The 134,928-nt window shown below is 53.4% G+C and overlaps 9 protein-coding genes and 1 long non-coding RNA gene across 24 annotated transcripts; 8 read left to right on the top strand and 2 right to left on the bottom strand.

The window, feature by feature from the left end:
- The first annotated feature begins 8,270 nt into the window (after positions 1-8,270).
- HOXC13 (homeobox C13) lies at positions 8,271-16,099 on the top strand. Its single transcript, XM_060112816.1, has 2 exons — positions 8,271-9,003; positions 14,576-16,099. The coding sequence occupies exons 1-2, from the start codon at positions 8,271-8,273 to the stop codon at positions 14,830-14,832; spliced, it is 990 nt and encodes a 329-aa protein (XP_059968799.1). The 3' UTR covers positions 14,833-16,099.
- An 8,178-nt stretch (positions 16,100-24,277) lies between these two features.
- Positions 24,278-25,862, top strand: HOXC12 (homeobox C12). Its single transcript, XM_060113914.1, has 2 exons — positions 24,278-24,878; positions 25,624-25,862. Exons 1-2 carry the CDS (start codon positions 24,278-24,280, stop codon positions 25,860-25,862), a joined length of 840 nt encoding a protein of 279 aa, XP_059969897.1.
- Positions 25,863-35,621: 9,759 nt separating this feature from the next.
- Positions 35,622-45,736, top strand: HOXC11 (homeobox C11). Of its 3 annotated transcripts, none has more exons than XR_009533788.1 (2): positions 35,622-35,856; positions 44,526-44,608. XR_009533788.1 is itself a non-coding variant. In XM_060112664.1 (2 exons), the coding sequence occupies exons 1-2, from the start codon at positions 42,609-42,611 to the stop codon at positions 45,037-45,039; spliced, it is 1,203 nt and encodes a 400-aa protein (XP_059968647.1). In that variant the 5' UTR covers positions 42,127-42,608; the 3' UTR covers positions 45,040-45,736. The 3 variants fall into 3 exon arrangements, 2 of the variants coding, with proteins under 2 accessions (XP_059968647.1, XP_059968648.1); XM_060112664.1 differs by lacking the exon at positions 35,622-35,856 and adding an exon at positions 42,127-43,297 and having other exon boundaries at positions 44,526-45,736; XM_060112665.1 differs by lacking the exon at positions 35,622-35,856 and adding an exon at positions 42,127-43,293 and having other exon boundaries at positions 44,526-44,834.
- Positions 45,737-54,492: 8,756 nt separating this feature from the next.
- On the top strand, positions 54,493-59,619 carry HOXC10 (homeobox C10). Its single transcript, XM_060114085.1, has 2 exons — positions 54,493-55,326; positions 58,491-59,619. Exons 1-2 carry the CDS (start codon positions 54,576-54,578, stop codon positions 58,766-58,768), a joined length of 1,029 nt encoding a protein of 342 aa, XP_059970068.1. The 5' UTR covers positions 54,493-54,575; the 3' UTR covers positions 58,769-59,619.
- Positions 59,620-59,672: 53 nt separating this feature from the next.
- On the top strand, positions 59,673-124,020 carry LOC132499439 (homeobox protein Hox-C6). Of its 12 annotated transcripts, none has more exons than XM_060114090.1 (4): positions 59,673-60,165; positions 121,484-121,600; positions 121,716-122,688; positions 123,182-124,020. In XM_060114090.1, the coding sequence occupies exons 3-4, from the start codon at positions 122,250-122,252 to the stop codon at positions 123,535-123,537; spliced, it is 795 nt and encodes a 264-aa protein (XP_059970073.1). In that variant the 5' UTR covers positions 59,673-60,165; positions 121,484-121,600; positions 121,716-122,249; the 3' UTR covers positions 123,538-124,020. The 12 variants fall into 12 exon arrangements, 10 of the variants coding, with proteins under 10 accessions (XP_059970073.1, XP_059970079.1, XP_059970072.1 ...); XM_060114096.1 differs by having other exon boundaries at positions 60,069-60,165; positions 122,244-122,688; XM_060114089.1 differs by lacking the exon at positions 59,673-60,165 and adding an exon at positions 64,260-64,325.
- Positions 63,132-67,263, bottom strand: LOC132499438 (uncharacterized). Its single transcript, XM_060114086.1, has 2 exons — positions 66,716-67,263; positions 63,132-65,216 (listed from the first exon to the last, which is right to left on the bottom strand). Exon 2 carries the CDS (start codon positions 64,544-64,546, stop codon positions 63,554-63,556), a length of 993 nt encoding a protein of 330 aa, XP_059970069.1. The 5' UTR covers positions 64,547-65,216; positions 66,716-67,263; the 3' UTR covers positions 63,132-63,553.
- HOXC9 (homeobox C9) lies at positions 67,579-72,367 on the top strand. Its single transcript, XM_060114098.1, has 2 exons — positions 67,579-70,059; positions 71,822-72,367. The coding sequence occupies exons 1-2, from the start codon at positions 69,522-69,524 to the stop codon at positions 72,064-72,066; spliced, it is 783 nt and encodes a 260-aa protein (XP_059970081.1). The 5' UTR covers positions 67,579-69,521; the 3' UTR covers positions 72,067-72,367.
- Positions 74,611-78,618, bottom strand: LOC132499442 (uncharacterized). 2 transcript variants are annotated; one of them, XR_009533851.1, is made up of 5 exons: positions 78,561-78,618; positions 78,037-78,097; positions 75,914-75,995; positions 75,724-75,822; positions 74,611-75,320 (listed from the first exon to the last, which is right to left on the bottom strand). It is a non-coding gene; the product is annotated as an uncharacterized LOC132499442 (long non-coding RNA). The 2 variants fall into 2 exon arrangements; XR_009533850.1 differs by having other exon boundaries at positions 75,724-75,995.
- HOXC8 (homeobox C8) lies at positions 78,650-82,344 on the top strand. The gene is made up of 2 exons (XM_060114099.1): positions 78,650-79,247; positions 80,640-82,344. The coding sequence occupies exons 1-2, from the start codon at positions 78,812-78,814 to the stop codon at positions 80,930-80,932; spliced, it is 729 nt and encodes a 242-aa protein (XP_059970082.1). The 5' UTR covers positions 78,650-78,811; the 3' UTR covers positions 80,933-82,344.
- Positions 102,317-104,503, top strand: HOXC5 (homeobox C5). Its single transcript, XM_060112677.1, has 2 exons — positions 102,317-102,779; positions 103,481-104,503. Exons 1-2 carry the CDS (start codon positions 102,326-102,328, stop codon positions 103,693-103,695), a joined length of 669 nt encoding a protein of 222 aa, XP_059968660.1. The 5' UTR covers positions 102,317-102,325; the 3' UTR covers positions 103,696-104,503.
- Positions 124,021-134,928: the final 10,908 nt, after the last annotated feature.

The raw sequence follows: 134,928 nt of genomic DNA, 5'->3' as shown, positions 1-134,928 counted from the left end.
ATCCAGAAAGAAAAGAGAAAGGAATTAGATGCTGGCGCCGTGTTCCCGGCGGAGCCAGGCGGAGCTGACTGCTCTGGCTGAGGGGACTCGCCATCCAGGCTCCGGAAGTGACCCGAATCTCCTAAAAATCTGTGCAGAGAAAAAAATTGCGCTGAAAGAACAGTGCCAACGCCAGGATTCTGCCAGATTTGGCGAGATGGCAATTTGGTTTCTGGCAGGCGCATAATTCCGCTAATTATGCCTGAGGGGAAATGGGTGTGAGAATTATATACTGCAAAGTCGTTCCTGAATATCCTCAGACATGGTGTCTTTATTCTCTCTTAAATATAAGATTTTTAACAAAATCGTTAATAAAAAAAAATTTCTGCCTCACATATGCCTGAGTACCATGTCTGCTTAATAGCTTTCTGCATCAGAGAAAACACTGGTGGAGGTGGATTAACGAACCTGTGTGTCTGTGTCAACATATATCTTTACCCACAAAACCATAGGTCCACCAAACCCCCTACACACATCTCAGCAATGGCATAAAGAAAATAAAGGCTTTAATTTTTTTAAATTTAAACATGACTATGTTTCATATTCAAGGGAAATATTTTTAAATTTTTTAGAAAGATTACTTAATTAGATGGAGATGAGTATCTGAGGGCACATATCTTATGTTAATATTTATCTAAAGTTCCCTTAACACCGAACAAAGCATATATTATATACTTATTTGTCTAGAGATGATAGGTCTATAATAGATGAGAGAAATAAATCTGCATTACTTCTTCGGAGAGATATTCATTAATAAACCAAGCACTGAAAAGAGAGTTAAAGTGCTTCAAATCACAAATGCAGATTCTAGCAGAAAAAGGTTTTCCTAAGGCCTCAGAGTAGGAGAGGAATTGCACAAGATTTCCTTAATGCCTTAGGAATAGCATCTCTGCAGAAACGTGAGGATGGTCTTTTTTCCCATTTTGCTTATAGGCTCCCACTGCAGAGGCCCCCACTGCAGAGAGCTGGAGTTGGAGGATTCGAGGGGTCTTCCCCAAGCTCAAATCCTCACTGTATTTCCTTTTCTTTCACCATCATCAGCCTGCCCTCACCAGCACCCCTCTCATGACCAACCTGTAAATGTCTCCATGCTAGCACAATGCACACCCATCACAATACATGTTCCCCCAGCCTGTGTACTATCCAGTAGTGTTCAAAAACCAGGACCCAACAGTCATGCTCCCCAGAAATGCTGAAGGCCATCAAGTGCAAGAAGTCTGGGGTGGTCTCTATACCTTGAAAGATATTTTTTCTTATCTGAGTTAAATTTTCTCTGACTATGCAAGTGAGTGCAGCAATCTTTGCGAAGAGAGAAAATGGATGTCCCCATCTTTCTTTCTAGTTCTTTAGATTTCATCGACTTTGCTGCATGTATGTATAAAACAACACCACAACCAAGAGAAAAAATTCTTCTAAATACTCTCTAGAGAAGGATAAATTTGGGTGAGAGGGAAGAGACAGTGAGGGAGGGAAAATCTAGCAGCCCCCTCCCTAAGGGTATCATAGGGATAGTTTCCCTCCAGTAACTAATATTTCACCAAATTATATCTTTTTAGGAAGGTGGAATTAATTGCCACCAGCAGGAATCTTGTCCCAAGTACCCAGACATTCAAGCTCCTTCCTGCATTTTTGCTCCATAGATCCCAAGCAAGATTGGCTATTTTAGCAAAGAGGGGTTCTCGCCCTTCAGTTGAGTCTTAGGTTTTCATTTCCCTCTTTTTTGGAGATAGGAAAATTAAATTTTCTTTCTTTTGATAAGGCATCTTTTGAAGGTCCTTTAATTTCTGGTGTCCAGCTCAATTATTTTCAAACTAGAATGATTAGAATGTATCTTCTGCTGTGACTTCTGAGGGTATCTGGTCATGGGGAGAACTAGGCTGTAATCCATTTAGGGTATAATTTTTCTCCTTCCTCATAATGAAATATACTTACATCCTCTACCATCTGCCTCTTAGGACCCACTAAACTCCAGGTCTCAGCATCATGGTGGAATTGAGGGCAGTATTTCACCTAGTTAGAGATGAAATGTCCAGTGCTTCAGCTATGTCTTTTGTATTTAGTCATTCTTATATAAAAGGATATATAAGATAAACAGTCCATTTTGATCCAGAAGAATGCTGTATTGAGGTCTACAACCCCTTCTGAGAAAAATGTTATTTTCCATTACCTCCTTTTAAAGTAACTGGAAATCCTAAAGAGACACACAGAAAGAGAGAGGAAGAGAGAGAGAGAGAGAGAGAGAGAGAGAGAGAGAGAGAGAGAGGGAGAGAGAAAGGAAGGAAGGAAGGGAAGGGAAGGGAAGGGAAAGGAAAGGAAGAGAAGGAAAGAGAAGAGAAGAGATTGATCTGTCTCATTTCTAGGAGTCACAAATTTAAACTTTAAAAGATGGAGGAAATGATTGAAAGTGATAAATACCTTTTCCAAGCATTCGGTTTGTTTGTTGGCTTTCTGACCAAAAGGGCCCGTTGTTAGATCTCTGAAAGGAAGCCAAATCCAGCCCCCTGCAAACACTCCTCCACCTCTTCCCCAACCCCCCTCAACTCCCTTGTCTAACTTGAAAATGAACTTGGACTTCCCTCTCAGACAGGCCCTAAAACCAGGAGAGATTTTATTTGTCTGTTTTTGAAGGGCTTCCTAAAAGGAGGAGGTGTCTGGGGTGAGGGGAGGGGAACAGAGGGCCCTCTCCCACTGCAGGGATGGGGTATGGGTAGGGGCTCTGGGGAGGCAAGAAGCCGGGAGAGATACTTTGTTAATTTCTTAACTCTGTGTTTATTCCCGGAACTTCTGTCATTGGGCGTGGGGGGAGGGCAAGTGACTGGCTGAGATGCTGCTGAAAAAGAAAAGGGAGTAGGAGGGATGAGGATTAGAAAGCGGATGGGTCTGGAGAAGGAGAGGATGAGGAGGGTTGGGAAGGGTCTCTGTGAGGAGCTTGGCAGGGCTGAGAGGACAGCGATGGAAGCAGTGGAAGAATGAGGGCTGAGGTAGGGACCGTGGAGGCCACTGGAGGAGGCTTCCTGAGACTTCCCCATGGAAGCAGCTACCTGATCTCCCCACTCAAACACAGAGCACCACGGGTGTGATGGGGGGCAGGCTGGAGGAGAATCCAGGAAAAGATTGGTGATGGCAGCCTAAACCCCGACCCTCGAGTGGATCCCTGCAGAACCATAGAGGAAAGTTTGATGTAACTTCCCAAACCCTCAGCCAACACTGCAATCCTAAATTGACAGCAGAAGAGAGTGGATTTCCCTGATGTCTAAGAGAGGGAAGTGAATAGGGCCTGGAGGAAGGCAAGTTTAGGTTTGAGAGCAGAAAACTCTGAAACTAGGAGCAAAGCGATGCCTCAGCCCATCCTGGTCCCATCTTCCTCAAGCTGGGGGCCCAAGGAGGAAGAACAATATAGGTGGAAGATGCCAGGATGGCAGCTGCTGTCCAGGAGGTGAGTCTCAGACTGGGAGGAGAGGCCTGGATGGCTCTCCTCTGAGTCCAGGCTGTGGGGGTGGAGAGATTAAAGTGGAGCAGGTTCCAGAGGGATCCAGGAGCCTGGGAGTGGCATCTGCATCTGCACACTCCTTGGGCCACCCCCAACCTTTTAGAGCCAAGGGAGGTGGAGGGAAAGGAGGCGAGGAGTGGACTGGGCAGGGCCAGGGAGCCCCAGGATCAGCCACTTTTCTTTCCTTCCCCACCAGTATCACCCTTTGTGACCCAACAGGAATTAATTTCCTCTGAGTGTGTAAGGCTCTCCCAGCTCAGTTACACTCCCAGGGTGCTCTCTCATAGTTCCACCCCCCACCCCGGAACTCCCAACCCTTCCTGTAAGTGACCTCTCTATCCCAAACGTCCCTTTCTTTCCTAGATAGCTCAAGCCCTACGTCCTCAATCCTCCACAAATCTCTTCCATCCTGCCTGCAGCCCTTATCCTGGACAGGAAAGGGCCCCCCAAACTCTATGCCCGCCCACCAAGGCCCCAAGTCTGGGCGAGAATCCAGACCCCATGGTGGTAAGGCTCTTTGTTCTCCTGCAGCCTCAACCCACCCCCTCCTTTTTTTAAACTGGAATTTCTCCCATAAAAAAAAAAGCGGGGGTGGGGGGGCAGGAGCTCCAGAGCTTCAAGCTTTTTTTTTTTTTTTTTTTTTTCCTGGGCAATATGGAGGAAACAGAGGAAAGGGGGAGGAAGGGAAATCAACTGATGCTTGATTTCCAAAGAAGGCAATCTGGGCACTGAATAAGGGGTACACCAACCTCATTTCTCTCATCCCCTTCTCCCTAGCCTGGTATTCAAGCTTCACCCAGCCCTTGAGTGTGTACAGCAACCTTGCATGCTCCTGCTGCAAATGCTGCTAACTTACCCCTCCGACTTGGTCTCTAACACAGCGGGCCAGGAATTCCACCCCTCAACTTTAGAAAGACACAGACATCTGCCTCTTCATTTTCCTGGGGATGTCTAAGTAGAGAGCAGGATGAGCATATAAATCAAGCGTGTATCCAGAGAAATAAACAGACCAGCAGAGATCTTTATTTGCATAGAGAGGATTTCGGCGAGGGCTGGGTATTTTCATGAATACACTTGGGCCGTATCCACAAGGGCATGTGCTGGAACAGTGCATGGAGCCTGCCCACTATCCCAAACCCACAGGCCAGGCGTGTGCACACGTACACCGTGCAAACACACACACACACACACTTCCAGTGAGAAGGCACATTGAATATCTCCTTTATATATTGGAGCCTTTGAAAACAAGAATTTCAGAGTTGAACTTAGCAGGGAACTCAGTCCATAGAGGAAGCTGAAGGCAGAGCGGCTCCCGTGGCCTCGCCATCACAAATGTCCCTTTGAAAAAAGAGCGGAGAGCGCAGCCCGGGGCTTCTCGACGGGGCTAGAGGGGCCGTTTTCCATTTTCCTTTAGTGTGATGAAATGCTCCGTCCTTTCCCGCACACACCAACATCACAGCTAGAGACCGAAGGGTCACATTCCTATTCATTCCTCCCAATTTCCTCTCAACCAGGTCCGCAGTCCAGCTCCGTCGGCCCACCCGCGAAGCCCCCGGTGGGGCGAGGTGTGGCCCAGCGGCGGGTGGTGAGCGCCGAAGCCGAGGGTTTCAGCGCCTGGCTTTCTAGGGCGGGATCGCCTCATCGCTTCGGCGATGTAATTACTACGTTTCCAGTAGTGCATATTCTCCTGGAGTGTTTAATTTGGTTTTATTTGTGTCTCAGCGAGATCCACATTTATTTTTCGGGGGAGGAGGGAGAAGCGACCCCAGGCTTAAAGTTAATTAACCAACAAGGCTCTACTTTGAGGCGCCTGCCCGCAGGCTCTCGCCTCGTCGCCTCCCTCCCTGCTCCGGGTGCGCCCCAGTCTTGGAGCCGGCAGTTTCAGGCGCGGAAGGTCTTGGGGAACCCAGCGAAAGAGTGGGAAATCGTTCAGAACATGCGGACCCTTCTCTAGCGCTTTCAACGCCCCGAGTCCTGAACTTTCGCCTCCAGCCTTCCCACTCTCTCAGGTCTCTGGGGGGCCTACATCTTCTTCGGCTGGTCTCCTTGACGAAGGGAACTTTTCCCTCTCTTTCCGCTTGTCGCTAAATTTTGGCCGCATAAAGTCCCTAATAAAAGGAATTGTAAAATTGCTGGGTTAAATCTATATCTCATTGCAATAGGAATAGTTAATACCTTTATATAAACCTGGAAAAGAACCTACTATTGATTTTATTTATTGCTGGGCCGCCTGCACCCAGAGCCTTTCTGCTGTTCTGCCCCTTACTCCCAAAGGCTGGGGGACCCGTCTTTGGCTTCTGGCCCGCGAAGACGCATCTGGCGTTGAGCTAGACCATTCCCGGACCCGGGAGGGAGCCCCAGGAACGGGGTGGCCATTTCAGGCCCTTTGTTTCGCCCAGCTGCCCCACTCAGCCCGGTCCACGTCGCCCCGGGTTCTCCACGCGGAACTGGACCCCGCACTGCACAGGAGGAGAAGCTAGGGCCTCCGCACCACCCCTACACCTGCGGAGGGAAAAAACGGCAGACCTCTCCACCCACCTACCCCCACCAGGCAGGCCGCAGGCAGACGCGGGGGGCCAAGGTCACACGACCCAGTCTAGACTAGCCAGGCCATGTTTGCTTTCCTCCTTTTACCTTGACCTTGGGACTCCGGAGGCAGAGAAGCCAGTTTCCTAGCCAAGAGCCGGCTCCCAGCAAGACCCACCTTCCCCTCCACTCCTCTCTCCTCCTTCCACCATCATCGCCCTCAACACACACTCAAGCTAGCCTGCTCAGGTTCCAAGCTTCCTGATATATTTTTCCTCCTACTGCCAGCCCAGCCCAAAGTCTGCTTTCTGGAACTCTGAGGTGACCCTTCCGAATGAAGATCACCCTGATAAAGATTGCGTCTCTTATCCTAAGTCACCCACGCCAGGGCGCTCTGCATCGTCCAACATCACTTTGCCCCTACTGGTAGACGGGAGGCGGCCCGTGGGCCAGATCTCAGTACAGACCTGGCCATTTACTCTCAAGTTGAAGGGATCCAGCGGGTTCGGCTTAGCCCGAAGCTATTTCCTGGCCGCGGTCTGGACAAGAGCACGCAGCATTTTTAAAATCTTTGGCAGAGGCAGGAAAGAGGGAGATGCTGTAGCCCCTCTCCCCTTTTCTCTCTCTCTCTTTATTACCTCTTCTCCTCAGGGAGGCCCTGTGCTGAAAGGGAACTTGGCTCAATCCCACGGAGATGCTCTCTGGAAAGGGGTGCCTCTACTGAGGCACCAAACTGAGCACAGGAAGCCCGACAAGTCTGGAGATTGGGAGGAGAGAAGAGGGGGGCTTTTTTAGAAAATTAGTAAGTTGGTGTTAATTTTTTCTTTGAAAAGATTGGGTAGTTTCAAAGCATCGAAACACTTCACGTTAAAGGGGAGTGACCCCAAGAATGCGATGGGAGCTAAAGTTGGGGTTATCCAGCTGGGAACTGCGTTGATCCTGGCTCTGCCTGGCCCCTCAGCCTATGGCCGGCTCAACCCAGGCGGCCGAGGGCGGAGGCGGATCCGCAGGGCTGGGGTCGGGCCTCCTGGGGTCTCCCAGAGCAGCGCCTGGGAAATGTCCCTCCAAAGGGGCAGCGCTGCCGACTCTCCCTCATCCCACGTTTCCTATTGTATACGGATCTGAGGGCGCGTGCTCTTCTTGTTCGTATCAAGAGCTTTTCAGCTTTCCTCGACCGAATCCCTGCTCCTCCTCCCCCTTTTCTTTGAAAAATCTCACTCCGAGTCTTTTAATTTCTATTGTATACTGAAATACCCGTCTATTCTATTGCCCCCATTTCTCTTCTTTATTCTATCTCAATTTTTCGTTGAGAGCATCCCGCCCTCCGTGTGATGATGTTTGTGTTTGGGGGCTATTACATCCTCCTAGCCTTCCCTGCTCCGCTGGAGGAAGACCTGCGGGCAACGAGCCTAGAGAGGGTCCCTCTTAGACAACTGGGGCTTTGGGGAAAGTGGCTGAAAGTCGGAAATGGAAACACAATCCCGGCATCAAAGTCTTGCTGCTCGGTGTCGGGTTCTTTCCAGCCGGAGCTCCCAGGGAGTCAGCCAAGGCCAGACCCAGGGCTCCCCACGCCCTGCCGGTGCGCTTCAGCCTGCTTTCCAGTTTTTTTATTTATTAAGGAAAAAAAATACGGTGTCTCCCCGACCCTTAGCTCCAAGCCCCAATCCAGTCACAGCGATCTTTTGGGGCAGGAATCAGTCTCCCCCACACGCCTCCTAAGCCTAGTGGGAGGCGCCCAGGAACAGTCCTGATCTTGCCAGACCCCTTTGCGTCGGCCAAATTCAGCCTCCCCCTCCTCATTCTCCCTCCCCGAGGCCGGCCAGGGGGCGTTGCCCTGTCCCTTTAAATCTCCCAGCTCCCTCCTCTTTGCCCCTCCTGAGAGCCAATCAGCAGAGACCTCTTCCCTTTCGCCCCGCCCCACCTCTAGGGGTGGGAACCCCAGGAGACCCGGCCAGGGCATCACGTGCACCGGTGGCGTCACGTGGGCGCGGAAGGGTTGCAGAGGGGAGGTTGGCGGGAGCCGGTGATTTCTTAATGAAATGTCCCCGCATGCGTAGAGGGCATGTAGGGAGGGAGGTGGAAGCACCAGGAGGAGGAGGGGAGGGGTAGAGAGAGAAGGGAGGAGGGATGGGGGAGGGGAAAAGGGAGCGAGGTGTCTCCCCAGCTCGCAGCCTCTGGCAAGTGGAGTTTTTAAAAAGCTCGAGCAGATCATGTCATGACGACTTCGCTGCTCCTGCATCCTCGCTGGCCGGAGGGCCTTATGTACGTCTATGAGGACAGCGCGGCGGAGAGCGGCAGCGGCGGCGGCGGCGGGGGAGGCGGCGGCGCGGGCGGCGCGGGGGGTGGCTGCAGCGGAGCGAGCCCCGGCAAAGCCCCGAGCATGGACGGGCTGGGCAGCAGCTGCCCGGCCAGCCACTGCCGAGACCTGCTTCCGCACCCCGTGCTGGGCCGCCCGCCGGCTCCCCTGGGCGCCCCTCAGGGCGCCGTCTACACGGACATCCCGGCCCCGGAGGCGGCGCGCCAATGCGCCCCGCCGCCGGCGCCCCCCACCTCGTCCAGCGCCACCCTGGGTTACGGCTACCCTTTCGGTGGCAGCTACTACGGCTGCCGCCTGTCGCACAACGTGAACCTGCAGCAAAAGCCTTGCGCCTACCACCCGGGCGACAAGTACCCCGAGCCGTCGGGCGCCCTGCCGGGTGACGACCTGTCCTCCAGGGCCAAGGAGTTCGCCTTCTATCCCAGCTTCGCCAGCTCCTACCAGGCGATGCCCGGCTACCTGGACGTGTCTGTGGTGCCTGGGATCAGCGGGCACCCGGAGCCGCGTCACGACGCGCTCATCCCCGTCGAAGGCTACCAGCACTGGGCTCTCTCCAACGGCTGGGACAGTCAGGTGTACTGCTCCAAGGAGCAGTCGCAGTCCGCCCACCTCTGGAAGTCTCCCTTTCCAGGTAAGGAAGGGGCCCGAACGCCGCCGCCGCCGCCGCCGCCAGGGTCCCGTCCCAGCCCCGCCTGCCCCGGGGCTCCGCGCCCCAGCCACCCCCGCCGTCTGGCCCCGGCGCGCCGGCTCTGCTGGGCTGCCGATGGAGCCGGCCGGGCGAGCTGCTCTGAGGAATGCGCCGGGGAAGAAATCTGCTCCGACACGTTCCCCGGAGCTGCCGGGCGGAGAGTGAAGCAATCACAGGCGCCCGAGCGCCCGGCCGCCGGCTCCGCTCCAGTCGGGAGCTTGTCTCCTCCTCCCCCAGCGGGCTCCAGTCTCACGCGCGGCTCTGGGCCTCCTAAGCCCGCTTCCGCCAGGAATGGGGGCTGGGGTGGGCCTTAGGTGCCTTGGAATCCAAAACCACTAGGACAAAACGCTCAACCCACCGATTAATTGGGGAAAAAAATAAGAACCCCCAAACATTTTGTTTGCCTGAACGTCCAAGATCATTCAGGCACTGCAGGCACTGGACAGTTTTTGTTGTTGTTTTTAAATAGGGGTCTAGTTTACCGGGGTCTACAGAAACGTAGGATGTTTTCTTTTTTATTTTCTTTTCTTGATTTAGTTTAAGAATTTGGCCACGTATTTCCTGATTGTTAAAGGAACAAGAGAGCTAAAATCTCTGGAGAGGGTGTGGAGAAAAGGGAGTTCACATCCCTCTCCTGGATTATAAAATTCTTTGCCTCTCTGGTGTACTGAGCTCAAATCCTGTGGGTGTTCACACTACCAACTCCCCCAAATGCGGGGCAGAAAGAGAGTTACCCATGCCTTAGATACAGGGGAGTGTCTCTTTCTCTTAGAGGGGAGTGAGGATGAGGGTGGGGCGGAGGCGGGGGAGACCTGCCTTGGAAGGATCTGAGGTCCAGGCCCAGGCAGGGGACCCCTCTGTATTGTCTGGCTCCATATGCGGTGGGGGATTGGAATTTACTGGTGTTCTGTTCCCTTTCCAATTGAGGCTATCTCTGAACAGGAAGGGATCCTGCAAACCACCACCCCCTACTCCACAGGGGAAAAGACCAGTTCCAGGTTTCTCAAAACCACATCAGGAGCTTCGTATTCAGCTTTGTGCTGAGAAATCAGGATTCAGGGTCTAGTGAATCCAGAGCTTGAGTCTGCTCTTGCTATATATAAGCAGAGCTCAGTGGGAGAGGGCTGACTGGCTCCATTCTGATGCCTACAGGGGTCCTGGGGGCCCAGAACAGCCATATATGTCTCCCCATACTGCCCAGAGCCCCCCCCCCAACTCTACATGTGGACCCAAGGACATTTTCATGGGGAAGTATAGACCTGAAGACCTCCTAAGGGTGGGCCTGAAATTCCTCTGCATCCGGGATTGGGGCAAGGGCAGATGGTTAAAAAAAAATTACTGAATGATGTTAAAAAGTGTAGCAAATAACATTCTTGTAAATATTATAAGATGACTTAGTATAACACAACTGACCAAGGTGGGACCCACACTAGACACCCAATTTCTGGCTGCCAGAAGATTTAGGATGATAGAATTTTAGTACATGGTGTCATGCGTTACCTACTCTGCATTGACTATATTTTTATATAATATGATTTCTGTTATTAACCACCTAATATGAAACACATAATAATACTTTTCTAGAAGATAGGCAGCTCACATGTAGGTGTACAATAATGTGTTGTGGAGATATGGCCCTTTAATTTCCCATCCCACCCAGATGGGAAGCTGCTTAGGAGATGGGGGTTTAGCAGGAATTCCTGGAGCATCAGTAGCTGGTAGCCAACAGGCCATGCTGAGGGGCTGAAGGGCAGAGGGGCAGATGCCCACCAAGCCCACTGTGGGCAGAGGCACAAGTGTAGAGCAGTGGGTGGTGGGTTTAGTGTGAAGAGGGGATGAGAGGGAGCTGCTCTGGCATTGCTGTGTATGCATGTGGAGCAAGGTGGGAGTGAGAGATTGGAGAGAAGCTCAGAAATATCTTTGAGCAAAATAAACATCTTAAAGATTCCCAGAAAAAAAAAACTAAAAGTAAGCACCTTTTTATCACAGCCTCCTAGAAAAAAATATCTTTGACATAAAAAAATACATAGCCCAACTGAGATTTAATACACTTGCAAATTATGGCATGGAAGTGGATATAAAAACCCAGGTATCTCAACAGCTATGTGCTCACACACTCCCGGTGTGGAAATAGAATCGGGCTGGTGTATCTCAGTGAGTGCAGAGGTCCAGGCAAAAGGCAGATGAATAAGAAATTATCTTCAGACACCCTCCATCTTTCTCCCCACACAGAGCTCCTCTAAAGTAGTGACATTTCCAGATAACTCTGTCTATCCAGTTGTGGTTTGTTCGGCAGCATCTAGGCATAAACACTACTGTGTCTTTTCAGTGCCTCTGGCTCGGAGAGACCTCATCTATGGCAGTCTGGGCTGGTGTGGGAGATGAAGGCAATTGTTCAGAAAGATCCAGATAATTAGGGCCAAGATGAGTTGTGGCTTCTTCCTTCACCCAATTATCTAGACCCTTGTTTCTTTGCTCTTTTTTTTTCTTCCTATAGTGCGTATAGACAGTTTTTAATTTTGACAAAGAGAGGCAGAAATTCCAAGAGAGAATCAGCAGAAATTCCAAGAGAGAAGCAGAGAGGAGGGGGGCGGGGTGGGGGAGACAGGGAGAGACAGAGACAGATAGGATAGGGGGAGAGAGTAAGAGAGAGAAGGAAATAATGGGCTCTTTGGGCCATACTGGAAGTCTCTACTGACAGGTCTTTGGAATTTGGTTGAGAAGAGTGGCTAGGATTTCTAGCTGAACAAGGACCTCTTCGGAGGACCAGAGCCCTGTTTTGGGAGTGGGTGGTCAAGAGCCAGTGGGGAGTAGGAACATGTACACAGGACCCCAAGAGAGAGCTATGGCTGAGCATTTATCTGATTTTTATCTGCTCCTCAAAAGTGTCTATTAGGTTCCCAGGTATGAAGTGGGGTGTGTGCGTGTGTGTGTGCGCGCGCCCACACGCTCTGAAGGGAGATTACGGAAAGGTTGATTGTAAAATTAATCACCAAGCCCTCTACTTACTTTAGGCAGCATAGACACAACTCGAGGCCTAAGCTTCCAGATGTTTCCACATCTGCAGATCCCACTTCCTTTCCAGACAAGACAGCAGACAATGAAAGGGGGCTTCTTTCAGAAGGCAAGACTGAAGGTATTTCCCCAGTTGGCCAAAACAACCAGCCGTTAGGTCTGATCCACGAAAAACTTGGCCAAATCAACTCTTGGCATTCTGTAGAGAAAAATAACCAATTTAGACCAGTTATCTGCTTTTTTTAAACTGACTTTATAGGGTTTGTTGATTAAGCCTCATTGGAAATTGATAGTTGGGGTTTAGGAGACCCAAAATTGGGTAGATAATTGTGAGCATTTCCAGAAAGTGAAGTTTAAAAAAATCAGGAACAATTATCTGGTTAATTCAGGAACCCAAACCCACTTTTATCTGATTTGCTCTCCAGGAAAAAGGAGGTATTTTAAAGCTAAATTGTACCAAGTGGTCTGTTTCCATTTTAGAACTTACTGTGTCATTATGTTGAGTCCAAAAATCTGGGTTTAAAATCTGGCTCTGCCACTTAAGTTCTTTTACCTCAGATTCCTTATCTTGTAAAATGGGTTTAATAAAATAAGACTGGAAAAAATGTTCCGAGGATTAAAAAAAGAGCCTCACGGTATCATTACTGACCCTCTCTGTTTTACTCTTATTTCAGAATCATCAATTTCTTAAATCACAGTTACATCTGTAAGAGTAAGACACATTTGAGAACTGAGAGACTTTTAAAATTTATCTTGTGCAAAAAAACATCCTTTTTAACATAAAGGATCTGCTCTGCTAAAGTGAAGTTGTTTTGTTTTGCAGATTAAAAAAAAAAAAAAACTTGGTCTATTCCTACATAGGCAGAGAAAAGTGACAAGTCCAACAATTTTCCTGAAAATTGTCGTCATGAAGACAGCCAGACCAGGCCATTGGAACCCCCTCTCTCCCATATTCTTTCTGCGTACTTTATTCCCCCTCTGCATTTGATGGTGACTTCTTCTCTCCCCATCCTGTGTAGACAAGGGTCCCTGAGAGAGAGCAGACCCAATGAGAAAGGGTATAAGGAAGGTGTTTCGTGAGGGCGGGGTAGGGGGGCAGTGAGAACAAGCATTTCAGGAAGAGCTTTGTGTCCTCATTCTAGACTGTGTCTACACTTCCAAAGGGCAGTAAGAACGAAGGGGAAATCTCAAATATTCAGTCCTACTCATTAAATCCTGCATGAAGAAGTCTGCCAAGTACGTTTTTAAAAATTGAAGGGTGAGTTACTCAGATAATTTCCCTAGTTCCCCACTTCCCCTTGAAAGTGTTGCTATGATCTTTTTATTGACAGAGGTGAGGGTGGAGTGGAAAGGGGTATATAAGTGACACATATTGCCTGTGACATTCTCAGAGCATGAAGAAATTGAACTAGTAGTGGGATGACAAGGTATTTAGAATTTAGGATTAGGGTTCCTGCATGGGGTGGGGACAGTCTCCTTCAGCCTCAGAGGAATGACAAGGATAGCAGATTGGAACAGAATTTGCTGTTTTGGCGAGTGGACATTTATGGGGGCAAGGGAGGGGCACTGATTTCTTTTTATAGAAGACTTACATGAACAGCTGGTTTCAACCCAAGAAGGGCTCCCTTGGTGTCTCCTCTGGTGGGCACACACCCGGGTGTGGACCCTCTACTTCTAGGGACCTGATTCCCTACATCTCAGTGCTAGGACTTCCCACCTTGGATGTTACTAAGTGGCTCACAACACTGGACTCCTAGAGATTGGCTCCCAGGCAGTCTGGCTTCACCTGGCCACTTTTCTTCTCTCTAGCTGTCGGTGCTGGCCTCAGATTCCTAGTGCAGAGCCAGCGACCAAAGGCAAGAGGCCCCACTTGGGGGTCTGTGCCCACTGAAACTGTCTCCCTGCCCACCATGCCCTCCCTCAAACATACAAAAGAACACCTTCCTCTGATAATGGGGCAGAGTATAATCTGACCCATACCCAAATGATCTAACTGCAGGAAAGAGGGATTTTCCTGAATACCTGCAATCCTGCAGGCTAGCAGACCAGGGTGCAACTTGGAGGGACCCCTCTAAGGGAACAAGGATTCTAATAAGGAGTGCTGTGTAGAGCCATACTGGAAGCTGAGGCAAAAGGAAAAATCAGTAATACTGGTCCCATATTAATTTAAAATTTTCATACTTTGTTCATCATGGATTCTTGGGCATTCATTTATATATTTTAAAACATTGCATTAAAATATCATTTATCTTGGTTTACTGAGTTTTGGGCGCCCCCTCCTTTAAAGTTTGCGCCAGAAGCAATACCCCAGGGTCCTCACCTAAGTCGAGGCCCTGCTAATAACAGAGGTGCAAAAGATTTGGGGACAATCCGTCAGCTCCCTTTGAGTCCCTGCCGGAACCTGCGCCTCCGCAGCCCGCGCAGACTTGAGGCCCCTCGCAGGGTCCTGGGTCCAACCATGCGACTCACTTCCTGCCGCCCTCCTTCTCTCTCCCCCCAGACGTGGTCCCCCTACAGCCCGAGGTCAACAGCTACCGGCGCGGGCGCAAGAAACGCGTGCCCTACACCAAGGTGCAGCTGAAGGAGCTAGAGAAGGAGTATGCGGCCAGCAAGTTCATCACCAAAGAGAAGCGCCGGCGCATCTCGGCTACCACGAACCTCTCGGAGCGCCAGGTCACCATCTGGTTCCAGAACCGGCGGGTCAAAGAGAAGAAGGTGGTCAGCAAATCAAAAGCGCCTCATCTTCACTCTACCTGACCGTCCACCCAGCTGCCCGCCCCGTCTATTTATGTCGCCGATTTGTACCATATCCGAACACACCGAAGGACGCTTTTCGGGTACAGACAAATATTTAATGTTAACCAGAAAGAGGAACCACTCCGCTGGGAGGCAGAGGGTATCAGAGGGTGTGCTCTGCCGCCCTCTACTCCCCACCCCATCCTCACCCCTCACCCCTATGCAGATGGCACCTACCCCGCCTCAGCGGCTTTGGAGGTGGGTCCGGGCGGGCGTGGGAGGAAGGCAGCCTGCCTCCACTCCCTCTGGCCGTCGCCCCTCGCCTTGCCAGAACGCCGAGTGGCAGCGAAGAGCCCAATCATTCCAGCCAAAGCAGAGTTGGGGAACCCCGAATGACCCCATTTTTGCCTCATCCTTTGCCCGGGCAGGTAGATGACCCCCCTGAGGGTGCGACCCCGAGCAGGACCTGGTGAGCTCCTACTTTCCTTCCAGTCCTTCCTCCTGTTCCCTGTCCCTCTGGCACTCTTTAGTTAGGCAAGATTTCCCAGTTAAGATTTTTCTGTGCATATTTTAAAAGTCACATTAATATTAATGATAAGTATTAGGGATCTGGCATCGTGATTGGAGTACAGACAGCGCTTAGGTTTTCTTTCTCTCCTGTTTCAACAAAAGCTGGAATTGGATGAGGAGCCACCTACCCTTCTCCCCCACCTGGACCAAGGAACTGACTTTCTGAGGAGCCACCTTTGCCCACATGGCCTCCTCTGTTCTGCTTCTCAGTCAACATGCGGAAATCCAGGGAAGACAGAAACTCCCACCATGCTGCTAAATCTGTCTTCTCTCCTTCTCTCTCTCTTTCTCTCTCTGTGGTGAGGCTGAGGATCAGGCCAGGCACAGAAGCAGAACTTTTTTCTAGGGAACGGACAGGCTTCTCTTCCAAGGGGATGGAGAGCGGGTCCCCCAGCAGATTCCCTCTCCAGTTGCTTCTCCATCAAGGCAGTAGCTGAGAAGGCCTCACATTTTCACTTTTACTCATTGTCCAGCGGACAGCGGTTTTTCTTCCAGGAGGCCAAAATAGCTGGCTCCCAATTAGCCAGCTAACGTAGACGCTGCCTGACATGTCCCTCCTCAAAGGCCAACTTGGTGCTGGGGGATGGGGGCTCACCTTCTCCCTTCCCACTGGTGCATTACAAAAGAGTGTTCTTTTGAAACGTTCATCCAAAATAGGCTTTTTAAAAATGTTGTGTATCTGTATATAGTATTGTGATGTCTGAATGACAATGTACTGAATGCAAAAAGGAAAAAAATACCACAAACCTGTTTTTAAAATAAAATCTTCTTTTGTTTTTGCCTTGATTTTATTGCTGAGATTCCTTCTGAAACTCCTCCTATCTACTGGCTCTTGGGGTAGGCTCTGTTGCCCTGACTCAGCCAGAATGGGCAGGGGGAAGAGTAGAGAGAACACCCCCAGCTGGATAGATCCCAAATTTATATTCTGCTCCACGTAAGTTTTTTAAGTGAGGTATTCAGATTGTTGATACTATCTAGACAGGAGAAAACTCTTTCCCATCCTGATGCCCCAAATAGATGAGTATGCTGGAGAGAGAAGGATGTGATCAGCGACTGAAAAGGCCTGGGAGCCTGTGAGTGGGTTCACTTCCGTTAATAGTCAGCTCAGAGCTGGATCTCTGTGCTGAGAAAGTGTGTCCCAGCTGGCGACTGGATGCTGTGGTGGTGGCAGCGTGCGGCAGTGGGGCGCTAATCTTAGACTCCTGAGGCTCTACTGCCCCAGAGGGTCCCAAATCCCTCCAGACAGTTCAGAGTTGGAGCTGGGAAGGGGTCCCCTCAGTCTGCCCTGCTGGGAGGCCGCTGCAAGCTCAGCATTCCCGAGCTGCTCCCTTTTCCTCCCCACCAACCTATGCAAGAGGTCGGGCTGCTAGGACCCCATGGGCCCCCAGTTCTCTAAGCCAATCTCACTTGTATTCTCCAGCATTCTTGGGAACCCCAGTGTTCCAGGCAATCAGGAGCCTTGTAGACTCTGCCACTAATTTGTTTTCCCTGCCGCATCCGTCTGTGCCTATCTCCCTATCTGGCTGAGTTAATGAGATCGTTAAGTTGTCAGGTTAAGAGACTTTTAAAAAGCGATATAGCCTAAAACAATGTTATCTCAGATTAAATCTTTACTGCAGCAATTTTTATTTATATGTAATATTTTTTCGCTCCTGAGACACAGAAAGACTGGAGGCCCTGGGTTGGAAATCAGGATTCTCTGATCTCACTTTGCCTGATGGCTGAAGTTCTTAAAATTTTATTTAAATAAATGTTTCAGGGTGTGTGTGTGTGTCACACACACACACACACACACACACACACACACACACACCGAATCTGAGAGACAAAGAGCCTGAGGAATTCACCCTCTGTGGAGGCTCCGCTACTGATATGCTTGCCAGTCCTGTTCTACTCCATTTCAACTCTGGGTTAACCACCAAAGAATCCCACGCTGGGCAGTACAGATCTAGGAGGGAATAGATGAATCTCCCAGGAATAATGTTCATTCCTAATTCCATCTCTCCTTTCTCTCCCCACTCACCACCTTCACCTCTCTCCAAAACCCCTGAGTCTCACCTGAGATGGGAAGAATTGAAAATTAAATGTGTGTGTTTGGTCAGAAAAAGGAACTGAGTAGACAAGAGACCCGGGGCTCCCTTGATACCCCCACCCCTCTTGACTTGGGGGTACATTGGGTAGTCCCATGACACAGCTGTAGAGTCAGTGGAAGCTGGAGACTCAGTGGGGAAAGAGAATTCTATAGTTCTCCGAGGCATCCTTCCACTTCTGCGCACAAATCCACATGAGGGCAAATGAGCGAGTCTTCCCACATGGAGGGATACGCCCTAAGGCCCCAGAAGGGGGCGATGGAAAAGAGAAGAAAGCTTGTGCAGACTCACTGGGGTTGCACTGGGACACCAGTGACCCAAGCAAGCACTGCGGTCCCTCTGAGTCCCTGCGAGCCCCAGTGTGCCACAGGGTGTTTAAGATGCCTCCCATGCACTGGATCAAATATGCCTGGATCAATTTTGGAGATGTCTCTTCCATAAAAGTACGCAAACATGAGAATGGAAACTCCTAGGTGAGACAGGTATTGTGTGAGTATGTGTTCTGGGGAGACACACACTTCCCAGCGTTGGGAAAAAGTATGATTCTTTCCCTGATTGTGTTGGTTCCTTACCTTTCCTTCCTCTGAGAGTTGGCATTCTCATTGGGGAACTCTGTGAGACATTCCTGTGAAGGTGTGTGTATATGTGTGTTTGTGTGTATGTGTGTGTGTAGAGCCTCAGACCAGTGCAGAATTTCCTCAGCCTTTTCTGCCTGTGTGTGTGCACGTGTAGCAATGTTGTCAGCCGGCACTGATCTCAGGGTGTAGAGTGTGTTTTCTTTTTTTTATGCAAATCTATAAAAAGCCTTTCTTTCCAAGGCCGGTCTCCTAGTGTCTGTGTGAAAGTGAGGATGCAATAAATATGCGGGTGCAAGGGGATAGAAAATGGCTGCAGGATTGTGAGTATCGAGGCATCCCCGGGAGATGGACAGCTCTTCTCTGGGACTGAGGTTCCCGCTCTCTTTCTCATAATCCGATGACATCCCCGGCTCCTTGTGGCTCCCCGTGGCAAGGGCTGGGGGACCTGGGTGAGCTGGAGCCTCACAGGACTCTCCATCTGGAGGGCTCTCTACCAGGCTGCTAGGGAGGGCTCAGTTAGATCTTTTCCTGAGCTTGGGGAGAAAACCCCTTCCCCACCCACATCTTCGTCCACAGACCTAGGGCCAGCAGAATGGGCCTTTTGGCCAGTAGTCAGTCCCACAGCCAGGAACCCACCTGAGGGAGTAAGGCCAGCAGTTCTCGGGACATCCCTCCAGGACCGTCTCCAGACCATCTGCTCCTGAGGCTTTTCGACAGGCGGCTCGGTCAGCAGGCCCGTGTGGGTATAAGGCGGGGGCAGCCCCTGGGACACTCTCCATCTCTCAGAGGATTGAAGCTGGGGACCCTGCAGCAGCCCCCTCTGTTCAGAAGAGAACTCCCCACCCTAGGATCCACCTGGGTCTGACTTGGATGGTTTCAGGAGCCCACTCCTCAACAAACTCCAAGTGCCGGATCAGGCAGATGTGTATCTAGACCCGCGCTGGTGGAGGATTGAGGGGCCTGGGGAGCCAGGGGCTTCTGGGAGGAGGAGGGGGCCAGAGCCTTTTCGCAACCAACCAGGCTCTTCCTCTTTTAGCCTTGACCGTGACTAGGTCTTTCTGACCTTGACATCACAGGGAGCACAGGGAAGGGGGGAGGGTGGAAAAGGCCTTGATCTTCCGGTGGCCAGAGAAGGGGAGGGCCACTCGCCCCCTTGACGCGCCAGCCCCCTTCCCGCCAGAGCCCGCCGCCTCTGTTTACACACAGAGGTGTCGTCTCCAGTCTAGACAGGGGCGCTAATAATGCCCATAAAAGGCGGCCTCTCCAGAGATGCTCTGCAACTCGGCTCCCGCGCGCCTACCGCTGGCCGCAGCCTCCGCCTCCTCCGCCCCGCCCTCCTCAGATACCTCGGCTGGGCTTGCGGGCCGCCTTGGGAGGGGGGACCCAGAGGGTTTCTAGAGGCTGAGAACCCCCGCCCCGCACCCTTCTGAACCTCTTCCGTCTCCAAAGGTAAGTGGACCTCCGCTCTTCCAGCCCAGCCAGCCTCAGGGATAGTGCATCCTCCCACCCCCACCAGCCTCCCGGGCCCGTTGCCCTTACCCCAATCCGCCCGTGCCCAGCGCCACACCCGCCCCCGCCCCGAACTGGAGGCTTGGATTTGGGTAGCAGTTGGGTAGCTGGGCAGATCAGACCCCAGGCAGAACTCAGCCCCTCCCCAGAGCTAGGCCTGGTCAGAGGCCACGGTCACAGGGAGCGGCTGGCTGTGGGGCAGAGGGCACTCTGGGTAGTCCTCACCCCATACTGAGCTTCGAGGTCCACGGAGACCGGGCCCTGGGCTCCCCATACTTTGCTGGCAACTGTAGGTGTGGTGTTTGTGGAGAAGGTGCTTTTTTTTTTTAATAACTTGGTCCCCACACCTTTCCTGACACTCAGTAATTCACTAGGTGGAGGAGATCCTCTGCTGGCAAGCGGGAAAATGTCAGAACCCCGAAATTATTTAACTATTAGTGCGCCGAAAGGACAGTGAAAATGGGGGAAGATGGCTCACGGATGCTCAGGTGAGGGGTGGAGGGATGGTCTCCCAGATGTTCCTGCCTGGGACCACCCCCATCCCTTCCCCATTTCCTGAGTGGCAATCGGGCTGGGATCTTGTGGTGGGGGGGGACAAGTGGAGCCACTGAATGCTTGGAGGAGGTTAGGACGCTGCTGACCCCAGGCTGCTTGTGTGAGCCTGAGAGCCTGACTGGGCCCCCTCGCCCAAGGTCCCTCTCACACCCTGCTCCTCCAGGCTATAGAGCCCTGGAAGGCAGCACAGGGGAAGGGGCCTCCTAATCTTCTCCTTAAGTCCTAGGCACCCGTAAGGGGGCCTGGGAGCCAGGTGGGCTCAGACCCCTGGATGAGCTGGTGAAGCGAAGAAAGAGGAGTCTAAGCCCCCTACCTCCACCCGTCAGCCTTGGCTGAACCCGACAAAATCCTGCCCCAAGCCTAAGATGCCCTAAAGGGGCGACATAGAGAGAGCCGAGGGGTCGGGCTGGGGCCCAGACCTTCCCCACCCGCCGCTTTTCATCTCGCCTCTCCCGCCCAGCCCAGCTCCTGCTCACCTCCCTTCAGAGACCCAGGCTCTGCCTCATGTGCATAGGCGGCAGAACCGTTTTGTGCAAACTAGGCAGTGACCTTGAACTGGGCCGCCTTGGCCTCTCGACTGATCCAGGAGAAGGCAGCACCGCGCGATATAATTTCGACCTCGGTTTGTCTAAGGAGCCCGAACACTGCGGCTCACCGCCACTCCGCGGTGGCCTAAGCCTCCCGCAGCTGCTCTGCCCCTGCCACCAGAGCCGGCGTCGATTTTATAAAACTCCTTTCGCCTGACTCGGCGCTGGTGGGGACTCGAGGACCAGCGCAGAGCCCGTGAAGATGCAGGAGGGACGGAGGCTTAGACAGAGTCGGTGCGGGAGAGGCGGCGGCGCATCCAGCTGGTGGATGCTAGGAGGCAAAGAGGGCTGCCGCGGGTCTTCAAGGAAAGCCTTGGACCACATCCTGGCCTTCAGTTTTAGTTAACCCCTGAGTTAATGAGCGGGGCATGGTTGAGCCAGGCCCGCTGCAGCAGGAACCTGTGGTCCAGGGGCCAGCAGGCAGTCCACCTCTTCTAACCTCGTGATTTGATGAATGCGCGGAAGAGTGGGCGCAGAGATTGCTCCGCGGGTCCAGAGCCTTGCCAGGCCGTTACAGTCTTCCATGTGAGCTGCGAAGTGCTGGCGGATTAAACCCAGCTAGAAGCCGCTGCCCAGCGCCTTCGGCTGCTGCGAGTCCTAAGCATTCTCCTCACCAAGTCCCCCGTCGGCTCCTGGAGAGCAGCTCTCGCCGAGGCTGGATTTAGATCTGAAGCTTTGCACCCGAGCCTCCCGCCGGTCCCGGGGACCCAGGCTGGGAGCGGAGCTCTGCAGCCCGTTAGTCCGAGTAGGGTTAAGAAAGGGGCGCCTGAGCTGCGTGTGTGGCGGGGAGCCTAAAAGGCGCACAGAACCGCGGTGGTGCACGAGGAGGCTGGGCGCCTAGATTGCCTGGGTCCTCGCCGGGGCCCTGATAACCCCTAGGTTCCTAGCGATCCTCGAGTAGCAGGGCACTGGGGATGTGAATTTTGCTGATGGTCCTCGGCAGGCAGCTCTCCCCTAGAGGAATCAGGTCGGCTGCACGGAAGGAAGAGGGGGAAGGAAGAGGGGTTTGTGCCCAAGAGGGGTTTGTGCCAGTGCCCAGGGTCCGAAACCTGGGGAAAATGGTCTTTTTTGATGGGGCCAAATCGGACTGGGAGAAACTGCGTGTCTGGAAGAAGGAAGTCCTCACTCCATCCTCATTTCCCCGGCATTGCATCTGCCGCCCTGTGGCCGCCTCTCTGCGTGCTCAGCGGCCTGGCCGGGAGGGCAGCGAGCACAGCTCCGGGCCTGAGATTTTCGAGCTGGCGAGGGATGCGAAGAGGCTAAGACCTTCCTCCTGGCGTCTCCCTTCTAAGAGATTGGAGTCATCTGGGAAGGAAAAAGAGAATGGGGAGAAACCTCCACCGCAAAAGGACTAGTGATTATCTCGCAGAGCTCAACTCGGCCTCCCCCACACCAACAATAGCGGCTGAGCGCGAGGCCTGGAGGCCTGGAGACCTCGCTGCCGGCGCAACGTTCTGATTGAAAACGGCAACGATATTAAAGTCACACCCTGTTTATCTTTATGACCAAAAATAACCCCCAAATAAATTTTTTAAATTAAATATTCAGTAACGCTCATTAATGCATCTTGAAAAGAGGGCATAAATAAGATGTTGGAGATGCTGTGACGTGGATTTTGCAGCCGAGGGATGCTCCTCTGTGCAGCCGCGCAGCCCCTTAATCAATTAGGCACAAAAAGGCCACTTCAGGCTGTCTCCTGCCCGCTCCTCGGCGCCCCGGCTCTCGTGGTTCTGACTGAAGGTGACTGCGCGGGGCTGGCATCCCACCGCTTGGCTTCGGTTCTGGCAAGTGGGCCCGGCGCGGGGCGGGCTCCTGGGGGGGGCGGGAGGGACCTTGGCCGGCCAGGGCAGGGAAGGGGAAGAGGGGAGAGGGGCGGGTGCCGAGCTGCGAGCTGTGCCGGGCAGGGCGACGCCCGCGCGGACACATTTCTGTCCCAGCTATGGTTTGGGATATGAAGTCGCCCGGGGAGCTGTGGAATTCGAAGAATCTGTGTTTCTCTCTGCCATGTCCTGCAGAAGAGAGAAAAAGAGGGAGATGAGAATCTTCTGCTTCGGTCTGCTTTTGTAGCTTCCGCTCATTCTCAGATATTTAACTTTCACCCACATGGATTTCTTTCTCCCAGATTCTCGCAGACTCACGTCTCTCTAATTTTCTCCAAATCTTCTGGTGTTCTCTCATATTTAGACTTTTGCTGAACTATTGATCTCACCTGGTATTACTTAAAGCCACGCTTTTGCTAGGAGCCCGAAGAAGTAATCACATAGAAATCTGAGTATTTTGTCTACTGGACCCCAATAGAATACACCTAGTTTTGAGGGTTTTGTTTCCTTTTTCATTTTAATCTGTTTGGCTGTGTCTGTGGACTTGGTTGAGACCAGATTGTGGTTTCCAGATGTCGATTAATTTCGCCTATGGCCAGCGTTGGGTTCTCAGCCTTCTGCAGAAGGAGCTGCTGAGCTTAGCACCATAAAAATAATTTTAAACCCCTAACAAGATAATTCTCTGGCATTCTTTCCCTTACTCCCAGCACACCTATTGGGCTGGGCACTGTTATCTGATGGTCCCAGTGGTATGCTAGGCTGGTTCTGGGGTGTGAGTGTCTCCTCCACAGTGGGAATCAGGAGCCTCTTGGGCCAGCCAAGTCCTGCTGGGAGCCCAGAGCCTCTTGCTGCAAAGTCTCCAAGAGACCCCCCCAGAAGCCCCCCTGACCCACAGAAGTCATGGGGAAGAGTAGTTCAGCCCCCAGATTTTCAGGAGCAGTCAGGCAAGTCCTCATGGAGCTGGGTGCTTCCTTTTTCTGCTGCTTCTGCATCCTTCCTCTGACGGTGAGGGAAGGTGTGTGGCTGGGTGGCTCCCAGCTGGAGAATGGGGAAGACCCAGCATTAGTAATCCTCCCTGAGCCCTTCCTGGAGGAGAGGACCCCAGGTGTTTCCCTAAATTCCTGGGGAGAAAGAGCTGAGGAAAAGGAGCGCAGCAGCGGCAGGGCTGGGAGAGACAGCGGCAGGGAAACCTGTCTTTACCCCCACTTCGCCTCTACTGTAAATAAACCCCGAGCCAAAGGGCTCATCCGTCTCCTTAAACAGCCAGTAAACTTTATATGACACAATATCTAATAGTAATTTATTGGGGAGATATTGTAAATTCCAACGGTTTTAGTTAATAAAGGAGCTAATTAAAGAGGGACGGGCTGGGCTCGGCCAGCTGTTGGTGAGAAGATAATACATCTGGGGGGGTAGTGCAGGGTGCAGAAGCGTGTATGTGAGGGTATTTTTGGTGTGGCTTTTTTCCTCTTGCCCCGTGTCGGGCGATTGCCTCGATCTCTGCGTTAGGTTTTATATGATTTTTTAAAAACCAGAAGCCAGAGAATAAATCTGCCCCCGCGGTTCGTTCCCCCCCCCACCATTGGGGAAGGGGGAAGTTGGAGTTGGTGCGGGGTGGGGGGATTCTCTGTCCCCACCCATCCCCCTGGCGGCGGCGCCCACGTGAGCTGGACGGCCAATGGGTGGCGGGTGCAGGTTTAACTATGTTTAATGTCAGATAGCAATAAAGTAGAAGCTGCCGGTCGGGCCCCGCGGAAATGGGCGAGCATAATCTCCTGAATCCCGGGTTTGTGGGGCCGCTGGTGAACATCCACACGGGAGACACCTTCTACTTCCCCAACTTCCGCGCCTCCGGGGCGCAGCTTCCCGGGCTGCCTTCGCTGTCCTACCCGCGCCGCGACAACGTGTGCTCGTTGCCCTGGCCGTCGGCGGAGCCGTGCAATGGCTACCCGCAGCCCTATCTCGGCAGCCCGGTGTCGCTCAACCCGCCCTTCGGCCGCACGTGCGAGCTGGCGCGCGTGGAGGACAGCAAGGGTTATTACCGCGAGCCGTGCGCCGAGGGCGGCGGCGGGGGCCTGAAGCGTGAGGAGCGCGGGCGCGACCCCGGCCCAGGAGTCGGGCCCGGGGCAGCGCTGCTGCAGCTGGAGCCGTCGGGGCCGCCTGCGCTCGGTTTCAAGTACGACTACGCGGCGGGCGGCGACGGTGGCGCGGGACCCCCGCACGACCCGCCCTCGTGCCAGTCGCTGGAATCCGACTCCAGTTCGTCCCTGCTTAACGAGGGCAACAAGGGCGCCGGCGCGGGCGACCCCGGCAGCTTGGTATCGCCTTTAAACGCCGGCGGCGGCCTCGCGGCCAGCGGTAAGGACCCCGGCCCATTCGCGAGGCTACTCCGGACGGGACGTCTGACCCGGGGTGGGCGGGGGGCAGTGTAGGACTGAGCTAGGGCCTCCTGGGGTGACAGACTGTGTGGTGAGGAAGCGCTTCTTTTAAAAAAGGGAGTGGGGGGGGGAAGCCCTATAAACATGTAAATATCCCCTTAAAAGAACTAGAGATTCCCTTCTTCCTCGGCCTGCAGCTGGAGGGGGCAGGGAGCTCCGGAGAAAGGGGATTCTGACAGACTTCCCCAGGCCTGGGGGCGTGGGGACCCAGAGGCTGGTCCCTGCCCTCCCAGGGCCTCTCTTTCCACCTTCCCACAGGCCCCCATTACCTTTTTTTTTTTTTTAAAGAAAGGCCAGTGGTTGACTCTTGTCACTCGCTCATGTCTGTTCTAACTAATCAGGACCCCATCCTGGAGGATGTGAGAGGAAGGGGCCAGGATATCCTGGAGAAGAAGAGGTTTGGGGAGAAGTGAGAGGATAGGAATTTAGAAGGTTCTGGGATACTGCAGTGAGAAGTAGGGGAGGCAAGGAGAAAGAGTGAAGGGAGAAAAAGAGATTGATGAAGGCAGAGGAGTTGGTGGGGATGGGAGTCTTCCTAAGAGAGGAGAGGAAGAGCCTGGGGTCGGGTGTTAGGCCAAGGTGAAAGGGGCTGGGGAAGGACCAACGGTACTGGGCTTGTCACCTCTTGGTCTCCTGGCCAACCCTGCTGGTTCGTCTCCACCCAGGCGCGCCCTGGTACCCGATCCACAGCCGCTCACGGAAGAAGCGCAAACCCTATTCGAAGTTGCAGCTGGCGGAGCTGGAGGGCGAGTTTCTGGTGAACGAGTTCATCACAAGGCAGCGCCGGAGAGAACTCTCAGACCGCTTGAATCTTAGTGACCAGCAGGTCAAGATCTGGTTTCAGAACCGCAGAATGAAAAAGAAAAGACTTCTGTTGAGGGAGCAAGCTCTCTCCTTCTTTTAGGGGGCAAGACACGGGCACCAGCCCCAGACTGAGCCTGTCTCTGGCAGAGAGCAAGAGGGGGCACTGCCTGGGACACAGTCCCCGCTTAGAACGCCAGGCGTCTCTGGCAGGTCCTCCTGGGACGTCCTCTTGTCTGTTTTGTTCGTGGTTCCCTCCCACACACCCCCAGCAGACCCTGCCAGGTCCCAGAGAGAAGGGAAGAACCCAGCCAGGGAGAGAGGAAGCCCACAGCTGCAGGCAGGGGGTAGGGGCAGGGAAGGCTGAGGCGCTGGGGAGGGGCTAGTTTGACGTGGGACTGGGGCGTTGGGCCTCCTTCTGAAGATCTGGAGGAAAGGTGACTCAGGCGTCCCCTCCCACCACTTTCCTTCCGTGGTCTTAGGTCTGTCTGCCTGCAGGAGTAGGCGAGGGCGGGGACAGTGGGACCAAGGCTCTCAGAACTTGCAGTTATTGGGGTTAGGAGAGGCTGAGAGGAGGGAGCAAGAGTGGAGGATGGGCAGAGAGCAGGGAAGGGGTCAGGGTAGCTCTGGGAGGGCAGAAGAAAGTGGGGGAAAGTAGGAGGAAGTGTGGTTTGGGAGAACAGAATGATCAGCAATGTCCAAGTCCGCTGGGGTCTGGGTCCTCCAGGCCTGGACGCAGAGCAGGCCGAGGCATAAGCATTTGGCAGACTCGGCTGTGGACAAGGTGATCAGGCTTTTGTCCCCTCTAGGGCAGGCCACCCGAACCGTCTCCTGGTCCCCGGCCCTCTCCCGAGCCCCCTGCGCCCATTCGCTCACAGGTGTGCTGTCATCCACTCTTCTTCCTGCCGCTGAGGCGGCTGCGGACCGGAAGCCGCAAGCGGGGAATTGAGAGCTGAGCGGACGCAGCCTCAGGTTCAGTAGCCACCCCAGGGACCCCCACCTGGCCCTCCGGGAAGCCCAGGAAGCTGTAAAAGGAGCTGCGAAGCGCGGCATTGATTGGCCGAGAGAGTTTCTGGCAGCCGCTGCAGATTCTCCCTTCGCCGCTGGCGTTCACGGTCACGGCCGGCCGGAGGCTGGACCGGCGTAATTTACGAGGCGGGAGGAGAATCAGCCCCTAAAAGGGGCTACCGGCCGCGGAGGCCCCCGCTCAGCCCGGGTTTCCCAGGCTGGTGACAATGAAGGAGGGGGCGCTGCAGCCCCCCACCCAACTCCTTTCTCTCTTTTACCCACCCCTACTCCACCTGCTACCCAACGGCGCCCTTTGTCTCAGGATCCGCTGTCTCCGCCCCCAGGCCAGGGAGCCGAAGATTAGGAGGACCAGAGAAGAGGGAAGGGCACATCCCCCAAACCCACTGGAGGCCAGAAAGTGGCTTCTTCAGCCAAGGGCCTTTTATTCATAGCCCCCTTCAGGCCCCAGCCCCAGCCCAGTAGATCCCAGGCTGGCTTCCGAAAGAGAAGCTGTGAAGGAGCCCCCCTGCCTTCTTGCACTCTGTTTTGATTCCCCTTGGTGAGAGTCCCCCAAGCTCCCACCTGCTGACCCACCCTTGCCAGGATCAAGAGGGTGAGAAGCAGGGGAATGATGGGAGTTAAGCCCAGCCTGGACAGTGTGAAACTGGCCTGCCAGCTTGGAGTTCTTCCCACCTGTGGAGAGTCTCTCCTTCCATACCCTGGAAAGGCAATCCACTCTCCCACCAGATTCAAGTCCCTGTGAAAGATTGTGCAGAGGCATGGGCAAACATACAGGCACAGCTGCCCAGTACAGCACTCGGCCCACACCACTCTCCTGACTGTACTTGCAAACAGGCAGCCTCATATCCCCAAATACAGCCCTGCAGAGTAGCCGTACAATCACATACCCTCATCCCCCACTGGGCACCTGACACACTTCCCCACCCACATTAACGTATGTACAAGTTTGCAGAAATCACCACCGTTCCAGCTGTTTGCACACTCCCCTGTGGGCTGGCGCTGGGTATGAGGCACTCCCCTCTTTGCCTGGTCACCCATGTACCCCTTCATACAGCCCCTCCTGTGACCTCTTGGTCTCTGGGGTGCTGGATTTGAGTTTCACCACTCCAGCCTGACTCTCCCAGCTGAATAAAGGAGACCAAAACACTTCAAAAGGGGTGGGGGGACAAAGATATGCAATATTCTCTTCCTGTCGCTTTAAACTTGATTTCCATGAGCTTCTCTGGCAATCTGTGTCTTGTTCTCTGTGTCTGTTGCTAGTACCTAGTGTGATCCCTGTGGGTAGATACCCTCCTTTCCTCCCTCCCCGACTCTCTGTAGTGTGCCCTCCTATGCAAACGTCTGTCTCTAGCACGTTTTCCCTTTATATAGTCCTTGTACAGAGTTGCTTCATCATATTAATATTAATAATAATAATTAAAACATGATGGTATGATGATGTGATTTTTTTGAGAGAAAAATTTTAAACTGGCTCCATACACATGGTCTCCTATGCCCAGAAAGAATGGGATCCCCAACCTCCTAGCTGTTCCCCCACTTTGTTTTTTTCCAGCCCAGGTGAATAATAAAAATAATAAACGTATAATAATAATGGAAGAGCAGTTGCAGGGGCAACAAAAATATACAAGCAACCAAGATCTGTTGCTGAGCTGCCATCTCCAGTCCCAAGCAATTACTAGCAGAGAGAAAATTGGGGGATGGTAGATTGGGGGGAGGAGAGGGATATCTTAGGAGTCGTGGGGTTGTAAAAATAATGTGGACAGCCCGGAGGAGGCTGAAACTACCTTCAGGACCACAAAAAGGAAGTCTGAGCTGCAAGATCTCCAAGAAGTGAAGCCAGGGTAGGGGCAAGAGCTGGTTGGTGCTGGGATGGTGAGAGTGTCATGGGTTGTTGGGTCCACACTTCACCCTGATGGTTCTAACCCTGTGGCTTCACTCTGAGAGCACATTGTGTGCACTGCAAGATGACTGGAGAGGGTACTAAAGACCCCTTGAAGCTGGTGAAATAGGCTCCGCCGCTGTCAGCTGCGGCCTCTCCAGGCCATGACAGAGAGAGGCCCAGGTCCAGGCCAGAGTCTAGTCTCAGCTGAGCCCATGAGTCCTCTGCACCTCCACCTCACTCCTTCCTTATGGATGGGATGCCCTCCCTCTGCCTCCACCCGTGAGCCTCTGATCCCCAAGTTTCCCTTTCTCACAGCCAGGCTCCAATCACGGAGTCTCCTCCAAATTACCCCTCCACCCTCCCGGGCCTGCTCCAGAATAACAAGAGCCCCCCTCTGAGCCCAGCCTCCCCGAGCCACGCCTCCTGCCCTGAAATCTTTCTTTCTCTTTCACCGCTCCTTTCTTTACTTCTGCAACTAGGAAAAGTAGCAGATTTAGACCAAACCCCATCCTCCCTTTGCCCCAATCCCCTGCTGAGTGTGCATCTGAAGGATTCTGGCCGGAAGGAGATCCCAAGCTTTGAGAGTACTCCTATAAAGGGCCCACAGAGTTCAGGGGAGGCTGGGGACTGGATAGCTTCTGGCAGCCTTGAGCTGGTGGTGTAGGGGAGGGACTGAGTGGTTGCCCTTGAGTATGAATAAAGATGGGGGGAGGTCTGAATCCCAGTGAATCCAGGCAAGAGACTACCCTCTTCTTAAGCCACATCTATACAGGAAGAATTAACAGTGAAGGCATTTCTGGCTAAATAGGAAAGAGAGAATTTAGAGAGGTCAGGAATAACTGGCCTTTAATTTATTCCCTTGATTTATTCCCAGAGACACTGCAGATCTGAGAGAGAAGGTTCCTTGTTGGGTTTTTGTCTATGCAGGCCCTGAGACTCAATAACTGGGGAAGCTGTCAGAGAAGGAAAAACACTATAACCTCCTCCCAATGGCTGAATAACAAGTCCTTGGGTCTCGTGGCCAAAGAGAAGGTCATGGCTGGAGCCACAACCCAAATACCCAGGACTTGGCTGAGCTCTGGATCTGGGCAAAGATTGCATCTATTTTGCAAGTATTTGTCTGGCTTAAGCCCTCAAACTACAATTTACTCCACTGATTTAAGACAAAGCACCCTGTGTCTCTAACTGGGTCTTGAGGAACAAGAAAAGGAGAGAGTTATCTGGATAATCCAGGTAGAAAAATAATTTCACTGTTGTGTATGTGTAAGCTTATGCCATTCAAATGAGTTGTGTATTTGGCCCTGATTATCACCCAGTTCTACTCCACTCTGAGCTGCGTAGTAGACGCAGCTAGGGTATTTAAAGCCACTATCGAGCGGGTGGGAGATGGGCCCGGCAGCCCGGGTTCTGTGGATGCTAATGCAGCCGGAAACCCGGCGCGATCGATGGCTCAGACCCAGAGCGGAGCAGGACCGCCGGCCCCGATCTTCGAAAAATCAAACCCCCGGGACCTTGGGTTCCAGACCGGCCGGAGCTCCCGCCCATCCTCCCCGCCATCACCAGGAAAGTAGGAGCGGTTTTTAGGCCCCCGACCCGTGCGGGAAACGCACCCCGGAGCCCCCAACCCTCTCTGCGCGGCGGGCACAGGGAGGCGCCGAAGGTCCCGGTGTAATTTTAGCGCGAGGTGGGCTGCTAGGCCTGGGATCCCGCAGCCGCGTATAAGCCGAGCGTTAGGCTCGAGCGGCCGCCCTTCGGTATATGCCTCCGGACGGAGCTGCCGGTTTTCCGCGTAGAAGCGTGCGTCCCGGGCCCTCCGCCACCGGACGCCCAGCACCGCGGCAGCCGGGGGCCGAGCTCGCGATCGCCGCTCAGGGGAGGCCCCGAGACAAAGGCCCGCCGGCCGCTGGTGGCCGACGCGGGCGCCTGGCCGCTCGCTCCCCGCCCCGCGCCCGGAGCGCTCCGTGCCCCGGCCCGGCGGACAGGGTTCCGGGGCCTCAGTCCAGTTCCCCGCCCGCCTGGCCCGGCCTCGGCTCCGGTGTGCCCGGGGTACCGGGGAGAGGAAACCCAGCGCGCCTCCCAGCCCCGGCCCCGCCGCACGAACAGAGCCGGCAGCTCCGGTCGCCGCGCGAGGGCCGCCGGCTCCCGCGAAGGACCGGATGACCCCTGCTGGCCAGATCCGCGGAGGCCGCGAAGACCCGGGCCCGCCCAGCCGCTCGGCCCTGAGCCACAGCCCGGGGGGCGGGGGGACGCTCCGTGGGTTTGTGGGTGACCTCGAAGAACAGCCCGAGTCCGAGGCGCTGCCGGGCTGTGGGAACCAGGCCTTTCTCCCAAGTGCCCTCCCTCTGCTGGGCACGCGGCGTCCCCACAGCGGCGGCCCGCCCTCCCGCCGGGTTCGTCACCGCCGGCGGCTCTGCCCCAGGCTCCGAAAGCCTGTGCCGCCCGAGGGAGCCTGGCACCAGAGCCGAGGAACTGGGCTTGGATGAGACCAAACGCAGCGGACCTTTAGCCAGTGTGACCCAGCCGGTTGCCTGGGGGTGATTTCTCCTCTCTGAGCCGGAGCCGCTTCCTGGGGACTCCGAGATAAGCCTTCCGTTTGTCAGTTTCCCTGACCCGGAGTGGAGAACTTCCTTCAAGGACCGGTCTGTGCGGAACTCACCGGCAGTTGTTGCTAGAAAAGCTCCCTGTGAAAGACGCATAGTCCACATTCGGAGCATGGAAAAGATGTTCCACAAAATGCACGCTTGACCATACTGCCGACATAACCGATATACTGAAACAGTCTAAAATGCACAGAGATCTATATTACATGTACATTCTGGGCATGGAAAATATATTTCTCTAGAAAATATACATATGGAGGCACTCTTATCTATTGTATGGGAAAACGACCTCCTGGGAAAAGATTACATATAGCATGTATACCCATCACATGTAAAAATTCATTTACATAGATTAAACAGTACACTTGCACACATCCTGCGCAGGGGAGGTACAGTCCTACATCAATTTAGCTACATGGATGTATACACTCCAAAGGGCATATAAAATCAGTACATGAACAATGCATCCAGATATTAATATATCCACATTAAAAAACTGCATGGAAAATATACATCATGTTATTATATATACACAAAGTGCCTATCAACCCAGTGTATGAAAAATATATTCTGTGAATTATGTTTGTATACATGGTGTATGTGTACCAAATACATTGAAGTACATACTTTGATTTCACATATTACTGTATCTATAATACACATTTCTCTGGCAATCTTAAAAACAGGCATTGGCAATGACATTCTCTATCAGCTGAACCTCTTTTCTGTCCTGTATTTCTATCATTTCTGTCTTTTACAAACTCCCTTCTGTGCCTACGTGGATTATTTATATGAGTGGTCTTCTATCTCTATTTAACTGTTGCTTCTCTTGTCTGAGGTCAGGGTCTATATTTAGAGCCCTAGGTCCTGTTTGCGGCAGGCTCTGACTGCATAATCACTCCTGTATGGAATTAGCATTGTAGAATTACGTTACCCCTTCTGTCTCAGGATGTGTTCTTCTAGACACAAATACAGTCACTCTGAGCTGCCAGTTAGGAAAGGGGGAAAGAAGGAAGCGCAGCAACCAGGTGAGGTGTTTAACAGGCAGGTTCCGGCTGTGTGCTGGGCATGCAAGGGCTTCTTGAAAGCTAAGGTTTGTTTAACTTTTTTAAAATTTACTTTAAAAACTCAAGTCCAGGGAGCAGTATGAAGTAAAGGCTGGATCTTGTGTTCTATGCTCCTCTCAAATCCGAGAGCAGCCCCACTCCATCCCAGATGACCAGGAAGAGGACTCCGGCCTGCCCAGCTCCTCGACTCCGGTTCCCATCCTTAACCTTGGCCAGGTCTACACAAGCAACTGGGAAAGGTTATCCAATAACCCAAGTTTTTCTCAACAAAACCCATTCCCAACGCTTTTTCAGAGGCAGTCATAACTTAAAGTATTTTCTGGAGCTGAGCTAACTCCGATCTGGCCCCCTAAAAATGAGTCCCACTTGGGTCTTTCTTTAGCAGCTAAAAATCCTGGACTACATGACACACGCCTATGGAAAAATTCTTTGAGAGACAATACACTCACACCCAACAGAGATATTGTTTATGAGTCGATAGGTTCCATGTAGATGCGGCCATACTTTACTGTCCAAAGAAATCAATTAATTAGTGCCTCACCAGTCCCCTCCCCACCCCGCCCCCGCCGGCCGCTGCTTGGCTGAGCTCGAGCGGCAGAGATAGATGTGCGTGGCCAGCTCGCTGGTCTTGTTAACAAGCCTCGTCATAAAGATGGAATGATAAGGAAAGCGAGGAAGCCCTGGTGGCCGCGAGGGGGGGGGGCTTCGATAGCCCAGCCCGACGGGCTGTGGGACGGCGGCAAATCGGAACCAGAGCGAGCCCAGTGCTGCTCCTGCTCCAGCACCAGCACCGAGGATCACCGAGGATCTGGTGTATCCAGTGTTCTCCCCTTCTGGGGTGGTCACGCTGTGACTCAAATAATTCCCTCTCCCCTCCCCTTTCCTGAGTTGTCCCTTTTCTTCACTGAGCCCCAAATTAAAAAAAAAAATTTTTATAAAAATACATAAACCTCTGTCCATGAGTGCCTGTCTTGCCCTCTGCCACGTTTGTTCCGGAACCTGCTGCCTCCTTCTTTCCCTGCATTTCTCCGCGTGGTTCCTTTTCATCTCCATCTGGCGCTCTCTTCCCTCCTTTGGCTCTCTCTCTGGCTTCATGGTTGCTTTTTCTACCAGGTTGGTACTGGCTCAGGCCCCAATGAGCTTGTAAAAATAATACAAATACCCCCTGGTTATCTCTCGGCAGAGTAAACACCCCCAGATAAGCCCAATGGAAAACAAAAAAAAAAACAAATAACAACAACGAAACACTCCCCCCAAAAAAACCCTTGGATATAATTGCTGGTTTGGGTTGCAGCACTTAATACTGTTTATTCTCACCAATGTGCATACTTAACAGAGAGATATTGATATTAAAAGGCAGGGGGGAATTAATTTTACTTTTATAGTCATCTATTAAGAGCAGAGGATGATCTGGGTCTCCTTTAAAGGGACCGGAAAAAGGGAGGAGGGAGAGAGAGAGAAAGGGAGGGGGAAGGGAGAAATATGACTGAAAGCGAACAAAGATCTTTGCCTGAAGAAACAATGTAACACTAGACAGAACTATAAAGTATGGGAATGTAAGAACACAGGACTCTCTCAGCTTCTCCCATTTGGAATCCTGTCCCTTGCACTTCCTGCTGAAATCTCAACCCTGACTACACAGCAATATTCAAGGAAGAATTCATGCAATTATCTGGATAATTGTAGGGGGAGAGAGAAAGAATTTCCCTTTGATTGTCTGATCCTCTCTGGTGTCTGTGCAAAGGAGGAGGAGAAGTGGGATGTAGGAGGGGAAAGGAAGTGGTAGGGTCTCCCAATATGACCCTATCCCCTACAAGATGGCTACTCCTAAATCAAGGAGGTCCTAGGCAGGCTTACAGATTCTGGAACATACTCAAGAATGGACACAGATTCACTTTCATTTTCCAGGATATTTGCTTGGCTTTACATTGTCTGCATAGATCTGCCTCATCCAGTATTGCAGTTATCACAAGTAAGTAAATAATAGATAATTATAGGGGTGTCCATAATATCATTTATTTTATAGCCATACAAGATATGATTAGAGTTAATGTCGGAGGCTTTGTTGGAGCCTGGGAGGCAACAAGAGGCAAAGCAGAGAGGCCTGGATAATCTGTCTCTTTCCTATTTTCATGTTTGTGGGAATCTCCAGAAATCCCTAATTCTCTAAATTCCCTCCCCAAAGGTCTTAAGTGAAACCTCTAGGATTTTAGGGGCTGGAAGCTGAGAGAAGGGCAAACAACAATTTGGTCCTTAAGTCTCCCCCTTAGTCTCAAGAGCAGTGGTCTCTGCTCTCCCCATACCGCCACAAACAAGGGCTTCGTCCTCCATTCAAGACCACTAGGGTCACAGAGACTTGGCGGGTGAGGCCAGTGAGAGGAAGACAGAGTCTTACCAAAACCAAATTCACTGCCATCCTCAAGTAGGCACTGGGCCCAGAGTGAAGCCCCTATAATCCCAAATTGGCCCTCTTTCCTGGACCCCCTTCCCCAGGGATACCTGGATGGGGGCAGAGGCCAAGCTAGGGCTGTGGAGGTCAGCTGGGGTGGGGATGGGAGAGTACTGAAAATATTTATTCTTGTTTCCAGGATTCAAAAGATCAGGAGAGAGAGAGAGAGAGAGATTGCAGTAGAGAGCTGGGCAAGAGAGAATCAAGGGAAACCATGAAACCAGCAGGCAAGAATAAAAGGAATGAGTGAAAGGAAAGGGGCAGGAAGAAGAAAAGCAGGGGGAAAAGAGAAAGAAGGGAATAAAAAAGAAAAGGTAGGAAAAAGTGAAGAAAAGGACAAAAGAGAAAAAGAGGAAGTGAAAAAAAAGGAAAGGAGAGATTTGATAGAGAAAAAGAAGCAGGGAGGCAGAGGCCAGGGTCGCCTGGGCTCTGCCTGGCTGCCTGCAGTGGTCTGGGTGGGCGGGGGGCGCCCTGACAAAGTGAAGGTCAAGTTAGCATCCTACCTTATAAGGAAGGCCGTCAGTCCTCCATTTCAGCCTTTCTTTCTGCCAGGACGTGGACGTGGCATTTCTGGTCTTGTAAACACTGGACTCTTTGGGGCCTTAAAAAAAATAAATAAAGACCCCCCCTCCTTCCTTTATTGGGGGTGAGCTTGGCCGGCTGGGGGAAGCAGTGGACAGAGAAGTCAACTAATGAAGACTCCGGGAAACTTTTCTCTCCTTTTCTCTCTCTCTGGCTCCGCTCCCGCCAGCTGGGGCCCCCTCCCTCCCTCCCTCCTCCCTCTCCCTCCCTCCCTCCCTCTCCCTCCCTTCTCTCCCCACCCCAATGCCTCTTTTTCTCTCCGTATCTCTCCGTCTTCCGTATCTCTTGCCACCGTCTGTAACTCTGGGCTCCATCTCTCCACTCCCCCCTCCCATACGCAGACTTCTAAATCCATTCCATTCCACCGCGAAGCGGAGCAAGACGTAAGAATTGGAGAGAAAATTAGCCGTCACAAAGAAAAAAATGTTCATTTACAGCTTAGATGTCTGACTATTAAGATTTTCTTCGAAAACAAGGCGGTACACTCGGTAAGGAGGAGGGGAAGTGCGGCAGCAGGAGTGGGGAGGGCTGATGAAGCAGGAGCCTTGTATTTATTTATTTCTCATACCCAGAGGCGGAAAGAAAGGGGGAAGAAGCGGCAAAGCGAGAGAGAAGCTGTTGAACCAGGCAACTAGCAAAGTAGGAGGCTGCAGCCGAGGGACGGGGAGCGAAGCGCGCCGCGCTAGGACCCTGTAACGCGGCTGCGATCCCTGAGCGTTGAGCCGGCTCAGCCTAGGCCTTGGGTGCGGAGAGACAAGTCTATTAGATATCTGTTGGTCTGAGACGTGGGGGAAAGGCAGGGGTGGAGGGAGGCAGGGAGAGAGGCGGAGTAAGGCGACGCCGCTGCCTGCCCGCTGGAGGGAAAGCGAGTTCCGGAGTGGAGGCGGCGGCGGGCTGGGCTGCGGGAAGCCGGCAGCGGGCAGCGGGCAGCCGGCGGGCTCAGGCGAAGGAAGGCGGCCGAAGGAAGGAGCCTGAAGTGGAATCATTGGCCCTCTCCCTCCAGGGTACCAGGGTAGCAGCACTAGGGGACAGAGAGAGAGAGAGAGAGAGAGAGAGACAGAGAGAGAGAGAGAACAAACATGGCATGGAGGTGTCTGTGAAGGGCTCACCTCTTTCCAGGACCTCACAGCTTGTTTTCGCCTGCTCTGCGCCCACTCAGCCCTTTTTAGGCCTAATCATTGCTTTTGAAATGGGAATTCTAATGGCAAGGGAAGGGAGGGATGAACTGATGGGGGGCTTCTGGTTAAAGCTAATGTCCCACAAACCCCTGCTGGTTGTCACCTACACCCTTCTCAACTGGAGTCTGGGATCAGTCCCCTCCCACTTGACCTACCTGGTTGAGGGTGCCTAAGAGCTATCTGGGACTTGAAGTGGGGTCTGGGGCCCAGGTGGGAGCTGCCAGGAGCGGTGGGGGCAGGCAGGGAACTCTCAGGCCTGTATGCCTGGAGCGCTGCCACCCTGTGTTCTGATCAAGAGAAACAAAGGGGGAGGATTTGATTATCTCTGCTGGTGTTAAAGGAGCCTGGCTTTCAAAAACAGCCTCTGACCCTGAGATCTAAGGTGATAAGTGTCTCTCCCACTGACGTTTAATCTGGGCAAACGTCCTACTGCCTGGACTCAAGGGGCTGAGGGGGTGGCCAGGGTGAGGACAGTTGCTGCCAGGAAGCCCCAGGGAGGGAGTGGCAGGCCCTCTCTGGCATTATCTGGAGTTCTCTGGAGAGTATCTTTAAAGGTCAGAGTGGACTGGGGAAGCCCTTTCTGAGGTCCCCCTCAGCCCAGAGAAGGGGAGCCCCAAGAAGGGAGGGAGTTTACTACGAGCTGGGAGATTTCCCCCTAGTGTGGGAAAGGCAAAGATAGCCAGACCTCATCCTGCAAAAATGTATTTTGTGACCGTGACAGAAAATTGGTAGTCACTTGGGAGATGTAGGGACTTGCAGTGAGCGGAGCAAGGCAAGACGTTGTGGTGAAGGCAGAGGCTGAGGTGTGATTTAGGGTGGTGCAGGAATCTGAGGGAACGAGACTGGAAAGGTATCACCCAAACCCATTTTCTCAGAGAAGCCAAACACACACACACAATGGGCCCAATACTGAAAAACACCAGATGATCTGCTTCCAAGGGACATAACAGGCCAAGCGGATACAGGTTAATAAAACCCGCAAAAGCCCAGACAGGAACACTTAAAATGCCCGAGAAACAAAGCATACCGTGACAGATTCTCACCCAACACACAAGTACATGCACCAGAGTGTTCCCAGGCACAGACAGACCTTCCCCATTTCGAGCCCTCACCCTTGGACCCTCAGGTATACCTGCCCAGCTCCAAGAGCACACACACACTTGCGTCCCCTCCTAAACCCACCCGCAGAAACCCCTGGGGGCAAGGGGGCGAGCACTCAGCTGCACGCACGCCCCACAGAGCCAGGCCCGTGTCTCCTGAGCTTCAATAATGCATGATCCACACCCGGAGATAAAAGTCTAGACAATAGACGGTTGTTTATGACAACGAGGCTCTCCAAGTTTGGGGCCAGGCGATAAATCTCTGGCGAATCTTCTTGTAACTCAACTTCTGACTGTAGTGACCGGAGAACCACGGAGACCGCAGAGAGGAGAGCAGCAAAATGGGAGAGACTTTTGAATCGTGAGCAGAAGGCGACTTCCCCGCTGGGGCAAGGGAGTACAGGCGGCCACATTCTGCCCCACGTGGCAGGTCCACACTGTGGAAGCTTTCGGATCAGGCTTCAGAACACAGGCGAGTCAGGTTTCCTGGCTCCCGAAACTGGGGAGAAATGGCAGGGCCTGGAGGCTGGGACTGACCCATGAACAATTCTTGCTGCAGGCAAAGAAAGGGTCTTTTTGTGGGTGACAGGAATCTTCTTGCTATGTGTCACCTGAATTTTTTCACCCCATGCCTGCGCCCTCTCTCGCTCTCTCTCTCCTTTTCCTTTTTGGGTTGATGGGCTGTTCCCTTTTGCATTTTCAACCCAGGCATCTGATCACAAGTAAAGAGCCACTGAAGTTGATCTCATAAAAATGCCGCCAGCTCACTTTGATCTGCGCGGACTGGGTCCGAGCCTAAGTAGGCGCTGAAGCTGGGGAATGGCGGCTCCGGCCAACCCGGCCTCCACTGGGCCAAGAGTTCGGAGATCTGGGTGGCTCAGCACTGCAGTTCTGCCCAGAAAAGGCATTTTTTTGTGTGTGTGTGCTGTTGCAGCTGAGTTTGGAGACCAAGGTCCAATGGTAGTGGCTCCATTTCCAGACCGCTTTTAAGACATTTCCTTGATTTTAGAGCATTTGGTGAGGGGCCAGTGAAACTGGCTCGTAAAATGGGACTTTTATTGGGAGAAATGGGGTCGCGTTGCTAGCCTCCCGGGACAATCCCTCCGCTGAGGAGGAAAGGGGGTGGGGCTGTGGGGGCAGAGGGGCTGCCCTTCTCCCTCCTCCTATCCAGGGGCCGGAGGAACCTTGGAGCAGCGTCCTCTTAGGTGACCTGAATTGGGGCCTTGGGATTGGGGCAATGGCCAGGGCTGAGGAGAGATGGGAGTCTGAGAACTGGCGGTCCCTTTCCCTTCTAGTTCCCTGGCTGGGGGTGGGAGGTGTCACAGGGTGCAGGATAAACCGCTGGCCTGAAAATCCCCAAGCACATTAAAGAGATTATTATTAAACTCAGTGGCATTGCAAGGGAGAGAGATTTGTGCAAAAGGATGCAATCCTCGCTGGCCCAGCCTCGGATCCACTGAAGGTGTCCATGCGCTGACTGCCTATCTCTTTATTGACCCCACAGAGACTGAACTTACAGACCAGAGAGTTCTAAGGGCCCCCTTTCTCCAAACTGGGGTTTCCTCCCAGTTCTTGATCTGTGGGGGGGACCCCTTTCCCTACCACAGTCTGCTCTCTCCAGAGCAGCAGCAGGAGGTGGACAAGCTCTGAGGGGGCCCAGTACTGTGTGTGGGGTGCTGGGCTGGGACCTGGAGATACTGCCCCCTTCTGAAGCTACCTCTGGTGTCTGTGTGTGAAAGGGAAGAGTCTGTCGTGGCCCTGGCCAGAGTACCGAGGCGGCTGCCCAGACCGCAGCTGCCTGCTAGCCGCCAGGCAGGCAGGCGGTGCTGAATGAGGCCACCCAGAGCCAGTGGGGCGGGCAGGATGGCCCTGCTGAGGAGGATTTCAGGTGAAAGCTGGGACTCCAGTAGGTGGAGAGGCCACAGGCACCCATGAGATGAGGGGGGAAAGCCGCCTCCTCTCCGCGGCCTGGGGCTTGCCAGGGCTCCTGGGAATCAATTTGGGAACCAATTTTGGATTTTGGGTCTCACGTCGGGGGAGGCACTGATGCTCAGGGATGCCCGCTGGGGCAGGCAGCTCAGCCTATGCTTCAGGGTGGCCTGGACCTAGGACTGGGCAGGGAAGCCACTCGCCCACACAGTGGGCACTTTTGCCAATCAACGTCTCCCTGACTTCAGCAGCCAAGGCCTTCTCTCCTTGACCCCAGCAGCAACCTCCAGTTGTTGGGATTTTTAAAAGTTGTTAAAAAATTAAAAGTCAGACCAAAACTAGAAAAACATTTTTTTGAACTTTGTGCCTTAATTTTAGGGGGAAAAATGTTAATGTTCACAAGCCTCTATTGGGAGACCCTAGAATTTCCTGAACATCGACTCCTTTGACATTCTCTCTTGCCTTTCTTTTTTGTTTCAAGGAAATAGAGCCGCCAGCAGCTCCCTGTAGCAGCCTGGCTCCCTTTTATGGTGGCCCTGGAATAAACTTTGGTGGTCAAATTCAAGTGCTCAGGCCCACAGCTGTCTCCTCACAGGAAGCGAACCCCCTCCCCACTGTCGGCCCTGGCGGTGCAGAATTTGCCTTGGGGGCTTGGGCCCCACAAGGCCCAGGAGGCCAGGATTGAGGGGGAACCAGGGCCCTGGGGGAAGTGGGGAAAGCCAGAGTGGAGACTCTGAACGCTCATCCACACCTCTGCAAGGGATAGGGGTACCTCTCAGCTCCCTCTTACCAGTTCCTATCACTGTTTGGGGAGCATTTTGCCTCCAATAAACTCGAGTTTAATGAGGAGAGCACAAACCCCATAAAAGCCATAGTCCATAGTTCCCCATCATTATAATTAAAAATGCCGGCCCCAGTACACCCTATAAAAAGAGGTAGGGGAAAGAGGAAAAGCAACAGATTTTTTTTTTCTTGCAGCCTTCTCGTTAGCAAAGCCCTGATCTAGTTCCTTTTTGCCCTTAGTTAAGACCTGGCCCTTAGTTAAGATCCGGCCAGGACTAAATGAGGGCTTGGGAAGCCGTGCCCAGCAATGAATGGGTAGAGGGATGCTGGAGACCTGTCCCTGGGTATGCCAGAGCCTCCCCGAGAATGGGACCCATGGCCAAGGCTGTTCCAACCCAGGTGTTGCTCTAAAGTAAATTTGAGGAGACAAGAGGGTTGGGAAAGAATGATTTGGGAAGGGGTTGTATTTGGGGTCAAGGTACAATTTTTTGTGTCTTCCCCATCTACTATTGGGGCCTCAGTACCTTGTCAAGTTCAACAAGGAAAATCAAATACAAATAATATTTTTAAAGTGGAAACCAGTTTCAAACAACAGTTAGGGGTTAAAAGAGGGTTTGAGCCATTTCTGGCTTTTCCTAAGGCTGCGGTGGACTGCGTCCCCGGGGGCTTCAGTTCCTCCTGCTGATCTGAACAGAACAGATCGTGCCGTGGTGGCTCCTCCTTGGATGCAAGGTTGCTTTCTGCTTGTGGGCAGTTGCTCTGGCACCCAGTCTAGAACCTTTCAATAAACCGATTTTCAGCTGCCCAAATGTGTCCTGTGGGAAGAAAGGCAAGGAAGTTCAGAAGCGCTGAGTCCACCTCTGGGGTCACAGCCATCCAGGAGGTTGGCAGGGAAGGGCAGGACTGAGAAACAGGAAAGTGGCACCCACCAGGGCCTGGCTGCAGCCCCCCGGGGAGTGGGGAGCAGGGCTGGGTGTTTCCACTAGAAAGTGACCTCTGGCCCTGCCCAGCCCACCCAGGGTCCTCAGTTCCCTTCCACTGCCCTGCTGGTCTATTCCAGAGACCTGTACCTGGCCCCACCATCCACCTCACAGTCCCCAAATCATCCAAGGATAGGAGCCCCAAACCCAGTCCCTCCACCATATCCTTCCTAGAGCCGACACTGAGCTTCTTTTCAGTGAAGAAGCTGAGACCGAGCCACCAACCCAAAGGGCCCCTGACAGAGAAGACACAGGACTCTCATTCCAACCTCTTTCTTGCGGGTTTGAGACTTAAAAATCCACAGTGGATGTAGCTTTCTGTGCATTGATTGACAATAAAGTCAGGCATGAAATATTCACCCAGGGCCACTCTCTCGTACTAAATATTTAACACAACATTAGAGAAGGTTTTTCCCAGACTTCACCAGGCACCGGCTGGGCGGCTGGCTCACTGCTTACCACTGTTTATGACTAATCTGAGTCCCTAGCCGCCAGCAGCACAGCAAGCCAGACAAAGTTGGGACACTGGCTTGCTGCTGGGCCGCCTCACCTTTGGGAAACTTCAGATACACTTCCAGGGAGTCTCTCCAAAGGGGAAAGGGAGCCTTGATACCCAGCCCTGGCCAGGAAAAGAATCGACTTCTTCAAACTCTTGTAAACAGACGCTGTGACCCTCTTCAGGTTGGTGGGGTAAGAGTCCCTGAGAGTTGGGGGAAAAGATTCACATCTCTGGCAGAGTCAGGCAGTAGGGAAAGAGGTCCTCATCCCTAGCCCTGTCTTGGGCTGATTACAGGGAGGAGGCAAGACCCCCCCCATACGTGAGAACCCTCCTCCTTCTCCCAATCCTGGGGGGGGGGATAAAAAAGAGCAGCAGCTAGAAAAAAATACAATTACCCCCTCCTAGCCCCCGCCCCCGCCCATCCCACCGCCCACCCCACCCCAACCCTCTCTCTCTCCTCCTTTGCTCGCTCTGTGGAATGGAGAGGAGGGGAGTGTCAAGAGAAAAACGAATACAAATCTGCAATTGATTTTCATAATGTTTCTGCGGTGTTTGCAAACCAATCGCCTGAACGTCCCCATCTTACCTAAGAGAGAACCCCTCCTACGACTGCGAAGTGCTCCGAACTGATATATGACAATATCTACTTTGGATCACGTGCTCGGGGAGAGAGACTAAGACGGATAACGCGTCATCTCGCCTTCCCAAAATTTCCCCCCTCGCTAGATCAGGTCCAAAACCTCCATCTGGAGCCGGCAGGAGAAGAGAACGATGTTTAACTCGGTCAACCTGGGCAACTTCTGCTCGCCGTCGCGCAAGGAGAGGGGCGCTGATTTCGGCGAGCGAGGGAGCTGCGCCTCCAACCTCTATCTGCCCAGTTGCACTTACTACGTGCCCGAGTTCTCCACGGTCTCCTCCTTCCTGCCCCAGGCCCCCTCTCGTCAGATCTCCTATCCCTACCCGGCCCAAGTGCCCCCGGTCCGGGAGGTCTCCTACGGCCTGGAGCCCTCCGGCAAGTGGCACCACCGGAACAGCTATTCCTCCTGCTATGCGGCTGCCGACGAGCTCATGCACCGGGAGTGCCTGCCTCCTTCCACCGTCACCGAGATCCTCATGAAAAACGAAGGCTCCTACGGCGGCCACCACCACCCCAGCGCCCCGCACGCCGCCCCCGCCGGCTTCTACTCCTCAGTCAACAAGAACAGCGTCCTGCCCCAAGCCTTCGACCGTTTCTTCGACAACGCCTACTGCGGTGGCGGCGACGCGCCCGCCGAGCCCCCCTGCCCGGGCAAGGGGGAGGCCAAGGGGGAGCCCGAGGCGCCCCCGGCCTCGGGACTGGCGTCCCGGGCTGAGGCGGGGCCCGAGGCGGCCGAGGCCGAGGAGGAAAACACGAATCGCAGCTCGTCCGGTTCAGCCCACTCGGCGGCCAAGGAGCCGGCCAAGGGAGCCGCCCCCAGTAGGTAGCAGCGGCCGGGAAACAGACGGGCAGGAGGGAGGGAGCCAGAGAGGGAGGGCGAGAGTAGGGGGGAGGCGAGGGGAGCGGGGACAGCCTCGTGTTTTGGGTCAGTCCGATTTTATGTGGAGTTTTATAAGCATTCAAAGGATTTTATTATAACCTACAAAGCCCTCTCTCCCAACGACTCGACTTTTTACGATGGAGAAGGGGTGGGGAGGGAGGGAAAAGGGCTCTTTGGAAAAGCTGGGTGAACCCCCTCCCCGTTATCTCCCTCGGTCTGTGAAATTTTTAAAAGCGCCACCATCGCGGGCTATATTAACTTTGATCGTGAACTTAGAGGAGCATTTAAGGAAGGATGGGGAGCCCGGCTGCCGGGGGGCGGGAGGGAGGGGAGGGGTGGAGGGGGAGAAAGGGGAGGGCAAGGGAAAGACAGGGAGAAACTCAGAAAGGGGGAGTGGTGGGGGAGAGAGGCAATGGAGCAGAACCTGAGGCCGGGGAGGCCAGCGAGGGCCGCTCTGCTTCTTTCAAAAACTTATTTTCCAAATGTTCAAACTGTGTTCGTGTGTCCCTGAGCAGAAACCGGAGCAAGCCGGGGGTCAGCGGCGACAGGGGGTGGGGATGAGGCGGCTCAGGGCTCCACTCTGCTCCAGGCCTGGGGCTCAGCGTTTCTCTGCGGCCCGCGGCCTCTGCGCCGGCCTAGCCTGGCCGCGGGGAAGGCGCGGCCCGCCGGGCGTCCCGGGGCACCAGGGCTCCCGGAAGCACCTCTCGGGTGTCTTTGGTGCCTGCTCGCTCGCTTCCTCCCTGCCCCCCCACGACTCTCGCCCGTTCTCACTTCTTCGCGCCTGTTCTCCGCGCTTCCCCCAGATTTCGGGGGGCGGGGGGCGGTGGGTTTTCAGAGTCACTAGGAGGGCAGCGCAGGAAGGGACAGAGGAGCCCGGCTGAGCAGAAGTCGTGCGGGGGGGGGGGGGGCTGTCCGCGGGGGCGCACTTGGCCCCGGCTGGCTTCCTTCTCCCCCAGACTCCGCCAGCCCCGGCCGTCGTCCGAGGGGAGGGGGCGCGGGTCCCAAGGTGGCCCGGGATGGGGGACGAGCTCGCCCTGCCAGGAGGTCGTGGCTCGGCCCAGCGCTGCGCCCGCGGGAGGGCTGCCCGGCGGTGGGGCTGGGGTCGCCCGGGTCTCACGTGTCTCTCTCCCCCTCTCCTCGCACTTGCCCCCTCCCCTCCCCTCCCCTCCAGACGCCCCCCGCACCCGCAAGAAGCGCTGCCCTTATTCGAAATTCCAGATCCGGGAACTGGAGCGAGAGTTTTTCTTCAACGTGTATATCAACAAAGAAAAGCGGCTGCAGCTGTCCCGGATGCTGAACCTGACGGACCGACAAGTGAAAATTTGGTTTCAGAACAGAAGGATGAAAGAAAAAAAACTAAGCAGAGACCGGCTGCAGTATTTCTCGGGAAATCCTCTGCTGTAACCGCAGACCGGGCCCTTTGGGGGGAGGGGGGAAAGGGGGAGATTATTTTATTTTATTTTTATTTTTTATTTTCTAACTCGCCTTCTTTCCGCGGGTGGAAAACTGGACTGTGGCCAGGGCTGGCCCCCACTGCCGTTGCCCGCACTTCTTTCCGGAACCTCCTTCACCTTGGTCTGACTCAGTGTGGGACAGGGACCCGGCCTGGAGAGGGGGGTAAAGGAAAGTGTCTGATCCACGGCGAGTGGACACCGTTGGCGCCGAGGCCAAGAATCTTTATTTAAAAGAAAACACACCTCGCGACAATGTCTTGCTGCTTGGATTGGGTGGGGGGAGGGCGTGAGTAGTGGGCTCCTGAGCCGAACAATCCTTGAACTGCAAGCCTTCCCTTGCCCATGTGAGAAGCTCTGCTAGCACACCGTGTCTGCGAGAGGAGACTTCCCGGGCTCCCCGTCCCTACCCCACCACGCCCCACTGCTGGGGGGCAGCTAAATGTGATCCCGCCTTGCTGTGAAATTTCTGTTCCTTTGACCTGGTGTTAGGTGTGCAAAGTCGTGTCCTACCTCTGTCTGTGCCCAGGCCCTGCCCAAGCCTAGTTGTTCTCCCCCGTGAACGTGCAGAACCCTCCTTTGAAATTTCTTAACTGGTGCGTTGAGGTTTCCTAACCTTTTTCCAAGCTGTGCCCCAGTCCGCGAATTTATAGCTATAGTCTATGCATTTGTTACCTTCTTTAAAAAAAAAAAAAAAGATTGGGGTGGAAGAGGCAGTAAGTAGGGAGACGGGATTGGACGCCTCCCCCATGCTGAGGCCTGAATTTTTGTAAATAAATTTCACAAGCATTTCTTTCTACCCGGAGGGGATATGGGGAGGACTCGCCTGGAATGAGATTTGAATCACCCATCTCCTTGTGCGTGAGTGCGTGTGTATGTGTGCAATCCCCACCCGGCTCCTGTCCCAGAGGGATTGCTGTGAATTTTTTTTTTTTGGTGGCAAATAAAGATATTTCATTCTGTTCAATATTATGATTTTATTTGACCCTTTTATTAGCCCCTCTCCTCTTAAAACCCTCAATGCTCCCAAGGCGGAGGAGGTGGAAGCAGGCGGGCAGAGCCCAGCAGAGGAGGACAGGCGTGTGAAGGTGAGGTAGGCCAGAGCTGGCGGGCCTGCACCCCTCTCTCCACGGGCAGGGGCAAGAGTGGCGGTAGCTTCCTCCCGCTCTCAAGTTGAGGACTTTCCACTGAGACTCTTAAAGCTCTCATTTCTCACGTGCAGCTCGAGCTGCGTCCAAACGCCCAGCAACGCTTTCCGTTTAAGCACACGTTTGTTGTGGAGTTAATTGTAACCATCATCGAATTTAAATTTATAGGAATTTTCTTGGCTCCACCGCCCTCCCACCAGATGTCTCCGTCTGTGGCAGTTAAATGTGTAGGGTTGAGGGTAGGGCTTTCGTTTTTTCTTTTCTTCTTTTTCCCTCTATGAGAAGACTGTATTGGAATTTTTATATACAGTTTTGAGGGAGGGAAGGGAGAGGGGGAGAAACCAGCCCCCTCCCTTTCCTCACCGCGCCAGCCCCTGAGGGTGGGAGGGTAGGGCTGGGCCCCTTCCCCTCAAGCACAAATGGCCAGGCTCCTCCAGACACAACAAGACCCTAGGCTGGGGCCACCCTGATGTTTATACATTGGTCTCCCAGCATAGAAAGCCTCAGAGATTTGTAAGAGCTTGTCTTGGGGTGGGGCGCTGGGGAAGGAGGTGACCCATGAGGATGGTCACCACACCCATATATATATTTGCTGCATGTTTCTTCTGTATAAAGATAACCATAGTCCTTTTAGCGCATTCGTTGAGGGGACTCTGGCGATCTCTGTCCCAAATTCGTTATTTGGGGGCAGAGGTTTAGGACCAATTCTCTCATCTTTCCCTTTTCTTTGGAACTGTTCTTCTGTAATTTGAAGAAAATGTTTTCATCAATATAATTCTGTTGAGTGAAAGAAAAAAGCACCACGACTATGGACTATTGCATCTAGGTTCCATCGTTTTTGATGGCAGGGGTATCTGAATCTCTCATTTGTAAATGTAGGTCTTGAGACAAAATTTGCAAACTGGGGTGTATATACAACCCTACAATTGCCTCATGTGCCCACACACAAATATTTGTCGGATGCCTATGGGTGCACATGAAAAGGAATATTATGTGTACGCTTTTGCTTATAGTATGGAGTAAAACTGACCACATACACATCTAGGGCTTGTGTCCTCTGAGGTGTGTAACCACTGTCAGTGTGTAGTGAGTGTCAGAAGGAATGCAGCTGAGGATCGTCTCTGTGTGTGTGTGTGCATGCACGTTTGCATGCGCGTGCACTTGTGCATGAGAGATATCTCTAGTTATGATGTTTATCCACTAGTCATAACAAGGGCTATTGGCCTGACAGCCGTGCTTCCAATAAAATAGGATGGAGATAACTATATAGAATGAACCTGTTTATAAAGCAAAATAACTGATCTCTAAATGGCTCTTGATTTTGGAGAAAAATATTTAAAATCCAAAGCTACCACTTTCCCTGCAATGTGCAGCCCAGAAAAGATCCCCAGCTCTAGAAGGGATTTCTGAAGGAAGGCGGGGTGTCATGGTGAAAGAAAAACAAAAGCTTTCTATGATCCCAGCCCAGGAAGCTGCCAGTCCTCGGTGACCTTCTAAAAATTAGAAAAAAGAGGTCTCTGTCCCCCCAACAAACCCACCTTCGGGCCCCCGGGATGTCCGACCCCCCTTGGCGGTCAGGGGCACTCTGGGCTCAACCTTTTCGGGTAATCCCCTCCAGCCGTGGCGCTGCCCGGGAACAAAAGAGCCTCGTCTAGACGCCGCCATAAAGTGCCCCCACCCCACCCCGCGCCTCTAAACCCAGTTTCATTTCGCCCTTAACGACCCAATCTGGCCTGTGTTAGAAAACGCTTCCGCCCTAAATAGTAAACAAATCCGCAGTGGACAGTCTTGGCTCCCCCAACACACCCCATACCCCCACTCCATTACCCCCTTGCCCGCAACCTCCTTCCCCCCCTCTTCTCCTCCAGCCTTTCTCAGCTCCCAGTCCCCCAATCCCCCCCCCAACCAGTAAATAAACCCGAGGCCGAGTTCAAAGTTTCCCGGAGCTAAGGAGGAATGTTGGTTGTAAAAATCCAAGTTTATAGCGCACGTGGGAGTTTACAAGGGTATTAAGTGGTGTGGGCTGAGAGAGCACTCTGGGCCCCTCCCCCTCCCACTATGGGCTTTGGGGGTGCAGGGGGAACCTGGGGACTTGAAAGGAGAAGTGGGTTTGGTGTTTCTTTGTCACGCAGACCCCCAGGTTGCTGGGGGATGACGATGCGAGGGCGCCTTGGAAGACGGTTCACAGAGCCCAGCCAAGCGCCTCTGAGAGAAAGCCCGCAGGTTCTAGGTGTCCCAGATGGGGAAGATGGGGAGCTCTGCTTTAGGCAAGCAAGAAAGTTACAGACTAGGTGTCTGAAAGGTGAATGGAGTTGGGGATACCTGGAGCCGTTTCTCAATCGGAGGAGGAGAAACTACCTGGGGAATAATTTCTCGAGTGGATTGAAGGCAGAGAGGGGTTTTCTCACCAGGACAAAGAACTTTGAACTTCAAGGGAGTCAAGGGCGCCACCCCTTCCCTCTCCCCGCCCCTCTCCGGAATCTGTAGGGCAATTCGTTTCTGGGCCAATATTCCCTCAAGGGGCCAGCCCCTGGGGTTTCCTGTTGCCCCAGGGCTGGATAATGCTGTTTGTTGAACCCTCCCAGCTCAGAGCCCGCCAGAACTGTGTGCACGCGACTGCACTCTTTATTATTCATATAAACCTTTGGAAAAGGCAACGCCCGGGAAGTTTTTATAACTTTGTTTGGCATAAAAGTTTTACAAGATTCCTCCTCTCTTTTTAAAAAACTTAAAAGTTTTGGTCTTGCCATGGAACCAAGTCTCAGGGTCTCTGGGGGGTTGGGAAGAGAGAGGTTCTGGTGGGAGGGGAGTGGTGTCTGGAGCTGTATCTCTGACTAAGGCAAAACAAGGCTTAAAGGTTGGGATTAATCCTTCCTGAGCTCCACCTTGGATCCAGCTTTGGGGGCTGCTAGGAAAGTCCCAGCCACTCTGCTGTTGAGACACACCCTTAAAGAACCGCGAAGTTCGGACAGTGTCAATTAGACCAGGTCTTCCCCATCACAACCTCTTGTTCTCCTGTAGGCATCTCTCTCTCTCTCTCTCTCTCTCTCACACACACACACACACACACACACACAGCCCTGCACACACCCTCAACCCACTGCACAAAGTGGAGACCCATAACCTTGACTCAGACCATTAAGTTGGGGAGAGTCTCTGCACACACAGTCCTGCAACCCTGCCTCCTGCAAAGTCCACAAAGGGTTTGACGAAAGACAGAATTCAAGACGACAAGAAATGCCTGCCCAGAGGTTGCAGTGATTGTAGGACGGAGAGAGAAGGAAGGCCAGCGGGCTGCACTCCAGGAGCTTGAAGAAAAAAGGCGCCTGTAAAGGGACGTGGCCTTGGACTGCTAAGCCTGCGAGTGACCTCTTGGATCTGCCCCTCACCTGGGACTGACAGAACCCCGCTCCTTCATTTCCCCTAGCTCCAGCCTTGGGGTATCAAGTGGGCTCAACAGGGACTGTTTTAATGTTCATCTCTGGGAGTCAGGACAAAGATGGAGCAACTTCTCCAAAGACAGGCCTGGTGCATGAGGCTTCTTCAGGGTGATGGACTTGAGGATACCTAAGCCCTGGACCTGGGCATTCAGGGAGCCAGCATAGTTAGTCAGGATGTGCCCCAGCGCCTGCTTTTCCTTCCCTCTGATAGTGACTGCTGAGCCCTGGCCGCCAGCGGCTGACAGCTCTACACTTCGCCTTGTGAGGAGGCGAGTTAGGGCTGAAGGCGGGCGAAGGTCAACTCCAAGCTTGAGCAGTGGGGCTGGGAAGGGATGCTACTGAGCCTTGTGCTCTCCCCTTCACAGTGCCCAGCACAACAGAGAAAAACAAGAAGAGCTAGGGGAGAAAGTCAAGGGGAAGGAAAGCATTTAGGAGGAAAGAAAAGAGTAAAGAATAAATTGTATAACAAAGAAAGAAAGAAGGAAGAGAGAACTAAGGAAGACAAGAGAAAGAATCAGAAAAAGAGAAGGAAACAAATGAATTGCAGAGAAAAAGAGAAAGAAACAAATAAGGAGAAAGGAGGAAGATGGAAGAAGAAAGAAAGGGGTGGGGGAAAGATGGAAAACAAAGATCTTCAAAAAGGAAGTTAGCCAGTAAAGGAGGAGTGGGATTTTCTCCGAAGTAAGCCGGCAGACCGCAGCTCTGACTCCGGCTGGAAACACGACCCACTGGGCAACTTGGGCGCAAACCATAATATGGGGAGCAAGGCTCCCCCCCACCCCCGCCGCCCGCCAAAGACATCATCCCACCCGTCCTCCTCCCAAAGCTTCTACTGGATGTGTTTACTGTCTGGTTTCAATGCAGGAGGCAAAGTTAAATAACTGGTTGGCTTCGGCAGGGCAAGAAAGCAGTTGTGCTGGCTATTAGACTTCGGGATGCGGGGATCCTAGAGAGTACGTTTTTGGGTAAAGTGAATATTTGTGGCCGTGTACATACAATCAAGCACCAAGTCAGATACAGGTCTAGACGGTAACCTCCATAGCATCTGGGTGCAAACGTGTACAACGTCCAGATGTGAGAGCGACTCTGATGGCCAGGCTGCCGCCAGGGTGGCAGTGAGATCCGGAGTAGACCAGAGGCCCCTCCAAGCGTCCTCAGCCTCCCACTTTCCTCTTGTACCTGTTTGAAAATCCGTTTGGGGGGCTTCGGTGCATTCTGTCTTTTGCCTGGGATTTTTCTGCTCCCAATTCAGCCAAAGCAGAGCCCGATGTTAGCGAAGAAAAAGAAAGCAAATCTTTCCTTCAAGTTTTGAGAAGAGAATGATTTATTTGGGCCTCCAAAACAAGAGGGGAAAACCCTGCAATTTTAACCACTGGTGTGATTTTGTTTTCCATTTCACTTGAGATTTCAACACACACACACACACACACACACACACACACACACACACACACTGTATAATTATTTTATTTTATTATTTTATCCCAAAGGGAAAGACACTCTTCCTTCTTTTCACCTCACCTTTGGAATTTCCTAGATGATGTCCTTAGCCTTGTGGGGAAGCTCCACTAATTTTCCTTGGAGAAATCTGGGTGCCTCTGGGGTGCTTTGAGGGCTAGAGCCTGGAAAGCAGCCGAGGTTCCTTTCTGTTCATTGAGCACTAGATTTTCCTTCTTCTGTTTTCACATGGGGACCCCTAGCGCCCCAGTCCTCAGCCTGCCGTCTGGAACCCGCTGACCACCCTGAAGTCTGCGAGGAGCACCCTCCACCTCTCCCTTGGTCACAGTCCCACTGGCGGCAGGAGGCCCAGCTGCTCACCCCTGCTGCACTTCCAGGGTCTAGGTACCGGGAAGAAGGGCACAGGGGGCCAGAGCTCTCGGGGTAGGAGGGGTTGGTCAAAAGGTAGGTGCAGCCTGAGCCCGCTCTGGCCTGAAGCCCCTGGATTTTCACATCCCCCAAGTTGAGGCAAGAAGAGGGAGCCCCGGGGAGTCAGGCATAGATGCAGCACTCCTGGAAAGTTGGGGAAATGGCTTAACAGGGTGATTTTAGCAACACAGACTTCTTCTGGACCCCAATCCAGTTCCCTTGGGGTGCAGGCCTGAGGATCTTGGCCCGGTGGGGCTTGGCCGGTAGGCGCCCGGCGGCAAGTGGGATGGCTGTGGCAGCCTGAGTGCCTTTGAACACCAGGCCCGGACAATAGGACGGAAACAGCCTTTGCTCGTGGCCTCTGGAAAGACGGAGCCCAAGGGGGCAGGGCTGGGACCCACACCTGACTGTACTTTCCCAGACCCGCACGAACGCTCCCCTCTCCCCGTCCTCACCCTCACGTCTTCCTTCCTTTCGTCTCCACTGGTGCAGAATCCCAAGTCTGCAAAAACCCAACAAGTTATTCAAGTCGGCGTCTTCCGGTTCTTGTTTACCAGCTCCGGGTTTGCGTTTATCCTGCGTAATTAAAGGCAAACATTTGTCCCACCGGGGGTCCCACTTAGGCTGATGAATTTGATTTCTTTTTTCATTAATGGGCCATGTTTATCATACTTCTAATTATTTCAACTTTAAACACTATTCGTTCTTGTGAGGAGATGGGAGTAGAGGCAGGAGGCTCCTTCTCCCCAGGGGGATTATTTCCATTAATAATGGCAAGGATTCTGAAAGCGACTCCATCCCCACCCAGGGCTGAGGTAAGGAGTGAGTTTGGGATGGGGGTCAGGCTGGTAGGGGAGACAGGTCTCAAAGCCGAGTGACTGCTTCTCTCCCGCTGGTTCCCCAGGTTAAGCCGCGGGGCTTCATGTTTTTGAGAGGTTATCTGGAGTTTGTCTCCTTCACTCTGCCGCCTCCCTCACCCCCTCCCGGGCTGGGCTCAGACCCTTCCCCTTCGAGGCTCTTGGAAACCTTCCGCAGCCCCAACCGATCCCAGCCTGGCCTGGGCAGAGAGGCTCAGGGAGTGCTGTCCCGGCCCCCAGCTACTAACACAGAGAGAAAGACCAGGAAAAGCTGAGGTGGTCAAGCGGCACCTGGGTCTGGGGGAGAGGGCCCAGCAGACCCCAAGATGGGTGGCAAGGGCAGGAGACTGGGATGCCAAACTCCAGAGACAGGGACACCAGGCAGGAAAATAAAGGAGATGTGAAAGAGGGGGGAGGGAACCCCCCCAAAGCCATATAATTCTCAATTGCTTTGGTCTTTAATTTCATCGCCCCATAAATGAGGAAATATCAGTTCCCATACTAAATTTTTATCCTCGGCTGACAAATATGACGGGGAATTTTCGTTGGGTCCTCGTAAAAGCGAACAGTTTCGATCAAACTGGTGGGGAAAGACTTACACAGATAATACAAACAGAGTGGCCATAAAGTCTCTGCGTTTCCCGCGGGGTGGGACAAATGGCTCCCTGGATTGACTGCCACCGGGGCCGTCCCAAGTCTCATCTGGGGCCTAAACAGGCTAACCTTGCTGGGGCCAACCTCTTGTGCCGAGCCCATGGCGACCTCTGTAAATGAAAACACGAAAGCATTTCAAATCTCCCCTGGCTGGCCCTGCCAGCAAGTCACACATTACACCTTTTCTTCCAGTTTTCCCGGGGTTCAGGGGCCCCTGCGCCTTGTCTCTCGCACTCTGGATGACAGATTTCGGCGGATTTCTTTCCAAAGTCGTCTTCTAGCAGCCGCGGGCTTGGGCCTCCCTAGAAGCGATCCAGCCTTTTCACTCCTCCGCGCCAGGGCATCTTGGAGCTCTGGTCTTTTCCCGGCCAGGCTCCAGCCCTTTGGAAAGTCGAAACCCATGGCTCGGTCCAGGGGAAAATGTGGGGCGACCGGAAAGACAAGTTATACTCCAGATTCCGTTTCCTGAGGAAAGGGTAGAGAGTTAAGTTCGCTTTGTGAGAAAGGCGATGAAGAAACGGAAAGAACTGTTTGAAACATACCTTGTCCCTTATTTCTCGCTTCCCTTTATTAAAAAAATCGCTCTGTTGAAGGACACTTCTCTGGGTCGCATTTTGTCGCGTCCGTTGCCCTGGTTTCCCGGTTGATATGAGACTCCCCCAAACCGCCCGAGGCCCCGCGGGTTCCTTCTTTCTCTCTGGGAATGCTCCCTGTTTTCGTTGGGGCAAGGTCAACTGGAAAGCGAGGGCCGCCAGGGCCTGGAGCAAAGCAGCCGAACCGGCTCCAAGGCCAAAGCCTTCCTGCCCCTGAGTTGATAACCCAGGAGCCGCCCACCCAGCCAGGCCCAGGCCGCACTCCCTGGTCGGGGAGCCGGTGCCTTTGGTTGCCGGCTTCCTCCTCCCGCGACCCCTCAATCTCCTCGGAATCCCCCTCTTCCAAGCAGCCCTGAAGTCATCTTGACCTCCTCCCTGGCCTGCCCCAGACACTGGAGATTCCCCGTCAATCCCCACGGGGAACTTGCAACTCAACCAACTTCCGTGACGGGAGGTCCCGAGCTGAGCTCCCAGCCCCAAGGGCCGAGACCGACGAAGGAGGACGCAGGAGAGGAGAAACTTTAGTTCCGTTTGGGACTCCTTAACTTTTTCCTCTCCCTTTCTCTGCCCGCAGGATCCCTCCCCCAAACCTCACCCCACTCCCATCCCAGGGGAAGAAGTGGGGGCGGGGGCCGAGGCGAGGAAAAGAGGAGGTGAGGACGGGAAGAAATACCTGAATCGTGTCTTGACCTTTTAGTTTGAATGTGACTGTTTTGAGCCCCGAGTTGCCTCACCCTCTCACTCTGTCCCGCATTTTCCCCCTCTCCGCTCCCCTCCCCCCAAGAGTTACAGGCTGCTTCCCGGGTAAACAAACCCCATTCTCCCTAGAACCCCCTCATCCCCCTCCACCCCGCTCCTGCCCCAGTCGCCCCGGGGGCCCTTCCTTTGTTCGCGGGGAAGGGCTCCGGCGCCCCTACCTCGAGGCGGCTGCTAGGTGGCGCTGTTACTCCACGCTGCGCGCTCCGCCTGCAGACAACTTGACCCCGCTGACGTCACGGCCGTCTGAATCATCAAGGCCATTTTCAAATCCCATTGGTCTAGCCGTCACATGGTGAGGCCCGAATGCGCGGATAATTATGGAGCTGATATTTCCCCCCCCTCCCCTTCTTTTCCCTCCCGCCCCTCCAACCGCCCCCCCTCCCGGATGGGGAAAAAAAAAGATGTCAGCTCCTCCGCAGTAGTATTGCTCCTTAAAAACCCCTCTCTCTGAAAATGACATGCCCTCGCAATGTAACTCCGAACTCGTACGCGGAGCCCTTGGTTGCGCCGGGCGGAGGAGAGCGCTATAGCCGGAGCGCAGGCATGTATATGCAATCTGGGAGTGACTTCAACTGCGGGGTGATGAGGGGCTGCGGGCTCGCGCCCTCGCTCTCCAAGAGGGACGAGGGCAGCAGCCCCAACCTCGCCCTCAACACCTACCCGTCCTACCTCTCGCAGCTGGACTCCTGGGGCGACCCCAAAGCCGCCTACCGCCTGGAACAACCTGTTGGCAGGCCGCTATCCTCCTGCTCCTACCCACCTAGTGTCAAGGAGGAGAATGTCTGCTGCATGTACAGCGCAGAGAAGCGGGCGAAAAGTGGCCCCGAGGCAGCTCTCTACTCCCACCCCCTGCAGGAGTCCTGCCTCGGGGAGCACGAGGTGCCGGTGCCCAGCTACTACCGCGCCAGCCCGAGCTACTCCGCGCTGGACAAGCCGCCCCACTGTGCCGGGGCCAACGACTTCGAAGCCCCTTTCGAGCAGCGGGCCAGTCTCAACCCGCGCGCCGAACATCTGGAGTCTCCCCAGCTCCGGGGTAAAGTGAGTTTCCCTGAGACCCCCAAGTCCGACAGCCAGACCCCCAGCCCCAATGAGATCAAGACCGAGCAGAGCCTGGCGGGCCCAAAAGGCAGCCCCTTGGAGAGCGAAAAGGATCGGGCCAAACCCGCCGACTCCAGCCCAGACACCTCGGATAACGAAGCGAAAGGTAAGGCCGCCTGGGCCGTGGCCCGGGTGGGACGCTCGGGCACTTGGTCTTCGTGGCCGGGGCGGGGGCAGGGAGAGGGTTGGGCCGAGGAGGCCCTGGACGGTCTTGGGAATGCGACCCCGGCTTGAGACTCGTGCCTGCTGAGCGCCAGGCTGGTGGCGCCTCATTTGGCTAGGGAAGGTAAGCGGCGAAGTGGAGGTGCCGGCCGGCAGCGGCCGTGGGCGCCGAGACCGGGGTGGTGCGCACGGCGGGCAGCCTGCAGCGTCTTGTGTTGCCCAGGGCGGGGGACCGATCCCGGGCGCGTGCTGGCTTTGGTTTGCTTGCTCTGCGTTCGTGTCCTGGGAGGCTGATGCCCCCCACTCCCCCACCCCCCCACCCCCACCCCCGCTCAGGTCAGAAGCATGCAAAAAGCTTAAAATGGCGATCTTGGGCCAGGGACTAGGAAAGACTTGGGAGAAGGGGGATTTCGCTTTACTGCGTTTTCCCAGTTGAAAATTGTTTCCTGCGAGGCGCGATTTGTTGTTTGTGGGTCTGATTTGTGCGTGTGGCTTGGGCTCCTGCGGTTTTTGGCTCGGCCGGGGGCCTCTGGCAGCAGTGCTGGGGCCGGAAGAGGTGGAGGTGAAGGGCTGCCCGCCACGTCCCTCCCTCCCCCAGACGCCCAGGCTGCGTATGGCGTTGGAACAGGGCATTTGGAATGTTCTAAGTTTTTTGTCTCCCCTTTGAAATTTTGTTTCCTTTTTTTTATAGTTACGTTAAAAAAATTTTTTCCCGTTGGTTTCCAAAAGCAGCTTACAAATGAGTGGTTGGGAAATTTCTGTGTGCATGGTAAGCGGTTTTCTCCTGAAAGGGAGTGAGGCTTTAGTTGTATTTTATTGTAATTTTGGTGGCGAGGGAAAGCCTAGCCAGAGTTCAAGCTCGGGGTTCAAGATTCATTTCTGCTGCAGGTACTGGGGGCCTTCAGGACCCTTCTCTGACACCTGGAGAAAATGTGGAGGAAACGGGAGCAGTGGAGGGAGGCTGAGGAGACTTTCCCTGAAAAGTTGGAGCAAAAAGCATCAGAAAAGGCCCAACTGGCGGGGCGGGGTGGGGGGCGGGCAGGGGATAAACCTGCTCCCCACAGCACTGGCTACTGGAGGCTGTGTGTAAGAAGGGCTCTTTGGGTGCAGAGGCAGATGAAACAGTGAAAACTGAGCAGACTGGGGGCGGCCTGGGTCTTATGGCGCTTTGTATATGGATGCGGTCCACACGTATGCCCGGAGGCGACCTGTGTCACACTCACACACACACGCATGCCCTCTCATACACGCACACGCACTGTTTTGGCGGGTGAGGGCAGACCCTCGCCCTCTTGGGTCTCCTCTGCAAATCAAGGTGGCCTTGGCAAATCCGCCCATGGAGACCCTAGCCAGAAGGTGGGCACGGGCGTGTTCATGAGGGGGAGGGGGAGAGAGGCACGCATACCCACGAAGCCTTGCTGGTGGCACGTGTGCAGCACAAAAGTTTAATTTTATACCCTCTCCGCACACCCCGAGCTTGGTTGGGGTGCAGATTTAGGGTAGGAAAAGCTGTGTTCTAGCCCCACCAAAAGCAAAGTCAAGGTTAACAAGCCTACCTCCTAGCTCAAACTGCCCCCATTCCGGTAGGCTCCCCTTTCTCTCCTGCCATCCCCATACCATCTAAACCCTCCCACCCCAACTAATCCCTCTGACTCTGCCTGCTCCCTTCTTGCCTGCCCCCCTCATTTTGGTGCCTCCACCAGGCCAGAGGCAAGAGGGCTTTGGGCCAGACTCCCCATTTGTCATTTCTCCCCTTCCCCCAGACCCCGACAACCCCAATAAAAAATAAATGGCACAGAGTTAGATGTGGAGAGCCTTTAAACAATTTGGCAGGAGGCTGCAGGTGCAGAGGTGGGAACAGAATTAAGGACATTCAAGTGTTTTAAACTGCAGCCTCAAGTTTGCATTTTCTGATGCCTCCTGGTTCCCCTAGGGCCCCCACCCCACTCCCCATCAAGCTACGATCCAGGAACCTGGCAGTTTCATTTGGCATAGAAAGGGAGATAGAACACAGAGCCATCAGCGGAGTCCTTTGCTGGGTGTCCCTCTCAGGTCTCTGGACTCTGGGTTTTTCCCTAGAAAAGATGGCCAAGGTCTCTTCTGCTGCTTGAGGAGCAAGGCTGGTTCATTTCAGCAAGAATTTGTGCCGGGGGAGTGGGGGAGAAGCTGTAGATAAGGGAAAGGGAAATACACACCACACTTATAGCATCTCCTGATATAAATAGACACATGTGTATATATCCCTGTGTGTGTGTACACATGTGTAGGAGTGTGTATCTCTGCAGAAATACACATGAACACGCATGCATACATATCTACATAGACTAGGCAGGAGATTTCCAGGAGGCTGCATTTCCTCAGGATCTCTCTCTCCCTTGACCTTAGGTCTCTGGCCAGGGCAGTTGTCTGAGGATTCCTCAACATGCCCCATGGCTGTTGCCCCTGACCTCTGCTGCCTGCACAAGCTCCCTGCCTCAGGTACTCCTGGGGGAAATGGCCAGGATAGGAAAAGCTGGCAATGGGAGATCCAATGGGGCAGAGTTGCTCTGTGACACTTCAGGTGGGAGCCAGGGCTGGGGATCTGGTGCAGAGACGGCTGCAATGGCCTCTGGCTGCAGAGTCTGGGGCGACATCCCTCCACTGTGTTGAAGGGGTCAAAGCTCTCTGGAAATTGCTCTGGGCAGCAAAGTGGCCTCTGCCACCCGGTCTGAGGCCTGGAAAACACTTTTTCTTCTGGTTGGATTTTTACAGAGCTGGAAAGGAACAGAGAGGAGGCGGGGTCTGGTGAGGCTTAGAGTGCACACCAGGGTCAGCAAGCCAAGGGAGAGCAGGAGTACTCAGAACATGCTAGGTCAAGGTGTATTGGGTGATTAAATTTAATAGACGCGTTGGACGCAAGTACTTTCTGTCTTTCTCCCCTGTAAGTCTAGACCCCAAAGAAATTCTAAGAGCCTTGAGGCCAAGAGGACCCCACCAGCCAGGCCTGTGGGGCGAGAACAGCTCCCCTGTGCTCCCTCAGCTGCCCCCACTGCAAGCTGGCCAAGGCTGCAGTGCTGCGAGGGTTGCCTCTTCGAGGGATACTTATGTAAATAATGTTATTTTTAACAGAGGAGATAAAGGCAGAAAACACCACAGGAAATTGGCTGACAGCAAAGAGCGGAAGGAAGAAGAGGTGTCCCTATACTAAACATCAGACGCTGGAATTGGAGAAAGAATTTCTGTTCAATATGTATTTGACGCGAGAGCGCCGCCTGGAGATTAGCAAGACCATTAACCTTACAGACAGACAAGTCAAAATCTGGTTTCAAAATCGCAGAATGAAACTCAAGAAAATGAACCGAGAGAATCGAATCCGGGAACTGACCTCCAATTTTAATTTCACCTGAATGAGGGGCCTCCCCTCCCACTCACCCTCTTCCCCCATTCCCTCCTTTCCCCGCCCCTCCTCCCTTTGTGCCTGGTGGTATATATATTTTTTCCTCCCTGAGTATAAATGCAATACGCCTGCAAAAAAGGCAAAGACCTCAGACACTCCTTTCAAGAGACCTATGGTTCGTGCTGCGAAGATGTGTCCACCTAAAGCATGAGAAATGGGGTGCTGGGTTGTGGGGTGTGGTGTGCCTGCATAGACAAGGGTGGGAGTGTGGCTGGTGTGTGTGTCAACCCCTCACTCACCCACGCACTCACACATAACATCCCGTTCTCTAGGCAAAGTTAAGGTCGAATCCACCCGATTATAGGGGAAAAAAGAGGGAAAAAAAATCAACCAGAGAAGGTCTGTAATCTCGAAGAGCACAGTCAGAATCGCTCCTTCCTTGCTGCATTTCCTCCTTAGAATAATAGACGTTTTGGAAAGTTCGGCTAGTGTTTGTGTGTTTGTCGTAGCGTCCATCGCCTGCACCAAACCCTCTCTGTGTCTTCACCTCCCAATCGTTCTGAGAATCTGCTTGAAGTCTCGTATTTGTACTGCTTTCTGCTTTTCTCCCATTCTCCCAGCACCCCTACATCCCCCATCCACTGCCATCTCAGAAATTCCATCCAGAGGAGCAAAAAAAATTTTTTTAATTTAAAATAGAACATAGTGAAGCAAAGACAGACTGCCCCTCCCCCAAATATCGCCCTGTCCCTGTCTGGGAGTTGTGTTATTTAAAGATATTCTGTATGTTGTATCTTTTGCATGTAGCTTCCTTATTGGAGAAGAAAATCCTAATAAATTTCCAGAATCATAATCCTCAAATGGGTGGTTTTTTGTTTTTAGTGTTTTTTTAGCGACACCCTCCCCCCAAAGAGGCTGAGTGTGTGGATGTGTGTGTTTTGTGTTTGACTCATCTCCTAGAGCCTTTCTAGGACGTCTCTTGGCGGGTTTAATGTAAGTGAGAGACCATAACGTTGATTTAAATATTATCCAGGTGACCACAATAAGTCAAGGTCATAAAACAGTAATGTCAGGACGGTCTTGGTGCGCGCGAGAGGTGGATTTTATGATCTGCAAATATAATGTGGTGCTGCAGTAAAAGATGCATTTAAAGGTGACTGGAGGAGGGAGAGAGGCAGAGAGCAAACTGCAATCTTGAGGAGCAGACGGATCTGATTGCCTGGGGTGCTGGGCCAGGCGCACCCCACCGCTGCTCGGGGGAACCCCAAGAGCCCCCCACCTATCCAAGGAAAGGAATAAACTTAACCGCCGGAGGGGGACAAGGAGCTCAGCCACCGCCCCCCCTCGACAGCAGCAGCAGAAGCACGGGCAGCGGCAAGAGGAGGAGGAGGACGAGGCAGCGACAAGGTAAGAGAAGCGGTTTCTTGTTCTTCTCTTGGCGGTGGAGTGGGGAATAGCGGCGTCCCCAGGTGCCCAGCGCGCAGTGGGCAGAGCAGGGTGGAAGGTGTTTCGTGCATCCGCGCTTGCTGAGAGCCCAGGCTTGCCTTGTGGCGGCTCGCAGTGGAGGGCAGTGGCTGTGAGCTCCCCGTCCCCAGCCCGTTGCCGTGGGGTTCGGCGGTCAAAGGAGTAAATTGGTGGTTTTTGGCTTCTTTCTTTACTCGGTCACTTAGGGTCGCCTTGAGTTCGACACATGGGTCTAGATGTCTCTCATTCTGGTCGTCTGCTGGGGGAAGCAGAGGGAGGATGGGCTAGAGAGTGTTGGAGCTTGAAGCTTAGGTTTTCCTACTTTCTGCTGGTTTGGATGTGAGCCTTAGCCAGGCTCTCGGTCCCCACTCTGCCTGGCCGTGGGGCTTTGCCAGGCAAATGGCCTGATTGGAAGAGGCTCTGGAGTGGTTCGGCCACACATAGACGAAGGGAAGCCAGAGTCCAGCTGAGAGACGGAGAAGATCAGAGGGAATCTAGGAGGAGAGCACAGGAGAGCCAGAAGGGCAAGACAGGGGACCCAGCTGGAGAGTGGAAGGACACTCCAGCTTCCCCCAGAGCCAGGGCCAGAGGCAGGGGGGTAGCTCCACTGCGGTGCTGGGGGCGGGGCGGGGGTTTGGCAGCTGGAGGTCCCATTTCACCAGAGTCTCTCTGAGCGATTTGTTTAGACTAGCAGCTGATGAGGCAGTCAGATCCCCTACCCACCCAGCCACCCAAAGTCTACTCTCTAGTCCTTAGGGAGGTCGTGAGGGCGGAAAGGGGGATGGGGCTGAATTTCTTCCTTCCCCAACCCCCTTCCCTTCTCCTGATAGATGCAAAGCTGAATCTCCCGCCCTGTTCGCTCAGCTGATCTGTGGCTTAGGTAGTTTCATGTTGTTGGGATTGAGTTTTGAACTCGGCAACAAGAAACTGCCTGAGTTACATCAGTCGGTTATCGTCGAGGGCCCCAACCCACCTATCCTGCTCCTACCCTCCCCAGTGGGACTGCCCCCAGCCCCCCTCCTAGATAAGGCAAAGTGGGTACAGGCTGAGGCGGGCTAGCTGTGAGTGGGGCTACACCACAAGTCTGGAGAACCCCACTTTATCCTGCCCACTCCTCAGCCTGTCCCCATCCCCATGATTGAGGGAGAGGAGTTTTTCCTGCAGCTATTGTTTCCTGGGCCCAGCTGATGGAGACAGACAAAGAAGGTCTAACCAATTCCAAGAAAATTCAGGAATTTGAGTAAGAGGTGGCCTGGCGGGCCAGCTCAGTTGGGTAGCAGGGTGGGGCAGGATGATTAGGAGAGAGAAGGCCACAGAAAGAGAAAGGAGTCTCTGGAAGAGTTAGCTTCTCCTACCTTCCACCTCCAAGGAAAAAAATCTGCCTCCAGTCGGCTGGGGCTGGAGCTTCTCCTTAGAAAAGTGGGGTGCCTGGGGTCCTAAGAGTTGGGGAACTCTGAGCAGCAGCTCAGCCACCTCGCCTTCCCCTTTTATATCTCCGTCGCCGGGAGAAGGGCATATTTAGGGTGTTAGTAGGCTGGAGGAAAGCCATCCAGTCCAAGTAGAAACCCCCCACACCTACCCTACTGGGAAACATCAGGGCAAGAATCTGGCTCTGGTCTCTTTCTAGCTGTCTGTTGCCCGTAGGCCTTGGTGTGTTGTGTCTGTGCCTGTCAGGCAGCTGCTTGTCTTTGCGCTGTGTGGAAATGTCTGGGTGAATGGAGGCTGCCAGCGCCCACCATTACCATATTGCTGGGGAGGTTGTTGGCTGATGCCAGGGGGAGGAGGGGAGGGTCTGGGTTAGGAAGAATCCAAGCAGTGTGCAACTTTGCAAAGCTTCTTCCCCTCCTTGGCCCCTCTGGTTGCTCAATTCTGGTCCTGGTTACTAGAGAGGGCTCTCCAGCGAGGTTTCTCTGCCTGCGGCGAAAACTGGGGAGGACCAGGGAGAATGGGGAGATACACCCCCGTTCCCAGAGAGACTGGGAAAGAGAAAGCCAGGTTCTTGGTTCTCTTACTTTGGAATTATTATGATTGTTAAAACATTATAAACTTTCAGACAAGGGAACAAAATCATGTCCCCGGAACACAACATATACATGGAGTTCTGTATTCATGCAGTTGTCTGCTGGGGGCTTATATGTAACCTTGGATGAGCATGGTTCTCTGTTTCTATATCTCTGTCTCTTCCAGGCTCTCTCAGATCCCCTGTTTATATTTTTGTGCACACTCGTGTATCTTTCTCTCTCTCGTGTACAAAGAGACCCCATGGAGTCTAGAGGAGAAAATGGGAATAGGGCCTTCCTTCTCCCCAGCTGAAATTGTCAGTCTGTCTTTCTGTCTGTCCCCCAGCCCTTGGTAGGGGAAAAAAATCTCTTCCCTTGGAAGGAAGTGCTCAAATCGCCCTATGGCTCCCGGGGAAATGGGGAGGTTTTCAGAGAGGAAGGCCAGCTGGTACGAGGCAGGCAAGGGCTTCCCCAGTTTGGGAGCCCCTAGCAGTCTCTGAGTTTTCAGGCTGTCAGAAGCCCGGGGCCAGCTGGACTGAAGGGAGTCGCAGGCAGGGGCTGGGTGATCAGGAGTGCCTGGCTTGGAGACAGCATCCCTGATGGGCCGAAATTCACCAGTGAATGACTCCTGTGCTTTGGGTCTCTCTGCCCCAATATCTGTTTCAGAGCTGGTGGGCTTATGGGGTGGATGGCCACAGAGCTATGGGCCTGGGGAATGGGGTACATTCTCACAGGGCCAAGGTGAGGGCCAGTCTGGTGGCCAGATCCACCAAGGGGCCCTGGGGCCGTGGATCATGGCTAAGGCAAGGCGATTATTTATTCGCTTCGCTGGAAGGGAGTTTTCAAAAGAAACAGCCTGAAGAGGAGGGAAAAAATTATCTCTCGTCTGCGGATATTAAGATGGATTTTTATTTCTTAAAGAACCCTCCCCGCCGAGAGTGCATAAGCGTAAACTTAATATATGCTCCGCAGCCCAACTCCAGAAATCGCAATAAAAGTTAAAACCTCCCCTACTGTTTTTTTTTAATTATGATATGGGAAAGAGGAGCAGGATTTATAGAGCTGAACTCTCGGCGTGTGTTTAAGACTTGCAGGAGAAGGAGGAAAAGGCAAGAGCTCGCCAAGGAGAGCCTTGGTCTCTGAGATCTCTCGCCCGCCTGCGGGGGCTCCGGCTTAGCCGGCCGAGCCGCTGTGGCCTCCCTGGGACCTCGGCTCCCCAGCACCCTCCGCCCGGGCCCACCGGCCTGCCTCGGCTCGCTCGGAGATGCAGCCCTTTTGGGGAACAGGTGAAGGGCAGCGGGGCCAAGGACAGGGGGCTGCAGGTGGGAGCGTCAGGACACCGGGCTTTGTGCGGGTCCCGTGCAGGGGAGGAGGTTTGCAGCCCCGGGCAAGGCCGCGGCCCGAGGGTGGCCAGTGCGCGCCTTGGCTAGGAAGGGTGTCCGGCCGGGCGCGAGAGCGCGAACAAGGTGGATTGTGTGTGGACTTTGGCCGCAGACCGAGCGGAGCGGGCTCCTGGGCAGAGGCCAGCGGCGAGGCGGGCGACCGGAGGTTGAGTCTGTTGTAAGGACCTTGAGGTCTGTTTGGTGTTTGGGCTGCGGGGGCGGCGGCCCAGAGTGTGCAGCGCGCGGGGCGCGGCGGCCAGCGTGGGCGAGGCGGCAGGCCCCGAACACTTGTGCAGCTGCAGGGCCGGGCCCAGGACGTCTGAACTGAGGCCCATCAAGGGTCAGAGCGTGAAAAATAAATGCAGTTAAAGGTCTTTCTTTCTTTCTTTTCCACGTAAGAGGTCCTTTCTTTTTTGTCTCTTTCGGAGCTACCTGGATTTGGTCCAGAACAGGTTGCCCGCGGGAGGGCCCCGCGAGCGGCAGCGCGCGAGGGAGGGAGAGAGGGAGGGAGGGCGAGGAAGAGGGAGGGAGGGAAGGAGGGCGGGCAGCGGCGGCTGCGGTGGCCGGGGCTTCCCTCCCCCGGCGGAGGCGGCTTCCCTGCATCTGTGGCCGTGGGGAGCCGAGGAGCAGGTAACGAAGGCGCTTCCCGAGGCGGGATTGGACCAAGCCAGAGGGACCGAGTCTTCCGGGTCTCTGCCCAACGCCCTGGAGGGGAGAGAAGGTAGGGAGATCGGCGCTCACCCGGCCTGGCACAGAGGCCTGGGGAATGTTGAACCTGTATTCGATTTCAGGCTCACACTCATGTTGTGAGTCTGTCTGCCTCCGGAGATGCGGTTTGCCTGCCTGCCTGTCTGTCCGTCCGTCTGAGACGTCCCAAACCCTAGGCTGTCCTTCCAAAGGCTGGAAAAAATCGGGCAAATTCGTCGGAATGTACACGTTCATTCACTGGATTCTCTGCAACTCAGCGGAGCTGCTTGGTGCGCGCCCAAGTTGGAGGGAGCTTTCCTCCTGCTTTCTGGCTGCCGGATCCTCTGGTTCCCTCCACCATGGGCTGAGTTTCCGGCTCCAGGTTCGCGGCTTGCCCTGAGGTTTGAGGCCAGACAGCTCCTAGTCTGGCAGGGAAGGTGGGGGAGAGACTAGCGGCTCTGGCCCCTTAATTGTACTTCGGACCCTTATTGTCTCTCCTTTCGCCACCTCGGCTTCCTCAGTCTGGGCTCCAAAGTCACTGCAAATTTCCTTGCGACACACACATCACACAAAGATCGGGTAACCAGGCGCCCAAGGCCACGGGGGCTCCGAGCGCAGAGCACCCCTAGCTCTGGGGCCGCTCCGCCTCCAGCCACTCCCCAGGCGGGGAAACCGGACCGGACTGGGGGAGCTGGAAATAGCCCCGTTTGCTGTGGGGCGGCTGGGCAGGGGGCCGGTGGGAATGTAGGCCGTGGCGTTGAGAGGGCCACGTTCACAGCCCCTGGGGGTTTCACTCCTGCTGGGTTTAGCGGCTGGACTCCTAGTGTGTAGGGATCCCGGGTACCCACCTGGGGTGGGTGCAGGACGCTGGTCTCCTCGCCGCAGGCCAGGAGAATTCAGTTTCTGCTTCCAGCGCAGGCCTGAGCTAAGAGGAGTTGTGTGTGTGGGTGTGTTTTTCCCAACAAAGAGGGATCAGGAGAGAAAAGGGGGGAAAGTAGAGGGGACCCAAGGAGGGGGCGGGGAGGAGGAGAGGGCATCGGAGAGGTGAACTGAGCCCATTTCAGGGGGAGAAGGAAAATGAAAGCAAATGGAGTACACACAGCCTCCTCCGCGCTGACGAGCCGAGAGCGGGCGCCCTGCCTTTGGGCTCGGGGATGACCCGCTAGGGGACCGGGAAAAGCCTGTTTTAAATTTAATCCGAACTTGGCGGTGTGGATTGAACCGGAGGGAATTTAAATCACTAAAAGGGAGGTGCAGGGCAAAGGGAGGGGATGAGTCTAACCTGCCTGTCTTTCTGTCTGTCTGTCCTTCCCATGGTGGTGCTAGCTTGATTGTGGTCCCAGCTGTCCAGGTCTGAGGTGATGCAGTAAGGGTGCTCCTCCCCCTGAGGGGCCTCTCCTGTGCCCAGTGCCGTCTTTTGGGGTCAGAAGAGAGCTCTAAGAACTAGAGTGGATGCACAGCTGCTAGCTAAAGCTGGGGTCCCCCCCGCCTGTCCCCAACAGGGACTCCCAGTGGCCTCCAGTCCCTTGGGTTCCCCATCGGTAATGAGGAAAATTGAAGGGAGTGGTATGGGTGAGAGGGAGGCTGGGAACCGGGCGGGAGATTCAGCAGGCGTAACTGAACCTGGGAAGACAAACCCCTCCTGCCTGGTGCTCCCACATCCTTTGTGCCCCGACACCTACAAGCGTGGATTTGGGGGGAGCCTGAAGGTCTGCTTCAGAGCCCTGACCTGCCACCCCATCTCCCAATGCAGAGAAGGGGGGTACTACCCATATGCAGTTGTGGAACCCGAGGGACCTCGGCCTGGTGGCCTGGTGAACTCAGGGACTCCCAGCCTCTTCCAGCCCCCCTCCTCCTGGCTGCCTCTCTCAGCAAGCCCTAGGCAAAATGGGGCATTGGTGGGGAGGGGGCTGTGGGCGAGGCCTGCTTCCTGATCCACAGCTGTGTCTGTGCCTGAGTGAGGAGGGTCTGAGTTCACTCTCCGAAATGAAGGCGACATTCTCCCCTCAGTTTGACAGGGAATTTGACGGCAGCAGAGTGCGTGGGCCTGGTGATCCAGGCTGCCCCACTGCTGTTGCTTCTGCTGGGTGGGCAGGCAGGGTGGGCAGGCTGCTCAAGAGTTGAAAAGAAGGCGGTGACTGAAGTGGGTAGCAGAGAAAGGGTCATCTGTTTACAGCCAGTATGTCTGGGGTCTCTCCCAAAAAGTAGAGGCCCACAGGAGAGGGGCTGTAGGGGCATCTTTCTTCTAAGAAGGCTGAGCTTGGGACAGATGGGCTCTGTTCCCTGGCGAAGACGCAAAGAAGGAGCGGGTGTGAAACCTTCTCCTTCCTCATGTCTTCTTTGCTCCTTGATGAGTCCGTGGCTCAGCTCCCAGCTGCCTGGGCCGAGATAGGGTTCTATATCCCAGAGGCCTGGTGTACCCACCTCAGCAGGTCGCCCGGGAGAGGCAGGAGAGAAGGCCTCTTCTTCCTTTGTGTCCAGACAGAAGTGGCCGCCGCGCCCGGAGCTGGTCCTGCGGCAAAGGCCCGGCCAGCCAGCGGGCTGCACAATGCCACGGCTGCTCGGCCAGCCCGCGCCCTACCCCGTCCTGCCTTCCTGTCACCGCCCTTCCTCCGGCTCGCTCTCTGCACGCCTTCCTTTCCCTGCTCTCTCCCTCTTTTCATCCTGCCTCCCCTCTTTTCTGTAATTCTCCCCTCTTTCTTTCTTTTATCCTAATCCGTTTTCTTTTTTCCTTCTCTCCTTCCTTCCTCCCTTCCTCTCTATGGGCCTGGCGCCGTGCTTCAGTCTTGTTGTCTCAGGCTGTCTCGGGCTCAGTCTGTCTCAGGCTCTGTTCTCTGATGTCCCCTTGGTCGCAGTCTGGCCCCAGGCCCTCTGAAGGCTACACAGCTCTGCTCAGCATTGCCAGCAGTCACCCAAGAGCCAGGCAGGGTCCCCAGCCGCCTGGGCTGGGGGAGGTGCTGATGGCGCTGGGGATTTGGAGGAAGCCTCGGCAGGGGAATGGGAATCTCCTGTCTTTTCCTTGAACTAGTGAGGGAGAATTTTTGATTGACAGCTAACCCCCGACTCCATCAAGGCCAAAGAGGTATGCTGTTTCTTGGTGTAATTTGGATTTCCCAGACCAGTCCAGTCCGGGGCAGGAGAACATAATCAGAGCCGAGGGTAAAGAGGCTGAGGTCCCGGGTCGTCTCTCCCCAGCCGGGTACTTCTCACGTCACGCGCCCCCCATGCGTCGAAATCCCAGCCCTGCTAGACCGAAAAGGACATAACCGGGGTGGTGGCGGGGGGAGGTAGGGACTGGGGAGGGGGCCTGGCAGGCTGGGGTCAGTGCTTCGAGCTGCAGATCTATCCTTCCCCTTCAACTTCCCCCCACCCCAAACACACATATTACACTCTCTGGGACACCTCTCTCTAGCCCTTCTCCTCCCCAGAGGAGACACGTCTACAGAGATGTGCGGTGTGTGGGGGGGAAGCAGCCTCTGCCCCCCACCCCTGGCATTTGGTCCCTTCCTGGGGACAAGTGGGGAAAGAAGAGCAGGCATCTCGGATCTGGGAAAACTCATCCTTCCCTGCTGCCTCAGAGCCTGTGTCTTAGCCTCAGCTCCTGCCTCACTCCCCTAGCGCAAACTGGACTCTTTCCTGCTGACCCTGAAATTGTACCCCTCCTTCAAACTCACTCTGCCCTGCCTAGGGTATATCTGTCTCTGGGGACATCACCTGCTCTTCTCCCCCGCCCCCAGCCAACTTCCCTGCCCCCTCTCTTGCACCCACACTGATAATTTCCTGCTTGCCTAAAGCCCACTTTTGCTAAACCACCATGGGACAGTGTGATGGAAAGCAGAGGGCTGGGCAATGAACCCCAGATTCAAGGAGGGTAGCGACCAACTTATTGGGGGGAGGAATCCAAGTTGTATGATCTTCCCTACAATCACACTACCCCTCCAGAATTCCTGTGTCTGACTCCAAAGAAATTGCTTTCTCCCATTCCTCTGTAGCTTTTTTCCCGTTCCAAAAACAGCCTACAATTTTATTTAATGAAAGACACATTTATGAACAATCAAATGATCCTCATAAAATTTTTATTGAAGGACGTAAAAACAAGCTACTTGCCCACGACCGAGGTCGCTCTCTCGCCTTGCCCGCTCTCACCCTGGCTCTCTGCAGACAGAGCCCTGGAGTGACTTCTTTTTGGGGGGCGGGGGAGGGCAGGATGTCTCAGAGGTGGAGTTGGGGGCAAAGGAGGGCGAGCAGGAAGACGGGATGGGGACAACTCACTGAAGTTGTTTAGGTCTCTCCTCCACTTTTTCAGGCTGGCAAAGAAAGATAAATAGATACAATAAATTTAAAATAAAGGCGTTTGCGTAGCTGTGCCAAAGCCAAGAGAGAACTTCTGGTGACAAAGGTGTACGAGGTCCCGAGGTCCTACCCCTCCCACCCGCGGACCACCTTCCCCAAGCTTCCCCTGTCCCAAATTTGGGGGGCTGAGTTGGCCACTGGCAGAAGGACGCTCCCCTTCCCCTCCTTCCCTCCCTCCACCCCAGCTTCCCCAGTCCCCTCCCACTCTCCCTCCCTCGCTGCTGCTGCTCCTGAAAGAAATACATACATACACACTGTTTAAAAACGTATTTTTAAAAGCCACGTTCGGAACTGACAATCGCTGATCTCGGCTCGCGCAGAGACTGCGGGAGCGTCGGGGCCGACAGAGACGGATTACGTCAAGAAATAGTTCCTCCACCTACCTCGGCCGGCCTCTCCGCCCCTGCGGGGCTCCCGCGCCCAGCTCGGCCGCGGGGGTCCGGAAACCCTGGCTTCGGGGAGTGGCACTTGCACCCCATCAAGAAATCCTCCCGGGGGTGGGGGCGGAGGCCATCTGCTTAGGGGTGGACACGAGCCAGGGGCTTCTCTGCTGAGATGCGAGTTGTCCTGAGGGGGTGGCCGGGTCCTTGGGTCCAGAGTTGTGAACCCCCAGGAAAACGCAGGTCGCGGGGATCAGCAGAGAGAAGAGGGTGGGAGAAGGTTAAAAAAAAAAAAAAAAAAAAGCCAGGAAAAAAAGCCCCTGCGCATTGATCCGCGCCGTATTTTTGGGTAAATACGATCACGTGGGGGCCGGGGAGCCAATGAGCTGCGGGGAAAAGGCTGGAAAAATAATTACCTGCCTTGATTGTTCTGTGAGCAGATAAAAAGTACATATACAGTTCATACAATAATCTTATGTATGTAAAACCCTGTTACGATGTCGGCGACGGGGCCCATCAGTAACTATTACGTGGACTCGCTCATCTCTCACGACAATGAAGACCTCCTAGCGTCCAGGTTTCCGGCCACGGGGGCTCACCCCGCCGCCGCCAGACCCAGCGGTTTGGTGCCGGACTGTAGCGATTTTCCGTCCTGTAGCTTCGCGCCCAAGCCGGCCGTGTTCAGCACGTCGTGGGCGCCCGTGCCCTCGCAGTCGTCCGTGGTCTACCACCCGTACGGCCCCCAGCCCCACCTCGGCGCCGACACGCGCTACATGCGGACTTGGCTCGAGCCGCTGTCCGGCGCCGTCTCCTTCCCCAGCTTCCCGGCCGGGGGTCGTCACTACGCCCTCAAGCCGGACGCCTATCCCGGGCGCCGCGCCGACTGCGGCCCGGGCGACGGCCGCAGCTACCCGGACTACATGTACGGCTCGCCCGGGGAACTGCGCGACCGCGCCCCGCAGACCCTGCCCTCGCCCGAGGCGGACGCCCTCGCCGGCAGCAAGCACAAAGAGGAGAAGGCCGACCTGGACCCCAGTAAGTTGGGAGCAATTTTCCTTTACAACCCGCGCGGGAGGGGAAGGGAGGCCGGGCGGGGGGAGCCGGATTACAGCCCCTCGGAGCGGCGCAGGGAGCGCGGGAGAGGGGCGAGGGCGAAAGGGTGAGGACTCAATAAAAGCGAATTACCTTGGGGAGCTTTCAGGGGCAGGAAGGTCTGAGAAGGGGGCCCAGGGAGCCAGGTTCGGAGAAGGCTGAGGGGGGCTCCTCTCCCAGGAGCTGGCTTTGATGAGACCCCCGCCCGCACACCCCCAGCCCAGGCTTTTTGGCTCAGTCGCTACTTTCGAAGAAATGCAGACAGGGCCAGGGGATGGGGTGGGGGCAAGGTTCATTTTATGGTTTGGGGTGGGATGGGGGAGAGATGGGGAGGACACTGGGGGCAGAGAGGAAATAACCCCAAGGAGAAAAGCCACCCCCTACCTCCCAGGCAGTGTAGGGGTCCTCACCCCACTAGAGATTCATAAAACAGAGGGTCCATGGGCTTCTCCCCCAGGAACACTGGGTGAGGGGTCTGGGGGCTCTCCCAGCGTGGGAACTTGGAGAGATCAGGACTTCCAGAGTTGGGGGAGAGAAATGGGGTCCCAGTCTCCTTAAACTTGAGAGCCCTCTTCTGAGCGTCTGCAGGAGAGAGGGGTGGGAATGTGGGTCAGGGATGAGGAGTGGGGAGCGGGAAGCGGTATCTCCCCAGATTAGAGAATTGTACACACAACACGCGCACACACACACACACACACACACACACACGCGCGCCAATCAGGGAAACAGGAGCCATCTGAGTGTTGCAAAGAAAGGCAGGGGTAGGTGAGGCGGGGTGAGGTGGGGTGAGGTGGGGTGGGGGGACAGGTGAGGGCTGCAGGTCCAGAGAAAGAGGAAAGAAGGGGAAACAGCAGGGGAAGGGGTGCAGCCCCTGGGTGTGAGGAAGTGTCTGGGGGAGTCCCAGGAGGGGGTTGCAGGAACTCCTTTCCTGCAGCCCCATAAGGGGCCAGGGCCTAATTATACCCCTCTGAAGGCTTCCCTCCTTGCCCTCAGCTACTCCCATAAACCTGAAATTGGAGGCTTCGCTCCTGCAGAGCCTGTCCTGGGGCTGGCAGGAGGAGGGGGCACTGGGAGCCAAACAGGGAAGCTAAGATATAGGGGAGCCTGTCCCCAAGGCCAGCAGCTCCCTGGGGAGAGGAGAAAGGCTTTTGCCATCCCAGCATCACTCTGAGAATTCGCCTCAGCAGGGTTGAATTCTGAGAGCGCGGAGATGGGGCGCTGGAGAGGGTAGTGAGGGGCTTGGGGACTCTCAGGGTCAGGAAGCAGAACTGCTGAAATTTCAGGACTTGGTCGTGGGCTGGGAGGATGGGAGGGGGCAGAGGAGGAGGGAAGTGGGGAGGAGAGAGACCTCGCTATAAAAATAAAAAACAAGAGAGAGAAGCGTTTATGGGCCTATGAAACGGTTGGGAATTTGGACTTTTTATGGGGATATTCTCAAATTACTACTCTTGAAGCTGAGGACCAGACTGTAGAGGCTTTGATAGCTTCGATTTCCTATCGTTTTAGGTGCTGGAAACCGAGGAGGGGGAAGATGAGGAGGGGGGAGAACGCAAAAGGAGTAAGGGGAAATTCCTCAAGCAAAACGTGCCCAAATTCAGGTTCAATTATTGGGTTTGGGGAGCCTGGCTGAGGCTGGGGGTGGGGTGGCAGGCATCCTGGACTGGAAAGGGGCTCCACTGACCCCTGCCTGTGTTTGGCCCTCCAGGCAACCCCGTGGCCAACTGGATTCACGCCCGCTCCACAAGGAAGAAGCGCTGCCCCTACACCAAGTATCAGACGCTGGAACTGGAGAAGGAGTTTCTCTTCAATATGTATTTAACCAGGGACCGTCGGTACGAGGTGGCCCGGGTTCTCAACCTCACCGAGCGGCAGGTCAAAATCTGGTTTCAGAACCGGAGGATGAAGATGAAAAAGATGAATAAAGAAAAAACCGACAAGGAGCAATCCTAAACCCTGCCCCAGCCTGCTGCCCTGGCACAGCCAAGGGAAAAACAAAAAACCCACAAGAATACCCCAACCCAGGCGGGAAACAGCACGAAAAAGAAAAGGAAAGAGCAAGATAGAGAAAAGCCAGTCCGCTTAAAAAGAAAAAAAGGGAAGGGGAGAAGGAAAACTCTTGCGATTTGGGAGGGTTCAGTGTTGAGAAATTGGTGTTTTAGTTAGTTCTACCCAGCAAGGAGGAGGAGGCCGGGAGAGAAAGCGCGTTCTCTTCTCCCAGCGCAACTGAAATAAATGACACACACAAATGTGATTTTTTTTCTCCTTTCTTCAGAGAAGCCAGTACTTGAATCGCTCTATTTCTATTTTTTTTCTCCTGTGTTGTATTTGGTCTGGGCCATCCTTCCCCAGGCCTGGGGTGCTCTGCGTGCAGATTTTGTACAAAAAAAAAAAAAAAAAGACACACACATATACACAAGAATGCTTCCCAGCCCAGAAGCTGAGGGGCGAGGGCCGGGGACCATGCCGCAGGCTGGGTCCGGCGGCTCAGGCCAGCGCCTCTGGCGTGTACATAGCAGTGTCTCCTCATCCCCAGAGTCCGTCCTGTAACGTGCTTCTGTTTGTTATGGTAGAACAGCTCTGTGTTAATATATCGAAGTCACTTAAAAAACCAGAAACCCAACCGTATCCAGTTCTCGTTATTTCTCCTCCCTGTGGCTCCCAGGCTTCTGGCGTGGAGGAAGCAAGTGCTTAGATCCTTTGGGGGAGGCGGGAGCCAGGCAAGGGGCTCCCTCTGCTTCGGAAGGGCAAGTCCCCGCCGCTTCTCCAGGCAGGGTGCGATGGGGCTGAGGGCTCCCAGGGTGCAGTGGAGGCTGCCGAGGCCCGGGTCCAGCTTGTGCCTGCCCAGGCTGGCTGCCTGTGAGTCTCCTGGTAGCTCGATGGGAGTCCCTGGGGGTGGGGGCACACCATGAATGGCTTTCCCTGGCTGTAATTAATTGTAATAATTTATGAGTACATGAGATCGGAGGGAAGAGATAGGTAAAGATGAAAGTTGGGTGCTGGGTGAGGGCCCAGGCTGGATTCTTGCCCGGCTGCATCGGTGCTTTGAGGGGTGGCTTGTGGGGGGGGGCAGTGCTAGGGAGGGTGTGTGGTGAATGGTGAGGAAGAAGGCCCAGCAGGCCTTAGGGAGCCGGACAGGCACTGGGCATTGAGAGTGAAAGAAGGAAGATGCAGAGAGAGGGTAGGGAGGGAAGAAAAGGAGGAAGGAAGGAAAGAAGGAAGTGGGGGGCAAGGGAGGGAGGAAGGGAGGGAGGAAAGAGAAAAAGAGGGAAAGAAAGAGAAGGAAGGGAGAGAGGGAGGAAGGAGAAAGATAGCAAAACCAGAATCAGAATTAGATTTAGTTTCTACTTCTCAATGTATTCTCAGCTCCTCTCTCTCTCTCTCCTCCACCTCCTGGTTCTCTCTTTTCTAATCAATCTCTCTCTCTGGTGCTTATTTTGAATGTTGATCTGGGGGTGCCGGGGTCATGCTGAGCGGCTGCACCATTTCTGGGAGATGGCGCAGCTAGGGCCCAAGGAAGCTGGTCAGGGATTAGCCAGGAATGGGGTGTTCTCTGGTGGCTGTGGGACCCAAGGGGCAAGGATGTGGGGATGTGTGTGTAACAGCCCAATGGGGCTGGTTGGCTGCATAGCACCCCAGAGCGCCTTCCCCAGAACCGGCAGTTTTCATCTGCTAATCAGAAGCAGACTCAAGCTGCCGGGTATGACTCGGCCCGGCGCCCCCATTCTCGGAAATCCCCCAATCTGGAAGCTATTAAACTCAGACTGCTTGAAATATAGCCCTTTAATATCTCGGGCTGCCCATTCTGGCGAGGGTGCAGAATGTTGCTTTGAATACTTGGGGAATACCACCGTAGGAGAAAACAATTGGGGACCCCAGTCCCTGTGCAGCTTCCTCCATGGCATCACCTTACAGGACTGGTGAGGCACTTGTAGGGACCAGCCCCTTCCCCATCATTTGAATCTCCTACTCCCTGCTTCTACTAAATACTCCAATTTCGGGAGCTGGAGGAAGGTGGGAAGAGGTGAACATTTTGTTTTGATATTTCCTCTCGTCTTCCCCGCTTAAGAGACCTCCCCAATTCCAGAAGCGATTGTTTTCTCGGTCCTTTTGTAAGGTGCTTTGCCTGTAGTTTTCTCTCTTTTCTCCCTTCCTCGCTCCTCCCTTGGGCCATTTTGCTGTTCTGGGACCCTGGCCTCAGTTCCGCACCGGGCGGAGGACAAGGCACCCGTCTCCCTCGGTCCTGACCGCCGGGACTCAGGCTTCTCTCCGGCCCTAGCTCGGCGGCGTTTCCGGGCCTCCACCCCTCCCCTGCTCCAAGGCCCTGTCGCCTCCTCTCGTCCGTCCGTCAGCGCGGCCTGCTTCCTGCGGCCCGCCTGAGCCGGCCTTGCTCCGGGCAGGAAGGAGGGCCCCGAGCAGAGCGTGGGATCCAGAGCAGGCCCACCCGGTCCAGCCCACTGTTCAGTACCAGCTCGGCCTCCAGCCTGCAGGTCAGGATTGGATTCTAGTTTTATTTATTGTCATTTGTGAACTCAAACCACCACAACACAACACACATCTGGGGAAAGAAACGAAAGCTGGGGAGGAAAGAGGGGCTTGCAAACGCCCCCCTGCCCTGATCTTCTCCTCCCACCTCTCCTCTGCTCCTTTGTCAGAATCACAAAACCCTAAAGGTTGTTCCACTTGGGAAGGCAGAGGATAGGTACATTTCCGCGGCCCCGAAATGCCTCTTTTATGGCGCTGTTTGTCTCCCTGCGCTGGATTCTGAATGGGGCCGAACAAAACAGCAGCGCGGAGCTGGCTAGACGTCTGGGCTTAATTGTTTTATGGTTTAAATAAGGTGGACACTCTTTCCTTTGAAATCGGATTATAGGAATGTTTTGTCTATGGTCCACGGAGAACAGGACCTCACTGGCTGGGAGGGAGAGGTGGAGAGAGCGCGCGCGTGAGAGAGAGGGATGGGCTACAAACCATGGGGCAAAGAGCCGGGAGAAGTCAGAATCCCACCCCAAAGTCCTGCAGGCGGCAGCGGAATAGACGGTGCGGAGCCAGCGGCAGGGTAAGAGGAGCGAGGAGTTTAGGGTGCGCGCCGCGGGCAGGCGGTCGCGGGAGCTTCGGGGCGTGCATCTGCGTGCGCGGAGGTGTTCCGAGGCCAGAAATGCGCCTGAACGCGGGGGAAATCGCGGCAGTTCCTTTTCACAGTGTCTCTTAATGCGGGAAGGGAGGGTGACAGAAAGAAAATAGTGTGAAACCTTTGACAAGGTTTATTTCGAGAATTTAGAAAACAAAAGAGAAGCGGTCCGGAGGGAAATCCCTTCCGGGGACCCCTCTCACGCGCACCCATTTGGAAACTCCTTCCTCCCACCTCCCACCTTTGGGTCAAGCCTGGGGACCTGCTTGCTCTAGCTGTTGGCTTTTTCCCGGCCGGACTGCATTGGAGCAAGTGGACGCGAGGTGGCGCTGTTGCTCAATGTTAGAGGCGGCGGCGGTGCCCCCGGCCGGCCTGGCCGCACTGACGTTTGAGGCCCAGCCCCGAGGAGCAGCGACAAGAAGGCCCGGCGCCCCGGCCCAGCCCGGCCCCTCTGGCTCTGAGCAAATCAATCCTCTCACCTGTGAGGTGTAAATAAATCGAGAGTGGCGGCGGGAGATGGGCCCTCGCTCTGGCAGCAGACTCGGGAATCTCAGGAGGGCGGGCGCCGAAAATAATCGCTTTGCGGAGGAGATAAGCACGAAGCAGGCAGCGCGTAATTAACACGAAAAGGCAGAATGACCCGGACAAACGACCATAAATCCGTGGTACCTAAGAGGGCGGTGGAGGCCTCGGGGCGAGGGACAGAGACGCCCCAGCAAGGATGGCTGCTTGCGGTTCCTTTATATCCAGGCTCCCGGAGAGAAATCAACCAGATACGCGTAAAAGAAAAAAACAATCAAATGAACGAAAGAAAGAAAAGGCGAGGGACGCCCCCCCTCCACCCCGAAAGGGGAAACCAAGTCCAACCAGGGATTTCGGGACTGGTGGGCTCTCGGAGCAGACGGTGCTGGCAGCACACTCGGGACAGTCACATTCCAGGACACAAAGGCCCGGAAGACTAGTTCTGTGGCAGGGTTTTCGCTGGACCATAAAGTGTCGAGATATCCCCCCAGCCCCTAAAAGATAAGGCGCAGGCCCCAGAGCGGATCTGGCCTGCCCAGCCTCCTCTTTCCCGGGGGGGGGGGGGGAAGAGAAAGTATTTATGACGGTCCCCAGTGACCTAGAAGCTGGGAGCCCAGAGTCTGTCTCGTTCAGCTCAGTAGCCACAGAACAGGCTCAGAAAAGGCAGGGCCAGAACCAAGCCTGCAGCGTGCTCTGGTAGTGGAGGAGACCTCTGTCATGCCCTCTACTGCCATGGACCCTGGGGAGGCCTGCAGCCCTGGCACGGCCCTCCGCTGACCCTCCCCCCTCCTGCTGCTCCAGGGCCAGAGTTCTGGGTGTCACAGAGTTTGGGCGGTCCCTAAGTCAGATGGGGGTAGGTTCTTCCAAATTCAGGGGATCCTGGAAGCGTCTCTTGCTGGGGCACCGGTGACTCTCCTTTGGGAATTTGGCTGACAGTGGCCATTTCCTAAGCAATTATTTAGATACAAAAGGGGGAAGCTCATTCTCTCTACACCATCCTCCCCTGCACTTTCATTTCTTCCTCCATCCCCAAAGCTGGGCTCTGGATGGGGAAGAAAAAGATCTGGTTTTCTAACCGCCTCCTTCCTCATCCAACCCTGAAACCCCAGGATGTGGAAGGAAAATAGGTAGCAATTTTTTTTCATAATGCAAAGAGCTAAAGATGCATGTGTGTTTATCAGGTCTTATTTTCATATGTGCCTAGATGTGCATGTGTGTGCACAGTGTCTGTGAGGTGACAGGGGTGCTTCCCGGCATGGCATGCGTGATAGCTGAGTGAGCATGCATTTGATGTTTTTCAGAATGGAAGGTAGCACATACAATATGTGTGGGTCCCGAGTATGGCCCCGCGTTGCCCTGTGTATGACAACCTCACACACTGTGGAGGGGGAGGACCGGAAAAATCATTCTTATTGCTCTTCTTCATTCACCTGCACACAGCACACATATCCACAGCTCTCTGACTTTCTCCCTTTTCTCTGTCTGGGTTAAGTCCACATAATTGTACATGTTTATGTCCAGGAAAGGGTGCTGATGGAATAAGGTTCCTTTATCCATTAGAATTAACTTGAATTTACCCAGTCTTGGGGATGGGGGAAGCCCCCCAGAGAAAGTGTGGGTAAATATTTAAAGAGTGTCTGTTGACAGTTCCCATCCACATCCTGACCTGGGCAGCCTGCCTGGGGAAGTGTAGGGGGGGTGTGGTGAAGCCAGGGGGCCCCTCCTAGCCAAACTGGCATTTCCTATGGGGTTAGGGTATGTGGGGACAGCTAAGAGGCCTGCTTTTAGTCTCCTCCAACCCAGATACAAGGGGTCTCCTAAGAAGAAACCTCCTGGATCAGCCCAGCCAGAAGCCAGGGACCCACCAGCTGCCCTCTCCTTCTCTGTCCCCACCGGCAGCTTTGCTCTCCAGCAAGCTCGTGGCTATTGCCGGGGCTTCCTGCCTCAGGCAGGAGCTGGTGTCTGAAGGGTCAGTGCAGCCCTGACTGGGTATATGGAGTGCCCCCTGCCTCTGGCCCTCTCCACTACCCACAGCAGGCAGGCAGGCAAGAAAATCTTAAGGATCTAAGGAAGACAGGACAGCTTCCCACCCTGGGGAGGGGCAAGAGCCATGGAGGGTTCTGATGCCTGAAGTGTTTGGGGATATGATGCGCTTGTGCTTGTTCCTCCTCAGAGTCCCCAGACTTAAGGACCCCCCTGGGGAGCCCATCTTTGGGGGTTAGGGGAGCAACTGTTTCTTGTTGGCATTCAACCCCTCGGGGGTCTTATACCTGTTGAGGTAACCTGAGTTGACCTGCTGGCTCAGGTATCTCTCTCTCTCTCTGTCTCTCTCTGAGAGGAAGGAAAAGAGAAGGGGGGAGAGGCACCTTCAAATCTGAATGCGCACCTTGGAAAAGCTGGCCCTAGTCATTAGCTAGGGCTGGCTCACCACCCCCCCGACATACCACACCCCCATCCCTCCCCCTTCCTCCCCTGCCCTTCTTCCAGGTCCCCCCCCAGCCCTGAACCCCTCTACCACCCTCCCGCCATCCCTCCCTTTCTTCTCTCTCTCTCTCTCTCTCTCTCTCTCTCCCTCTCTCCCTCTCTCTCTCTCCCTCTCTCCCTCTCTCTCTCTCCCTCTCTCCCTCTCTCTCTCTCCCTCTCTCCCTCTCTCCCTCTCGCCTGTCTTCATGTCGTGGATTGATGAACGCGAATCGCGTGTAAGCGCCGCCACCGCCGGGAGTCTGAGGAATTGAGGAATTCGCCTGGGCTGTTAAAGGAAAGAGCTAAGTGCGAGAGCGCGAGCTCTACCTACCGACAGTGAAGAGAGCCGCGCCGCCGCCGCCGCCGCCGCCGCCGCCCGCTCGCCCGCCGCCGCCCGCGCCCAGCCCGGGAGCTGCGCCGCCCCGCCGGCACCCAGGCGCCCCCCACCTGCCCAGCCCGGCCCGCCGCCCCGGGGAGCCGGCCGGCCTGGGGATCGCTCCCGGGGGGAGGGCAGTTTCGGGGTCCCGGGCGGGGGAGTCGGGAGCCAGAGGGGAGAGGGCGGCGGGTTTTCATGTGCCCAGCATGAGCTCCTACTTCGTCAACCCCCTGTTCTCCAAGTACAAAGGCGGCGAGTCCCTGGAGCCGGCCTATTACGACTGCCGCTTCCCGCAGAGCGTGGGCCGGAGCCATGCGCTGGTGTACGGGCCCGGCGGCTCGGCGCCCGGCTTCCAGCACGCCTCGCACCACGTCCAAGACTTCTTCCACCACGGCACCTCGGGCATCTCCAACTCGGGCTACCAGCAGAACCCGTGCTCGCTGAGCTGCCACGGAGACGCCTCCAAATTCTATGGCTACGAGGCGCTCCCCAGACAGTCCCTTTATGGGGCTCAGCAAGAGGCGAGCGTGGTGCAATATCCCGACTGTAAATCCTCCGCCAACACTAACAGTAGCGAAGGACAAGGCCACTTAAATCAAAACTCGTCTCCCAGCCTCATGTTTCCATGGATGAGACCCCACGGTGAGAAGCCTTTTCTCTTTCCCCCTTGGTCTCCCGCGCTCCGGGGTCTTCCCCCGCCCCTTGCCTCCTTTATGTCTGCCCTCGCTTTACCTCCTGGCTTGGGGCTCTCTCGGGCCCCACCCCCGGGCGTGAGTGGGTTTCTGGAGGTTGGGAGGTTCAGCTGGGGGTGGGGCACGGAGCTCGCCTGGGAGATTTGGGGGGTTGGGGTGAAGGTGGGGGAAAAGGTGGTGTCTGGGTGCAAAGGGTTAAAAAGAACGTTTTCTTCAGTTCTGTCAGTCAGTCAGTCTGTCTGTCTGTCTCTCTCTCCCCTCCACCCCTCTCTGTCTCTCCCTCTCACCATCTCTAGTCAAAGTTGGGGAGGTGGCTGGGAAGGGGCCGGGGACCCTGAGGTTATCAGCCTTTGGAGCAAGCCAGTTTCTCCATAAGGCAGACAGCCTCAGTCCAGGACAGTGGCCAGGCTGTCTTGGGGTGAAGGGAGACCCCTGCTTCCCTTCCCTAGCTGGATCAGAGGGTGGCGGGACCCCAAGGACAGGTGCTCTGCCTGTCTGGGGCACCCACCACCTCCTCTCAGAGAGCTAACCTTAGGGCCACTACCCCAACTTTGCTTTACTTCCCTCAGTTGGAGAGAAGAGAGAGAGAGCCAGGGAGAAGAAAAAAGAGTCCCGGAAAGGATTGGAGGCCATGCAGATTAGAGAGCTCTGAGGTCTGGGGGACCCTCGCCAAGCTATCCCCAATCAAAGGCTTGCAGGGTCTCCCTGAGACCCTCAGGGCAGCTCAGGTCATGAGCCCCTCCAAGGGTGGCCCCTCAGAGCCCAGTTTCGAAGTAAAAGGGGACGCGAGAAGGCGACAAGTTCCAGTGGGGATGGCCCGTGATTTATTTGCTGGTCTCCAGTTAGCAATCAGGCCAAGCAGTGACACATTCCAGGAGATCAATTATTTTTCTTCTGGAAAAGCATTAGGCAGAGAGATCCGAGGAAGGGCAGTGAACAGAGCCCCACTTCTTCACCCCCAGCCCTTATGCCTTCCTTTTGGAAACAGACTCTGTCCCCAGCCCTGCTCACCCAATGCCCCTCTGCACTTGTGAACAAAGCTGCAAGGGCCAGTTTTCTGGGACTGCAGGCCTGGGGAGACTCTACAGTGCCCCCCTGGCCTCTCTGCCAGCCCCTACTTTCCAGACAGACCCCAGTCCCTGCCCCCCCACCTCCCAAGGTGAAGCCAAACCAAAACAAACCCCCAAACTTTCCTGCCCTTGCCTGATTTCCACTCTTGCCTTTTCTGGAGGAGGGAGGGGAACTGGGCAGACCACAGGGGGGACTTCAGGGGAGGAAGAGTGACAGGGGAAAGCCAGGCCCCCACCCAAACATAACCAGACTGGGCTTCTGTTCTGTCCAGCTCCGGGGCGGCGCAGCGGAAGGCAAACTTACAGCCGGTATCAGACCTTGGAACTAGAAAAGGAGTTTCTCTTTAATCCTTATTTGACACGAAAGCGCCGGATTGAAGTCTCTCACGCCCTGGGACTGACTGAGAGACAAGTGAAGATCTGGTTCCAGAACCGAAGGATGAAGTGGAAAAAGGAGAACAACAAGGATAAACTGCCGGGAGCCCGAGACGAGGAGAAGGTGGAGGAAGAAGGAAATGAGGAAGAGGAGAAAGAAGAGGAGGAAAAGGAAGAAAACAAGGACTGAGCAAAAAAGAGAGGACCCCCCCCTTTAGCAACTCCCTTGAAGTTTTGTTTTATGGTAGCGGATAAATTGAGAAGTTTACGACTGTCATTTGCTTTTATAGAGAATAGAATGACACTCAAAACCCCAACTACCTGTCAGATACTTGCAGCTCGGGTTTTATTACCTTTGGACTTACCCGGATCTTTATTTGTTTGGGGACTGGAGGGGGGAGACCGAGACACAGCGAAAAGTTCTCTGTCTCAGTCGTTGCCCCAACACACACACTTGTCCGTCCCCCCCCACTTCTTAGTCCTGCCTGGATTTTAAGGTCTGAGACCTGGCGTCTTTGCCCTTTCTCCCGGCCCCGTCTTGCCACCCTGCCACCTCCCTGCTTCTCTGGTATTTATTTTAGAGGGGAACCCCCTCAAACTGCAGAAGAAGACTCGTGGCGGCTTTGTTTTCAAGCTAGGATTAGTGTATTAGATTGACTTTTTTTTTCCCCCCAAAGGACAGAAGATTGAAGGAAGGAAGGAAAAGAAAGGGAAGATGTTCAAAGACACTATTTAAATGATAACGAGGAATATCCCCTCCTCCTCCCTGGGGCTCCCCGCTTAGAAAGACTCCCTTGACTTTCTCTAGGAACCTGATGGAAACCTGAAGCAGATGGGGGTCTCCCCCTCCCCCTCCCTTTCCACGGGTAGATAGGAGCCTGCAGCCACCCGCTAAGATCCTACCTAGCCATCCCATGGTCACTCGGGCCCATGCCTTCCTCCCCTTTCCTGTCTAATTTCTGTTGTTGGGCCCAGCTTCCTCTGAGCTGCATTGGTGAGCGCTCAGAAATCACCATAATCATGAAAATAATACTAATACTACTACTACTAATAATAATAGTGATAATAAATCTTTAACATACTACCTAAAGGGAACCTGCAATAACCTTGAACAAAATAAAAGAGAGAAATTTTTAAAAATCCTAATATGGGAGAAAAAAAGAGAAAAAAATTAAAATAAAAAAAAGAAAGAAACCTCCAACGTACTTTATCACTACCTATAGGAAGAAATCCCGCTTTGAGAGTATTTGTAATGCAGTTTTGTTGTCGTTTGTTGCTGCTTATTTCAATAAGAAAAACCCAACAACTGAGACTGCCTAGCCCGCCGGTCCTGTGCGCTTTTATTGTGCTTCTAACCCCAGTAGAGTAGAACTAAATTGCACTGAATGTATAGTTAACTCTGTCTTGAATTCTCTGTTTATGCAATGTGCTCGAGAGAAAAAAAAACGTTAAAATATATCTATAATAATAATTTTTCGTCATTTGTCTTTATGTCCAGCTATGAATGTAGATTTTGTGTCCCAGCAGCCCTGTTTCTGGTCCAAGTACTTTGTATTGTATACGTGAGTCATAATTAAAAAAAAGAGGAGAAAAATAGTTGAAGCTGCAATGACTGACTTGTTTGTTCCCCGGCACCCCCCTTCTCTACCCCCTCCCCGCCTTATGCTTCTTTTTCAACACTCTGGTAAAGGTTTCCTCCACTGATTTGACTTGGGGTTGGGAGCACTCACGTGGAGAGGAACAGGCTGGACTGGGAGGGCAGGTGAAAGGGGGGAGGTGAAGAAGAGGAGGAGGAGGAAGATGCTCTTGGGAGAACCTTGGCTCCAAACAAAGTGGGTTTCTGGATGCCAGGATCCCAATGGGAAGAAAGCATATTCTCCCCACTTATCCCTCTTCTTCTTCCTCGTCCTGGGCTGGGCCCAGACCAAAACTCTGCCCCTGTGCCCCTCCGGCAACTAGGCCTTTTTCTTCCAGGGGCTGGGGCTGAGGATGAGGATGAGGCAGTGGGGTACTTTCTGATCTCCACATGCCCCTCATGGCCAACCCTTGGTACTCAGCACCCAGCACTAGACCATGAACAGGGTGGGAAGGATGTGAGGCTCAAGGCAGTCTGGAGGGCTTGGCTGGAAGAAGCCTGAGTGTGGGGGGTAGGAAGCTTAAGCCCAGGGGAGAGGAGAGCAGGAGAAGGTGAGTGGACTGGCATGCCAACAGCATATGCTCCCACAGTCTGAGCTGCGAATGTGGCCAGCACAGAGCCGTCGCTGTCACCTAGGCGGCTTGCATTTACTCCAACCTCTGTTCTGGCTGTTTCAAGCCCACTGCTGGCTTCACCTTGGCAGTTGGGCAGCCTGCCCTGCCCTTATAATGTGGGTCAATTGGCCTGGGTTGTGGGGTGCTGCTGAGTGTATAGTCCCCCACCCCAGCCACAGCAGGGTAAGGACAGTCTTCATTGGACTCCTCATTCCCCAAAATAAAGGGTTAAAGGCTAAGGGACTCAGGGGGGCAAGGTGTCTCTCACTCCTCCCTGGAGGGTCCTAGACAGAGAAATCTGTTTATGCCAGTAAGATCCTGGTCAAATAATACCAAATTCCAGAGATACAAGTCATCTGATTCAGTCATGAGAAGGGGAGAGGGGAGGGGAAGGGATCTTCTGGTCTTAAAAACCAGACCCCCAAAGACTGAAATATTTTTGAGGCCAGATCCCTCTCTCTGTCTCTCTCTGTCTCTGTTCCCTGGTCAATGATTTTCCCAGACTTAGGCCCAGGTCGACTCTAGTTTTGTGTAATTTCACCCGCATCTGGGTGCCTGGCCCCCACTCAAAGTGGTCCTGAACACAGGATTGGATCAGGCGTCATTAATGGGGGACTCCTGCGGCCCCAGCGAGGCTGCCGATTGGGAGCGCAGGCAGCAGGCAGCCGGGAACAGCTTTGAGCAGCTCTGGGGGAAATGTTTCGGAACCTGGGGTCCCTGCTGCCAGGCGCGGGGTATCCAGGTAACCCCGTCTGCTGCGGGAAACACCGGCAACCCGCCGGGGAGGCCTGAAAAGAGAGCATTTCGCTCCGACCTCAGGCCTTCCCACAGGCGTCCAGACTCCGAGGGCTGGCGAGGGCCGTTTCATTTTTAAATGTGGACTTCTGATTGCTATTAATACAAATCGCTGGCCCGGTAGCCGAGTGGGTTGACCCTACACTCAGTGGCTTTGAAGAACCTCGCCGAATTTGCCCCACACCCAATGTCCCATTCAACCCCGGCCGCGCAGTGCCGGTGGCCCCAAGCCCGGTGTCGGAGGGCTGGGTGCGTCTGGCACCCGGCATCGCTTGAGATGCGAAGCATCGGTTGGGCCAGACCAAGAGAGCTCCAGCCGCCCCCTCTTGCAGCACCCGACCCCCCAACCCTGGTGCCCACCGCCTCTGTTTTCTCGTTTGGAGAGAAAAGGAGGCAAAACCCGTTTTATGGGGGAAGTTAATTGCAAGCGGGTTGCACTCTCTTTAGAAACCCGTCCTCCCAAATGCTCCCGCCGTCCCATTACCGGAATGGGGACCATTCGGCTGCAGCAGATAGGACTTTCTCCCATTCTTTACTTGTTTATTAGCCAATCAAAGTGGCTTCCGAAAGCTATTTGTGATTTGTGAAAAATAGTATCTTTCAAACTGCTAAGTTGAAGCATCTCGCTCATTTCGCCTTACATTTATTATTCTAATCCCAACCGTAGAGAAGGGATAATGCAGCTATTAAGTTGGGGGGCAAATTCGTTTCTCTGGCATTTTTGAAAATTCTCGGCATTTTCTCTCCCTCCCCACTTCACTGCAGAGGCCAAGGGAGTAGCGGGCCTGCAGGGGATCTGGGGGGTGAGGGAGGTAGTGAGTGCCCTAACCCCAGCCTCAGCTTCCCTAAATGAGATGCTCCAGTGGCCGCGTGTTGGCTAGAGAGAGTCACCCCGCCCTAGTTAAAGCGAACTCAGGACAGGTTACGCCACAGACTAGAAGTAAAACTTCCGGTGAACTGCCCGCAGGGCTGCCCCATTCTCCCCTCGCCCCATTGTGAAAAGCTGGGCCAGCGCCTCCTTGTCGTAATTTTTAACTACCTGTTATAAAATTTATGGGTGGGTTTGTAAAAGGAACGAGGTCTCTGCATCCGGCTGAGGGAACTGTTCTCTTACTGTGGAGGAAGTTTGGGGAGGGGATGAGGGACCCCCTGTTGGTTGGGGTGGGGGCACCCAGCCACGGAAGTCCCCATGCCAGCTTAATTTGGGACCAAGGGAAGAACTTTACACCTTCAAATTTCCAGCTGGTGGAGAAAGTGGCTGGGTTGCGACTGGTTGGCAAATAGTCTCTATGGGGGAATTTATTCTGGGCTCCCCCACGCTGGATTAATTGCCAAAATCAGGGGTCTGGAGTCTCGGGTGCTCGGTGTTTAGCATGGAAGGTGGAATTTAGGGAAGAATTGGTTATTTTTTCAGAGCCTCCAAGGTGTGTCCCAGCTGCCCAGATACTAGAATTTTTCTGAAAAAGGCAGGCGGGTGTGGGCCACCTGATAAGACAAAAAAGGCTTCACATGACCATGCACCCAAAGGAAAAAGAAGTGGGAGCCAAGATCGTGGGCCTTTATTTTATTTTTAATTCTAGAAAGATTAGGAGGAAGCTGCCATCTGAACCTAGGAACTGAGGAGACCTGACACTAGGGATGGTCTTGGGGGAAAATGTCATTCGTTTTCTCTGAGAAGGGAACCTGGGGAGGACGGGCGCTTTGGGGGTTCTAGAGGCTGCCCCCCTTTCCCATCCCTCCTGCTGCCTCCGTAGGACTGCCCAGGACCGGTCTCAACCCTCTCTGCTCTTCAGACCGTGGCCAGGTCAGGCTTGGTTATGAGGCCTCCAGCCGCCTGCCCCTCCCGTTCCCAGCTGGGGTGGAGTGGTGGGGGGGGGCTTCCCGGACGCCCCATTGGGAAGGATGTTGTTCTCTTCCTAGAAAAAACAGGGGTAGGGAGGGAGCAGGGGTAGGGAGTGAATCCCTTCTCAGTCCCTTCACGCCGCCGCCGGCACTGCCCCAATGCCACAAACCTTTGCAAAGCTTTGGTTCTGCCAGAGCCAGCCTTAATACCCCATTTATTAAGGAAAATATGTAAAATTCGGTATGGCAAAGGGAGGCAGCCGACTCAGCGGCCAGAATCCTTCCTTCTCTCCTGTCAAGTCCCCCCGTTGCCCTTTCCGCGCTAGCCAGGAGCAGCCCGGCCCGTGGGGACTGGGCGGTGGGTGGGGGTGGGGTGGGGGTCTGGGGATGCTCCCTCTGCGAGAGAATTGGGTAAACATGGCGACCGTGGCGCCCATTTGCACACGCTACACAAATGCATCGCATTCCCGGTTGTTTGCAGAAAATTTACAGCTGAGTAATAAAAGTTTACGATCGACTCACAAGTTGGATTGGCCACAAGAAGTCATGTGGATTCCATCCATGAACGTGAACTTTTTATTGTGGTTTGTCCGTTCGGAGCGCTCCGCAGAACAGTCCTCCCTGTAAGAGCCTAACCATTGCCAGGGAAACCTGCGCTGGGCGCTCCCTTCATTACCAGTATTTTTTTAAAATTAATCTGATTAATAATTATTTTCTCCCCTCATTTAATTTCTTTCCTCCCAGATGGAGTTGCTGGAAGCTGGAAGCACCTGGGGAGGGGGGTGGGGGGAGAGGCAGGAGCAGAGGGCACCCCTCTCTCCCTTCCCGACCCTCTAGCCCCCCAAGGGGCAGGAGGAATGCGGGAGCAGTTGAGATAGGGAGCTGCAGCTGCCTCTGCCCCTCCCCTCTCCCAGGCTCTCCCTCCTGCCTCCTTCTCGCAACTCTGTTTCAAATTTATTTGGCTTTTTGATTATTGGGACTACTCTTTTTTATTTTTAAATTTATATAAAGTATATATATGTATGTGGAGCTGAAGCAGTCTCGGCAGCGGCACAGAATGAGGGAAGACGAGAAAGAGAGAGAGTGGGAGAGAGAGGCAGAGAGAGAGAGAGGGAGAGGGAGAGTGACAGCAGCGCCCGGTAAGTGTTTCCTTATTGGTTCAAATATGTAACTAATGGTCCGTAACTGGGTGGCGGTTTCAAGATAAGGACAGCAGCGGCTTGTCTTGGTTAGAGAGGAGAGGGGGCTGGCGAGAGGGTGAGAGGGTGGGCGCGTGGGCAATTATGGGGGGGGGGAAGGGGAGGGAGGAGAAGAAATTGGGTTAAATTGGAATATGGTAGTGGGCAAGTGTGTTGTCCTTATGTCACTATGCGCTGAAATTGGGGGTCGGGGGGGGCAGAGGACTGCACCGGTGGGGCTCAAGGCCTGGGTCTAGTGCGCGGACCATGTCCCTCCGTTTTATAGATCTGCAGCCTCTTGGCTAATGGGACTGGGACAGAGGGGGCCCGGAGCTCAATCTCCAGGGCAGGAGAGAGAACGTGTAGGCTGTAACGATTGCTCCCTGAGCAGAGTCAGCCCCCCAACCCCCAAACAAACTTTCCAGCGCCCCCTCCCTGCTCCGCAGCCCCCTCCCTGTCTCCGGGAGAGCGCGACCGCTAGAGCTCACACATGCGCAGTGCGGGCCCAGGGCCGGGCAGATGAGCAGGAAGAGAGCGCAGCTAGGCGGGCGGCTGGGCCTGTTAATTGGCAATTAGTGGGGAGGCTGGTGGCTGGTGCGCGTCGGCGGAGGGGAGAGCGTCTGCCCGCCCCTGCTCCCACCCCCACTCGAGCGGATGGAAAGATGGGAGGTGCTCTGCACTGCGGGTGGACGGGTGGGGGTGGGGCTGGGGCTGGGGGACTCGGTACTCGGTACTCAAAAGCCATCTTGTGCTTGGAGAAAAGGGGCCAATCTGCCTTCTCTCCCCGCGGCCCGGAGTCCCCCACCCCCAGCCGCCGCCACCCCACCCAGGATACCCACTGGGCTGCTTCATCCGCGTCGCCTGGCTGCTCTGGGCTGGGATCTGCCCTGTCTGGGGCGGAGGTGGGAATTGGGGAGGCCCCAGGATGGGTGGGGACAGGACCAGGCCTCGCTGGCGGGGTCTCCTGGGTGAGAGGAGACAGTGAGGACTCAAGGCACGGCTGGCTCATGGGATAGGGACGTCAGAATTGGGCGGCCTGGAGGGTCCCGGGCGCTCGGGAGCTTCTTAATAATTGGTGCTAATGGTGTGTTGTATAGTCTTAACCCAACACACATGGTTTCATAACACAGTGGCTTAATTTCTTCCAAATGTACGTAGCCCTGAATGTGTTGCAGCTTGATATACGACCCCGCCCTGCTCCCTGGCCTGGGTCCGAGGCGGCACCTATATGTGTGAGCTTCTGTTTATAAAGGGCGGTGATGCACACACAATCGCTTACACACCCAGGCAGACACACCCCCGAGCTGGGGGAGGGGGGTGCATATTCCTGGAGAGATCCGAGAGTCTGGGGGCCAGAGTCCCCTCCAGTCCGAGCCAAGAGCACCCCCCCATCCTCTTCCAACCGCGCAACTGGGCTTCTCCGCCAAGCCCGAGTGGGGGAGGGGATCACTCCTCGATTTCCTGTTTAAACCCCGACCGGTCGCCTGGGGGGGAAGGGGTGAATAACCTGTTTTTATCAAATTCTTAAAAATATAATTCGACTGCATTCAAATCAAACCCCTTGGGCCCGAGTTGACGGTGAATCTTCCCTCCCCTACCCCCATAATCCCCTTCCCTTCCTCTCCTGCCCCCCCAAAATTCCCCTTTCGCAGCCGACATAAAGGCCTCGGAGGTATTCTCCCGGGGGAAGAAATGGCATTTTCTCTCCCCCTTCCACCCCCCCACCCCCAGTAGGACTTGTGTGTGTCGGCAGAGGCGTCTGCCGAGGGGCTAATTTCGCGTTCCTTGTTTACGATCGAGAAAAGCGCCTTGGCTCTTCCCAAATGGGCCCAGCCCGCCGCCTGCTCCGGCGGCCGCGCGCTCTCCCGCCGCTTCGGCGCGGCCCAGGGTCTGACGCCCCGGGGAGCCAGGCTGCGGCCGCCGAGGCCCCGAGTCCGTGCGACCTGCAAAGGGCAAGGGGAGTACAGTGGCCAGTGGAGGGGCCCCGGAAGCCTGAAAATGGGAGCCTTTCTCCTGGCGTACTGTGGGAACCGCCGATCGGTGAGGCCTCTATTTCTCTTTCGCTGTATTTTGTCTGCCCCCACCCCTGCAGATGGCCGCACTGATTTGCGGGGGGACGGGGGGAGTATGGACAAGTCTCCTTTGTTCACCCCTGAGGACAACAGTTTCTGGAGAAGGCCTCTCAGGCCAGTAGGGGTTCACCTGGAATACTAGAGGGCCCCCCTTCCTTTGGAGGGGTGGGCCTGGGCAAGGCTGGGGTATTCCCCTCGGCCTACAGGGATCTAACCGAACGTGACTGGTGAGACTTCAGCGTGCTAGGGTTCGTGGTTGTCGGGTTAACAGCACCGTCCTGAAATGTCCTTATATTTTTATCAGTTGATTTTCTGTCCCTTCCTGGCTAGGGTCCTGCAGGCCCTCACTCCCTTCACCCCTAGACTCCTCCTCAGGACACAGAGAGATGCAGAGACAGCATAGCAACAGTGACTGGCCCTGGTTTTCTGTGTTCTAGTCTGGCCAGGGGAAAAAACCCAGCCCCAAATGCCAGTCCCTTCCTTCCCTCCTTACTTTCGATTTTCTTTCCCTTCTCTCTTTCCCTCGATGGTGCTCAAACTGAAACACAAGAGGAGCCACGCTTGGCAACCCTCAGCCTCCTTGCAGGCCAGATTCCCTGTAGACAAGGTCCTTAGAGAGGGAGAGCACTGCTGTGATTGTCTAATAATAGCCAGGGCAGCTGAGAATAGCATCAGGCTCAAGGACTCTGCACACCCAGAACTAAGGCTGGACAGAAGCCCTGAATCCGTGGGTCAGGGTCTGGTGACACTCCCTGGAGCCCAGGGCCCCCAGCAGTCTCCTCTGAGCCCACTCTTTTGGGCGCTTCAGGCCTGCCCCTTACGGGGCTTTGTCAGTCCTGCCACGGGCTGTATTTCATGCGCCAGCTCCTAGCTAAGGAAAAATGGGCAAAGCAAACCCTTTCTCTCCCTGGTCTGACAGTTGTGATGCCCACGAAGAACGAGACCTTGTTTGGAGAAGGCGGCCTTGTTGGGTTGGCTGTTGTGTTCCGAAACCAGGCTTGGTAGCTTTATACATTTATTAGATAGAGGCTGAAATGTACAGGCGCAGACTTATGCATGAATATATACAGACTCGTATTTCCTCAATGGTTAATTGTATATAACCATACCTATATTCACTCAAACACCATTTTATGTGCATGCGAAATTTTGTTAGCCCTCACTAGATGGGCATGGGCTCAAGGAGGCACTGGGTGCCCTCTGTGCGTGCTCTGCTGAAAATGTGTTCGTGCTGGAATCGGAGTATGTGGGTGTCAGTCACCAAGGGATGCCACAAAGGCTTTCTCAGACCTTATTGCCTTCGCTGTCCAAGTAGCTGGGCTGGGGAAAGACTGACTCCCTTCTGCTTTCTCTCCACACCTCCCTGCAATCTTGCCCAGCTCAGGACCGTTTTAGCAGGGGAAGCCGGTTGTGTTGAAAGTGAGTTTGGTGGGAAACTTTCATGGGTGAGGTAGGCCTGTGAGCAGTTCTGAGCAGTCGCTGGGCCCTGGTGCTTGAAGCCTTGCTGAGGTGGCGGAGGGAATTGGAGTGCTTAATAAGGTGGCCTCTGGGCGGTGGTCTGGGGCGGCTGCCAGCTAGGGTGCCTGGAGAGGCCGCGGCTGGGGTGGGGGGGAAGCCAGCCAGACGGGTAGGGGTGTGGTGAGCATCTCTCCCCCGCCCCTGCTCGCCCTGGCCGCTCACGGGGCCCCAGCTTTGCCTGTGTCATCTGTGGGGCAGATTAGGGGCTCTCTAAATTCTCCAAATACCCAGATCTGGTTACCGGTGGTACTTTATTTTAATCCTCTCTGCTACCTAAACTGGGGAGATGGCTGATGGGGCAGAAGAAGCTGGGTCTGACCGCCTGCAGGCTTAAAGCACCGAGTGTGGGCCAGGGCTGGGAATTAACCAGCCTTCTTTCTCTCTTCTGGGCCCAGGGAAAGACAGAATGGGGTGGGGAGTATAAATGTCCATTAAAATGCCCAGGAAAGAAAGTAAGGACGGGAGAGGGGCTGGTGGGTGTTTTTCCTCCACTCCCTAGGTGATCAGGTTTTTCCCCAGAATCTCCTGTCCAGACTTGCTGCGGGTCCCCGAGGCGTGCAGCTCTCTCCCACCTTCTCTCCACCGGCACCAAGGGCGGCCTTGAGCTTTTAGGCCTGGGCGGCCCCCGGGTGCCAGGGTGACATTACCCCCAAAGTGTGCTGCTCACCCGGCCTCTGCCACGGCGCCGCAGCCGCCCCTGTTTATTGTGTCTGTGAGTTGTTTACTTGTTTTGTCTGCTGCCACCCTGCGTCAGAAACCCGCCAAACCAGCAAACTCACCCAGGAGAACAAAGTACAGCGCTATCCTGAACTCCCTCCCCTTTCCGGCACCCCGCTCCGCCATTACCACCTCCCTCACTCTCCCTTTCCAAGGGGAGGAAGCAGAAATCGTCCTAAAATAGGGCAGCTGTTTATAGGGTGGGGGGAATTATGGGGACACCATTAACCTCCGGGTGTCCTGGTGGTGGAGAGACAGAACAGCCTCCAGCTTTTCTTCCTTCCCCCTGGCAACCGCTTCGTTAAGGGGGCCACACTCATTGAGAAAGCTGAGTCCCCCTCACCTCACTCCTTTCTGCAGGAGTTTTCCCTGAGACATAGGTTGTTGGGTTTTTAAATCAGGGTAATGTTGGCGGATTCATAAAGCTAGATAAAGCATGTCGCTCTCCCCTCACCCTCCCTTCTCCTCAGCTCCCCAAAATAGCAGTGAATTTAAGCAAATCCTACAAAATTAAATTGCCCCTTCACTAAAGATCCTATAAATCTCCAATCCCACCAGGTGTAGAGTTGGAGAGGCCGCTGTTCGCCTCTAATTTTGCTCCTGGCTATCAAATCTGAAAGAGTATCACCGAAGTAAGTAATATTCTAGTTTCTGAAATTAATTTCCCCCCTCCCCATCTCTCTCCCTCTTTTCGCCAGTGCAGATTAAATGGTTCTTTTAGGTCTGCAAACAATAAAGGATAAAATTATTTATAGGGAAATGAGGATGATGTTTCATTGTTGGCTTATTGTTCTAGAACATAATAAAATTTTATTTTCAAGTGGGAAAACTTAGACCAGGGGAAGAAGGGGAAAGCGAGAGAGAAAGTGAGGGGAGGCGGAGAACCACACACAGAACCTAGCCGTACATAACTTTTATGACATTTACAATTTCCTCATGACAACTCGCTGTGACGTCATAAATGCCTTGTTCTTGAACTTCACAGTTTTCATAAACCTCCAAAACGGGTCCAAACAGTGCTCAGTGTGGAGGGGTATAAGAGAAGCCAGGAAGTTGGGGATCCTTTGTCCTTATTCTGGGGGCCAAAAATATTCTGAATATTCTGGATTTTCATTTTCCCTCCTGGGCCGAGCACGGCTACTTGCTTTCCCTCCCTGAAATGTCACTCAGGGTCTGAGTTCCCTCCCCATTCCCAGTGGGGATGAGATACTATGTCCGAAGTCTTTCTGTATGCCCCCACCTCAGCTAATATTCAGCTGCTTGGGACAGAGGTGGGAGGCTTGGGGGCCAGGCCCCCAAAGCCAAAAATGATTTCTTCCAGAGGGAGCTGAAAGGGGCTCAGGGCTGAGTGTTATGGGACAGAGATGCTGAGGACCTATTTTACTTTTTAACCTTCAGCCAGAGAAGTGAATTGAGAAGCCAAACAAATGCCGGTGTGGGAGTTTGTGTCTGCTAATGGTAGCAGCATTGAGTGGAGTGGTGATAAGGAAAGGTCAGGCAGAAATCTGGACAGAGAGAGGGAAAAGAGAAAATATGATGTGAGTTAGCAGCGTCCCTCCAGGTACCTTTCTTCTCTGTTTAATTGCAAATAAAGCAAAAGCAGCTTGGGCAGCTTCTCAACCTCTCAGCTCAAAAGCCCAGGCCTCTGAGGTGTTTGGGGCAGTTCTCAGGCACTTGACATGCCCCCATCTGGCCTTTTCCTCCTTCCCCGCTCCCTGCTGACCCCCAACTCCATTCAGCTAGCCAGGCTGGGCCCTGTCCCCAGAATATCAGCACCCCCAAATGGGATCCATTTCTAGATTGGGTGCGTCAGATTTCACTTTTCTCCAAGTGTTTCCACGCCTGAACTTTGAAAGACGAAATAGCATTCTTTTTTGCAATGCAATGTGTGTATGGGGAGGTATGAGCTCAGACAATTTCCCCACTGGATCTTTGAGAAGCTGGGGGCTCCTTGCATCAGCTATGCTTTGGTATCCCCAAGCAGACCCAGTTCCCCGTGTTCAGGTTATCTGGCAGACTAGGAAACTCTGCAATCCTTTTACTCCGGATTCTGTGGAGATCAAAGGAGCTCGTACACAAAACACTAGGCATTTGGAGTAGGATTTATTTTTTTTTAATTTTTAAATTAAAAAAAATCCAATCATAAGTCAGTCGGGCCAACTGAGCAGTCACTCTAGAACAGCAAAGCCTTAACCAAACAGTGCTATTGTGAGGTGAGCTGAACAATTATTGAAACTCAGCTTTCTCTGCAAGAGGGATTTCAGCCTTCGCGCAGTGGCACAAAAGGGACCAGTGGGGCAATAGCTCCTCTCCCGCCCTGGAAGTCGAGGATTGAGGGGGTGGGTCGGCAGCTATAGTGGCTTCCAGGCAGCCAGGCACTCAGGCCGAGTGCTGAGTCCTGCGGCTCCAGTGCCCACGTCCCTGAGCAGCCTCCAGAGGCGCCGAGCTGTAGTTGGTGGCGCCGGCAGCCAGGAATGGAGTGTGTGTATCTGTGTGCGAGGCTGGGTGAGTCACAGACATCGGTGCAGAGTTGGGGGATCTGGGGAGAGAGAGAAGACTGGCAGAATACAACTAAGCAGGACCTCTGGAGAAGATTGTCCCCAAATAAAAATTCCAGATCTCATCCCTCTCACTTCAGATACCCTTACCCAAGAAATTAATATATTTCCCAGAGCAGAGTGGAAAGCAAAGGCAAGCAAGATGAGGCCTGTCCATGAACCCCTCCAGGGCCAGCGTCCAGTCCCAGCCACCCTCTCCCCAGTTCAGAGCTACACAGGCCCCCAGCCTGGAGCGGGGTAGGGCTGCAGTAGGAGCCCTATACTTGCCCTGGGAAACCCTCAAGTGCCCAGCCTCCAATGCAACTTTGGGGACTCCAGACCAATGACTGCCCCCCACTCAGGCCCAGGGCACCTACAGTAAGTTCTCTCCTATAACTAGCGCTCATGAAAAGCATGTGTTTTGGATGGGGGGGTGGTGGCTGAAACAGGGAGCGGGCAACTTTCCGCCTTTACTCCTTTTCTGTGTTTTTGGAATTCTGTTTTTGAATCCACTAATTTCACCTCTGAAAGCGAACCGCTCTTTCTGCCAAACCCCCTGATGCCTGATTCCAGAGGCCGAAAGGGGCAGACCAAGTCGGAGACCTATGGGCCTGATGGGGGGGTGTTCTCTGATTTCTCTAGGCTTGTTTTATAGAAACAAAGAACAAGTTCTCGCCCCTCCTTCCCAGGACTTGTGCATATTTACAGAGCTCAACTGCAGTTTTAATAAAACATCTGTTCTTGCTTCTGCTGATGAGTTTCCATAATTGTTTTCAGACAAATTTAACAGGAAAATATAAATATATTCAGAAAAACCCAAGTCCCAGCTTTCCCCCCATAGACAGATGTTCTTTCGCCAAAAAAATAAAATTATCATGAAATGAAAAAAGGAAAATATAATCCAATGGAGGGAAGATCCGGCTCATCTGACCTGCTCTCCCCCCTTGGAGCGAATCCTTCCAGCAAATTTCAGCTGCATAATTAAAGATCCAACTGAAAGAAGAAGGCTTCATTCCTCAGGAATGAAAGGTGATGGGGGAAGAGTGTGTTGGAAATTAACTTTGCCGAAAGTCTTTAAGCAGTAGGGGAATTTATTTGTATTTCTGCTTCCCCTTCTCCCCCCGTCCAGCATTTCTGCCTCTTTCCCCCAGCAGCTGGTTCCTGTTCATTATAAATCGGTGAGACCTTTCAGTCTCTGCCCTCTGTTTAGGGACGTAATAAAACACTTAACTTTCCGGGGCTGAGACTTACATTCTGTTCCTCAGGTCGCCCACCCCCGCGCCCACCACTTTTAGGCCCTAAAGGAGACTCTCCCTAACTTTGGGGCCCCTTTCCCCTCCAGACTTGGTTTAGGAGGGGCTCAAGGAAACCCAGGCATCCTTGCTGGGGAGCTGCAGCACGTTTCCCCAGAAGCCCCTTCTTTCTTTCAAGGTTCTTCCTTCCCCCACCCACCCATGAAAGAGATTTTAAAATACGTAGAAAATAACACTCATTGAAAGCGAAACCTCATTAAGACAGCCTATCTTCCATCATTCAATTTGTTGTACATTGCAACAATTTAATATCTTGAAGGAAATATCACTGACATGATTTATCCCTCTAGCAATCTCTCTGAAAAGGAGGTGGGGGTGGGGAGGGAATTTACTCTCTCTTCCGGCCTCTTTTACGTGTTACACTGCTACCCTTAGAACAGAATTGAGGATGGGAACTCTGAGAGCGGCTAATTGTATCCAGGGGTGCACTGACTTGCTCCTTAGTTCAGCCCCCTCGGTCTTCCACCCCTTCCCCAGTTCTCTCTCTCCCTCTCCCTCTTGCCCTCCAGGGGGCCTGGAGCCCCAGCCAGCTGTTGGAAACCACTGCCCAGGCATGCCACGAATTCAATTCGAGGACAGCTGGATTCTAGAGCGAAAAGCAGCTCACGCTGGTGTCTGTTTGTGTACCTGCCATGGCACCCCAAAATGAGACAACTCATCTAAAAATTTCTTCCTCAATTTAAGAATCCTCCTCTACGCTTCACCTTCATCTCCTTGGGGAGAGGAAAGTATGGTCCAAGAGGGGGAACCTTAATAACTATAGGGGCCTTCCCCCTGCCCTTCTAAATACCAACACATTTCCCTCCTTTCTGAAGGACTGGGGCTGTATTTTTAAAAGTCAACACAAATTGTCTCGCAGGAAGACTCTTCCATCCCGTAACGAGGTTCATGTATTAACTAACATGTCTCCATCAGCTCCTACACAGTCTGCTTTTGGGTTCGAAACTTTATTTTTCCCCCCTAGTGACACTCCAGGGAAACCTTAACGTTACAGAAGATGAATAAACGAGTTTTTTTCCCAGCGTAGTCCCGTTTATGGCTTTATTGCTACCCATTGATTACTCCGCTTTGTTACACAGAAGGAAAAGATCATAAAATCCGGAGACATCCGGGTTCTTGTTATAGCCAGTTTCCCCCCGCACCACCAAAAAATGGTGAGGCGAAAATATGAGCTTCCACTGCTCCCTTCGCTTGCCCCCACTGACCCCCTCTTTGTCAACTCAAAGCATTTTCAGCCTACGTTACGATATCAAAATAAGTTTGGATTAATCAGGGGAAAAAAGAAAAGAACATCTGCACACCTTCCTCTGTTTCTGTTTGCCCACTGCGGCTCCCTCAGAAGCCTCGGACACAGCCGCCTTTTCCTAACCTTCTCTTCCTTTTTCTTAGCCCCCAGGTGGGAAGAAAATGGAGGTAGGGGGCTGCTGAGAGGCCCGGCCCCACTAGGTGTGGCCGGCCCTTTGGTGAGAGCACCCCGGAAAACCTTGGCTAGAATCTCCAAGCCCCAGAGCTCAGGTCCAGGGGCACCTCCCTTGGCAGGACAGAGAGTCCGAGGGAGCAGGGGCTTCTGACCTGGGCAGGGGCTTTGAGCCTGCAAGACACTCACTGTCCATCAGAACCCCGCCGGCCTTCTCTTTCTGGCTGGATCCTATGTGAATTACCCCAACGGCCCTGGCTGGCTCTAAATCATAAATTCTCACCAACATAAACAGGAGTTGATGTGTCTAGAAAGACTCTCAGAGTTCTTTCTTCTTCCTTTCTTCCTTTTTTTTCTCTCTCTCCCACCGTTTACTTTTTTCTCTTCCTTTCCTATTTATTTTTAAAATAAATCTTCCCTTTTAGGCAAAAATGCTTCAAGAGTTCCCCCCAAAAGGGATCCTGAGGAGGAGGTAGATGGGGGGCTAGGAGGAAGAGGAAGCAGATGCATGGCTACTTTGCACACCTCAGCTCTGCCACTGCACCCTGAAGTCTCACTCTTCCCTCTTTAGACTTAGGGACTCCCCACAGGCTCCCTCCACCCCAGACTCTCCTTCCTCTGAGCACCATGTTTTATGCAATTTCTTTCCACTTTTGATTTTTTTAAAAAAATTATTGGGAAAAGTATAGTGGTTTAATGATGTGGACTCACTCCATGGAGTATCAAACCAGGATTTCCTGTAGGATTTCTGGGGATCTCCCTGAGCTGGGAGGGAGTTCCTCCCATGGAGAAATCAAGATGTAATTTTAGAAGGGGGCAGATATAAAAGATGAAATCAGATTGAAAATACAGGGATTTCTCCAGCCCTGGCTGTGGCTACAGCACAGCAAAGTTAGCTGGTGCTGAGAGATTTCCTGGGAGTGCAGCTCTCCTTTTCTGGGCCCCAAGGCCCTGGTCGGGGACATTCACCCTTCCTTCACCTTCAAACCAGTTCCCTTACATATATATTTTTAAAAGAAATCCAAGTCTTACTTTCAAAGCACACACTTAGTCTCAACTAGGGAATCAACAGAAGCAGAAGCGATTTTTTTCCCCCTTCTTGACATCTGGCTTGCGATTGGCTGGGAGGGGGTCAGCTGACTTTGTCATTTTGTCTGTCCTGGATTGGAGCCGTCCCTATAACCATCTAGTTCCGAGTACAAACTGGAGACAGAAATAAATATTAAAGAAATCATAGCCCGACCAGGTAAAGGCAAAGGGATGAATTCCTACTTCACTAACCCTTCCTTATCCTGCCACCTCGCCGGGGGCCAGGACGTCCTCCCCAACGTCGCCCTCAATTCCACCGCCTATGATCCAGTGAGGCATTTCTCGACCTATGGAGCGGCCGTTGCCCAGAACCGGATCTACTCGACTCCCTTTTATTCGCCACAGGAGAATGTCGTGTTCAGTTCCAGCCGAGGGCCGTATGACTATGGATCTAATTCCTTTTACCAGGAGAAAGACATGCTCTCAAACTGCAGACAAAACACCTTAGGACATAACACACAGACCTCAATTGCTCAGGATTTTAGTTCTGAGCAGGGCAGGACTGCGCCCCAGGACCAGAAAGCCAGTATCCAGATTTACCCCTGGATGCAGCGAATGAATTCGCACAGTGGTGAGTTTTACAGCTCCGAGATATAAATTAAATAAACTGAACTGGCTTTATGACCGGCTTCCCTAGAAGAACGGGCGGAGAGAGTTTTTTATGGCCCCATAAAAACAATCACGCTCGTCTCCTCGCCGACGCCGAGACAGGGCCCCCTCTTCTGCCCCCTTTGCTCGCCTCCCGCTTGCTCGCAGGGGCCTGGCCCCCTCGGCCCCTGACGGATTGGAGGGCTCCAAGGCGAACTGAGGGGGCAGGAACAGGGCAGGGGATGAGGGGAGGGGGTGGGGAGCCCCCCAAAGTCGAGTCAGGCTGAGGAGAAGGGAGGGGGAGAGGAGGGGACAGAGAAGTGGGGAGAAGTTTCCAAGGAGCTAGGGCGCTTGGGGAGATGGGGGAACCCAGTCGTTCAGAAATGGGGCCCCATCCCCCGTGTTTGGGATTTTTCAAAAATCAGCTTTTAGATTTGCAGCTTTCTGCCTGGTTCTGTCCCCCACCCTACCCCCACCTTTCTTTGGGACCCACCTACCAACCTGGCGGTGGGGAGGCTGAATGAATTTGGGATCCTGGCTGTAGTACCCCCAGTGGGGGTGGAGACAGGGCAGAGAGGAGAAGCCTGGAGCCCGAGGGGGCCCGTGAGTTGCTGGCCAAGTTGGGAGGGTCAGGGCTGTGCTAGGCTAAATAGTCTGCGGAGGGTGCCTTGCTGATTGTTTTTAGTGTGTTTTGTGCCCGGATCTCTAGGGGTCGGCTATGGAGCGGACCGGAGGCGCGGTCGCCAGATCTACTCGCGGTACCAGACCCTGGAACTGGAGAAGGAATTTCACTTCAACCGCTACCTAACGCGGCGCCGGCGCATCGAGATCGCCAACGCGCTCTGCCTGACCGAGCGACAGATCAAAATCTGGTTCCAGAACCGCCGGATGAAGTGGAAAAAAGAGTCTAATCTCACGTCCACGCTCTCAGGGGGCGGCGGAGGGGCCGCGGTCGACAGCCTGGGCGGAAAAGAGGAAAAGCGGGAAGAGACAGAAGAGGAGAAGCAGAAAGAGTGACCAGGACTGTCCCTGCCACCCCTCTCTCTCCTGCTCCCTCGCTCCCCGCAACTCCCTTCTAATCACACACTCTGTATTTATCACTGGCACAATTGATGTTTGGACTTCCTGAGACAAAATTAGGGAGTCAAATATGGACCTGAAAAGTCAGCTCTGGACCCCCTCCCTCACCGCACAGACTCTTTCACAAGGCGCCTCCTCCTCTCCTGCTCCCTCGCTAGCTCGTTCTCGGCTCGTCTGCAGGCCCCTTCCCTCGCCCAGGCCTTGGGGCTCGTGCCTGAACCTCGCTTCAGACTCCACAGATCTCCCTCCAAACGAGGACTTGGCCTCCCACCCTCTCGGCGCCCCCCACCCCCGCCCCCGCGCAGAGAGCCGGCTCCCGGGCCCGGGGGCCTCTGCTCCCAGGCCTCAGGGCCCGGCGTGGCAGCCGGGGAGGGCGAGAGGCCCAAGTAGGGTGCGTGGTGGTCCCACAGCAACCCCCAGGGCCTGCCCGCAGCCCCCGCCCGGCCCCTCTGCCCCAGCAAATGCCCAGCCCAGGCGAATTGTATTTAAAGAATCCTGGGGATCATTATGGCATATTACAAACTGTGACCATATCTGTGTGAATATTTTTAGCTGTATTTGTGGTCTCTGTATTTATATTTATGTTTAGCACCGTCCGTGTTCCAATCCCATCTTAAAAAGGAAAAAAAAAACAAAAGAGGGAAAAGTACAAAAAGAGAAAAAATAGTGAATGACGTTTGTTTAGCCGGTAGGAGAAAAATAATAAATTAAAAAAATCCCGTCGTGTTACCCTCCTGTATAAATCCGACCTCTGGATCCGTTCTCGAATATTTAATAAAACTGATACTATTTTTAAAAGTTTATATCGGGATTTCTGTTAATTCGCTCGCCTTCCGGCCTTGGGGTGAAACTTGGAGCAGGCTCCGAGCGCTCTCGTGTCTGCCCGCCGCCTGCGAGCCCCCGGCCCCCTGCACGCGCCTCGCCCGGCCCGGCGCTGAGCCCTGCCTCCCGGTTCTCCCGGGGATCGCGCTGGTGGCTGGGAGGCCTCTCCGGGTTCCCCACATAGAGCAACGCCCTCGCCCCGCAAAAAGGGCCGCACGGGGTTTCGCTGGGGGTAGAGTGGGAGCCCGGGTTGGTCGGAGTGGTCTCCGGCCCCACACAGGCCTTTCTTCCTGCCTTTGGTAGTCTGGGGTCCTCGGCTTCTGAACCCCGGGCCCCAAAGGCCAGAAAGGACGCATTATCCAGGCCCCAGGTCACCCCCGCCCACTCCCCGGAGCGAGGAGGGAGGCGCCGCCGGAAGCCAGCAGGGCAGCCCCCGGCCCGCGCCAGGCCGACTCTTGCGAAACGTGGCGGAGGCGGAGAACCGAGGGAAAGAGGAGACCGCGGGACCCGAGCCCTTCGGCAGAGATTGAGCGATTCAAGGACATCTCGGAAAAGAAAGCCTGGAAACTGAGCTCTCGCCTGCTCTGGGACTCCTGACGTGGCCGGGACCAAATTCCTTCCTCCTTACAGCGCCAGCCCCAGTCTGGTTCCTTACTCTTTCTTCTCCCCTCAAACTAGGCCAGTGAGGAGCGCAGCCAGACCCTAGCCCTTCCCCAGCTCAGGCCTTCTCTCCTAAGCCCAGCCAGAGAAACCTGAGTGGACCTAGGGGGTGAGGTAGTGAGGGGGTCTCCCAGAGGGAAAAAATCCGCCAGTTTTCCAGACCTTCCAGATCCCCCGCCAGCGCCCCTTCCAGCGCCTCTGCCAGCGGGGGCGGGAGGGGGGCTTCTGGCCGGGGCGGATATTTCCTGGGGAGAGACAGTCAGGAAAGAATAAGACTTGGGGCTAGGGGAGGGGGGATGTAAAGGGGCCGAATGGCTGCGGAGCCCTTGGTCACAGGATGTGAAGGTGGCCCAGGCGCCTGCCCTGCCTACCCCCCATCCCCCCACCCCCAGCTAGATCCTTTTGGACACCTCCAGATAGCTCAGAAATTGCTCTCCTGTGGACCTTCTGAACCCAGGTCCCTGGAAAGCCTGGTCCAGAGGCCTTTCCTCCAAAGGGCACAAAACAGGCCTTTTCCTCTGCCCTGCTCATATAATATTTGTGGAAGCTTGAATCTTGCTTCTCCATGCCCTCAATTAACATCTGTTTTCCATCCAAAATACCTGGCATGGGTACCACACCAGGGTCATACCCAGGGATGCAGAGCAGTCCTCCAGTTCATTGTGTCTGGTTCTTTACCCACCCAGCTAGCCATCCACCCACTCATACAATTGAAAATTGCCTTGTTGCTACTCTGGGGTCCCTGGCATGAGGAGGAGGCCTACTCATCTTCCCCTGGCTCCTCACCTCCAGGCTCATCCCAGAGTCCCCAGCACTCTCAGTCCCATGAGCCCCCTATCTAGTTCTGCCCACCCGGGACCCCTCCTCCTGGGCATCCTGCCTCCCTCTGCAGAGGCTGGGTTCACTTTCTCAGGCTGACAGGCACCTTCTCAGCAGTATTAGGGCCCTGGGGCCTCAAAGGAAAGGGACCTCGACCCTTGGTTTAGAGAACCTGAGATAAGGCCCCTCCGGCCTGGGTAGGGGCTCTCCTACCGCAATCCCCTTCCCTCAGCCATTTGAACATTGAAAGGCCCCGGGGTTGGGGAGGATGGGGGCCATCGTTACCCAAGAAAACCCCGAAAAAACAGAAAACAAAAAACCAAAAAACAAAACAAACCCTCTATGCATCCTAGTGAAGCCTCATTTCCCCTTAAAATTAAATACAATTTAAAAGGCCATTTCAGTGGTTTGTTGCAGCAACACCCAGCTTCTCCTGTACAGCGTGGAAAATCCAGAGTCCTGAAGGCCAGCCAGCGAGCCAGGCTGCGATTCCTCCAAGGAGGCACCAGGTGTCGCTGTGGGCTCGTTGTCCCGCCTACCCCCCAATTCCAAGAACCTTTTTTTTTTTCTCCCCCGTCTCTCTCTTCCTCTCTCTCCCTCACTCCCTCTCCCCCTTGGTTGGGCTTTGCCAACATATCAAGATGCGTTTCGCCGGCTTCCATCACTAACCTCTCGGAGGTCATCAAGCCAAATTTATGAGTGGCCGCTCGAGTCACGTGACTCTATTTAAGGCTCCCTTATTTGGGAAGAGCGCATAGGATAAAGAAAGAGATATCTCCACCTATAAATTGTGCACTTTGGAGAACAAAAAACCCCTCAACTTCAAAGAGTCACAAATCACCCTTAATCAAAAAGGGTGCAGAAATTTTTTTGGGCCCTCCCCGCCATGAGCTCCTACGTAGCCAATTCATTCTATAAGCAGAGCCCCAATATCCCTGCCTATAACATGCAAACTTGTGGGAACTATGGATCGGCCTCAGAGGTGCAGGCATCCAGGTACTGCTACGGCGGATTGGACTTAAGCGTCACTTTCCCACCGCCTGCGCCTTCCAACTCTCTCCACGGGGTAGACATGGCTGCCAACCCCCGGGCTCACCCCGACCGCCCCGCCTGCAGCGCCGCGGCCGCTCCGGGACACGCTCTGGGCAGAGATGAAGCGGCTCCTCTGAACCCCGGGATGTACAGTCAGAAGGCGGCTCGCCCAGCGCTGGAGGAGCGAGCTAAGAGCAGTGGGGAGATCAAAGAGGAGCAGGCGCAGACAGGGCAGCCCGCCGGACTGAGCCAGCCACCGGCCCCGCCACAGATTTACCCGTGGATGACCAAACTGCACATGAGCCACGGTAAACTTTAGGACTTCATTTTGCGCGCTCGGGTCCGCCTGGGTTTTATAGGCCATGCGGGGCAAATAAAGAAAAAAAAACCTGCGGCCATAAATTTTACGATCCAGGCATCAATGGCTCGTAAAACTGTCCACTAAAAGGCTTAGAGGCTGTGTGCGCCCAAATTTACGACGACATAATTGGATCATAGGAACAAAACGTGTATAAAAGGCAATATTCAATTTTGGGGGGAGAGGGAGGGAGTTAAAAAAATAGAGGGATCTGAAGGGTGAGGAGCGCGGGGCTCCAGAGCGGGGATCCCCCCGCGGTCCCTCCTCCCTCCCCTGCGGAGCCGGCTCGGCCGCCGCTTGCCGCTCCGGAAGATTCCAGCGACTTGGGAGGGGCGGGAGGGGGGTCCCCGGTGCTCGGATCTCGAGGGTGCTTATTGTTCGGTCCGAGCCTGGGTCTCCCTCTCCCCTCCACCCCCTCAGCCCCTCCGGCTGCTGAGTGAAGGCTGCGGCGGAAAGTTTCCTGCCTGGGCGGAGGCGCCTCTCCCGGGGCCAGGCTGGCCTGGGCCGGGCCCGCCTGCGGCCCGCCGGGCCTGTCCTGCCCCGCTCGCGTCTTCTCCCTCCGGCCGCGGGTGGGGGCCTGGGGCTGGGATGGGGAAGCTGCGGCGCTGCACGCTATTCACCCCTTCCTGGGTTGGGGGGTTTATATTCCAGAGACTGACGGCAAGCGGTCCCGAACCAGTTACACGCGCTACCAGACTCTGGAACTGGAAAAAGAATTCCACTTTAACCGCTACCTCACTCGCCGCAGGCGCATAGAGATCGCCAACAACTTGTGTCTCAACGAGAGACAGATCAAGATCTGGTTCCAGAACCGCAGGATGAAGTGGAAGAAAGATTCCAAAATGAAAAGCAAAGAGGCTCTCTAGAGGCAGAGGGGAGGCCCGCTGACAGCACCCCGAGCCCGCTTCGGTCCCTGCGCCTTTCCTTTTCGGTTTTCCTCTCTCGGTATAGGGCGGGGGCTTGGAGCATCGGCTCCCCAGCCTCACAGACAAAAGCTCTTTCCCTTGGCATTCCGCATCCCCACCGACCCCAGGTTCCCGCGTGGCTGCCCGCGCTGCCCGGACTCCCCTCAGTTCTGCTCAGCACCGAGGTCCCAGGGCAGGCTATCCGCAGAATCCCCAGAGGGCTGTGGCATAGGGGCTGGTGCTGAGCGAACCCGGCCTGGGCTGCCTCTCAGGATTCCTGCCCAGCGTGGCCGCTGGGGTTCAGGTGGGCCCTGCGGGCGCCTCAGGCCCCGCGCCGGGACCCTCCGGCCTCGCCCTCTCCTTTGTTCCCGGCTGCAGGCTCGGTAAGAGGATGGTTGTGCCTGGCGGAGTCCGGCACCAGACTCGGGGTGCTTCCTTGTAGCCACTAAACTCGATGTTCATTTTTAAAATGATTTGCATATGAAAGGGGGAAGATGACTGACTGCCTAGGACCCCCTTGGTTGCCCTATGCTCTCCCAACCTGCGCCCCCCACCCCAAAGCCCGGGAACTTGTCCAGCCTGCGCTCTCTGCATGCCCTCTCAGGCCCCCAGCCTCAGACCGCTAGCTAGCTCAGCTATTGGGGTTCCCTGCTACTGGACCCCAGCAAAGGTCCTAGAGGCTCCTGGCTGCCCCAGTAGTCCCTGCCACGACTTTCGGTGTCCTTCTCATCGCTGTTGTCCAACTATTTATTGACTCCAGGTCTTTCCTGAAACTATATTTTGTCATATCAAATAAAGACAAAGAGAGACGAGGACTAAAGATGCAGCGGCTCCTCTCTGTTTGGGGGGCATGTATTGGGGAAAATCGTCTAAATGGGCTATGGGGTGTTGGGGAGGCCCACAGCCTTTAAGCCTCTCCTTTAAAAGAATTTTTAGGAGCCTCTAGGAGTATTGAGAAGAGGAAGGTCGAACTGCGCTTTTTTCCCAATCCCTGGCTCCAAGAAGGACCTCTCGGGGAAGGGGAGGGCCCCCAAGCCGTCTGTACTGGCTTTTCCCATGCTGTGGCTGTCCCAGGCATTCAGGCCTCTGCACCCACTCCCACTTTGGCTGGGTGGATCTGAGGCCTCTAGCCTCTAGCAGCGGCCCCACAGCATGCCAGAGCTAATCTGCAGGGACCAGGGACCCATGGCTCCATGGTGCTCAGACTCAGGCCCTTCTGGGCCTGTGCAGAGCTCTCTCAGGGCTACGTGGTCCCCGGGCCTCACTGGACATAGAGGAAGGGCTGAGCTCTCAGCCTAGGGGCCTATTTGGTCCCAAAAGGATGCTCAGAAAGAGTTGGTACTGCTCAGTAGAGGGGCGCTGTGGGAGGAGGCGTGTGAGCTTTCTAAGGTCGTGGGGAAGCAGTGGGGCAACCTGCAGTTTGTACCTGCCTGGCAGGAAATGTTCAGACTCTCTTCCCCACCTCCTAGGGCCTAGGGCTATGCAGGACAATTAGCTGGGAGAGGAGCTTAGACCAGTGCCCGAGTTGGGTCTGTTTGCCATCATTTATCTCAGTCTCTGGGATTTTGTGTGGAGGGGGAGGGAGAGCTAAAGGGAAGGGGAAAAGGCAGATAATTCAGGTGGTGCCTGAGGCTGGCCTAGGCCAAAGATCTGCTCTGCCCCAGGCTCCTGGGATGGGATGGGGGAGGAAGTACTTTATAGGAGAAACAAATGCGGGAAGGGTTCATAAAACTTTACTGCATTTCCTCTCCCGCCTCCCACGACAGGGTGATTTCCTGGAGCCAAGCCTAGGCCCCCCACACTGGGGGTGGGGGCCAGTTCAGGAGCTGGGCTAGAAGTCTATTCCAGCAGCCAAGAGGGAAAGGGAGCAGAGAGGCTTTGGGGAGGGACAAGGAGAATATTTATGGTTATTAATGCTGATGCTCCTTGGATTTATTATAAGGACTGACTTCTCTGCATCCCACTGCCTAAGCTGCCAGTCTGTCATTTTTTTTTTTCCTGAAAGACCCAAGAGCCTTGCCTCACCCCATACTTAGCATGTAGGAGGTCTCCACACATGTTTCTTGAGCTGCACACCCATGGCTACACCCTTCCCCTTCTCACTGCACTCAGGCCAGGTTAGGGAGCCTGTAATGTCTCTCTTCCACTAGCGCTCAGCAGTCAGCCCAGCCCTGCACCAAGTCATCTGTCTCCTTTCTCTCAAATAAAATGTGTAATTTTCTTCAGGGAGTTATTTTAATTTTTTCTCCATGCTGAGTAAAACTATTGAGCGAGCAGTGAAGCGTGGAGAAGCACTGGTGTCTCCAGTGGGTGACAGTTAACTGAGAAAGAGGTCGTGGTGTCCACCATCACCCACCCCAGCCTCCCTGACTGCGAGGCCCTGCGCTTCCTCCCGGGGGTTGAGGTGGGGTGGGGTGAGGGGACGCATCACCCCTGGCCAGGGGTGGGGACAGTGTGGCTCAGACCCACTGAGCAGGGTACACCAGGCTCACTATGCACTGATGCCTCCTCCCCGCAGGGTTTGGGTCTCTCTTTCCCTGGAGGAGCTGGCGTAGTGACTCCAGTCGGCCAGACTTGGGTAGACACAGCCGTGCCTGCCAGTTTTCCTCCCTCTGTCACAGTCCGCAGACCTGCGCTCAGGGCCCAGCCTCTGCTTCAGCGCATCAGCGATCACAACCGAGACAGAGGCCTCGGACGTACTCCCTTGCACTGCGAGTGGGTGCGGCCCAGACTCTTGCTTTCTCCCTGAGCAGAGGCTTCTGCTTCACCAGCCGGCCTCCTGGAACAATCTTCAAGTACCAGGGTTTGGCATTGCTCTTGGGGAGTTAGTGGAGGGGCTTCTGGGTCCTAAACAGAGACCATGGAGCCTGCTTCTCCACTTTGCCCTGGAACCCACCCCCTCTGGCAGTGAGAAAGAAGGGGAAGAAGCATGACTTACCTTCCCGGGGGAGTGGGAAGAGGGGGACACGGCCCACTCTGAGCAATTAGAGAGAGGAGGAAAAAAATAGGAGGAAAAAAAATATCAACACGACCTCGAAGGGGACAGGTCCTTATGGAAGTAAGTAAGTAAATAAATAAATAAATAAAGATCCACCCTCTGCCCTCTCCCCACCCTGCAAGGCGGGTATGGGGGTGAGGCCAAGGAGTGGCACAAGGGCTTTTTAGTGTAACTGAGCATTAGAGAAACACACACTGCTTCTATGTGAATTTAGGAGTTTGAAACTTTTGGAGGTTATTTATGTGAATGGCCTGAAGGCAAGCCCATGAGTGGCTCTTGGGGGACCACGTGATGTCATTAAACCAAGTTTTATGGTGTAGGGAGAGCTGACAAACCCACAATATATTTACATCATATATAATCTTAACTGTCCAGCCACGCAGCTGCTGGTGAGGTTTAATGCTAGGACAGAGGGCCTGGCAGTTAGAGGGGATTACGGCGCTGGGGATGATGGTGAGAGAGGTTACATCTTCGCAAATGAATCCCAGACGAACGCTGTAAGTTAATTTTCTCTCTCTCTGACCCTTTCTCCCATTTACCTAATCCCCCCGACAAAGAGGAGGCAGTTCCCACTCATGAAGGGAGGGGAAGAAGGCCTCCCCAGGCCTCCCCAGGCCGGGGTGTGAGAAGAAGAGGAGAAGCCGCTGGGAGGTAGGAGGATGAGGGAGCTTGTCTCCCCAGACCAGCCCTCCCCACCCCCAGCCCCTCAGTCCCTCCAGCTGCAAGTCGACAGGGGTAAAGACAGACCCGGGTCCTTTAGAACTTTGCCAGGTCTCCCTGACCCCCTCTCCCTTCTCAGTTGAGAAGAAAGACAGCGGCAGACACAGGGATGTTTGGTGTTTGTTAGGAGTGTGTAAACTCTAGGCGCAAGTGCAAAGGGCCTCTGGGGCCCTTGTTCTGGGGAGGGGCCAGTTCAGCCCTTGGCCAGTGGCCCAGAGTCCAGGCAGGGCAGGCAGCTGGGGAGGGGGACAGGGAAGGAGGCCTTTGGGACTATTGAGCCCACAGGCTGTGAACTGAAATGGCGGAAGCATCTTAAAGTTGGTGGGTGGAGCCCAGGGAATCCCGAAACATTCTCTCTCTCTTCACCACCAGGCCTGGGTGGGCAGCTGTCCCACTCTCCACAGTCTGGGGTCTTAGTCTGTCTGGGGCCAGTGTGGTTTCATGCCTCCCCCTCCCTCTAACTGTCGGGGTCTTTCCTGGCATCCCTAGCGCTGGCCTGAGGTAAAACTAGGCCCTGGAGGCCTAGAGGCTTCTGCTGTGAGTGCAGTATAAATGGGCACGGGAGTGGAGGCAATGTCTTTACTAGGCTGGCCAGGAAAGTCCCCTGGCCCCGAGGAGAGAGTGGCCTCTGGGCGATGGAGCCCTCAGGACCCAATATGGGCATGGTGCCCTGGGGCCAATCTCAGGCTGAGACTCCCTTCAGGTTTCTAGGAAGGAACAGCAGAGGCGTTGGGCACAGAGGCACCTGCGTGTGGAGGACACGTAGTGTTCACCTCCCCGTGCTTCACTGGGAGCTAAACCAAGAAAATGACAACATAGGAACGCAGGTTCTCTGAAGGGGCCAGGGATTCCAAAGCAGGGTGGAAAGCGGGTCCTTAGGGGGCAAGGCATCTAGGCCAGGGGAAAGGGGGAGGGGAGCGAGGAGGGGAGCCAGAGAAGAGGGGGAGGGAATGTTTTGGGGGCAGGGGGCTCTGGGCGCCCACTGGGTGGAGAGGTGCAGTTGGGGACAGGAGGAGGATGCTGTTACCGTGCCCCTGTCACCCAAAAGACTGAGAAAGAAACAGGAATCAGGCAGAGGCAGGGGGCCCAGGCAGACTCTGGCAGGGCGATGGGGGACAGAGACCCAAGGACACCTGCTGTCAGAGCTGGAGCCCCATCCCTCGCTCTAGGGGACTGTCACATGCTAGAGGAGCTGAAGAGCAGGGGCGCCCAGGTGGAGAACTCTCCAAAGCCTTCCCTCCGGGCCTCAGTCCCTCAACACCGGCCTCCCCCTCCAGCCTCCCACCCCTTTATTTTCTGGAGAGGCGTTAGGATCCCAGCGGACTCTTCCCAGTAACCCACTGGAGAATTAACTCTCGTGTTCTCCCTTTCTCACTAGGGGCCCTCCCCGACCCTACCCCTCCCACCCAGTCTGATTTTGAGGATTTTTGGAAACTTTCCATCCAAGCAGCAGGGAGATGGGAGTTTCCCTTGGTCTATAACTTGACTCCCCCCCTCCCTCCAGCCTCCCTTGGGTCTTGGGGAGCGAATCTAATGGTCTTCAATCAAGAATTTAATCAGGGCCAAAGTCCCACACCCAGGCAAGACTCGCTGCCTTCCCCCACTCCTGGCCAGATCTCAGTCCCAATCCCTTCAGCTCTGTGTAGCAGGGTGAGTGAGTGTGTTTCTGTTTTACAGATTTACACAGCGTCTCTTGGAGGGTTTCTATGACTCCCTCACCCCGTTTTCCTGTTTCTTAGGCTCAAAAGTTCCATGTAAATATCACCCCCTTCTTCCCACCCCAGTAATTGCAGATTGTCTTTCCTCTCAGATAATTTGCCACGGCGTTGTTGTTGTTGTTTGTTTTTTTGTTGTGGTGGGGTTTTTTTACGTTTATTTATTTATTTTGCTGTTTTGTAGGACTAATACAAATGGAAGTAGTACAAGCACAAACGGGCCTTGAGATTCTTGGCTTTCCCACCCTTCCCCCATTCTGGAATTTGAGGTTTCTCTGGAATAGGGGGATGGGCGGTCCATCAGGTGCCAAGGTGCCCCAACTAACCCGGAAAGCTTTTAATTTTGTTCCTAGGTCTTTAACCCTAGAAGAGGTCAAGCAACCAATCAGAAATGCGCTAAGCAGGGTCACATGGCCTTTAGCAACCAATCAGCCAAAAAGTACTGGGGTCTCAGTCTTGGCCTTCCCCGGACTCTTCTTCCTCCCTCCCCACCACCCTCTTTAGTTCTTGGGTCCTCCATGTCTCTGATGTGAAGGGGATAAGTGATGCTGAGAATATTCTAGCCCTCTTCCTCTGTCCCTGACCCAGCTCTGGGGAGTCTTTGGCTTTTGTCCTCCAGTTCTAACAAAGTTATACTTCGAGATCAGTCTCAACTGTACTGGGATCTGAGGTTGTGGGGCATCCTCTGTATTATTCTCATGTTCTCCTGTGTGATCTTACCCAATTCCCTGGACTTTATAGATAATGCACTCTAGATTAGGCTGTACAGTGGGTGTGGATACGAACTCCAGCCCTGAATTCAAATTCTGACTATGATTATTCCCTATACACTTACCTTGCACACCTTTTCATTTTCATTCTCTTCTGATTCTCTTGGGGACAGGTGAAGTGATTAGAAGAGACCTCTTTTGATTTGTCTTTCTGGAAATGCTCCAGAAGCCATTAGCTTTATCAAAGTGTCTCTGGCATGGTTGGGGAAGGGAGCAAAAGTAGAGACTTCTTGAAAGTTGTATTTGGTACCTTTAGTTTGTTGAATAACTTCAAGCCAGTTGAAAGAAGCATTCTGAAAAAGGAAATCAGCACAGAAAACCAGGACCCTTCCCCCTCCCTGCCCCCATACTAAACAGGTGATGGATTTAAGTCCCCTTCCTTTCCATTCTTTTAACAAGATATGATGATGATGATGATGATGATGATGATGATGACGATCCTTTGTCCTGGCCAATGGTTATCAAAGGACACAGCCACTGAAGGTGTGGATTTTGGTGTTTGTGTTTATACATGGGTTAGGTCAGAACAAGCAATGGCTGATAAACTATTTCTGAGCAAGACCATCTGATGGCACAGAGAATGTGCATGTATGGCAGGAGTGCTTGTCCTCAGGTCTCCTGAACACTTGACTTTCAGGTCCAGACCCAGGCATTTCTCCCCCCACCCCCATCCGCCAGTCTCCAAGGCTTTGTTCCAGGGTTAATTTTCTGGTTGAGTTCCCCTCCCCTTCTCCTCCTCCTGAACTCCTGCCCTCCTTGAACTGACTGAGGAGCAAGAGTTCTGATGGGCTGTGCCACCCAGACCTCTAAGCCCTCCTCTGGGGGTGTCAAGGGATAGCCCAGATTGAGCTGGGCTTTGTCAGCAACCCCTGTCAGTTTGCCTTCTGGGTGGGGCTGATTTGGGGCCAATGTCACAGGTCAGGTGGGAAGGATTAGAATGAGAAGCCAGAGGGAGGGCAGCTCTTCTCAGAAACCACTGAGCCCCCACTTCCCAAGTCACCTTCAATCCCACCACTCCATTGACCTCTATCATGAATTAGAATTAGAGCACACCAACTTATTTTTCCCTAGTAGATGGTGTGGTAGTCTTGTCTGAGACCAATCCTCACTTCTATGTGGGTATCTCATGCTGGAGTTTCCAGACTCCAGGAAAGTAAGGAAAGAAAGGGCAGGAGTGTTGGCTCATTCTAAGCAGGCACTGGGAAGAGAGATTTTATTGCCTCAGCCCCTCTTAATATCCAGGTCAACTTTATCTGTGTCTTTGATTCTCCCTCTCTTTGTGTAATTGCTTTGGGCTGAGTTTCTGAGCTGAAACATCATTGTCCTGGGCTTTAATTCTGTGCTTTCCTTTCCTGGAGAGACAGGCACTGCTCTGAGCCTCCCCCTCAGTGGGATTGGAGACCCTGGAGCCCTTAGAGGTGGAGAAAGGACAGAATCTGGATTCAGGACCCCAAGCTAGGGCTTTTTGGCTTTTTGAACTTCAATTTAAAGAAGAGACTAGCTGTTAGAGGGCCAAGAAAATCACGTCCGTTTTGTCGGGTCTTTGTAACCCAGAATGGTGTGTCTGTTGTGATACCTCCCTTCACTGCTTTGATGGGGCCCCAGGAGCCCAAGGAGTCTGGACTGAGGAACTGAGGTGATAGAGATCTCTTTGTCCTTGAGTCCTACAGAAGAACCCTGGGATCCATTTTCTTCTCCCACTCCTAGGAAGATTCACTGTGTGTGGGTGGGGGTGGGAGGGAGATGAAATTTGGGACTTAGGGAAGTTGGGCTAGGTTATCCAGGACCTTGTTCAGCCTCTGATGACCAGGCCTTAGAAGCTAGAATGAGAGGTTGACCAGAAGGCTCTGGGCATGCTGGGGAGCCTTTGCAGGATGGAGGCTACTTCTCTACACCTGACACAAGTGCATAGAAAATGCCAAGTGTATGTGTCCAAGTGTGTATGAAAGAGGTCTGAAGCCCAGGCTGGACACAGTAAACCAGCCTTAAACTAACTTCCCAGTAGCCCATGATTCTTCCCATCAGCCCAGCCTGAAGACCATTTGTCCTCCCCTCCCCACTCATGCCCTGGAGCCCTAGGCATCTGTTAAGTATCTTCCCTTGTGCCTCCCTGGAAAACCAACCCCCTGAAGCAGCCCCCACAGATGGGGGCAGCCAGGCTCTTGGTGACCTTTAGTGTCCTGTTGGCCTGTTGAGTTGTAGGGGGTTGGAAGGCAATGTGGGACTATGAGGCCAGATCCTTATCTGATCAAATCTGCTCTTCAGGCTCAATTCCAAATATCTTAGGGCTGCTTCTCTGCTCAGATAGTGGAGAAAATTCTTGTCTAGTAAATACTTCTTTAAAAAGTCAACTTTCTGGCTGGAAAACCCAGTGTGTCTGTGAGTGTGTGTGTGTGCGTGTGTGTTTGTGTGTGTGTGTATGAAGTGAGTAAGGGTCAGGTCCCTCATTTTACATTGTGTCTCTCCCCCTCCTCTGGGTGGAGGATGGGGGCGTGGGCTGAGGTTTTATTGAAGGTGCTTTTCCTGTTGGGAGTAGAGATGGGGTCATAAAGCCTAGAGGAGGCTGTTTTGATCTGGTGACTTCTCAGGAAGTAGCATTTGAGCTTTTGCTTTGTAAATCACTCTCCCCCAAGCTGGCCAACTAGATTGGATTGCACTTCTCCAAGCCCACCTGGGGCCCTCCTTACCTCCCTTTCCCCAGTAAACCAAAGCAGAAAAATCAAAGGAAGTCCAGGGTCCCCCAAATCCTCTGCCTCCAATAAGAAAAGGGCTCATTAGTGATTTTTCCCCCTCAAAACTCCAGATTTAAAAATCATGCCCTCTTTTATTTTCTTTTGCCCACACAGACCTTGGTTCCCCCAACCCCTTAGTTAAAAAGGAACTAACGTGGAAAGCAATCAGCTTCTGAGCCTGGTGGTAGATACCATGACTCCTGGGGGCTCTACTCTCTTCTGGGGCCACTGTCTCCCTGTGACATCTTTCCTGAGCCCCAAACCCCTTCTTGACAGGGTGGGAATTCAGGTCTGTAAGAGAGAGCTCATGAAGAGAAGGGATGGGAGGGGGGCATATAGATGACTCCATCTAGCATTGTATGAATGGAGGAAACTCTCTGCAATCAGTGACTGGGTTTTATGTAATTAAGATGGGTGCAGGGTTGTGTGTGAAAGCCCACAGCCTTCTCACATTTCTCTCTAACCAAGCTGTTGCAAAAAAAAATTCATATTTTACCTAAATGGCTCCATTTTGTAATGTTAATGAGCCTTCCCCTCCTAAAGACACCCCAGCTTCCCATGGATCCGTCCCCCAGCTTTGGGTTAGGGAGCTAAAGGGAAAAGCAGTAAAGAGTCCTCTACCTCTGTCTCAGTTCGGGCTACATCAAGTCAGGATGCTTTCAGGTCCAGTTGTCAGGGCTCCTATCCATCGCCAGAGAGATGCCCCATATGCTGGAAATAAGGCCATAGATTATATGAGTCCCTGGGCCCTCTTAGCACTTACTTGCACAGGCTTCAGTTTACTCTCATTTATTTCCCAGAGAAGTCTGGGCTGGGGTATCTCAAACCCACAAGCATCAGAGAATCTCCCTCATTCCTAAGATTCGATGCAAATACACGTGTCTTTATAGAGAGCTGAGCAATCCCATAGCTGTATACGTGAAAATGTATTTATAGATTGCTCTGTGTATAACAGGATGTGTGTTTTACATCCCTCTCTACTCCACATTTAAATGCAGATTTATAGATATTTAGATTTATAGATACACAGTGAACTGTAACAGTCCTCTGTCAAATTCCTGTGTGCACATTACCAATCTCTCTATAGTGTTGGATGTATAAGCTGGGGTGTATTGGTATAGCTCTCCCTAAATATCTGGATGAATAATTGGTGAGTTTTTTCCCTCGGTTGGAAAGAACTCTGCGCGTGTTGTTCAATCTCTATTTTGAAAATTTTATCTAGATTTATGCAAAAGTCCCAACTCATAAAATAGCTACATATTGAAGCTACATATTTGGAGATCTTTATAGTCTTTGCAGTTTTGCTGCAAACTTAAATATTTGAAAGTATGTTTAGAGATGGTTCCATAATGCATGTATCTATATGTAGGGGCATAGATCTCCCTCTAGAAGGACTGAAACTTACTGCATCTCTCTGTCTCTCTATCTCTGTGTCAATAAAGACATCAGGTGAGTGGGGATAGGGAACAAATATCTTTGGGCTGTTTTGATTATTAAAGGGAGTGATTCTGTTGCTATCTCCAAGGCTGAGTCCAAATGAGTTATTTGCCCCCGAAAACCTGCTCTAGGGGCCACAGTCCTCTCCAGGCTGTCCCTGTGACCTGAGATCCCAGCCCAGGCTCCCCAACCTGCAGTACCCCCCAAGACAGTCACTAAGAAGGGAGAGAGAAGGGAAGAGTCCTCTAGCTCCGCTCCTCTTGGCTCCCAGGGTGGAGAGGCTGACGGAGGCGTTGTCCCCCCACGCCAACTGGGCCTTTGAAATTTGGGGAAAAGAGCGTTCAAGTCCCCCACTATTTTTGTAGGGTGCCCAAATGGTGCCAGAGTCACTGCCCGACCCATAGATGCCTCCTCCCCAATTGTTCTTGGTGCCCAGGGCCCAATTAAGCGGCCGCCTCACTCCCGGCAGCCGAGCTCTTATCGGCCGGGATTGATGCCTCCACGGCTCCTGTATATCATTTCCAAGATTTTTTCTGTCCAACTCCTCGGCTCCTTTGGCTTGCGCGGCTTTGACTAATGATTGCTACAGATGCCAACGTCTCCAGAATCCTAATAGCCAGGCAGGCGGACTCTTATTTACCCGGCAACATTTCTGCGGGAAGGGGTGGGGGGAGAGGGGCTGAGGGAGCTGGGACTGGGCTGTTGCAGGTGGTGGTGGGGACAGGGAGAAGGTTGTGACCAACTCACGTTTCACTGAACTTCTTCCCCAGTGAGAAAGACATTCCCAACTCCCTCCTCTCCCTGAGGGAAAAGCAGGATCATAAAATAGTGCTAATAGTAACTCAGAGCTCGCCTCATTGAAAAGGATCAAAGAACGAACAGGACATGGGGAAGTAATCAGAGAAGTGTTTATTAGTTGTACATAGATGAGAGATTAAGCGGGAGACCAGCGGTTTAGGGAGGAAAAAGAGGGATTTTCTTTTTCTTCCGGAGGAGAGAAAGGGAAGGTCAGCCACGGTGGGAGAAGGGGCTCCTTTTTAAAATTTCACGTCTTCCCTGTCCTTTCCGCACCCCGCATCTAGTCTTCCCGTCCGTGGAAATGCCTCCCGTCCTTCCCTTACTTCGCCTCACCTTCGGTCCCTCCGGTGTGGGACCGCGGCCACTTCCCAGAGGCTGCTCCGGTGCCCGCTGGGGCTGCCCGGGTGATGGGGTCTCTATCTGGGGCCGGGGAGCAAAATCAGACCCAGCGGCCAACTGCGGGCTGGGGGCCGCCGGCCCTGCGGTCCCACTCGCGCCGAATTGGTGGAAAGTTGAGGCCGAATTCGCTTCTTCCGGCGCTTCTGGGCCGCCGGCGGGGCCGGGTCTTTGGGGGAAGCGCCTGGAGCTCCCCGCCGAGCCTGGAGCCGGGCGTCGCGCTTCCCGGGGTCTCGATCCAGACCTTCCCAGACATACACCCCTCATTCGGGTGAAGAGAAAACAAAAATGCTGAGCAGCCCGGCTCCGAGCCCAGGCATGGAGTGCTAACTCCAACGCGGAACATTTTTCTATCAGAGATAACGGAGCACAAAATAATTCAGCAAGGCGGATGGGCAGGAGCACGGTGTGAGACCCCCGCGCGGTGAAGCGGCTGCAGAGCGGACCGCGCCGCACAGCCCGGGAGGACCATTTCGTTGGAGTGTAGGGCGAGGCCGCAGCCGGGACCCGGACCCAGCCGCCCGAGGGCCAGTCTCTAAATTACAGCCCATCAGGAGGACTCGGAAATGCAAAACAGGGAGCCGAAAGATTTAAACAGTCGGAGGCGGAGGCGTCCCGACGCGGCCAAAGCGAAAATCAATCACGTAATTAAAACGGGGAGGGGGCGAGGCCCGAGCTTGGGGGTCCGGGGTTCAGAGGAGGCGGCCAAGGTGCGAGCCGAGGTGGGAGAGCGGCCTGAGGATGGGGCTCTCCCGCCGCGGCCGGGGCGCGGAGGGGCTGCGGGGAAGTTTGTGACAGATCGCTATTGATCCCCTCTTGGCTGGAAAGAGCAGGCTGTGTGTCCTCTTCTAGGCCGGACCCTGAAGCCGCCCGATGGGCCCTTCCCGGGCTCCCCCATTTTCATGGGGTTGTGGCGTGTGGTGATCCCTGGGGTGCCCCGATCTGTCCAGGCGGGTTTGTCTGAGAGCGCAATGGCACCAAGACGTTGCCTCTGGGTTTAAGGGGATAGAGGGAAGTGGCACCGTAGTTTCAGGCACTTACATGTTGCTTTCGGACTGGATTCCTCCACCCCAGGAATCAAGGCTTGCCTTTGGAATGACTGTCATCTAGGGATCCAGGTTTGGAAGGGAGGTGAGTGGGCTTATTAAGGGGAAACTTGGGCCTGAGCTAACTGGACCCTTTGGGCAGGGAAGGAGAAGGAACAGTTCCTGGAGGAAAAAAATAAGGCACGCAGGGAGCTCTGTTTGTGAGGGAATGATGATATTACTGAGGTTAATGATGATAATGATCGGGTATGGCTGGGTCAGCCTGGAGAGAACAAGCTCTCCACAGCCCTTTCTCACAGAGGCTTCTCTGGAGAAGTCACCGGCTCCCCAACTTGGGTGTGATTGGGGTGAATAAAATGAAGACCTTTCCTCCCTTTCCCTGCCCTTTCCTCTCCCATTCCTTAAGAACTCCAGAAAAAAAGGGGGAAACCTTATAAAATCTTCAACTCCTCCCCCCATCATTTTCCTCTGCTCTCTCCAGTTCAGTAAAATGCATCATCTCTGGGCACTGGGCTTTTGCCGGGCGCCCTTCTTAGGAAGTTCAGCAAGCAGTTACCGGGCCAAGTCCCCATGAATTCTGTTTCTGACCCTGGAGGAGACCCAGGATTCTCTTGCCTGCTCTATTGGAATTCTCCTTCTATCCTTAGCCTTTCCCAGTCCCTGCCTTCCTTGGTCCTGGGTGTCTGATCCCATGGGTCTCTGGCAGCTCAGAGGCCAAGAGCATGTTCGGATGCCCACATCAGCTCCCAAAAGGGATCCCACCTTCCTATCGGCTTCTTAATTCTGGGAGCACCAGGTCAGGGAGCTCTCTGTAAGCTCCCCTAAGCCAGCCTAATTCCTAGATCTTTCAAAACCACATTTAGAGAGCTTTAAAAGTAAAAGTCCTTTCCCCCTCTAACAGGAAAGTTCAGGTTACAAATCTTCAGCAGCGCAAGCTTCCTGCAGCCATAAGTCAGAATTTTCAACAACAACAAAAAAGAAGAATTAAAGCTTGCATCAAAGGGAGAAAGGGACACCCCAGCCCCAATTTTAAAGGGGAGCCAATCCAGCAGCCTTGGACAAGAGTGGGGGCCTCACTTGACAAGAGTCAGTGAGGCCAGGATGGGCAAGGAAGGGGGTGGGGAATCCAATCTCTAACTAACAATTTCTCCAGCATAAAAATGAAACATCAAATTCGTTAGCCCAGGGCCTTCATTTTTCCCCTTCCACATTATAACTAGTTATTGAACTCGTTGGAAGATCTAAAGGCCATTTGCGAAGAGACAAATTTCAATGGAGTTTCCCCATCAATAACCCCATGGCAGTGACCTATTGGAACAAGTCAAACACCCGAGGTGAAATGCAGGTCACTCTGTCTAACCAATATTAAAATGCAGCCACTTTTTAAAAAGCCACTTTAAACGAGATTTGAGGAAAATTGAATTCCAAGGAAGGCAAAGCAAGGAGAGGGAAATCCATGAGAGGACCTTGCCTATGGTCTCCGAACAAACAAGAGAGATTCATCTTTAATATTTAAAGGGGGGCAAATTAACATTCCATGATTGCTTTTTTTTTTTTGAGACTATAAGCGATTCCAGGAAAAAAAAAAAGGTTGAGTATTTTCTGGTGACACTTCTGGGTTATTAAAATCATTTTAGACCAATTCATTACTTTTACTGACAAGAGATTTAAGAAAAAATCAATTAAGCATTTGCATATTCTTTTGCATACATTAGCCCTGCCTGCTGGCATTAGAAAGGGACAAAACACATACATATATACATATACACACATGGGGAAAAATGGGAGCCTTGCTTTAGTTTGGGGTTTTCAAGTTGCTCAGAGAAAAAATAAAAATGAAATGAATTACTTGATTGTATACCATCTAAAAGTCAATTTATTTGAGGAAGAAGAAAGAGACATGTTGCAATTTTTAATCTCTAAAACAACAACAAAAACCACATACACACATGCGCACGTGTGCCCGCACACACCCACATCCTGCACTTCTGAGAGTGGGGAGTGGAATGACCCTCATTTTCCTTCTCTTTGCCCTCCAAGTCCTGAGTTGGTTCTCCCACTTATTTTTCTCCCTAGGAAAATCCAGGGATTCTGAGAGGTGAGATTTTAAGGCATCGCAGAATCAGTGGAGCCGCTGAGGTCTCTCAGCCGGCAGCTTGTTACCGGGGAGGGGAGGAATATGGGTTATCCAACGGTCAGTATGGTAATCCGGGCACAATAAGGCCTCGCACACAATGGACACATATTTTTCTTCAGCGGTGTCAGAAGGGAAGCGCTTTGTACTGAAACATGTTTCCGAAAGAGAAACCAGATCAAGATTTAGAAAGGATATGGGGTGAGGGGGGCATTCAGACAGTGATTGCTTAGAGACTGGCAAAAGGTGATCAGAAAAAATAAAAAATAAAATTGGGGCAGAGAGAGGTGGAGGGCAGAGCAGGGGTTGGAGATCCCTGGGCTGAGGAGGCAAGAGGGCGAAGCACAAAAGGAGATACAAGGATTCATCACGGGCAAGAACCGCTTTATTGCCCCCCTCCCCAACCCGTTAAGCCAGTGCTAAGTACAGAAGCCCTCCGAAGGGATCTTATTTCTGTGCTTGCAATAATATCCTGGTGAAAATGTTCTTGTGTGTGTGTGTGGTAGAGTCTGGCTTGTTATTTTCCCCATAGGCAACTTTCTTTCTATTAAGATATAGGAGCCCAAAGAGAGGGTTTTGGTAAATGATGTAGATAAGTGTGGGCATACTTGGAGGAGTCTCCCAGATTTCATTTTCTGGATGTGCAATCGAATTAGCTGTGAAAACCTGGAACGAAAACTCCACAGATTTATGGCTGCATAAGGAGGCATTTAATACATTAATAAATATTAATAGTATGAATGCATATATATTTGTTAGCAGTAATAACCAAAGACGGATTGGACACGTGGTTGGAGGCATCTGAACTCTCTGGATCTACTTACACGTACTGGCCTGAAGTGGGTTTCCTGCTCCCGTTCCCTCGACCCACCTGCAGGAGCTCAGAATCCTAGGGAGTGGTGCTGTGAGATGTGCAATGCCTTGGGAAGGACTCCCTAATAAGCCCAAGAGGGTGAAGAGATGGAAGAAAAGCGAGCTGAGGTGGGGGCAGGGCAGCTAGAAGGTGAATGTGAGGACTGGGAGGAGGGGAGCCAGGTGGAGCAGAGATTATTCCCTGCCTGGATGAGGTGGGGCAGCCTGATCCAGGTGCAGGCCTAGAAGGGAGGATGGGGGTGGGGCTGGAAGGCTTTCTCCTTCAGCAGCCTTCCTCCCACCCTACCTGAGCTCTCAGGAGCTTTGCCTCTCCCCAAGCAGCAGTCTGGGGCTGGGTTCAGAATTTTTATGTAGATCAGCAGTCAGCAATGGTTTCCCTCTGCCACTTCCAACAACTTATAATTAACCTATCCCCCTCCCACCAATAATAAAACCCTCACGCACTCCAAATCACTGTCAACCAAGCAGCAGCCTTCCCCTTCTCACAGTCTCAAGTTCCTCTTCCAACCAAACCAGCCAGTCCTCACACGCAGAGGGTCCCGGACAGGAGTGGGCAGGAGTTCTCAACCAACTTTGGAAATCTGAGAACCTCTTCTAAGAGATGGTCAACCTCCAGGGAATTCCGGTTCTCTCACCCATCTGGTGGTAGGGGTCGGGCACTGACCTCTTGGGGAGAGGGTATCCAGGGACCCGCCCAAGCACTGGCTCTTGGTGAGCCTGGGGTGAGTGTGGGGGCCTTAAGCATTGCAGAAGGGAAGGCAGCCAGGGGCCCAGGCAGGGTGAATCAGTCTCTTTGGGCATCGGCTGTGGCCCAGCTCTCATTCCAGCCCTCAGGGTGAGCCCTAATTTGGAAGTGGGGACCCTCTCTGACATCCCAAAGGTGGTGCGAGACAGACTGGGAATCTCCCGCCTTCAGCCTCCCTCTCACAAGGGTTTTATTTTTTTCCCCTTTCCCCTTCCTCATTCCCTTAATTGCAGATGTTCTAATTAAACCCTCAAATAGTTGTTATGCCGTTTTAAAAGGTACTTATTCAAGTGTCAACCAGGCTGGGCTGGGAGGAGGCAGCGTAGGGCGGCGAATTAAAGGTAGATTGACTAATCACAGCGGCGATCATAATAATAAAATCAGAGGGGAAAAAAAATCACATTACGACTTTTCGTGGAAAGGAGGGAGCAGGCAGCCAGCGGCCGCCAGCCCTGCGCTGCCGCCGACACAAAGAGTGCGGGCGATTCCGCGAGACTGATTTATGACGTTTTACAGCCCTATAAAAGCTGTAGCGACGAGGCAAGCGCTTCTACCACCGCTGGCAGATTTAGTCTAATAAATAAAACATAAACAGTTAACTTTATGTGTCACTTTTATTGTTATCAAGTAAAATATAGCCGAGCCCCGGCAAGCTATGATTTTAAACTATAATTGTTATCAAGTGCAACAAGGGGACCCGGCTCCCTCCCTGGGCTCTCCCTTCTGCCACCCCCCTCAACTCTGAGTTATGGGATCAGTTAATTGGAATTGGTGTAAGATGTGGCCACCCCTAGCTGAGGGGGAGTGTGTCAGAAAGCAGCTCTTCCTTGCCCCCTCCCTCCTCCATGGCCCTGCCACCCCACCATCAGGGTATTCCTGTGGGTGGGTAGCAGAGAGAGGGGAGGGTGCAGGAACGGGCTGGAGACCCCCAAGGCCCACCCAGCATCCCCAGCTTCGTGAGCTCACCCTTCAGCTTTTGGAAGGCGGCCTGGAGCTGGCCCTTGAGGATGCGTGTTTACATGTAAACACATGTGTTACATGGATACAATCCCTGGCCGGAAGCAGGCTCTACAGACGAAGGCCTCCCCCTTAGCTAGCTCTGCCCTCTGTGGGGATGGAGAAAGAAGAGCTCCCTGGGCCTTGGCTGGGCACCATCCCAGGGCACTGGCCCCTGGCAGAGTGCTCTCCTCCCTGCTCCAGGTCCTGGGGAACCAGCCTTGGAGGCAGTTGTCAGAAAGCAGCAGGCCAGACGGAATGGAGAGTGGAAACGGCGGCCAGCAGGAGAGATCCTCTGCTCTGGGCTGGGAAGGGAGGGTTAGTGGGTACTCGGGGAGGGCAAGGCTTCTGAACTCTGCTTTTGCCAACCACTTCCTGTCTCTCTTCAGCGGGGGCTCAACCCCCAGACCTCCAGAAATGACGTCAGAATCATTTGCATCCCGCTGCCTCTACCTGCCCGGTCCAGCTGGGACCCTGCCTCGCCGGCCCCACGGCCAGAGGGTTGGGTGAGTGTGTATGGGGAAGGGGGCTGGACTCTGGTCTCCTTGGATGGGGGGCATCCCAGGCTCACCAGCTTCCTGGGCTCATCCTGGGCCTCTCCCCATCCAACCTCCACTCCAGTCCTCATTCAACTTCCTCTTCCTGCGAAAGAAGGGCGCTGCCACGGTGCCCTACACAGACTGAGACAGGATCGCCACGAATGGAGACATCTAGAAAAGCTCGGGAGCCGAAGACCGAGGGGCCCACCGGAGGCCCAAGGGGAGACCCTGGGAGGGGCTGAATCACAGCCTCCCGACAGCCCCCCAATGCCCAGGCTCTGGAAGGGAGCTGGGGGCTTCCCATCTCCTTTTGCAGGGGAGGGTTGTCAGTCGGCGGGGTGTGCATTGGGGGCACCGCAGCCCCTGCCAGCTAACCCCGCATCACCGCCACCCCCCCCCCCAGCACCACCACCACCACCACCACACACACAAAAAAAATTGGATACATTTTGAATAAAGCGATTCGGTTCCTTATCCGGGGACTGGGTTGCTCCGTGTGATTGGCCGGCGGAGTCACATGGTGAAAGTAACTTTACAGGGTCGCTAGCTAGTAGGAGGGCTTTATGGAGCAGAAAAACGACAAAGCGAGAAAAATTATTTTCCACTCCAGAAATTAATGATCATGAGCTCGTATTTGATGGACTCTAACTACATCGATCCGAAATTTCCTCCATGCGAAGAATATTCGCAAAATAGCTACATCCCTGAACACAGTCCGGAATATTACAGCCGGACCAGGGAATCGGGATTCCAGCATCACCACCAGGAGCTGTACCCACCACCGCCTCCGCGCCCTAGCTACCCTGAGCGCCAGTATAGCTGCACCAGTCTCCAGGGGCCGGGCAATTCGCGAGGCCACGGCCCGGCCCAGGCGGGCCACCACCACCCCGAGAAATCACAGCCGCTCTGCGAGCCGGCGCCTCTCTCAGGCGCCTCCGCCTCCCCGTCCCCAGCCCCGCCAGCCTGCAGCCAGCCAGCCCCTGACCATCCCTCCAGCGCCGCCAGCAAGCAACCCATAGTCTACCCATGGATGAAAAAAATCCACGTTAGCACGGGTAGGCAACTTTGCTTTTTGCTCTCCCCCTCCCTCCCCTCTTCCCCAGCGCTCCCCACCCTCCTCGGCCCCCTCCGGCCCCCGTCCTCCTTTCTCTCCTTCCCCCTCTCTCTCCAGGAGCGACTCTGGGTTAGCACAATTGAACTGGATTTACGAGCGAGAATGGGTAATTACATCCCCCATAAATTTTATGGCTTAGCTACTCTGGGCAGTCCGAGCCATGTGCTACGATCTGTTCTGTATGTGTGAAAACTATGCTCGCTTTCTAAGGGCGCATAAATAATTCAGTGTCGTTGCAATGAGGATTCCCCTCTTATTACACTACAAAGTCTCCAGCTCCCTTCAACTTCTTTATAACCCGTTTAGCTTGATGACTTTATTTCCACCACCCCCTCCTCCTGTTACAGCAGAGCTGAGGATGGGGTGAGGGTGGGGGGCGGGGAGCCTGCTGCCTTTGAACCCCACTATTTGCTTTCCCCCTCCCCCTCCCCCAGTGAACCCCAATTATAACGGAGGGGAACCCAAGCGCTCGAGGACAGCCTACACCCGGCAGCAAGTCCTGGAATTAGAGAAAGAGTTTCATTACAATCGCTACCTGACCCGAAGGAGAAGGATCGAGATCGCCCACTCGCTGTGCCTCTCTGAGAGGCAGATCAAAATCTGGTTCCAAAACCGTCGCATGAAATGGAAGAAGGACCACCGACTCCCCAACACCAAAGTCAGGTCAGCGCCCCCGGCCGGCGCTGCGCCCAGCACCCTCTCGGCAGCCACCCCGGGCACTTCTGAAGACCACTCCCAGAGCGCCACGCCACCGGAGCAGCAACGGGCAGAGGACATTACCAGGTTATAAAACATAACTCACACCCTGCCCCCACCCCAGGCCCCCATCCTCCCCTCACACACAAATTGACTCTTATTTATAGAATTTAATATATATATATATATATATAGGTTCTTTTCTGTCTTCCTCCCACCTTATCCCTTGTCATCTCCAAACAGACAAAACAGATAAACAAACAAGCCCCCTGCCCTTCTCTCCTTTCCACTGTTAAGGACCCTTTTAAGCATGTGATGTTGTCTTAGCATGGTACCTGCTGGGTTTTTTTTTTAAAGACCATTTTGGGGGGTTATTTATTTTTTAAGGAAAAAAAGCTGCAAAAATTACATATTGCAAGGTACGATGGTCTGGCTTAGGTGCGTTTCAGGGGAAATGAGGAAAAGAAAAAAGGAAAGAGATTTTTAAGCCAATTCTCCTCCTTCTTCTTTCTCCTCCTCCTCCTTCCCCGCTCTTTCCTTAGGCCTTTTGCATTGAAAATGCACCAGGGGAGGTTAGTGAGGGGGAAGTCATTTTAAGGAGAACAAAGCTATGAAGTTCTTTTGTATTATTGTTGGGGGGAGCTGGGAGGAGAGGGGGGGGAAGACAGCAGACAAAGCTAAATGCATCTGGAGAGCCTCTCAGAGCTGTTCAGTTTGAGGAGCCAAAAGAAAATAAAAATGAACTTTCAGTTCAGGGAGGCAGTCTATAGGTAGAATACCCCTCAGCCCCCCCATCGTGGTTATTGTGTTTTGGGACTGAATTTACTTGATTATTGTAAAACTTGCAATAAAGAATTTTAGTGTCGATGTGAAATGCCCCGTGATCAATAATAAACCAGTGGATGTGAATTAGTTTTACGTCAATGTCTGATGGTTTCTTTTTATCCCCCTCCTCCTTCTGACCTGGTATAACATCCCACCTTCTCTATATAGTTGCCGAAGTTTACTCTAAGCAAACACACAAATCTTAACTCTCAACTCCAGTTTCCCAAGGTCCTTAGAAGAACCAGCAAAAGGTTTGGGGCAGAGGATCTCAGGAGAGGATGTGGAAGATTTGGGCCAATTTCTCCCTGAGTCTGCAGAGGCCAGACTCTCCTGGGGGTACTTAGAGTAGAGCTGGGGTGGGGGGAGTGTCTCACTTTTCTAGAGTTAAGCACAGTGCCTTCTTTTGTCTATTTCCTTCTCCTCTCTTCTTTCTCTCTGATGAGTAGGCCTGCCTAATTTGCAGACTAGAAGGCAAGTTTAGGGAGTTGGGAGGAAGACGAGTTTTCATCTTTGGGAATAAGGGATTAAGGAAGATGCCTACTCAGCATGCCTGTTCTCCTTAAAAGAAGAAACATTTTGAGCTGGTGACTCTGAAGCAGCAAAGTGACCTGTCAGGATGGCTTCTCTGTTTGTTTAGACTTGGAAAGAAGGGTGAAGTGGAGGCCAGAGGCCTGGGAGGCCCCCCTTGCATGGGTAGGCCTCAAAGCCTGATTCCTAGAGATAATGAAGCACTTTTATTTTTTTCCCCCTAACTTTTATCATGGACCTGCCAGGTGTTGAGAAAAGACACAGGGAGAGGCAGGGACCACCCCTCTTCCTACAACTTCCCAGGTCCCCGCAGGGCTTGGGATAGGCAGAACAAGGCTGCCTGGTTGTAAAAAAATTTTTTTAATTGTTTCCTTAGGGGCTAAAACAAACAAACAAACAACAACAACAACAAAAAAAAACTGAGCTGGATTACCTGAATGATTAATTTAAGCCAAAGCCTCCAAAGAATGCTGGTCCTGGGGACCAGGCTCTGAGCAAGGCCTGCTCAAATTTTTGCTTGTTTTTTGGGAGAAGGTGAGGAGGTAGTTGGTGAGCTTCTCAGGCAGTTTAACCAAATTTCAGGATGGAGGGCTATCAGAAGTAGAAGAGAGAGGGAGAAGATATCTGGGGTAAGTAGGGGAGCCATGGATACCGCTGTCCTCTCTCCCCAAATTCTGGAGTGAAAGGCAACAGAAGAACCAAGTTATGAAAATCTATTTGGTGTGCTTTGGATTTATTTCCTCTTGAAGGACTTGCTGGCTGGTACTTTGTGTGTGTGTGTGTGTGTGTGTGTGTGTGTGTGTGTGTGTGTGTGTGTGTGTGTGTGTGTTGGGGGGAATCAGTCCTGTAGGTCTACTTTCTCCTCCCTCAATGGTGCCCTGGGGACAGCAAAACAAGCTGCCTACAGTGTGAGGAAGCAGGGCCAACAATTATCTGGAGTGATTTTATGTAATCAAGTGAATTAGGGGCCAAATCTGACTGTGGCTCCCATCATCTTGAGGCAATTGACTTTAGGGCAGGAAAAGGGGGTCTAGTTGTGCTTGGGGGAAGGGAAGGAAGGTCTGAGGGGTGGACCTGGGTGTCTTTCCAATCCTGTAAGGAAGCTAAGATGGAAAGAGAGGGGAAAATGGAAATTAAGATCCATAGTCCTTTCCTAACTTTGCTCATTTGGTTTCAGGGGAATTTATTCCCTGTCCTCCCTAAAGTGGAAGAGGTGAAAGCAAGGAGGGGAAAATTCACTCTCTTTTATGTCCTAAGCTTCTTCCTGAACTTGCTGAAGGGACGTGCTCTTGCTCCGGAAAAGCAGCATAAAAGGACTGGGACAGTTCTTTTATTTTTCCTTCTTTAGGGGCTTCTGTTTTTAATTCCTCTTCTCACACATGGTCACTCTGTCCTTCCTCTCTCTGTCCTTCTCGGTCTGAAAAGGGGAAACATCAGACATCCCTAGTTTGTAACAAATAAAACGAAATTAAACCCTCTTACATTTGATTTTTGGAAAATTTTGGCCTCTGGCCTTCCCTCCAGCGAGCTCCATTCTCTCCTCTTTCCCCAAAACTCTCCTTTGCCTTGGACCTGGCCACCTAGAATGGGATCAGGCTGGCGGGGAGGAGTGGGATGTCGGGTGTGGGGACCGACCTGGGCCGGGGGCCCCCAGCTCCAGCTGTCTTGGTCCACTGGATGCTGCTACAGCCTCACTGGGAAGCTGAGGGCCAGAGCTTTTATTGAAGTTGGGTTGAGCAGTGGGAAAAGGCTGGGGTGGCGGGGGCGGGAGGGGGGCAGGGGGGCGGCGGGGAGGACGCAGCCCAGGTTCACGGGGAGGACACAGCATTTTCTCTCCCATTGCCTTTATATTCGGCAGCGCCTCTGACCTCTCCCCCACCCCCATCTCCGACCCTCCCAAGCCAGCCCTTGCTCAGCCCCTGGTCTCCAGATAGGATGCCACTGCTTTTGTAGGGCTGGGGATTTCTTGCCCCGAGTAATGGGAGAGGCAAGGCGCATGAATGCCTGCTAGCGTATTGTGTGTCTCTCCAATGGCTAAGTAAAAAGAAGACGGGGTGAAAACGGCGACACCAGTCTTCCAAGGTCCTTCTCTCCAAGCACCAGGAGATTCCCCACAGGTCAAAAATCCCCTTGACATGTAAGTAGTTAGCACTGATCTGCTCTGGGGGTGAGAAGCACAGCAGTTTCAACTCTATCTCTGTTTGCGATTCAACTTTTATCTCAACTCCCGGTCTTGGGGAGGGAAGGCGGGAAATCCAATCAGGAGCGGAGGGCTTCTGCTTGGGAAGAATGGAGTTTCTGTGCAGAGTCGTGTACCTGAGGAGTGAAGAAACTTGGCTCAGAAAGGAGAGAGAGAGTCGAAAAAGTGAGCCTGGGGGGAAGGACTGGGCAACTTTGTTTCTCTAAGGGCCTCTCACTGCCACTTGTGTGAAGTTTCCTACAAAGTTTTCTCTGCAATCTGTACATCAGCTTTTTTTGAGCATGGACTGGGAGGATTGCAATCCAGAGACATTCCTGCTGTTAGATGTATGTATATATGTGTGTTTGGGGGTGTGCTAGGGAAGATAAACAATTAAGGGGTTCTCTGCAGCTTGGGGCCAGGGTACGCTCTGCTAGGCACAGTTTGTCTGCTTTTCTAAGATTAAAGAGACTGACTCTGAAGGGTGTCCTTGAGATGGAGGTTGCTATGATGGGGAGAAGCAGCGTGCTGGGGCAATTTCACCATCTTTTCCTCAGCTTTTGGCCCAGTCCTGGGGGAGCGTGGTTCACAAAGCCACTTCTCATGGTTTTCCACAGCTTCTATCTGGCACCCCACTTTTGGAGAGCTAATTCTTATGAAAGTGTTCCCCTTTCAAGAAATCCTTGTCTGACTTGGAAAAAGAGATGGAGGAACCCCCAACTCCAGCAGGCATCAGTGCCGAGGGAATATTTATTACCTCTCTGGATATCATTACCTAAGAATACAATTTTATGAACTTCCTAATCTGTTAGCTTGATTTATCTGGATGGGTAGGGGCCCAAAATAAACATTTGGGAGATTTACTAGAAAAAAAAAAGTCTTTGCCTGTAACCAATCTTTCTGATGGAACTGACCACCCTCCTCAGCCTGCTTTTTCTGCATCCCATTTAGCTAGCCCCATTTCAACTTTTCTCCTGCAGCGTGTGGCTGATTTGAGTGTCCGAGTTTTAGCTGCTTCTTGAGAATTAAAAATGGTAGGGTGCACTGTTTGAACCAGAGACCTGAAGGGCTCCCTCAGCCATCTTAAAATCTGTGCGGCTCCAGGAGTTCAGATCCCCTTTGGACTTGGGGAGCAGAGAGAAACCAAGGTCTGCTCACTGCCCCCCACGTCCAGGAGCCTCTTCTCAGGCTTGGCTCTCCCTCTATGCCTCGGGATTTTCCTGCTCTTCTCTCCGGTGTCAGCTCTGTAGCTTCTTTGAACACAGGATCCATCCAGAGGCCAAGCCCACAACCATGCAGGCAGGGGTAAGGTCCTCTGCAGCACTGTCTTCCAGCCTGCCGCTTCCTGCAGGCCCAGCTAGCTGATGAACTAGGAGGCAAGGGAGACAAGAATGGGTAGGGAGGGTCTCACAGTATGTTTGAGTGTAAATAGGGTTACATAGTCTAATAAATGGAAAGGGACTATTTTAAATTTCCAGTCCCCATCAGCAATTGCCAGATTCCCTAAGATGTAGGGTCCTGTAGGATCCGCGCTGCCAGCTGCCAGTGGTGATGGGCTATGGATCCAGCCCAGAGAAGTATCACCTCTACTCACTCCTTCTGACCTTCTCTTCCAGCATCAGAGATTGGGAGTGGGAAGTATATTTGAACTTCTGGGCGGAGAAACCCTAAATCACAGCGTATCTGAGGCACGGCCAAACAGCCCAACCCTAGGTTCCCCGCTCCTGGCCTCTGGCTTCCCAGGAAGCCGGGCGTAAGACAGCAGGGCACAGAGCAACTGCCTGCATTCGGGCCGGGGATGGGGACGGGGTGGTGGCGGGGAGTGGGGGTGGTCACAGCTCCCCTCTTCGCAGCGGCCAGGGTCTGGAAGATGGCGAAATGTGACCAGCGTGGTGCAAGGGCGAGATGCGAGAGCCCGGCGGCGGCCCAGCTCCTCCTCCGGGTTCCACGCCGCGTCCGCTCCGGGTGGGTGCGGTGTCGCCTTCAGCTGGGTCACGACCCCGGGCTCGCACGGAGGACAGTAGGGCGCGGGGCGGGGGCCTCGGGCTGCGTGGCTGGCCGAGCGGGTTCACTGCGCGGTGAACTCCGCTCCACCTCCGGGACTCGCCCTTTAGAGCCCAAGCTCCCTTTGCTTCCCCCTATTCCACCTTCCATTTTTTTCGTGGAAAATGGAGCGGACTCTCGATTGCTCCTCTACCGACCAACTCCCCACCGCCAAATAAGGAGATTTCATTTCCTGGAAATGAAAGGATAGTTTTCTCTGAGTTACAAGAGCAGGAAATGGGACCCTCTCAAGATTTCTGTGTGGAAGGACGGAGAGGAGAGATCTAGTTAGTAGTAAACATTCCCAAGCCGGGACTTGGTGACTGAAGAATCCCGGGTCATCAAACCTACAGTCTCCTCCATCAGGGGAGGTCCTCCCCCCACCTCCACCCCAAATCCTAGGGCGAATTGCCTCCCTCTTCCCCTGGCCTTTGTCTCCGGATGTCAGGTTAGGATTAGGGCTCTTACGAAAGGGGGCGGCACCTTCTCCAATCTGATGGACGGGGACAGGGCTGGGTTATCCATGGGAGTGTGGGAATGAGTCACTTGGGAGATGTCCCCCAACCAGTTTGTTCTTGTTCTGAGGTGTTGCCCCCCTCCGCCGATTGCCTGGCTCCTGTCTGTGACTCTGTCCCTTTGGGCGGTAACCCAGTATTTGTAACTTTGTACATGTGGAGTCTTTCCACTCAGCTGGAACAGACCTCGGTAATTAAGGTTATAGAACAGGGGTTGAGTTCTAGCTGGAGGAAAGGAAAGGAATATTCCCCATGTGCATTTGCTCCTGCCTTTAGCTGCCCTTCTCCAGCCCCCCACCTCACCCTTATCCTGCCTGATCGGACTCAGAGGTGAGATGGGGAGATGCGTGGGCCTCCCAGATGGAATCCTCTCTTCTTGGACTCAGTCTCTCTGACGATTTTGAACCATTTTGGAATGTGACTGCCTCCAGCTCCGTCTGTCTGTCTTTGCTCAGCAGTTTCAAGGAAGCCTTGCATTACTGCTGCTTTTTGTGCTCCGTATTTCCTCGAATTCTTGCTCCTCTGCCCTGTCAGCTCCCAATAATCTGCCGGGACAATCCCCAGCCCCAGTGCTCCTCCTCAAACTCCCCTCCAACTGAGAAAGCAGAAGAGGAACCAAAAGGTAGGGGCGACAACCTGGGAGGCACAGCTGAGGTTCAAAGGTTCCTGCCTGAGCCTCCAGTCCAGGTCACTTCGGGGGCCCATCTGACCACTCCAGAGTGGCCCCTCGGCCAGCAGCAAATAGAACAAGGTTTTATAGCCCGGGGCAGATGTTGGTTTAGCCTTCTCACCCAGACTGCCCTTTATCTCTCCACCAAAGAGGCTCCAACCTCCACTATACCTTTGTTCTCTTTCCTTTTCCCCCTCCTCCCCCTCGTCTTCCTCCGTTTGATCCTGCCTTTCCCCCTCAAATTATTTCTTTAGATCTGGAAGCATCTGTTCCTGACTGCCCCTCCCCCGCACCTCGTTCCCTCTTCCCCCCTCCCTCCCCCTCTAGCAGTCAAAGAAGCCCCCAAATGGAGGGCCTCTGGCCTCTCGTCTATTCTGCTACCCCAGAGCCCAGAGACCTTTGAGGCCAAACCTTGAGACCCCTCCCCAACCCCCAGTCCCTTTCATTTCATTCTTCCAGCTGGACAGGGTCCTGGAATTGCACAATTTGAGTCTTGGCCCCCAGGGACCAGTCTCTCCTCTCACTGGGATAGTTACCCATTAAATTCAGGTAAAAGCGGGGAATCTGAGGTCGAAGGGTTTGGTGCTGAATTATTTAGATTATTGCCCCAGTTCTCTGCTGGGCTTTTTTGGGCTCCAGATTTTGAACATACCTTCATATTCTGACCATAGAGGGGAGATGGCCTTTTCTAACCTCTCTACCTGGTCATTCTTTATCACCCTCTCCTGCCCCTTCCTTTGGTTGCAAAGTCATTTTCTGAGAAATTAGAATTTCCCTCAATCCCCCCCAGAATTCTGTAACCTAACCGAGGAGGCCAAGGCAGTGTCCACACTGTACACATTGGAGGGTCTCTTTTCTCTGTCTTCCAAAAAATAAAAAAGAAACCAAAATAAGACTCCCTCACATCCTCCTTCTCTCCACTCATATCTAGGAATATATGGTCTCCAAAGCTTGATGGAGAGGGTGGTAAACTTAATGAGGGTGAACAAGAGCCTGCCTTATCCTCTTACTCCAGCTGGGTCTCCGTCCGGATCATTCAGGCCCAAGACTCTTGAACTCTGTCCGGTAGACCTGTCTCTAGCAAGAACCCACCTTATATTCCAGAGCACCAGACTGGAATAATCCTGAGGTCCTGGCCCTAGTGCCCACAGTTGAAAACTGGTAGAAAAGAGTAAATCCTCCTCCCTCCCTTCCCTCCAGCTTTGTCCTGAGATTCAGCCCTGCCTGGGATCCTGCCCCTCTTCTCTCCTTGAAGACCAGTGGTTGGCCAGGAGCCCCAGATTCATGCTCCCCCATTGCTCTGCCACTCAGTTTCCATGACAATGAGCGGCAACTGAACTACCAACCCACCCCTGACTGGTTGGGTAGACCTAGACCAGCTAAGGTGTTCTCTGGGGGAACCCGATCTAAGAAAGATACAGGAGACGGGCGCTCGTATTTTGTTGTGGCAGCTTTGCTAATTAGTCAGGATGGAAGAGAGAAAACTGGGGAGAGAGTTCCTCCCTGCAATCTATAACTTCACACAGTCCTTTCTGTCTGCGTACGTGTTTACCTAGAGGTACACCCTCAAAACGCGCATGAGGCAAGGACCTTAACACATTCATTTCTTCTGTTCATATATGCATGGGAGGTGAATTTGCTGAAGGCGTGCGTGTGTGTGTGTGTGTGTGTGTGTGTAGGCTATGAGTGACAGAGAATAACATCCCAAGTAGAGCACCTATGAAGTAGGTGTTTTGACTTATCACTCATATCACTGGTGACAGAGGCTTTTGCTGTCCCCTATTCCCCATATACTGCTTTAAAAGGCCTGCCCGTTTGCTGAAGGCCATGTGGCCTGAGGGGTCACTCTTGATCCTACAACTTGGCTCCATAGGCCTGGGGTGGCTATATAAAGAAGGAGGCAGAGGGGTCAGAGGCATCTGGAAGATCAGATTCCTCGCTTAATACTCTCACTTACCTGTCAAAGTTAAATCAAATCCACAAACATTTATCCAACCCTCCAATCCTCACTATTCTGCCCATAGGCGGGACCTGGGAAACCACCACCACTGCCACACAGCAGCAGCAACTGCAGAGTAACTACCTCCTACCAGTGTTCTTAATTGCCTTGGGATTAAGTGGATTAATGTATGAAAAGCACTTAGATGAGTGCTTGGCATACAGTAAGCTTTCAGTAAAAGTGCTATCTATTATTATTTTTAACAATAATAGGCATTTTCTTAAGTGTTTACTATGTACCAGGCACTGTGCTAAATTGATTTCATTCGAGCCTTACAATAACACTGCAAGGAAGTTGTTATATCCCCATTTTACACAAGGGGAAGCTGAGTGAGGCCCAGGTAGCTACTGATATGCCCCACTGGCAGAACCAGGACTCCAGTCAGACTTGCCTGACCCGAGAGTGGGCACTCTGAACCAATTCTTTGCTCATAATGGACTTGGCACTGGCTGTTAGTATGGGACTGAGTTAGGCAGGGAGCGCTGCTGAGGGTGTAGGGACAGCACCCGCCTGAGGGCGAGCAGAACCTAACCTGGTTTTGCTAACTTGGCTTGGTCTTGCCTTAACAGGTTCTTGTCTTCATCAACAACAGACTCTGACCCAGTGGTTCACAAACTTTTTGGTCTTGGGACCCCTTTACACTCTTAAAAATTATTAGAATCTCAAAGAGCTCTTTTTATGTGGGTTATACCTATCAATATTTACCTTACTAGAAATGAAAACTGGAATTTTAAAAGTCTTTTAAAACAACGATAAATCTATTATGTTATCATAACTAACTTTTTATGAAAAAATAGCATTTAGTGAGAAGAATGTCACTGTTTTACATTTAAGCATATCTTTTAAATGTCTAGCTTAGTAGAAGATGACTGGATTCTTATATCTGTTTCGGCATTCAATTTGTTGTGATATATTGTTTGTTTGAAGTATATGAAGTACATAGCCTCATGCAGATACATATTGGGAGAGAAAGGACTTCACAGAGCTCCTGAAAGGGTCTTTGGAACCCCCAGGGATCCTTGGACCACACTTTAAGAACCACTGATCTAACCAACTGAGACAACCAGCAGAACTCACTTCATGATAACCTTATTGGACACCTTTTTAGCTCTTTAATGGTGCTTCTAACTCCAAGACTCATCATCATTTCACTAGTCCATGCTGTATTTGAATTGTGTTATCTTAGGCAAGTTACTCAATTTTTCTATCCCATAGATTAAATTAGAAAGATAGATGATAGATAGATGATAGATAGATAGATAGATATGCATACATACAAATATTTATGTGCTATGTATGTTATCAGTGCATATTCATTATTTTATTGTGAATATGTAGAGTAAAATATATATTTATAGATAAAATAGTTTTTATGTTTAGCATAGTTTGACATGGGCAGCTTAGCTATTCATGTCAATCTTGTTTTTCCAAAGGGGAAACTGAGCCAAAGAGGAGTGATGTGACTTGCTGAAGATGAAATGCTCAGCAAGTGGTGGACAGGAGACCAGAACTCCTGTCCTCTGACTCCAACACTTGTGCTCACCTACTCAGGATCCCTCCCTCTGAAGACGTGGCTGCGTAACATGCACATGAAGGTGGCTGGGTGCCATGCACTGTTTATGGAAGTACATGTGGTGGTTTTATTTATCTGAACATATCTATGTATGAGAGGAAAAAAAATATCTTGTATCCCTGCATGTGAAGTTGCAGCTTTATTGAGAGGTACAAGGCACCAGCTTACCAATGTTTTCCCTTCCTCACCAAACTCTCTGTGTCTGTGGTCTTGGTCTTGATCTGTCTAATTTCAGGGACATTTCTTCCTTCCAAGTCCCCTGTTTGTACATTCTCACCGGGGGTATGTAGATAGCCCAGTTCACATGAGCACACAGAACAGGCACACCTGGAAGTAACAATCTGATCCCCGTCTTCTTTTTTTTTCCTGGACATCACGTGCAACATACGTTTTCAAAATAAGTGATCTACACGTGTACAACTAAGGGAAGGATAGCTGTGTGAACTGAGATGTGTACGTGTCTCTGCAGATGCAAATGTGGAACCCTTGGGTGTCCATATACTTGTCTAGGTAAGCACCATGCAAAGGTATGAGCAACTGAACCTCAGTAATTTCATTAATCTGATAGAAATTTATTCACAAATTCTATATTTTACGACTGCATAAGGCTCATGTTTATGCACGGTCCAATGAGAAGAACCCTGGGTGGGAAGCAGGCTGCCGGAATTCTAGTCAGAGATTTCTGCTCCCAGTTACCTTAAACAAATCACTTACCCAGTGAAGGCCCTCCACTTCCTCATCCATTCAATGGGGGGAAATAATTAGAGTTTCAGCTACATCTCCAGATGGAGAGTGTAGTGGGGAAAGAATAAGAGATGCCTGCATGAATGTGATTCTTTTCTACTACGGAAAAATCTAAACAGAATCATAGAGAGAATAATATAGTCAAACACTCATGTACCCATCACCTCACTTTAACAATGATCAACCCACAGCCAATCTAGTTTCACCTAGATTGAACCTAACACTACCTCATATACCTTGAAGCAAATCCCAGACATCATATCATTTCTTCTGTGAACAATTCAATAAATACCTCTAAAAGGTAAAGAGATTTTCTACAACCTAACTACAATATGATTATCATACCAACCTAAAAAATTTCAGCAAAGGGGCTTCCCTGGTGGCGCAGTGGTTGAGAGTCCGCCTGCCG

This window comes from Mesoplodon densirostris, chromosome 11 (assembly GCF_025265405.1).
Source record: "Mesoplodon densirostris isolate mMesDen1 chromosome 11, mMesDen1 primary haplotype, whole genome shotgun sequence".
Classification (NCBI taxonomy): Eukaryota; Metazoa; Chordata; class Mammalia; order Artiodactyla; family Ziphiidae; genus Mesoplodon; species Mesoplodon densirostris.
This window is presented reverse-complemented; position numbering and strand designations above follow the sequence as displayed.

What these genes read in the sequence shown, in the direction of transcription:
- HOXC10 (XM_060114085.1), top strand. Translation starts at nt 54,576, where the DNA reads ATGACATGCCCTCGCAATGTAACTCCGAACTCGTACGCGGAGCCCTTG. An exon ending in CTCGGATAACGAAGCGAAAG is followed by an intron (nt 55,327 to 58,490) that starts GTAAGGCCGCCT and finishes TATTTTTAACAG; the next exon opens with AGGAGATAAAGGCAGAAAAC.
- HOXC8 (XM_060114099.1), top strand. Translation starts at nt 78,812, where the DNA reads ATGAGCTCCTACTTCGTCAACCCCCTGTTCTCCAAGTACAAAGGCGGC. An exon ending in TCCATGGATGAGACCCCACG is followed by an intron (nt 79,248 to 80,639) that starts GTGAGAAGCCTT and finishes TGTTCTGTCCAG; the next exon opens with CTCCGGGGCGGCGCAGCGGA.
- HOXC13 (XM_060112816.1), top strand. Translation starts at nt 8,271, where the DNA reads ATGACGACTTCGCTGCTCCTGCATCCTCGCTGGCCGGAGGGCCTTATG. An exon ending in CTGGAAGTCTCCCTTTCCAG is followed by an intron (nt 9,004 to 14,575) that starts GTAAGGAAGGGG and finishes CTCTCCCCCCAG; the next exon opens with ACGTGGTCCCCCTACAGCCC.
- HOXC12 (XM_060113914.1), top strand. Translation starts at nt 24,278, where the DNA reads ATGGGCGAGCATAATCTCCTGAATCCCGGGTTTGTGGGGCCGCTGGTG. An exon ending in CGGCGGCCTCGCGGCCAGCG is followed by an intron (nt 24,879 to 25,623) that starts GTAAGGACCCCG and finishes GTCTCCACCCAG; the next exon opens with GCGCGCCCTGGTACCCGATC.
- HOXC9 (XM_060114098.1), top strand. Translation starts at nt 69,522, where the DNA reads ATGTCGGCGACGGGGCCCATCAGTAACTATTACGTGGACTCGCTCATC. An exon ending in GAAGGCCGACCTGGACCCCA is followed by an intron (nt 70,060 to 71,821) that starts GTAAGTTGGGAG and finishes TTGGCCCTCCAG; the next exon opens with GCAACCCCGTGGCCAACTGG.
- LOC132499439 (XM_060114087.1), top strand. Translation starts at nt 88,806, where the DNA reads ATGGGAGCCTTTCTCCTGGCGTACTGTGGGAACCGCCGATCG. An exon ending in ACTGTGGGAACCGCCGATCG is followed by an intron (nt 88,848 to 121,483) that starts GTGAGGCCTCTA and finishes GTCTCTCTTCAG; the next exon opens with CGGGGGCTCAACCCCCAGAC. An exon ending in AAAAATCCACGTTAGCACGG is followed by an intron (nt 122,689 to 123,181) that starts GTAGGCAACTTT and finishes CCCCTCCCCCAG; the next exon opens with TGAACCCCAATTATAACGGA.
- HOXC5 (XM_060112677.1), top strand. Translation starts at nt 102,326, where the DNA reads ATGAGCTCCTACGTAGCCAATTCATTCTATAAGCAGAGCCCCAATATC. An exon ending in CAAACTGCACATGAGCCACG is followed by an intron (nt 102,780 to 103,480) that starts GTAAACTTTAGG and finishes TTTATATTCCAG; the next exon opens with AGACTGACGGCAAGCGGTCC.
- HOXC11 (XM_060112664.1), top strand. Translation starts at nt 42,609, where the DNA reads ATGTTTAACTCGGTCAACCTGGGCAACTTCTGCTCGCCGTCGCGCAAG. An exon ending in AAGGGAGCCGCCCCCAGTAG is followed by an intron (nt 43,298 to 44,525) that starts GTAGCAGCGGCC and finishes CCTCCCCTCCAG; the next exon opens with ACGCCCCCCGCACCCGCAAG.
- LOC132499438 (XM_060114086.1), bottom strand. Translation starts at nt 64,546, where the DNA reads ATGAACGTGTACATTCCGACGAATTTGCCCGATTTTTTCCAGCCTTTG.